The sequence below is a fragment of the Cervus canadensis genome, chromosome 15, assembly GCF_019320065.1.
Source record: "Cervus canadensis isolate Bull #8, Minnesota chromosome 15, ASM1932006v1, whole genome shotgun sequence".
Classification (NCBI taxonomy): domain Eukaryota; kingdom Metazoa; phylum Chordata; class Mammalia; order Artiodactyla; family Cervidae; genus Cervus; species Cervus canadensis.
In genome coordinates, this window is record NC_057400.1 from 68,539,560 (window position 1) to 68,683,738 (window position 144,179).

The following is a 144,179-nucleotide window of genomic DNA, read 5'->3' on the forward strand; positions in this document are numbered from 1 at the left end:
GGACTTGCTTTAAATGGCCTTTTCATATCTCTGCAGATTGACATTACCCAGGATGAAAGGAGTGGGGGAAATTACAGTGCTGGGAAAAGTCTCGAGAAGGGTCTCAGTCTCACTCTGACTCCTCAGGATTGAGAAGGTCAAAAGATGGAAGCTTCAGTCCAAAGGAAAGACATTTGAGCACATGAACTAGCAAAGGTTGTTAACCATCTTCTGAATGGTGACTGATTTATTTTGCATCAATGAATCAGAACTAATTAGATTCCACCCTGTTTCTCACCTCAGAATAGACAGTAACTAATGTTGTACCATATATTTTTAACTATATTATAAATGTAGGAATTCTTTGCTTCAGCCATCCACAACTTAGCTCCCCAGCAGTACTGTCCATCTGGAACACAACTATAAACCAAAAATTATGCAAAAAGTTCCTCGAGTAGGCAAACAAATGTCATTAAATTCATATGGAAGCTCATAAGACCTAAAGCTCTTAGAATTTACATAATCGACATCTCCGCCCGCATGACAGTAATTCATTATTGACAATCAGCTATTGTACATGAAACAAACTGACTGGACTCCTGTTTCCCATTATTTCAAGTGGGAAAAATTATAATGTGTCACACATCAGCCCTGAACCACCAACAAATTTCTAAAAACATGATGAAACCATAGTAAGATGTGTCTATGTAAGTAACAAATGACATATGATGTAAAATGACTAAGCAAGCTTATTGATTATAAAAGAATGGACACAGAAGCTACTAGCTGCTCTTAATTTCACATCTCAGTACCAGTGACATAGAAACTCATCTCTATTGATGCACTGTTAAAAGTCTGTGCACATGATTCTGACTATCAGTTATTTTCCCTTCATATTTGCTTTTTAAGAATGTTCTACTGAGGTTTGAGTATGTAAACATATATTTTCCCCATAAAAATATCAGCCCCAAAATGATACACTGAGAGTGATATATGTTCTGTGAGGTTGGGTGTTAAAAACTAAGAGATAGTCTATGAGAAGATATAAATGGGGAGGTTTGTAGCATATGTCTGGTGGCATGCTGGAGTCCACTTATATTGGTTCACAGGATTCAATTATTAAATTTGCTGGCATTTATAAAGCTGGTTGATGTCACATTGATAACTCAAAATTGGACATGATGGAGTACTTACACCACACCACAAAAACAGACGGATACTAGACGTCAAGAACTCCTCTCACCCCCGTGAGTGCTGGCTGTTGAGCACTTGCACACGGAGTATGCCTGGACTGCATCTCACCAAGTGTGAGCTACCACTGGTTATTATAGGTTATATTACAGTAAGGATATGCTAGACTCAGGGTGCAGTGAAAGCAAACCCCACACATCAGGGGCTCACGCAACAAAGGTTTGTTTCATGCTACAAGGAGGGTCCCTCGAGGCTTCTGTTCGACTTGGTCACTCAGGAACCATGAGTGATAAAGGCGCCATCATCTCTATAAGAGGTTCAGGGTTGACTAGGTGAGAGAAAAGTGACCAGCAATCAAGGCCTAGTTTTCCTATGCTTGAATTGCAAAGGAATGCAAGTCATTTTCCAACCACACCCTCTGGCCAGAACTAGTACGATGCACAGTCTCCTTAAAAAGAGCACGAAGACTGGGAGACAGACAGGCACATGAACCATTCGTTTACGTGTCTCCAAGCGGGGAACACTGTCAAACCATGACTTCAGGCTTTCGTATAAAACAGAATGAGTTACTTGAGACCACAGATTTTAAAAAATCTTTTGTCACTTTTTTGCATGCTGAAGAGGGTAAATTAATCAAAATAAATCAGGTAAAGTATTTCATAGGGCTTCCCTGGTGGCTCAGAGGTAAGAATCTGCCTGCCAGTGGAGAAGATGCAGGTCTGATCCCTGGGTTGGGAAGATCCCTTGGAGTAGGAAATAGCAAGCCACTCCAGTATTCTTGCCTGGAAAATTCCATGGACAGAGGAGCCTGGCAGGCTACAGTCCATGGGGTTGCAAAGAGTCAGACACAACTAAGCAACTCAGGGTGCACACAAAGTATTCCATTAAAAAAAGGAAAATCAAAACTACAATGAGGTACCGCCTCACACCAGTCAGAAAGGTCCTCATTAAAATGTCTACAAATAACAAATGCTAGAGAGGGCATGGAGAAAAGGGAACTCTTTCACAATATTGGTGGGAATGTAAGTTCATACAGCCCCTATGGAAAACAGTACGGAGGTTCCTCAGAAAACTAAAAATAGAGTTGCCATATGATCCAGCAATCCCACTCCTGGGCGTGTATGTGGACAAAACTATAATTCGAAAAGATTCATGCACTCCTATGCTCATGGCTGCACCATTCACAAGAGCCAAGACATGGAGACAACCTAAATCTCCATCAACAGAATGAATAAAGATGATGAGGTCCATACACACAATGGAACACTTCTCAGCCATTAAAAATGAAATAGTGCCATTTGCAGTAACATGAATGGACCTAAAGATTATTATGCTAAATGAAGTAAGTCAGAAAGAGAAAGACAAATATCATCTGATATCACTTACATGTGGAATCTAAAATATGACACAAATGAATACATCTATGACACAGAAACAGACTCACAGACGTAGACACCAGACCTGTGGTCATCAAGGTGGCGGGGGATGGAGTAGGGGGTTGAGATTAGCAGATGCAGACTATTACATACAAAATGGATAAGCAAGGAGGTCCTATCATATAGAACAAGGAACTATATTCAATATCCTATGATAAGCCACAACGGAAATGAATGTGAAAAAAATGTATACATATGCACAAATGAACCACTTTGTTATTCAGCACAAATTAAAACAACATTGCAAATAAACTATATTTCAGTAAAAAAGTATTCTCTGAAACATGTGCAGAAGGCTTATTGTTCTGAATCACTTTTGAAATAGTAACTGGTATCTGTGATTTTCTACAGACACCGAGCCACCAAGAGCATGGGTGAGGCAGCATTTCTTAAAAGTGTTCCATTTTTAGCTCAACAACTTTTCCCAAACCAGTAACACCCATTATGCATGTTTTAAATGTGGAGCTTTATGAATCCTCCTGGGAGTTGCTGGAAGGTTTTCAGACAACAGGTCTGTACTGTCTCAGATAGCCTCAAACAATTTGCTGTCTGAAGCTCTGCAGTTGTCCAATCAGGCCTGATGGGAACAGCCAAGCCAAGATATTTTCAGTAGGCTCATTTTTTAATGGACTAATTTCTCATGGATGTAGGCAACTATGTCATGACTGCTTTTGCCACTGTTTGGCAAAGTGTGGTTGTTAAAGTGTGACTGTCATAGATTGCATCCTGATTTCAGAGATATTGAAATGTAAAAATTAAAATGAATAAGATAAAATAACTGTGTTTTAGAATCTATTAAAAGACACTTACCTAAGGGGGAGATTGCGCTAAAACTTAACCTTAAAGATCGTTGAAAACTTGATGGACAGAGGATGGAGAAAAGGGATTTAAAAGCTATAGTCAGTTTTTTCCTCCCTAGAGACGACAGCTAGAATTCACCTTCAGGGTAGACTGTTCTCTTATTTTGGGAAAATCAACAGAATGAGTCATTTAGGTGTCAAATCTAAGCAAAGGCCTTATTCTGAGCTGGTGATTTTCAATCAGGGTGACTCTGAGTTGCTAAACATCTTTGTTTTACAACTCAACAGCAAATGTCTGTTTTGTAATCTGAAGAATTACATGTCTGCACATTGTATTTCCCTTGATAAATGTTTATTATCATCAAAGAGTGAATTTTGGCTTTATTGTGCCTATAAAGTATCACTAAATCATTTGGAGATCTGTGTACACCCTTGTTCAGAAGCAAAATCTGGAGACTGTGTGGAGGAGGAGTAGGCAAGTTTGCATGTCACTAGTGGACAGTCCTGCAAAGGACAGAAATGCCTTTGGTAGGACTCAACCGGGCCCAGACTGTTTATGTCTGTGGACTGTGTGTGTGCTAAACTGGCTTCAGTCGTGTCCCACTCTTTGCAACCCCATGGACTATAGCCCACCAGCTCCCCAGGGTCCATGGGATTCTCCAGGCAAGAATACTGCAGTGGGTTGCCATGCCCTGCTCCAGGGGATCTTCCCTACCCATGGACCGAACCTGAGTCTCTTACACCCTGCACTGGCAGGCAGGTTCTTTACCACTAGCGCCACCTGGGAAGCCCTGTCTGAGGGCTACATAAGGTCAAATAACCTAGAATGTATTGATATTGTACTGGTGTGTTTTGATGCATTATCCTACAGGGAACCATGAGACAAGTTCATGATTCTGTTGGTCTGTCATCTTAGGAAAAGTAATTGGTCACTGGACCAATGATAACTGGAGAAGTGGGCTCCAAACTGGGGGAAGGAAACACCTCCTTCCCATGTCTGGAGCTTGGCAGCGGGCTTGTGCTTGGAGTTGTGGATACCTTTAACCCGCCTCTGGGGTTGGCCTGAGCAGGACAGGGATGGGAGCTACACAGGCATATCTTTGTGGAGGACTCAGAATGGCTCTGAGCCTTGCTGGGTTTGGGGTAAGCTCATCTGGTAGCTCAGGGGTCCCCAACTTTCTTGGCACCAGGGATTGATTTCGTGGAAGGCCATTTTGCCACGGACCAGGAGGCAGAGAGGGTGGTTTCAGGACGATTCAAATGCATTACATTTATCGTGCAGTTTATTTCTATTATAATTATATCAGCTTCCACCTCAGATCATCAGGCATTAGATCCCGGAGGCTGAGGACCGGGGAGCCAAATCCAGCAGCGGTGCTACGACGTCCTTCTCTTCAGTCACTCCCCACGCTTCAGTTAAGCTTGTTAAAGGTGCAGCCTGGTCTCTGAGTGCAGTGAGTTAAGGGGAGGTCTGTTGCACAGCCGAGATGACAGGATACAGAAGGGGGTAGGGTGCTTTGCTCTGAAGTCAAGGAGGTGGGAGCTGCATATTATGAGTGAAAGGGTTTTCCCTGCAAGCCCACTCACAAGGCTGAAAAGAGAAGCCTGAAGAACAGAAGATTAAATCTTACATAAAGTAAGCACAAATACTGAAAGAAATGAAAAAAACAACCACAATAAGTCTGTGGGTCTAGGTGAGAGTCAAATAGTGCCACACATCTGAGTTGGGTCCTAACATAGCACTCTTTTACAGCCCAGTACAAAATGCACATTTGTCACGACAATTCCAAGTTAGCAAGGAAAGGTTTAAGATCACACGAAACTTCACACCCACCATTGAGAAAAATGTTTATGTAATTTGTTAACGTAAAGAAAATCCTTATGATACAGAAGCTTAGCCCTCAGTTACTTAAAATCTAACCTGAGTACTGTGGGTGCTAAGAAACTTGGGGAGTCAGAGAGCTGCCTGTTCAATTCATGGCACTGGTACTCCAGGACATTTCGAAGACAAACACGGTGATTTCCCTGAAAGCATTTGGAGATGTTCCCTGTGTGTTTCTAACAATGCTCTAGCAGCTCATATGAATCTAACAAGCATGAATTTATCTAAATCTTTCTTTATCCTATTTATATTTGTGGACTACGCAACATCTTGAGGATAATGAGTTCCATATGTTTACTACCCACTGTATAAAGTAATGCCATCTTTTATTTGTCTTTAAACTACTTTCATAGAATTTCAATGGATGCCCTGAAACATTCCAGGCTTTGAGATGCTCTCCCTGGAGAGCCACAACTAGCACAGCCAGGACTTTGAGCAGGTAAAGAAAGCCATGCCCTCTGGGCACTCCGGGGGAGGAAGGGGCTCTCCCTTTTTGGAGAGGTGCAAAGCACAGTGAACAGGGTTTCTGTCCCAGCTGGGTCTCTTCCCGGCTCCCTCCCCCTCACCACGCCCTCACCTGGTGCCCTGCTGGGTGCAACTGGTACAGAGCGATACAGCGCTCCTGGGCTTCGTCAAGATTGTACACATTTTGATAAAATCCTTTCTCAGTGATCATCTTTCTAAGGGATCTTAGTCTTTCCATTAATTCTTAATTTAGAGCCTATTGACCCTTCTCTGTCTTTATCCTGGGATATGGTGTTGTGGCAGCCATAAAACAGGGGTCAGAGGAACAGGGCAGTAACGATTCTATTTCCAGGATTTCTAATGATTTCAGTAATCTAGAGAGGCCCATTTTATAATCATAGGTTAGGTTAATTTTCTCAAGACTCACTTGCTGTCTGCTGATGGCCCATGCAGAGAGTTACTATCTACTTTTCTAAGCATTTCCCAAGCTTGATGAGGTATCATTTTGTTTCAGACCTGTATCACCTGTACATGTCCCCTTTCAGATTTCATTCTCTACTTCCTTTCTGTAAATATGTTTAAATCCTAATCAAGAACTATCACAATATAAGGATAATATAATTTTAAGAAAAATACTGAAGATGATGAGTTCACTCCCCTTCTCTTAAAAAGTAATCTTTAAACCTGTTCTCTTTTTTCAGATAAACTCACCAAGCCCAGTGATGGTACTCGGTTGATACTCAGTGAAAGAACGAATGACTAGACTCCCCCCACAGTCAGTCTGGTTTTGCTCCGTTTGTTATATGGAAGCAACCTCTGCTGCAAGCATTTGCAAGTTCCTTCTTCTCCTTGTTCTCAGTGAACACCGAAATCTTGGTGATGTTTGGTTTAGATGCCAGATCACTTCAGCAGTTAAGTCTAATAATAAAATTCAATTCTTCAATTTTCTTTCATCCCAGATCTTTGTCCCCATGTTTAAAATACTTCAAGCATTTCTAAAACTAAAATTTCAATACTATCTATAGATAAAATACATACTTTTCTTCTTCCTACCACAGTAGATATTTTCTGGTGGAGAAATATTCTATACCAACTTCAACTATTAAGAGGTTTTTATCTTGAGCATTTTCTCTTCAATGGAGAATTCTGTTATTTTCACATTGTTTAAAGAAATTCTTAATTAGTACAAAAAACTTTAAAGCACATAAAGTGACCAGTAAAAAGCATCCCCAGATACCTATCATACTGCTTCAGCAATTTTCAATAGCTCTTGAGTTTAATCTAGTATAAAAAAACCACCTTGACTTCTGATGTCACTGCGATGTCTGAAATTCTCAGATTCTTCCTCTTCTTGTGAGGATTTTTATTTTATTCCACAACCTCTTGTGGAAGGTTGAAAATTTATCTGTGTGATCATAAGCTCCCAATACCTCCAGGTATATAATCCACAGAATGACCTGAGCTGTGGACCTAATTCCTAGTCACCAGGTGTTTTGAGTGCCACTCCCCTATTGTTGTTGCCGGCTATTTCTTTTTGCTAATGGAGACAGTTCTCTGAGGGTTTCTCATATTTCTGCCCACCTGTGAGCAAAGCACTGAGGTACCCTTTGTTCCTTTAAAAGGATTTTGTACAGCAAGCAGCCTTGGAAGTGAAGGTAGTTTCTCTCTCTGGAGCAAAGGGCAGGCATACTTCTTGGCATTATAAAAATATCCTGGTTCCCTGAGCTTGGAGTCCTTCTGTAACATGACCTACTGCATGGGCACATGTCACCTGATCCTATTCTCATCCCCCCATGGGAAGTGGGAACTGATATAAAAATGCTGATGCTCAGGTTGTTGCTAGTGCTGTAATAAACCTCATCTTTGACCTAGGAATCTCAAATCTCAGGCTTTCATCATGACGCTATGACAGGCTAACTTTTTGGTTTACAAGGAAGCCAAATGTCAGACCCTTTAGGGTTCTTGAGAGTTTTGGCAATGATGGTGGGATAATGACAAAGACGTGGCTTTCTGAAACAGAAAGCATGAGGGCCTCCCAGGCCAATTAACGGGATGTGAGGAAAGTCCAAGGGAATCAGTATTGAACTGCAAATAGTATGGCCAACTGGGAAATAAATTTTTTTGCTTGTCTTTTTTTTCTTTCTTTCTTTCTTTTTTACTTTATTGCCTACTAAATTGAAGGAATTTGGTAGGTACTTGCAGGCTGAATAATCAGGAAGGAGTTTCAGAGACAGTTCCTGACCAGTGAGTACCCTGCTTGTTGCTAACTCTTCTCTGGGTGAAGGAACTTCCTCACCAACCCAGGGGTCAAACTCTAATCTACCCCATTGTAATAGCCAATAGATGGGAATACAAGACCACCTTGTCTGCCTCCTGAGAAATCTGTATGCAGGACAAGAAGCAACAGTTAGAACTGGACATGGAACAATGGACTGGTTCAAAATTGGGAAAAGAGTACTCAGGGTTGTATATTATTACCCTACTTATTTAACTTATATGCAGAGTACATCATGAGAAATGCTAGGCTGGATGAAACAGGAATCAAGATTGCTGGGAGAAATATCAACAACCTCAGATATGCAGATGATACCACTCTAAGGGCAGAAAGTGAAGAAGAACTAAAGAGCCTCTTGATGAGAGTGAAAAAGGAGAGTGAAAAAGCTGACTTAAAACTCAGTATTCAAAACACTAAGATCATGGCATCTGGTCCCATCACTTCATGACAGAGATGGGGAAAAGGTAGAAACAGAGGCAGATTTTATTTTCTTGGGCTCCAAAATCACTGTGGATGGTGACTATAGCTATGAAATTAAAATATGCTTGCTCCTTGAAAGAAAAGCTATGACAAACCTAGACAACATATTCAAAGCAGAGACATTACTTTGCAGACAAAGGTATGAATAGTCAAAGCTATGGTTTTTCCAGTAGTAAAAATGTAAAGATGTGAGAGTTGGACCATAAAGAAGGCTGAGCACTGAAGAATTGTTGTTTTTGAATTATGGTGCTGGAGAAGACTCTTGAGAGTCCCTTCCTCAGCAAGGAGATCAAACCAGTCAATCCTAAAGGAAATCAACCCTGAATATTCATTGGAAGGACTGATGCTGATGCTGAAGCTCCAACACTTTGGCCACCTGATGTGAAGAGCCAACTCAATGGAAAAGACTCTGATGCTGGGAAAGATTGAGGGCAAGAGGAGAAGGGGGCGGAAGAGGTTGAGATGTTTAGATAGCATCACCGATACAATGGACATGAATTTGAGCAAACTGGGAGATAGTAAAAGGACAGGGAAGCCTGGCGTGCTGCAATTCATAGGGTCACACAGTTGGACATGACTTAGTGAACTGAATAACAACAACACTAAGATTCATCTCGGTTGGCAGAATGTTCCACTTGCATTCAGACAAGTTACAGGGACCCATATCCATACTGAGCATGAAAGGAAGAAAAACTGCTATCATTATGGGCAAAAACCAGACAGTTATAGAGCTTTGGCTGATTTGCTTAGGAGTTGAGGACGTGGAGTGTGTAATGCTTATTAAGGAAGAATGACAACTAGGCTTTCTCACAACTCAAATCCTCCTGCAACCTCTAATGCTAACTTTCGATCCATTTGGAGATGACAGTAAAAGTCTCAAACTTTTTCTGCAATGGTTTCTGGCTTCTATAAGAGAGCACTGGCCTTCATGGGGACATTTTTTTTCTGACACAAACAAACTCCATGGGAAACCATAGATGTGGCATTGACAACGAACCAGTACTCTGGAGTGGGTATCTAATGTTGATGAATGAGGAAATGATGTCCTCCTACCTCTTCAGACCTCAGCCACACTGGGGAGAAACAGTTAGAGATGGGGGTCAATATTTCCCTATCCCTAAGGAGGGTTGAAGGCCATACACATCTATCTCAGTAAGCTGGGAATCTCGGAGTGAATCAAACTTTACGGCTCTGTTAAACACAGGAGTCTGAGACACTGTTCTACCTGGACATGTGGGAGGAAAATGCACACAGATTCAGCCAATGGGGTTTGGGCAGCGTTCACAGAGGGGAAGGAGAAGCTAGTCTGACTTTGTGGGTGGGGCACTTTGAGTCGATTCAATGTATAGATGTTGCTGCTTTTACATCTTTATGTCAATAAGAATTGATGCTTTTACTTCCCTCTCTCATAAGTGCCAGAGAGGAGTCTCCACAATTGAGAAGAGCTGCCTGTAGAGAATGCTAATAAGACGTGAGCAGTTTTAGTGGTGCTGAGGGGACTCTGGTATCACTGGAGAAGCACTTAACACATATGGAGCCCTTGCCACACAGATGAGACTGATGCTGATCTTCAAGTGCCAGTGGTGTGGGCGCCTTAGTCTGTAATGTGCCACCAACCTGTAAAATGGATTCGGGTGCAGTCACAGCGTCTAGCAAAGTTGATGCTGTGGGGCAACACTGCTTTCAGTTGCCAGGACATTTTTCAGCATTTAGTGAGTGCCTCTACCCTCTGATGTCCAAAGGTTTCAATACATAAGTCAGTAGTCCCCAACCTTTTTGGCACCAGGGATAAGTTTCACTGAAGACAATTTTTCCACGGACAGGGGCGGGGCTGGGGGGGAGAGGGCTGGGGGGGCAGGCCAGGGGGATGGTTTCAGGATGATTCAAGTGCATCACATTTATTGTGCAATTTATTTCTATTCTTATCACATCAGCTCCACCTCAGATCATCAGGCATTAGATCTTGGAGGGTGGGGACCCCTGTTATACATGATGCCTTGTCAATGGGCAAGTCAGAAGCCTCAGGTCAACTACTCTTATTGCAGTATATCATATCCCTATTGACAGAAGTGGCAATTTTATTGATAAAGTGGCAATTTATTGATAAATCCGGACAAAAATTTAGGAGTCTGATGACCAATTAAAGTTTCTTGAAACAATGAGGGTAGATTAACAATACTCAGTATCTCCGGCAGAATAAAACAAAAGAAAAGAAAAAACCTGCTGTCTCTTTGCCCTTCTATCACCAAAAAGGTGGCCCATATGGGACAGTTTGAGTATTGGAGATACTATCTGCCTCACCTGGGGATTCTATCTGGTTCTTTACATGAGCTAACTTGCAAATTGGCATCCTTTGGATGAGGCCCAAACCAAGAGACTGCATTGGAAGCTGTATGGAAAGTCATTGAAATAACACACTCTCTAATCTGGAGGCCCAAATCTCTAATGACCCCTCTGAGTTACAAAATTCTGTGACTAATGGTTTTGTTGACTGCAGCCTCTAGCAAAAGGAGGCTGTCTCCACCCAGGGATGCTCCAGTGGGGTTTTAGATTCATTATGTGCCTGATGCAACTACCAAAGATCTTCTTTTTAAAAAGTAGCTATTAGCTTGCTACTGTGCTCTTATCAAAACTGAATGCCTGACCCATGGAAACCTTGTGACTCTCTGATGGGATAGTCCTATTTTGGGTGAGTCAACTCAGATTCAATGACTAACAGAGGGGGATAGTCCCAATAAGTTTCACTTGTCAAATGAAAACAGCACCTTCAAGAACACAACCAGCTTGGCCTCCACAGCACCTAGATTTTACATATAGAAGTGGTACCTTCTATAAAAAAAAGACGCTATTTTTAAAGGAAACTTCATATATATATTTTATAATTTTTGTGACTTTGTTTTTTGTTGTTGTTGTTTGTTTTGGTTTTTTTGTTGTTGTTTTTAATATTGTAGTTTTGAGAATCTAACCTCTACTCTAGATTTTTAATCTTTCCTTTTTGGTATTTGTTATCAACTTTGTACCTTTAAGAACCCAATCTCAGTACCCATTTTTACTTGGGAGCGAGATCACTGGCCTGATTGCTCTCTCCCCCTTTTGACTCTCCTTTTTCTCCACCAGGTTGCCTCTATCTCCCCCCACCCCCTTTTCTTCTCTACCCAACTTGGTGAATCGCTTTGTGTGTTCCAGGCTGTGGAGAACACTTAGGGAACTGATTACTGGCTGGATCTGTCTCTCTCCTTTTGATTCCCCCTTTTATCCTCCTGGCCACCTCTGTCTCCTTCCTCCCTCTTCTCCTCTCCGTGTAACTCTGTGAACATCTCTGAGGGGTACAGACTGTGGAGAGCATATAGGGAAGTCATTACTGGCTAGCTTGTTCTCTCCCCTTTTGATTTCCCCTCGTCTCCTAGTCACCTCTATCTCCCTCGCCCTCTTCTCTTCTCCATGTAACTCTGTGTACCTCTCCAGGTGTCCCTCACTGTGGAGAAACTTCATCATTAACCTAGATGTTTTATCATCGGTGCTATATAGATGAAGAAGGCTTGAGGCTACTGTAAGAATGAGACTGAAAACCAGAGGCAGGAGGCTTAAGTCCAAATCCTGAGAACACCAGGGAACTCCTGACTCCAGGGAACATTAATCGATAGGAGCTCATCAAACGCCTCCATACCGACACTGAAACCAAGCACCACCCAAGGGCCAACAAGAGCCAGAGCAAGACATACCAGGCTAATTCTCCAGCAACACAGGAACATAGCCCTGAGCCTCAATATACAGGCTGCCCAAAGTCACACCAAACCCACTGACATCTCAAAACTCACAACTGGACACTCCATTGCACTCCAGAGAGAAGAAATCCAGCTCCATCCACCAAAACACAGACACAAGCTTCCCTAACCAGAAAACGTTGACAAGCCACCTGTCCAACCCAACCCACAGTGAGGAACCTCCACAATAAAGAGGAACCACCAGACTGAACTGCCAGAATACAGAAAGGCCACCCAAACACAGCAATGTAAACAAGATGAAAAGGAAGAGAAATACCAAGCAGGTAAAGGAACATGATAAATGCCCACCAAACCAAACAAAAGAGGAAGAGATAGGGAATCTACCTGATAAAGAATTCTGAATAATGACAGGGAAAATGATCCAAAATCTTGAAAACAAATTGGAGTTACAGATAAATAGCCTGGAGAAAAGGATCGAGAAGATGCAAGAAAGGTTTAACAAGGACCTAGAAGAAATAAAAAAGAATCAATATATAATGAATAATGCAATAAATGAGATCAAAAACACTATGGAGGGAACCAACAGTAGAATAACGGAGGCAGAAGATAGGATAAGTGAGGTTGAAGATAGAATGGTAGAAATAAATGAAACAGAGAGGAAAAAGAAAAAAGAAGGAAAAGAAATGAGGACAACCTTAGAGACCTCTGGGACAATGTTAAACACCCCAACATTCGAATCATAGGAGTCCCAGAAGAAGAAGACAAAAAGAAAGGCCATGAGAAAATACTTGAGGAGATAATAGTTGAAAACTTCCCTAAAATGGAGAAGGAAATAATCACTCAAGTCCAAGAAACCCAGAGAGTCCCAAACAGGATAAATCCAAGGCGAAACACCCCAAGACACATACTAATCAAATTAACAAAGATCAAACACAAAGAACAAATATTAAAAGCAGCAAGGAAAAAACAACAAATAACACAGAAGGGGATTCCCATAAGGATAACAGCTGATCTTTCAATAGAAACTCTTCAGGCCAGAAGGGAATGGCAGGGCATACTTAAAGTGATGAAAGAAAATAACCTACAGCCCAGATTACTGTACCCAGCAAGGATCTCATTCAAATATGAAGGAGAAATCAAAAGCTTTACAGACAAGCAAAAGCTGAGAGAATTCAGCACCACCAAACTACCTCTCCAAAAAATGCTAAAGGATCTTCTCTAGACAGGAAACACAGAAAGGGTGTATAAACGTGAATGCAAAACAATAAAGTAAATGGCAACGGGATAATACTTATCAATAATTAGCTTAAATGTAAATGGGCTGAATACCCCAACCAAAAGACAAAGACTGGCTGAACGGATACAAAAACAAGACCCCTATGTATGTTGTCTACAAGAGACCCACCTCGAAACAAGGGACACATACAGACTGAAAGTGAAGGGCTGGAAAAAGATATTCCATGCAAATAGAAGCCAAAAGAAAGCAGGAGTAGCAATACTCATATCAGATAAAATAGACTTTAAAACAAAGGCTGTGAAAAGAGACAAAGATGGACACTACATAATGATCAAAGGATCAATCCAAGAAGAAAATATAACAATCATAAATATATATGCACCCAACATAGGAGCACCACAATATGTAAGACAAATGCTAACAAGTATGAAAGGGGAAATTAACAATAACACAATAATAGTAGGAGACTTTAATACCCACTCACACCTATGGATAGATCAGAAAATTAACAAGGAAACACAAACTTCAAATGATACAATAGACCAGTTAGACCTAATTGATATCTATAGGACATTTCACCCCAAAACAATGAATTTCACCTTTTTCTCAAGCACACACGGGACCTTCTCCAGGATAGATCACATCCTGGGCCATAAATCTAGCCTTGGTAAATTCAAAAAAATTGAGATCATTCCAAGCATCTTTTCTGACCACAATGCAGTAAGATTACATGTCAATTACAGGAGAAAAACTATTAAAAATTCCAACATGTGGAGGCTGAACAACATGCTACTGAATAACTAACAAATCACAATATCAAAATATGCATAGAAATGAATGAAAATGAAAACACAACAACATAAAACCTGTACTGCACTGTAAAAGCAGTGCTAAAGGGAAGGTTCATAGCAATACAGGCTTACCTCAAGAAACAAGAAAAAAGTCAAATAAATAACCTAACTCTACACCTAATGCAACTTGAAAAGGAAGAAATTATGAACCCCAGGGTTAGTAGAAGGAAAGAAATCTTAAAAATTAGGGCAGAAATAAATGCAAAAGAAACTAAAGAGACCACAGCAAAAATCAACAAAACCAAAAGCTGGTTCTTTGAGAAGATAAATAAAATTGACAAACCTTTAGCCAGACTTGTCAAGAAACAAAGCGAGAAAATTCAAATCAACAAAATTAGAAATGAAAATGGAGAGATCACAACAGACAACACTGAAATACAAAGGATCATAAGAGACTATTATTAGCAACTATATGCAAATAAAATGGACAACTTGGAAGAAATGGACAGATTCTTAGAAAAGTACAACTTTCCAAAATTGAACCAGGAAGAAATAGAAAATCTTAACAGACCCATCACAAGCACAGAAATTGAAACTGTAATCAGAAATCTTCCAACAAACAAAAGCCCAGGACCAGACGGCTTCACAGCTGAATTCTACCAAAAATTTAGAGAAGACCTAACACCTATCCTACTCAAACTCTTCCAGAAAATTGCAGAAGAAGGCAAACTTCCAAACTCATTCTGTGAGGCCACCATGACCCCAATACCAAAACCTGACAAAGATGCCACAAAAAAAGAAAACTACAGGCCAATATCACTGATGAACACAGATGCAAAACTCCCTAACATAATTCTAGCAAACAGAATCCAACAACATATTAAAAAGATCATACATCATGACCAAGTGGGCTTTATCCCAGGGATGCAAGGATTCTTCAATATCCGCAAATCAATCAATGTAATACACCACATTAACAAATTGAAAAATAAAAACCATATGATTATCTCAATAGATGCAGAGAAAGCCTTTGACAAAATTCAACATCCATTTATGATAAAAACCCTCCAGAAAGCAGGAATAGAAGGAACATACCTCAACATAATAAAAGCCATATATGACAAACCCTCAGCAAACATTATCCTCAATGGTGAAAAATTGAAAGCATTTCCCTTAAAGTCAGGAACAAGACAAGAGTGCCCACTCTCACCACTACTATTCAACATAGTTTTGGAAGTTTTGGCCACAGCAATCAGAACAGAAAAAGAAGTAAAAGGAATCCAGATAGTAAAAGAAGAAGTGAAACTCTCACTGTTTGCAGATGACATGATCCTCTACATAGAAAATCCTAAAGACTCTACCAGAAAATTACTAGAGCTAATCAATGAAAATAGTAAAGTTGCAGGATAAAATTAACACACAGAAATCCCTTGCATTCCTATACACTAACAAAGAGAAAACAGAAAGAGAAATTAAGGAAACTATTCCATTCACCATTGCAATGAAAAAAATAAAATACTTAGGAATATATCTACCTAAAGAAACAAAAGACCTGTACATAGAAAACTATAAAACACTGATGAAATAAATCAAAGAGGACACAAATAGATGGAGAAATATAACATGTTCATGGATTGGAAGAATCAATATAGTGAAAATGAGTATAGGACCCAAAGCAATCTATAGATTCAATGCAATCCCCATCAAGCTACAAATGGTATTTTTCAGAACTAGAACAAATAATTTCACAATTTGTATGGAAATACAAAAAACCTTGAATAGCCAAAGCAATCCTGAGAAAGAAGAATGGGACTGGAGGAAACAACCTGCCTGACTTCAGACTCTACTACAAAGCCACAGTCATCAAGACAGTACAGTACTGGCACGAAGACAGAAATACAGATCAATGGAACAAAACAGAAAGCCCAGAGATAAATCCACGCACCTATGGACACCTTATCTTTGACAAAGGAGGCAAGAATATACAATGGAGAAAAGACAATCTCTTTAACAAGTGGTGCTGGGAAAACTGGTCAGGCACTTGTAAAAGAATGAAACTAGAACACTTTATAACACCATACACAAAAACAAACTCAAAATGGATTAAAGATCTAAACGTAAGACCAGAAACTATTAAACTAGAGGAACTCAAAGGCAAAACACTCTCCGACATAAACCACAGCAGGATCCTCTATGACCTACCTCCCAGAATATTGGAAATAAAAGCAAAAATAAACAAATGGGACCTAATTAAAATTAAAAGTTTCTGCACAACAAAGGAAACTATAAGCAAGGTGAAAAGACAGCCTTCAGAATGGGAGAGAACAATAGCAAATGAAACACCGGACAAAGAATTAATCTCAAAAATATACAAGCAACTCCTGCAGCTCAATTCCAGAAAAATAAAAGACCCAATCAAAAAATGGGCCAAAGAACTAAATAGACATTTCTCCAAAGAAGACATACAAATGGCTGACAAACACATGAAAAGATGCTCAACATCACTCATTATCAGAGAAATGTAAATCAAAACCACAATGAGGTACCATTACATGCCAGTCAGAATGGCTGCTATCCAAAAGTCTACAAGCAATAAATGCTGGAGAGGGTGTGGAGAAAAGGGAACCCTCTTAACACTGTCGGTGGGAATGCAAACCAGTACAGCCGCTATGGAGGACAGTGTGGAGATTCCCTAAAAAACTGGAAATAGAACTGCCCTGTGACCCAGCAATCCCACTCCTGGGCATACACATTGAGGAAACCAGATCTGAAAGAGACATGAGTACCCCCAGTGTTCATCACAGCACTGTTTATAATAGCCAGGACATGTAAGCAACCTAGATGCCCATCAGCAGACAAATGGATAAGAAAGCTGTGGTACATATACACAATGGAATATTACTCAGCCATTAAAAAGAATACATTTGAATCAGTTCTAATGAGGTGGATGAAACTGGAGCCTATTATACAGAGTGAAGTAAGCCAGAAAAAAAAAAAAATCAATACAGTATACTAACGCATATATATGGAATTTAGAAAGATGGTAACGATAACCCTGTATGTGAGACAGCAAGAGAGACACAGATGTATTGAACAGTTTTTTGGACTCTGTGGGAGAGGGCGAGGGTGGGATGATATGGGAGAATGGCATTGAAACATGTAAATTATCATATGTGAAACAAATCGCCAGTCCAGGTTTGATGCATGATACAGGATGCTCGGGGCTGGTGCACTGGGATGACCCAGAGGGATGGGATGGGGAGGGAGGTGTGAGGGGGGTTCAGGATGGGGAACACATGTACACCCATGGCTGATTCAAGTCAATGTATGGCAAAACCAATACAATGTTGTAAAGTAAAATAAATTAATTAATTAATTAAAAAAATAAACAGCACCCTCTGCCCGCAGCACTAAAAAGAAAGAAAGAAAGAAAGCTGTGGTACGTATAGACAATGTAATATTTAGTCAGTCAGTCAGTTCAGTCGCTCAGTCGTGTCCGACTCTTTGCGACCCCATGAATCACAGCACGCCAGGCCTCCCTGTCCATCACCAACTCCCGGAGTTTACTCAAACTCATGCCCATTGAGTCGGTGATGCCATCCAGCCATCTTATCCTCTGTCGTCCCCTTCTCCTCCTGCCCCCAATCCCTCCCAGCATCAGGGTCTTTTCCAATGAGTCAACTCTTCGCATGAGGTGGCCAAAGTATTGGAGTTTCAGCTTCAGCATCAGTCCTTCCAATGAACACCCAGGGCTGATCTCCTTTAGGAGGGACTGACTAGTTGGATCTCCTTGCAGTCCAAGGGACTCTCAAGAGTCTTCTCCAACACCATAGTTCAAAAGCATCAATTTTTTGGCACTCAGCTTTCCTCACAGTCCAACTCTCACATCCATACATGACCATTGGAAAAACCATGGCCTTGACCAGATGGACCTTTGTTGGCAAAGTAATGTCTCTGCTTTTTAATATGCTATCTAGGTTGGTCATAACTTTCCTTCCAAGGAGTAAGCGTCTTTTATTTTCATGGCTGCAATCACCATCTGCAGTGATTTTGGAATCCCCAAAAATAAAGTCTGACACTGTTTCCACTGTCTCCCCATCTATTTCCCATGAAGTGATGGGACCAGATGCCATGATCTTAGTTTTCTGAAAGTTCAGCTTTAAGCCAACTTGTTCACTCTCCTTTCACTTTCATCAAGAGACTCTTTAGTTCTTCTTCACTTTCTGCCATAAGGGTGGTGTCATCTGCATATCTGAGGTTATTGATATTTCTTCTGGCAATCTTGATTCCAGCTTGTGCTTCTTCCAGCCCAGCGTTTCTCATGATGTACTCTGCATATAAGTACTCAGCCATTAAAAAATACATTTGAATCAGTTCTAATGAGGTGGATGAAACTGGAGCCTATTATACACAGTGAAGTAAGCCAGAAAGAAAAACACCAATACAGTATACTAACGCATATATATGGAATTTAGAAAGATGGTAACGATAACCCTGTATGAGAGACAGCAAGAGAGACACAGATGTATTGAACAGTCTTTTGGACTCATTGGGAGAGGGCGAGGGTGGGATGATATGGGAGAATGGCACTGAAACAATGTAAATTATCATATGTGAAACGAATCCCCAGTCCAGGTTTGATGCATGAGATAAGGTGCTCAGGGCTGATGCACTGGGGTGACCCAGAGGGATGGAATGGGGAGGGAGGTGTGAAGGGGGTTCAGGATGGGGAACACATGTACACCCATGGAGGATTCAAGTCAATGTATGGCAAAACCAATACAATATTGTAAAGTAAAATAAATAAATTAATTAATTAAAATAAAATTTTTAAAAATGTCGTTTTGAAGTGTTGTCTTCTCTTATTCTATGCAACATCAAGAAAACATTTCTCCACTGGATTGTGATATGTGACAAAAAGTGGATTTTATATGACAACTGGCAACGACCAGCTCAGTGGCTGAACCAAGAAGAAGCTCCAAAGCACTTCCCAAAGCCAAACTTGCACCAAAAAAAGGTCATAGTTGCTGTTTAGTGGTCTGCTGCTGGTCTGATCCACTACAGCTTTCTGAATCCTGATGAAACCATTACATCTGAGAAGTATGTTCAGCAAACTGATAACTGCAATGCCTATAGCCAGCATTGATCAACAGAAAGGGTCCAATTCTTCTCCATGACAGTGCCAATTGCATATTGCAAAACCAACATGTCAAAAGTTGAATAAATCAGGCTATGAAGTTTTGCCTCATCCGCCATATTTGCCTGATGCTAACCAACTACTTCTTCAAATATCTTGACAACTTTTTGCAGGGAAAAGCCTTCCACAACCAGCAGAATACAGAAAATGCTTTCCAAGAGTTCATCGACTCCTGAAGCGCAGATTTTTATGTTACAAGAATAAGCAAACTTATTTCTTGGTGGCAAAAATGTTTTGATTGTAATGGTTCCAATTTTGATTAATAAAGATGTGTTTGAGACTACTGTGGCCCTTGAAACTAATCCAGGTGAAGTTTTTGACTCTCTGGACCATCTACAGTCTGACAACAGTGTGCTTTTTACCACAAGCCACTCAACAATGGGCCGACAGTCAAGGTATCTGACGGACCTTCCATGCTTCCTGCCACCCACAGGCATCTGGTATTGTTAAACTCTGAAATGGGCTCCTAGATAATTGACTCAACAATATTTCCTACTCTACTTCCCTCACCTCCTCCTGGTCCACACATTTCAGGAAGATAATTAGATCACTAAATGCAACTCTCCCCAGAAAGGGATTACTTTCTCTCAGTTTCCTTCCAGGATAATGATTAGGATGAAAGGGGTAGGAAGTTATTAGGACTTTTGGGCTTCCCATGTGGTGCAGTGGTAAAGAATTCACCTGCCAATGCAGGAAATGCAAAAGAATGGTTCGATCCCTGGGTCAGGAAGATCCCTTGGAGTTGGGCATGGCAACCCCCTCCAGTATTCCTGCCTGGAAAATCACGGACAGAGGAGCGTGGAGGGCTACAGTCCATAGGATCACAAAGAGTTGGATACAACTGAGCATGTGCACACACACACAGGGTCCTAATTAAAAATTTTAGGACTCTTCCCTGACCATTCCCAGGTAAGATGCTTTTACTTTTCTCCTAATGGCAACCCCAGGCCAAAACAGTTGGTTCGCCCACTACTGCTATGAATAATAAACTGTCCTTTGTCTCTGGTTTCTTCTTTTCTTATTTCTTCTACCAGAACACCTGAAACTATGGCAGGCTAACTTGTCAGCTCGCAGAGCACAGTATCAGACTCTTCAGACTTCTTGACACCACGCCAGCACTGAACAGCAATCACAGCGCAGAGCTCTACAGAAATGAGGCCGACTTTCTAACTTACTTCCTCGTGTTGTCAAACTGAGAGTGACAACTCTGTTACATGCTCTTGTGGACTCAGCAAGATTGTACAAAGGACATTTTGACAAAAAAATGAAAATGAGTAGGATCCAGGCACTACTTGTTCCTTTTGCATTACCATGCAGGGGAAGAAACCGTGTATTTTCTTTGCCAGTTGCCGTCACGTATATTGGGCCCAGGGTGTGATTACCCATGGGAGAGTGTGCCTCTTAAGGACCTTTCCTCAGTGGCCACACAATGTGTACAACAAAGAACCTAATTACAGTGAAGATTGTATGCAGCACAACTCAGGGTGGCCTAATTAAATCTCGTATCATGGCTGACAGCTGTGAATTTGTTTAAAGAATTTGTTGTGAAAGCTCCTCTGATGTTTACTATTGTTGTTCAGACTTCATGCAGTGAGATACTGATACTGGAGGGTTAATGCTAGCTCTCACTGTGTGTATGGATGTGTGTGTGTGCACATGGACTGCCTTTCAGAACCTTTTAATACATTAAATCAAGGCAGAGGGAGAGAGCTCTTTTCTCATTTACTGAGAAAGGTTTCTGCAGTTACCATAAAACACAACTTCAAGAGGCCTTTGTTTATACTACCTGACGTGTAACAATTCTGACACGCAGTGCTTCGCGTGTTTTCACACATGTGTGACAGCTGCTAACTCATGGAAACCTTGAGGCTTTCCTCAAGGCTTAGGGGCCTGGGTTGAAGATAACTCAAAGACAGACCTGAGAATGGTCATGGACAACTGGATGATGATACATCATTGCTGCTGGGGAATCTGTTGATGCTTCAGTAAACATTCATTAGGTACCTGCTATCTGCAGGTATTGAATGAGACACGAAGAATACACAGATGTCAAAATGTTTGCCTAAATGTTTGGTGTAAAGCTGTCAGTCTATGGGAGGCAACCATGAATAGGTCTGTAAACCAATAATTACTCTACGTATAAGATATATAAGATGTTAAATGGGGGCTTCCCTGGTGGCTCAGCAGTAAAGAATCCACCTGCCAAAGCAGGAGACACAGGTTCAGTCCCTGATCCGGGAAGTTCTCACATGCCAAGGAGCAACGAAGCCCCTTCGCCACTGCATTGAGACTGTGCTCTAGAGCCTGGGAGCTGGAACTGCTGAAGCACGCGTGCCCTAGAGCTTGTGCTACACAGCAAGAAAAGCCATGCAACAAGAAGCCCATGCACTGCAACTATACAGTGGCTCCCACTTGCCACAACCAGAGAAAAGCCTGTGCAGCAACGAAGGCCCAGAACAGCCAAAAATAAATAAATATAAACAAAATTAAAAAAAATTTTTTTAAGATGTTACATGGGAATACAGAGGAGAAAATGATTAATTGCGCCTGGGATTAAAAAAGAAAATTGAGAGTAGAAAGTGGTTTTGGGGTCTACTACTACATTTGGGACTGGTGCATACAACCCTGCATTCTCTGCTCTGTGAGGCTCAGACACTACAGAGGTGCAGACAGAAAGGCAAGCTTTGGAGCCACATAGCTCTGGGTTTGAATTTTAGCTCAATGATTAACAACCAGTTATCAGTTATATGATTGAGTAAGGAATTTATTAACCTCTGTCAAACCAGGTTTCTTTATTGTTAAAATAGGAATGGTGCTTAACACTCTGACATAAATTGTAGCAATATTTTCTTTGAGCAGTCTCCCAAGGCAAAACAAATAAAAGCAAAAATAAGCACGTGGGACCTAATCAAATTTAAAAGCTTTTGCACAGCAAAGGAAATTCATTTAAAAAAAAATGAAAAAACCTGGGGGATGGGAGAAAAATATTTGCAAATGATGCTACCAACAAGAACTTAATATTCCAAATATACAGACAGTGCATACAGTACAATATTGAAAATACAAACAACCCTATTAAAAAATGGGCAGAAGACCTAAACAGACATTTTTCCAAAGAAGACATACAGATGCCCAACACACACATGAAGAGAAGCTTGACATCACAAATTATTACAGAAATGCAAATCAAAGCTACATTGAGATAGCTCCTCACACTGGTCAGAACGGCCATCATTGAAGAGCCTACAAATAATAACTGCTGGAGAGGGTGTGAAGAAAAGAGAGTCCTCCTACACTGTTGGAGGGAATGTAAACTGGTGCAGCCACTATGGAGAACAGTATAGAGATTCCTTAAAATCCTAAAAACAGAGCTATAATACAATCCAGCAATCCTAGTCCCGGGTATATATCTGGAAAAAACAAAAACTGTAATTAAAAAAGATAAATGCACACCAGGTGTTATAGTGGCACCATTGACAATAGACAAGACACACAAACAATCCAAGTGCCCATCAAGAGATCACTGGATTAAGAAGATGTAGCATATATATATTAATATATATAAAATATATACACACACCATGGAATATTACTCAGCCATAAAAAAGAATGAAATACTGCCATCTGCAGCAACATGGATGAACAGAGAGAATATTATGCTTAGTGAAGCAACTCAGAGAAAGATAAATAAGATATCACTTATATTTTGAATCTAAAAAATAATACAAATAAATGTATATACAAAACAGAAACAGACTCAGAGACATAGAAAAAAAGAGGAAAGAAAAAGAAAAGGAAAGAGAGGGAGGAGAAGGAAGGGAGGGACAAATTAAAGAGTATGGGATATGATATTGTTTATATGTGGAATCTAAAAAAAAGTACAAATGAATTTATTTACAAAATAGAAACCGTTACATACATCACAAACTTACGGTCATCAGTGGGTAAGCAGGGGGTAAACCAGGAGAGTGAAATTGCCACATACACACCGTGCCGGGCTGCACTTAGTCGCTCGTTGTGCCCGACTCTTGGCGACCCCCGGGAGTGTAGCCCGCCAGGCCTCTCTGTCCATGGGGATTCTCCAGGCAGGAATACTGAAGTGGATTGCCACGCCCTCCTCGCCATATACACACTACTATATATAAAATAGATAACCAATAAGGACCTATTATATAGCATAGGAAACTCTACTCAATACTCTGTAATGATCTATATGGGAAAAGAATCTGAAAAAGAGTGGATATGTGTGTGTGTGTGTGTGTGTGTGTGTGTGTGTGTGTGTACATAAATCACACATATATATTACATATATATATTCACTTCACTGTATATCTGAAACTAACATAATATTGTAAATCAACTATATTCCAATAAAAATTAAAAAGCACTTTTAAAAATATGAGATTAACAGATACAAACTACTACACATAAAATAAAATAAATGAGCAACAAAGACTTACTGAAGAGCACTGGGAACTACAATCATTATCTTGCAATAACTTTTAATGGAATATAAGGTGAAGAATGTAACTGAATCACTTTGCTGTGTACCTGAAACTATACGTATTGTAAATTAACTACACTTCAATAATCTACAAAAAAAATGATGGTATCACCACACTGAATTATGAGAAGCAGAGGGAATAACCAACCTAAAGTGTCCACATGGCAGATGCTCCATAGATGTTACTGTCCCTACCCTCTCACCTTTCACTCCAATCCTATACTGAGAAATGCAGAAAAGCCAAATTACCAGCTTACTGGGAATGATCATTCTTTCAGGGATTCATGGCAGATTTCAGAGTATGTTGGAATTTGAAAGCCAAATAATTTAGTACGTATAGGAAAGGGAGAAACTAACAACATTTTTTGCTGGTTGCTTAACATATACTCTCTTTTTTAATTCTCAAAAAAACCCTCTAAGGGAGCTTGTGTTTCTTCCATGTTGAAGAGTATTTCCTTACCTAATGTAATATCAGTATTACTTAATTCACTTCGTGTGCGTGTAAAGCTTCATAATCTTGATATAGGCTTTAAAAAAAAAAAAAAAACTAGTAAGGTTCCAAATTAAGGTACCCTACACTGGGAAGACCCAGAGGAATCGGGTGGAGAGGGAGGTGGGAGGGGGGATCGGGATGGGGAATAAGTGTAAATCTATGGCTGATTCATATCAATGTATGACAAAACCCACTGAAATGTTGTGAAGTAATTAGCCTCCAACTAATAAAAAAATTGAAAAAAAAAAAAAATTAAGGTACCCTGTAACCAGATGACAACAGTTGGCTGCAGCCACCCGGTCCAGACGCAGGAATAAGGGCTCATGTGGAAACATGCTCCATTGAGATAGAACTTGGTGTATTTTCCATTTATGTGTCATCTATACATACTTCTTCACTTGGAATCATTAATTCAAAATGTAAAGTTTCTTTAAAATAACTGGTAAAGAAAACAAGCCTATTTTATTTTTCAGATTCTTTTTTTTTTAATCAGTTTATCATAATTTTATACAGAGTTCATGACTGGAATGTTCCATTATTACTCACCCTAAATCTTAGCTGGGAGTCAGAACTCTCCCAAGGCTTGGGTATAGCCCTAGGGCTTTGGAGTAGATGGAGTAGACTAGTATCTAAATATAGTTTTCCTCATTTGGTTATGCTTTCTTCCTATTCCAGACAAGAGGGCACTGATCAGCCTAAAGACATATGCTTTCTCTGATTTCCCTGATTTCTCTGCTGTAAATACTTCTTTTGGCTTCCCCAAAGCTCCCCATTTACTGAAGGTACGGGATATAAACCTTTCTAGCCAAAACACCCTAGAATACAGAAGAGCTCTAAGAAGAAAAAAGTGTCTTTCGCTCATGTGATGCAGATTGAAGGCGAGCGCTGAGGCCAGGCAGAGGGCCTTCCCATGAGGTCACTCAGGGAAGTCTGTCCTTGCAGCTGGTGCTGTGCCCCGCACCAGGGTGACATTCTCACACTCTGGGGTCACGCCTGCTGAGTCACGTCTGAGTTGCAGCCCACGGGAAGAGCGAGGAGTTTACCAAGGGGCTGTGTCCTTGAGATAAGCTAGGCTGAGCACACATTACTTCATTTCCCAATGGTCTAAATGGTCAAGGTCCCTCCCAGTAACAAGGAAAACTGGGATTTGTAGTTGACAACCCAACAGACATGTGTCTACCTGGAACTCAGGGCGTTCATAACAAAGTAGAAGAGAAAGGATACCGCGAGACGACAGCAATCTCAGCCACATGCTGACGGAAGTCCAAACAGAAGAGTAGCTATACAGTGGTAGAGCACTTTTTTTGTTGTTGTTGTTCCAACCAGGAGGTTGCTGTTGTTCAGTTGTTAAACCATGTCTGACTCTTTGTGACCCCCATGGACTGCAGCACACCAGGATTCCTTGTCCTTCACCATCTCCCAGAGTTTGCTTAAACTCATGTCCATTGAGCTGTGATGCCATCGAACCATCTCATCCTCTGTCAGCCCCTTCTCCTCCTGTTTTCAATCTTTCCTAGCATCAGGATCTTTTCCAATGAGTTGGCTCTTTGCATCAGGTGACCAAAATATTGGCACTTCACTTTCAGCATGAGACCTTCCAATGAATATTCAGGGCTGATTTCCTTTAGGATGGACTGGTTTGACTTCCTTGCTGTCCAAGGGACTCTCAAGAGTCTTCTCCAGCACCACAGTTTGAAAGCATCAATTCTTTGGTGCTCAGCCTTCTTTATGGTCCAACTCTCACATTTGCATATGGCTACTGGAAAAACCATAGCTTTGACTACACATACCTTTGTTGGCAAAGTGATGTCTCTGCTTTTGAATATGCTGTCTACATTTGCCATTGCTTTTCTTTCAAGAAGCAAGTCTTTTAATTTCATGGTCATTGTCCGCAGTGATTTTGGAACCCAGGAATATCTGTCTGTCATTCTCCCATTTGAAGTTTTTAGTATCTCTCCTCCACTATTATCCTTAGGCAGCAACTTCTAGCTGCATCCTCAACAGCACCTGGCCACCACTTCTGCCTCCCCCAAATTAACTGTTAACCCAGAAGCCAGCAGGGTCTTTCTCAAATGTAAATGAGGCAACATCACTTCTCTAGTTAGAACTTACCATAAACCTCTCGATGCAACAGAGAATAACATCTAAATGCTGTACTGTGGCCTGGAAGGCTGCCCTATTGGCTTCAGCTTACATCTCTTCCTTCTCGGTACTCCGCCAACTTTTGTTGTTTTCCCCGAACAAACCAAGCTTGCTCTCATCTTGGGTCTTTCCCTTCCACTGTTCCTTCTGCTCAAGGTCATATCTTCACAAAGCCTCTCCTTCTAATATTTAGCTTCAACACAAACATGACCTTTTCAGTCACATTTGGGCTGAAGGCCATCAGTTGAGGCCTTCCACAAACCCTCAGCTAAAGCAGCCCCACCCTCCTAGTCACTATCTGTGATATTACCCCCAAATGTTCTTCATAACATATGTCTTGGACACTATGATTTATTATCTGTTTACATGGTTATAGCATATAAGCTCCTGGAGACAGAATACTGTCTTGTTCACCACTGGATCCAGAGCTCCTACTGGGCAGCTATGAACACATCGCAGGTACTCTGAATATTTGTGAGCTGATGGGCTTGGGTTTTGTAAAACAGCAAAAGTATCTAACAGCCATTAGCACACGACCTTGAACATGACAGGTATTCATTACTTACTGAATGAATAGGTACAAACTCCAGTGAATCAGAGACAAGGAAGGCCATTTGAAAAGGCTTTACATAAACATTTTGTGTTTAATTAGCAATTTTCTGAATATTAAAGAAATCAATAATCCTTGTAAAAAATACAGAAGAGTATAAAGAGAACTCATACATACTATTGAAAGAAAACCATCATCAACATCTTGGTAAACACACATATAGACTTTTTTCCCCTATGTATGTGCACACACACACACTATTTTAAAATTGGTATCATACATAACATGCAATTTAAATAGAAAACTTCTTAAGTATACTCTCCAAGAAATCATGCTTATTTTAAAGCATGAAGATGAATATTAGGATACATTAGACTGTGGTGTACTTACTGATTTCAGATGGTGATTATAGAAAATAGAGAATAAGATTTGCATGGGCACATTTTTCACTAGTCTAACTCATGTCCCATGTTAGGGGTTCTCTGCAGAGAAGGGAAAAAAGAATTCTTAGAAAATCTTGTCAAGCCTGAGATGCTGCTTATTCTTATGTAGGTCTAACTTTCCTTCCTTTCTACAGAAAAGCATTGATTGCTTGTCTTTGAAGGTTCCTCTGTCCATGGGATTCTCCAGGCAAGAATAATGGAGTGGGTTGCCAGTTCGTTCTCCGGGGGATCTTCCCAACACAGGGATCAACCTGGGTCTCCCACATTGCAGGCAGATTCTTTACTGTCTGAGTCACCAGGGAAGCCCTTCCTAGCAAATGATGATGACAGTGGGAATTCCTGGCAGTGAGGGCTCAGTGCTTCCACTGCCAGGGGCCCAGGTTCAATCCCTGGTTGGGGATCTCAGATCTGGCAAGCCTTGGCACAGCCACAAACAAAACAGTAAGTTTTTTTTTTTTTTTTAAAGATGATTTGTATCACTGGAAGAAAACTATCAAGACCTAATATTTTTATCTTTATCATCGACTTATATATAATACAAACTCCCATGGTGGAACTACTATCAAAATATCAGGACTGGTGTCTTCCCTGGAGGTGAGAGAAAGCAACTAGATTTGGAAGTCTGGTGTACAAATGTATATGAATATACAAATGACATATATAATCCATATCCACCCATCCTCCCATGAACATATGTAGTTGGCATAGATTGGAGCAGCCCTCATTTTCAACAAAAGAATCTGAAATGAAGTATTTGGGTGCAGTCTAAAAAATGACAGAATGATCTCTGTTTGTTTCCAAGGCAAACCATTCAACATCACAATAATCCAAGTATATGCCCCAACCACTAATGCCAAAGAAGCTGAAGTTGAATGGTTCCATGAAGACCTACAAGATCTCCTAGAACTAACACCAAAAAAAAAAACAAGAAAAAACAAAAAAGATGTCCTATTCATCATAGAGAACTGGAATGCAAAAGCAGGAAGTCAAGAGATACCTGGCAAGTTGGGCCTTGGCATACAAAATGAAGCAGGGTAAAGGCTAACAAAGTTTAGCCACAGGAACACACTGGTCATAGCAAACACCCTCTTCCAACAACACAAGAGACAACTTTACACATGGACATCACCAGATGGTCAAAACACTGAAACCAGATTGATTACATTCTTTGCAGCTGAAGATGAAGAAGCTCTATACATTGAGCAAAAACAAGACCTGGAGCTGACTGTGGCTCAGATCATTAGCTCATTGTTGCAAAATTCAGGCTCAAACTGAAGAAAGTGGGGAAAACCACTAGACCAATGACCTAAATCAAATCCCTTATGATTATATAGTGGAGATGACAAATAGGTTCAAGGGACTAGATCTGGTAGACAGAGTGACTGAAGAACTATGGACAGAGGTTCCTACCATTGTACAGGAGGTGGTGAACAAAACCATCCCCAAGAAAAAGAAATGCAGGAAGGCAAAGTGGTTGTCTGAGGAGGCCTTACAAATAGCTGAGAAAAGAAGAGAAGCAAAAGGCAAAGAAGAAAGGGAAAGATATACCTAGCTGAATGGAGAGTTCCAGAGGATAGCAAGGGCACATAAGAAAGCCATCTTAAGTGAACAGTGCAAAGAAGTGAAAGAAAACAGTAGAATGGGAAAGACTAAAGATCCCTTTAAGAAAACTGGAAATACCAAAGAACATTTCATGCAAAGATGGGCACAATAAAGAACAAAAATGGCAAGGACCTAACAGAAGCAGAAGAGATTAAGAAGAGGTGGCAAGAATATACAGAAGAAATGTACAAAAAAGCTCTTTTAATGACCCAGATAACCATGATGGTGTGGTCACTCATCAAGAGCAAGACATCCTGCAGTATGAAGTCAAGTGGGCCTTAGGAAGCATTGCTACAAACAAAGTTAGCAGAGGTGATGGAATTCCGGCTGAGCTATTTCAAATCCTAAAAGATGATGCTGTGAAAGTGCTGCAAATTTGGAATACTCAGCAGTGGCCACAGGACTGGAAAGGGTCAGTTTTCATTCCAATCCCAAAGAAAGGCAATGCCAAAGAATGGTCAAATTACTGTCAATTGCTCATTTCACATGCTAGCTCAAGATTATGCGCAAAATCCCTCAAGCCAGGCTTCAAGAGTACGTAAACGGAGAACTTCCAGATGTACTAGCTGGATTTAAGGCAGAGAAACCAGAGATCAAATTGCCAACATAACATACAGTGAATCATAGAAAAAGAAAGGAAATTCCAAAAAAAAAAAGAAATCTACTTCTGCTTCACTGACTAAAGCCTTAGATTGTGTGGATCACAACAAACTGTGGAATATTCTTGAAGAGATGGTAATACCAGGCCACCTTACCTGCCTCCTGAGAAACCTGTAAATAAAACAAAAAGCAACAGTTAGAACTGGGCATGGAACAACAGACTGGTTCAAAATTGGGAAAGGAGTACGTCAAGGCTATACACTGTCACCCTGCTTATTTGACTTATATGCTGAGTACATCATACAAAATGTTTGGCTGGATGACTCACAAGCTGGAATCAAGATTGCCAGGAGAAATATCAACAACCTCAGATATGCAGATGATACCCCCTAATGGCAGAAAGTGAAGAACTAAAGAGCTCCTTGATAAAGGTGAATGAGGAGAGTGAAAAATCTGGTTTAAAACTCAACATTCAAAAAATGAAGATCATGGCATCTGGTCCCATCACTTCACAGCAAATAGATGGGGAAAAAGTGGAAACTGTCAGATTTCATTTTCTTAGGCTTCAAAATCACTGTGGACAGTGACTGCAGCTGTGAAATTAAAAGATGCTTACTCCTTGGAAGAAAAGCTATGACAAACCTAGATGCCATATTCAAAAGCAAAGACATCAATCGACTGACAAAGGTCTGTCTAGTCAAAGCTATGGTTTTTCCAGTAGTCATGTGTGAGCTGGACCATAAAGAAGGCTGATTGCTGAAGAATTAATGCTTTTTAAGTGTGGTGTTGGAGAAGACTCTTGAGAGTCCCTTGGACAGCAAGAAGATCAAACCAGTCCATCCTAAAGGAAACCAACCCTGAATATTCACTGGAAGGTCTCATGCTGAAAGTGAAGCTCCAATACTTTGGTCACCTCATGCAAAGAGCTGACTCATTGGAAAAGACCCTAATGTTAAGAAAGATTGAAAGCAGGAGGAGAAGGGGCCGACAGAGGATGAGATGGTTGGATGGCATCGCTAACTCAATGGACATGAGTTTGAACAAACTAAGGGAGATGATGAAGGACAGGGAAGCCTGGCATGTTGCAGTTCATGGGGTCCCAAGAGTCGGACACAACTTAGCGACTCAACAACAACAATCAAGTCACAAAACATAAAAATGTTGTGGGTGTTTACAGCTTCTTTTAAAAAGGCATTATTTGCATTAAAAGTATGTCTTCTAATTTCCAAAATATGGAAAATTTGGGTTAAAAGATAATGGGGGAAACAGGAAAGCACTGGAAGCAACTGGAAAAGTATGTATATACATACCACAGTCTTTTTTGTTTTCAGACTTTTAAATATGTGGAAGAACACGCACATTGTGTTTCCAGTTCTGACTTTGCCCAGATGCCTATGTGACTTTCACAAGTCAGTTTCCCTCCCTGGGTCTTCAAGTTGTCATCACCAAAATAAAACAAGAGAGTAAAAAAAAAAGCCAGCACTTGTTACACCAGGGAGCCTACCTAAGCAGCAAAGAATGTCCCTTCCAGCTCTAACATTCTATGATTATTACTGTTAAAAAATACATTGACTGTGTTATTTTGTACAGATTAATTACATAGGGTGTTGCTTTTTTTCCCCTCTTGCATTTTTGTTTGTTTGTTAAAAGGATGTTGGTAGGTAGTTTTGCTAAATGGTGCTTTATCTGCTTAAAATTTCTGGTGTGAAGTGACTGACATTTCTAGTGTCTACCAGTTAAATTTTGAAAGGCTCTGATGCTGGTTGACGTTTTAGTTGAGTCAAAACCCTCCTCAGGTGGGTTTACCATGGGTGGTCATTGTTCCTAAAAGGAAGTTATGACTTGGCTCAGCAAGCCCGTAGTAGAGAACACAGTCATTTCAGAGCTGCGGCCAGTGAGACAGGGGACTGGATGGGGAAACAGAAGTGTGCTATATGGTTTTCAAGAGAGAAAAGGAACTTGCCGTAAGGGATTGTTGGTATGTGAAGATAAAATTATGCTGAAGCCCTCCAAATCCTGTGAATGCTAAAGACCCCATTGCTATTCGAAACAACTCTCTGGAAAGGAAACGTGACTTGAACTCTCCTGCTGTCTTGGACAAGGGCCCAGAGGGTGAGAAGGAAAAACCAACAACTGAGTAAAAGGGATGAGAGAGAATGCCCCCATGGACGCCACTGTAAAATCCTCGGTTAATACTTCCAGGACAGAAGCAGCAAACTCATGAAGGTGACCCATGTAGAAGTAGAGAGTTCCAGCCTAAAAGGTCAGCCACCATGCTAAAACCTTACAATAAAGTCAACAGGTTTATCATGGGTTGAACCTTAGAATAAAGGAGTTCCTTGGCTTGTTTACCACAACACTTCTTTCAGAGCTTCTACTTGAGGAATTGGGGTGGAGCAAAGAATAAAAAATATCCTTTCTGAGCTTGCCTCACATCTAGCTTGAAAGTAGAATGTATTTATTGGAACTGCTGACTGGTAAGGCCACCAGTTTACGCGGTTTTCGGCGAGCTTTCCGAGTCCAAGCAGTCCAAGCAGGGGTATGGTCTACTTGTCTGTGTGACAATCCTGCACAGACATTCACACACACACATGAACACACACACACCTGCCTCATTCATCCCTCTCGGTTAGTGTTTCTCAGTCTCCGAACTCTCGATATTTTGGTCTAGATAATTCTTTGCTATGGGCCTGTCCTGTGACTTGTAGGATGGTTGGCAGCAGCCCTGTACCCCTTCCTCCCCTCCTTGCCTCCTCCCTTCCCCCACCAGATATATTAATAAGAACCAACAATGTCTCCAAACAGTGCCAAGAGTCTCCTGGGGAACAAAATTTACCTTGGTGAGAATCACTGCTTGAGGCTGAGATGAGGACATTTAGCGAAGGGGAAGAGAAGATTGCGACTTTCCCGTGGAAGAGAGAGTGAGCAAAGATGCAGATACTTCTTCTTTAAGCCATTCTGTTTATGGATGTTATTCACAGATGCCTACAAGTGTTTTCAGGAAACCAGTCTTATTCTAAGCAAGCCAGTGTTACAAATACCATTTTAAACTGTAACTTAGAACTGCTTTTCCAGAGAATGTCTTATTGGATTCAAATATCTGTCTTGAAGAATGCTACTGATTCAGTCATCGTTTTTATCACTTGTGGTACTTCCCCGTGGAGAGCATCAAGTGATGTTTTGCTTTTGTCCCCAAAACTTTGCAAATTACTCTGAAACACTGTTGAAAACACATTTTAGCAGAATGACTTTTTTTTTTTTTAACTGTGATCCTCAAAGAATCCACCTTGTCTATTAGCTAGGAGAGCAATTCTCTTTATTCTGAATGTAACTGAGATAGAGTTATCTAGATCCATTTTACTATGTGGCTATGTAGACGTAAACTATTTTGCCACCAGCACAACTGTAACTTGCAGGCAACAATGACCTTGCTGAATAAACTTATGACCAAAGCTCATAACTTCAGAGTGACTAAGAAGTAATGTATCTTAACCTGAAGCTTAAGGATACACCCTTACTTAGGGTTTACTTGTATTTTGCTCCTAAAGAATAGGAAACCACCATAAATGGTGAGGTTGTGTGTGTGTGTGTTGGTAGCAGCACTCCAAGCCCCCTCCTTCTACAATTTATTTAAACCATCATTTACTGAACACTGATTAGGGTCCAGGATTTGTGCCAATTTTAAGCAGATTTGTATTTTGAAAAAAAAATCAGCTGTATATCTTTTAAAATTGTGTTGTAATGAATACTTTCTCCATTATTTTGATATTAGTGAAGATTACCACAAAATTACTGTTTTTTTCCAGCTATAAATTTTAGGACAGAAATCAAGAAATAGGAGAGGGACTCTATAAAAGGAAGGCTGGGTTTTTATAAAGCCAAACATCCAGCTTTATCAGATTACAGTATGTGGGGAGAATTCTGTTCCCTATTGTTTCACTATTTGTAGACAAGTAGGCAAAAAAAAAAAAATGCTCTTGAGCTAAATTTTTATTTTCAGCTGGATGGATGGCAGGCCCAAGAACATTGCAGGTAAAATTCTCAAAACGTGTAATTTCAGAGAGTTTCTGGGAAAAAATATATACTTTCTGGCCTATAAGTGAGTCATCATCGTTTTCTGAATTTGCTACTGATTTACAAGAAATATGTTAAATATAAGTAAATAGGGATAACATGAATATTGCTAGTGCATTTAAGCGTCTTAACTTTAATTCTTACTCGCTTTTAGATTCTATCTTCTGTGTTAGGTGCTGGGCCTCTAATCTGGTGTCAATTTACTTGGCTGCATAGGAGTTATGTAAAATCATCCAAGTGATATAGGCCAGGTGTTCACAACTGTATGCATCAGGGATTACACTGAAAGCTTTCCAAGAGTAGGTGGCTCTGACCTATAGCAGGCGGGACAAAGATAGTGCGGGGGCCTACTCTCAGTGTCCCTTAGGCGAGTTTTCTCCACAGACTCATCAACCTCCTCGAGGCTCCCTGCACCCCCGGGGCCCAGTCACGTCCCCTCTCCCCAGCCATCTGAAAGAACTGTCCCTGGCCCCCAACGCACTGAAATGCAGGGTTTGAGGCCACACAACGGCCTTCACGCTCTTCCACTGCCGAGCGCCCTCCTAGGGGCTGCTCCGTGGGCCCCTTCCTCCACCGCCAGCTCGTCTGAGCAGTACAAAGCCCCTGGAAGCTCAGAACATGACTTCTTGAAGCTTTCCAACCTCAGCTCTACGTGTCACAGAAAATAGTACCTTTGCCCCCTTTACCAGTGTTATTTTTAAAACCTCCCTTGCTCTTCCTCTCATTCTTTTCATGCTGTTTCAATTCTCATTTCTTGGTTATTGTTTTCTAAGGAGGGAGAAGAAACAGATTGAAAACCAATTAGAGGATATTAGAGAAGCAAAGACGATCCATTAGAGGCGAGTACAAGAGGAGGATGATCAGTATTAGTTCTGGAACAAAGCTGCTGCTGCCAGACAGAAATCATTGTTTGGGGTGGGAATGCATGGCTGCAATCAGAGCCACGGAGGGGCCCGAGTCTCAGCAACGTGTTCCCAGCACTGGCGCCAGCATCCCCGTTCTCCTGTCACTCATGGCTCTCGTGCCTTCATACAAAGGCTGCTCAGACATTAGTTGAGGAAGCACAGACAATTGTTATGGGTTGAAACATGCTGAACTCCTAACCGCTAATATCTCAGAATATGACCTTATTTTTCTATTAATAAGTGCAGATGTAATTAGTTAAGATGAGCTCACCCCGGAGTAGGGTGGGCCTGTGATCCAAAATGACCTGTGTTCTTACAAAAGGGGAAATTTAGATATGGACATTCATAGACAAGAAGAATACCACTAGAAGGTTGGAGTCACGCTTTCATAAGCCAAGGAACTATCAGAAACTAGAAGAGAGGGTTGGAAAAATCCTTCCCATTGCCTTCAGAGGAATTAAGGCCCTGCTGACACCTTGATTTCAGACTTCCAGTTTTCAGAACCACGAGAGAGTACATATTTGTTTAAACCACCTAGTCTGTGGTAACTGGTTAAAAGACAGGCCAAGACAACTAATACTACAACGTAGCAATGATGGAGCTGTCTTGCTTTTGACTAGGGATCTCCCTGCATGGGTACTGACTTTGATGCAGCTAAGAAATGTCCACCATTCAATCCAAACACCTAGAATGAAACCCATGTGTGTTGATAACAGACATACACATGAAGGGACATAAATAAAAACACACTGCAACAATTTCTAGGAAACTCCATAAAAATAATAATTGCTGAAGCTACCTGTTCCGGCTCTCATGTGCACGTGCACTCAGTCATACCCGACTCTTTGTGATCCCATGGACTGTGGCCAACCCGGTTCCTCTGTCCATGGGATTCTCCAGGCAAGAGTACTGGAGAGGGTTGCCATTCCCTGCTGCAGGGGATCTTCCCAACCCAGGGATCAAACCCGTGCCTGCTGCATTGCAGCAGGTGGATTCTTTACTGCCGAGCCACCAGGGAAGCCTCTATGGCTATCATAACCAAATGATAAAAATCTGTGGTTTTCCTGGTCTTTTTAAATGTCAGAGGAGCTATATTCCCACGTACCTGGACAATTTCATGAGCTGAACACTCCAGGTCACCTCCTTCTATAACTCAGCACTGCAGGCAGTTTCTTTACAGTCTGAACCACCAGGAAAGCCCATAAGTCAATTCAACCAACATTTATTAACATGACGATGTATCAAGAATTCTTAGCAAGGGCAGTAGAATAAAGCATCAGACACAATCTCAGTCCTTAAGTAGCTTACTGTATAGTAACTAATAAGGCAGAATTCTAGAAGAATCTTTCATCTATCAACCTAAGACACTCTGTCCAATCATAGCCAAGAATGTTCAAGATTCTTAGTTATAGGCGATAGAAACACAACTCAAGTTGGCTTAAACAAACAAAACCCTGTGTTTTTGGAGGGTGAAAATATGACTTGGTGTAATAGTCAGGATTCTTCAGAGAAAGAGAATCAACAGGAGAGAGAGAAACAGAAAGAGAAAAGGCAGGGGAAGAGTGGAGGAAAGGAAGGCGAGAGAGACAGACAGAAGAGATTTCTTTAAGGATTTTGCTCATGTGATTGTGGGGTAATTTGTAGGGCAGGCTGGCAGGCTGGAAAATGAGGTAAGAGTCTTGAATCCAAATTCTGCAGGGCAGTAGTCTGAAAACTCAAGCGAAGTCTCTGTGTTGTAGTCTTGAGAAGAATTCCTTCTTGGGAAACCTATTTTTGTTCTTAAGGCTTTCAACTGATTGGATGAGGCCCACTCATATTATGGAAGGTAATCTGATTTAACCAAAGTCTGTTAATTTAAATGTTTTGTGGTTGTTGTTCAGTTGCTAAGTCTTGTGCAACTCTTTGAGGCCCCATGGACTGCAGCACGCCAGGCTCCTCTGTCCTTCACTATCTCCTGGAGTTTGCTCAGATTCATGTCCACTGAGTCAGTGATGCCATCCAACCATCTCATCCTCTGCCGCCTCTTCTCCTGATGTCTGTCAATCTTTCCCAGCATCAGGGTCTTAGCCAACAAGTTGGCTTGTTGCATCAAGTGGCCAAAGTGCTAGAGTTTCAGCTTCTGAATCAATCCTTGCAATGAATATTCAGGGTTGACTTCCTTTAGGACTGACTGGGTTGATCACATTTTAAAGATACCTTCACATAGACATCTAGACTGGTGTTTGACTAAACAACCGGGCAAAGCCTAAAGAAGCTGACAGAAAGTTAAGCACCACAAATGGAGTGCAATCCAGGGAGTGTCCCAAAGTTATCAGGAAAATCCACCCCTCCCATCTTCCTTGGTGAAGACTTTGACTGGCTTATCTTCCAGTTCACTGGGGAACCAATCACTGTGACTGTGGGGAACGGGGAGTCAGGCTGCTGTGTTTAAGAAGGGATGTTGAGCAGGTATCAGGAGCTGTTCAACTAGAAGTACCTCACCCATCAAGGGCATGGGAGTGTGGTTTTGAAGCAAAAGAAAACATTTTGTGCAAATCCAGTCCTTGGGTACTTAAAGGTATGAAGGAGAAGGGAGAAAGAAGAGACCCTTTGGGAAAAATGAGTGGTTCTTGCAGGATTGTCCTATATGCTCCTGCCACTGGAGATGGGTAGTTATATCAGTGCTCTCACCAGAGACCATATGCAATTAACAGACTTATATTACATTAGCTAGATCTACACAACCTTTGAATCTCATAAAATTTTCCTTTGAGGAAAAATTTAATTTTTCTCATTGATTTGAAGTCAGTAATTTCTGTTCCTCTGAGCACAGAATTGCTTTTAATTATAAATGCATGACATTTAAAATTATTTAAATACAAATATTTTTACACCAAGGGGTGTGGAATGCAGGGTGTGGGATGTGGGGATGGAAGCAATGAATTTTTTCCTGTGCAGAAACTCTGCTGGAAAAATATTTTCCCTTAGTCATCGTTCCGAAAAATTATTCCTCTCAGGGATGCTTGTTATTTAAAATTAAATGGAATTGGCATTTAGAGATTCTTTGAATAATTTAGCTGGACTTGTTTCAGTGATTACATAATGGTTGCAAATGGGTCAAGGTCCCAGTTACATTGGGGAATTAATAAATGTTATCTGTTTATGTGGTCATTATTCACCTGCCTCCCCTCACCCTCATCTGCTTTCACCATCACGGCTGTTACTCGACTCCTCTCCACACTGGAAGCTCCTTGAGGACAAAAACTCTCACTCCCAGGGTGGTCTCTGAAGAGTGTACTGCCTAGGTGCATGGTGAGCTTCACTCAACATTGATATCTGGGCAGCCTGGGCTGTTAGGAAGTCAGAGTTCTGTGAATCCTCAGGGAACAAAGCTCCTGTTTTTTTAAGAACAAACGTCAACAACACTGTAACAACAGCTTTACAAATTTCTTGATGTACAACCGCCACTGTTAGCAGCCATGGACAAGTCTTACATGCAGCTAATGTCTGCCTTCCCTTGTAGCTCAGTCGGTAAAGAATCCGCCTGCAGTGCAGGAGACCCGGGTTTAATCCCCTGGGTTGGGAAGATCCCCTAGAGAAGGGAATGGCTACCCACTCCAGTATTCTTGGGCTTCCCTCATGGCTCAGCTGGTAAAGAATCCGCCTGCAATGCAGGAGACCTGGGTTCAATTCCTGAGTTGGGAAGATCCCCTAGAGAAGGCAAAGGCTACCCACTCCAGTATTCTGGCCTAGAGAATTCTATGGACTGTATAGTCCATGGGGTCACAAAGAGTCAAGACATGACTGAGCGCCTCTCACTTCACTTCACTTCACTTCACCATGTGCCAACCCAGAATAGCATTGTTAGGAGTTCGCAAATGTCATTGCTAATCTGAATACAATGCTGCAAAATGGGTTAATATTGTTTCCATTTTACATGTGAGATTTCCAGGGGCAAGGTAACATCCCAAGGTCACAGCACTAAGAGACCAATCTGGAAGCCTGAGTCGTTCAGCTCCAAAGCCCATACTGAGTCCCAGATGTGTTCCAATGTCATCCAGCAGTTTGGCATTCATTTCTCAAAAACTGACAATATTTCAATTCTGCCTCCCTAACCTGACAACTTGGATCACAACCCCGTGCTTCCTATACTATTTCTGCCCTCACTTCAGTATCTCTGGGGTACCTCACATTCCACCTGAGCAAAACTGAATTAGACACGGCTCCTGAGGTTCCAGTCTTCAACTCAATCAAGTTAGTTGCCTAGAGACGTAGGATCCTCGATTTTTCCCTTTATCTCTCTTTTCCAAAAATTGGTTACCAAGTCCTACAGATCCTTTCTGTCACATGCACACACACACATACAGTGCAGATCTACTCCAGGATTTTCATTTTGTCAGAGTTCTAAGTGTTCTCTCCTTCACAGCTCCAGCAAAGTACGTTTTTTCTAAAATGCATTTTTAATCCCATCACTCTTGCTTTTAAATTCACAGGATAAGGTCAGATCCCTTAGCCAGGCATAGGCGACCCTGTGCTCCTCCCACCCCACTAGTCCCTACCATAACCTTGACTCCTTAACCCATTCCCCCCTACTATGTGTTTGGAATTCTTGCTTTCACATCTGCTGAACTTTCATGCTCTTTTTCCACGTGGTCTTTTCCATTCACACAGCGAATCCAAGTTCAAATGTCAGTCGGGCTGTAAAACCTGCCCTGACTTCTCTGGAAACCTTGGTTGCGTGCACTTCTACGGCTGCAGACACACACCTTGGAAATAAAAACACACACCTCTGCACTTGGAGTGACTAACAGTGCACCTCTTTGCCCTACCAGAGCGAGAACCCTATATGAGCAAAGATCCAGCATCATCTGTGCTCGGAACGCAGACCTCGCGCACCGTTTGTCTCTGGTGTGAGACAGATCCTCAGTGAACACTGCTGGGCTGAGCTTAACTGAAGTGCATCTGAGGAATGAGGGGCCCACCTTCCAGCCGTGTGCTTGTCATTTAAAAATCTCCTCGCAGTTAAGCTGAGGCCTGAGCAAAAGAGGTAAGATTTCAACATTCGTCATTTCTGTCTGTGACCTCAATTTTTTTTAGTTCCCTTTTCCTACCAGTAACTGTCTCTCTTCTTGTTTTAGATTCCCAGTGACCACCTACATTTCTGTTCTGATTTCACCAAATCAGGAAAGACCTAGAACCATCACTTGTGTTCTAGCTGAAACCCCCAGTTCTGCGGTACACTCACTGGGATCCTGGGCAAATTCTTTCTTTTTTCTTTTCTTTTGTGAGCTCACATTCTTCGGAAATGTTCTTCCTAAGCATGAGGCTTAGGTTTTAAGAGACATTCTTTCAGAGAAGATTTGCATTTCTCCTATTGAGGACCTGGGAGACTATGAACTTGCTGCCACTTTTAAACTCAAAATTTGCCCTTTTTTTGATGGCTACAATGGGTTACCTGGTAGGATTGAGCTTAGGCATTTTTCAAAAAATAATTTATTTTGGGTGCGCTGGGTCTTGGTAGTTTCTAAAAGGCTGCACAGGTTTTTCTCTAGTTGCAAGGATCAGGGGTACTGTAGTCTCGGTGCACGGGTTGGGTTCTCATTTCAGGGGCTTCTCTCGTTGCAAAGCACAGGCTCCAGGGCACGTGTGCTTCAGGAGCCGCAGCGTGTGGCCTCAGGAGTTTGGCGCCCGGACTCTAGAGCAAGGCTCAACTGTCAACACTCAGGCTCATGGGCCCAATTGCTCTGGGGCACGTGGGATCTTCCCGGACCAAGGATCGAACCCGTGTTCCCTGGACTGGCAGGCAGATTCTTAACCACTAGACCACCAGGGAAGCCCCTGGGCAAATTCTTGACCTGTCTGAAATGGGTTTCTCATTTATAACATGGAGAGGATAGTACCTGCCTCCTAGGGTTGTCACAGAGATGCAGTAAGAAATTCTAAGTAAAGCTTTAGCACAACCCCAGAAACATAGTAATGGCTCAATTAATGTTAAAAGAAAACTGCCTTATTTACACTGGTAGTTCTTCCCAAAGCATTTACTTCAGAGGTTCAAAAGCGAGGGGGATATATGTATGTTGAGGTTTGACAGAAAACAACAAAATTCTGTAAAACAATGATCCTTCAATTAAAAAATAAATTAATTAAAAAAATAATGAAGATCAGATTCTTCAAAAGGAGGAAGGTTCCTATTTCAAAAAGTAATAAAGTAGCCCAAATGGGTATCAAAGTTATCATTAAAATGTTTTGTAGTGGCAACGAAAAAAAAAATGCTGTTCGACTATGGGATGAATTACCTATTAAAGAAATCTATTTGTTCAGCTGATGTGTACTGTTAACTTCCTTGGTGTCTTGCTTCACACGTGGGAACAGAGAGGAAAGACTGGCTCCCGGACCGGGGTGGGGTGGGGTCTCCCGCCTCTGTGGTCGGGGCAGCGGTAAGGGGGTCTGCACAGGGTTTAGAGGAGGGCAGCTGGTACGGCCTCAGGAGGGTGCTGAGGGCAGGTTTCTCAAAGAAGGGGCCCGCGGGGGCTGACAGCAGTCAGATGAGGGCAGGCTTGCCAAGGAAACTGGAGCAAAGGGATGGCAGTCAGACAGGCTCTGATGGAAGAGGACAAATGACCAGTTGTTGGGCTCAGCTGTACCCCAGCCACGTGCAAGAGCAGGTGAGTTGGAAAGATAGTCTAGAAAGATATGCAAGTGGCCAAATCCTCAGGAGCAAGTGGGTGGGGAAGGTGTGGGCTGCAGTTCTTCTCGCTCAGTAAATCTCAACTGAGTTTTGCATATTGGAACCACCAGAAGCTTTTAAAAATACCCAAACCTAGGTCCCTAGACAATTACACATAAATCAGTATGGAGGTACTGAAGCATCGTTTTTTTAAAGCTTCCAAACTGATTTTCGTTTGCAGTCAAAATTGAGAACTACTCTATAATCTAGCCCCTGAAACCACACCAACCCAAACTGGGCTGGAAACGTAACTTAAGAGAACTGGAGTGAAACTGAAACCATATCTGATCCTACCCCTCCCTGTATTTTCTCAATTAACTTAATGATTGACTTCTTATTGTGGTAAAATGCATGTATCATAAAATTAATCATTCTTACCATTTTCAAGTGTACAGTTCAGTGGCATTAGGTACACTCCCATTATTGTGCAATCATCTTCATCACCATCCATCTCCAGAAATTTTCATTATCTCCAAATGAAACTCTACTTCCATTAAACACCAATTCCTTGCCACAGTGAAGCCGAGCTAGACCTTCAGAGAGGTTCATTGTTTGTTAGGGGTGAAGGAGTGGCCTTTGATTCTGATCAGTCACTGGATACAAGGAGCTACAGGAAGGGGCTATGACTGAGGGCGGAGACAGCTCCCTTCAGCTCAGGCAATTCTAAACAAGGCAGACAGTGGAAGGCTGCTGGCTACCAGCACTTCTGGCATTTGGAGAAATAAGGCCTTTACTCCTACAAGGAGATGTGGGTGACATGTTGCACCAGTCACCACATCCCAAAGAGGTCTCCTCCTGCTTGCTTTGGCCTCCTGGTGCTGGGGTGCCATGGGCACTTTACTATAATTAAGAAAGGAAGCAACCTACACTTTCTAGGCCCACCCCATCCCTTCCCTTCTTCACCTTCCACTTTGCCATCCCTGGTCCTTCTTTTCCTCACTCACAACCTAGTAACAATCCTGTTGCCCTTCTGTTGAAGACGGCAGTTTAAGTCTTAGATCAGAGTTCCTGCCACTTCAAGCCTCTTGCTGCCCAAGACACAATGAGCAGGAATGGAAGTAGAAAGCGGTTGCCCAAATCCTGGGGACTGGGTGGATGGGGTGAAGGTATAGCAGAGGGATGCTGGGATAAAATACTTAAGCACAGAGAACCCCAGGCCAGGAGCGTGGATTCAGATACCGAGGGGCAGATAACAAACCAAATAAGCAGGTACATGATGAGAAAGTTAGGACCAAGAAGGATGATAGTTAAATTATACTTGGCATTAGGGACATAAGCATTGACCTTAGTTTTCGCATGTTGAAGAAACGGCAAAATGAGAAGACAAAAATACAAAGTTAGTATTTATGTCAGTGGCTCAGAGGGTAAAGCCTCTGCCTGTGATGTGGGAGACCCAGGTTCAATCCCTGGGTTGGGAAGATCCCCTGGAGAAGGAAATGGCCTGTATTCTGGCCTGGAGAATCCCATGGACAGAGGAGCCTGGTGGGCTACAGTCCACAGGGTCGCCAAGAGTTGGACACGACTGAGTGACTACACACTACACTATTACGATGCGCAATAGTTCAGTATGTAATAAAATGTGTTAAATATGTTAAATATTTAAAAATATGTTAAAATTAAATCCTATCTCAAGCTTCATTTGATTAGAACAGCAAGTGCTTATATACAAATGAAGGGCTTCATAAACTGTAAGATAACATGAAGACACCTATAACTTGGAGATCTGCTCACATCCTCAAAACATCAGAGGGTATGTCTTGCCGTGCGTCCTCTTTTGGGCTGAAGGACACTGCACCTTTGGGTCCTTCCTGTGGCCCCCTTGGCTCTCACAGATGCACAACCCATGTATTGAGTCCCTAACTCTAAACTCCGGGACTTCTTTCTCATAAAAACTTTTTCTTAATAACCTAACCTGTGCATCGTAACTATATTCTGTGACTTTTCTCCTACAAATAGTTTTTAGACAATTTGAATAATTGGATTTATGAACATTTCTATTCTGAATCCTTAGGTAATCCACTCCACTTCAGCTTTAACTGAAGTCCACTACCTTAGGGTCTTCCCAAGGTCTTTACGTCATCTGAAGTTAGACTCCATCTGGAAAGCTCAGTAGTTCTTCTTTGGTTTTTTTTTTGCTGAGAAGGCATGATTTATTTGAAAATTGTTTAATATAATCCAAATGGAGGAACAAAAGGTATTCTTCCTTTCCCTTTCGGGTCCTGTGGTTCTAAAACACAATTTCTCCCCAGCCCCACCCCACCCATCGCATCCCCACTCTCACCTAAAACTAAATTACCCCTATCAGAGAGATTAGGAAAATATACTAGTGATTGAAAAATATTTCACCTGCACAGTATTTCCATTTGGGCCCTATTTCATTTCTGAGTGTCATTTCCATTTCTGGTTCTGACACTGTCTGTACTCTCTATATCCTCAGAGTAAGGGAGCATAACACTTCTCTGGGGAAACTCACTCAAAATAAACCTCCAAATGCAAATTCTCTGAAAAAATAACAGGATTATGCACTCAAAAAAAAAATAAAGTTTTGATATTTCCTCTAGGCTAGAGTCTCTTTTCTCTTAGGACAATCATATGGGAATTGAATGACTTCTTTGGTTGGATTACAGTCTTTATCCTCATCACCATGATTATCGCTATTAAGTTTTTAGTGTACATTTTTGTGATTCAATCTTGGAAATGGTTCTTAGAGTTTTCATGATCATTTCCTTAATTATTTCCTTTTTTTCGGGCTTTTATGAGGACATTAGCTTTGTCCTTTCTTTTAACTGCCTGCAAATCAGGACTTAAATTTTATCATCAAGTAGCTGAGTGGAAAATCCCTCTCCCGGACTCTTGGTGAGGCCACATAAGAAGCCTCTGAGGATGCGCTATGTCATCGCAGAGCTAAGTCGGAGCCCGGGATCTGAGCCGGTTCTCCTCTTTGTGCACACATTAGTATAACAGCTCATAAAGACTTTAGCAAACATCACCCTGCCTTTCCACTGTTTTGCCTCACTGTTTCCGTAGTGTGGCCCAAACTACAAATCGAATCTCATCTCCTCTTGTCTATCAGTTCTTCACCCTTGGCCAGCTGTTCTGGGTGGTTCCTTAGTTCTTACCGTCAATCTCTAGCAGTTCTTGGGATGCTCTGAGCTAGCATGGACCACTATAAACACATTTCTCATAGGGATCAATGGCATTTCCCAAGAAACATGAAACTCCTCCATGGAGAACCGAAAAGGTAAAACACTGTTGTGAGTTTTCATGTATCCCAATCCATTTTTCCTCCATCATTCCTTCTTCCTTTCCTTCCATCAAGGAGAAGTTATTACATAGAGATAAATGATGTCATCCTCAGAAGAAACAATTCCCAATTACCTAACTTCTCACTTACTCTGTGACTGGGTTACAGTTTCATCTGAAAGCAAAGGAAGACTCTTTGTTCTTTTAAAGTTCGTTTTATCCAGACAATTCTTGCCTAAAACGATGGGAGTTGGCAGAATGGAAATAAGCATAACACAACATTGCAAATCGACTACAATCCAACATGATAAAAATAAATACATGAGAATGCTTTAAAAAAGAATGAAAATAAGCAAGAAATAATCTCTCTTCTATCAGAGGCAGCAAAGCTGGCTCCCAATTCAAAGAGCAGAACTGGTCTTGCTGTTAAGATTTAAAGAGTGCAACACTTTGTTACTTGGCTCTGAAAGCACATGAAGTGGACCGTAAAAACTTTTTTCGATGTTATGGCTTGCTTTTCAGATTGTAACTGTGATACAGAAATCATGCAAGGTTAAGCAAAGTCAAACCTAGGGTGCTGCAGGGCCAGTTCCACCCAGCTGTTCTGGGTGGTTCCTTAGTTCTCACCGTCAATCTTTTTTAGCACAGGGCTAAAAGTTGACAGTGAGAGATTAACACTGATAACTAGGGAAAACGGCCATCTAATAGTCAACAGGAAGTTAGAAAATAGAGGATAGAACCAGAGCCATTCAATTAATTCTGCCATACGGGTCTTCCCTGGCTGTGATTGCTTTCATCTGGGTGGCCAGTGCCGCATTGGTTCTCTGGCTTCAGCTTCTTAAAGGTACCACTTAGCACCTGGCAGTTCTTATACAGTAAATTGGTGCTTCTGCATCATCATCACCTTTATCACTGTCAAAATCATCATCAAATCAGCAATTCTTTTTCCAGGATGCAAAGCAAATCCTAATTTGCCAGATCCCATGAGACCTAAACTTTCAGTTGGATTTGATATCTTGTTTCCTTAGAAGTTTGTTGAGACAGTTTTCTGGAGTTGATACTTTACTGACTTTTCTGTAGTTTATTTCATATACCATCCACAGACTGTCTGCTATTGAAATCTGGGTACAAATACACTGTCCTACAAGCAGAAGGAGAGTATGGAGAGAAGCTAGGATATTTACTTGCCACAATCAGTGTTTTGCTCTCATGCAGTGGGAGGTAAGGAAGATGCTTAGGGCAGCGATCCCCAACCTTTTTGGTACAAAGGACCGATTTTGTGGAAGACAATTTTCCACAGACTGCAGGGTGGGTGTTAGACAGGGGAAACGGTTTCAGTTTTGCTCACCACTCAACTCCTGCTGTGTGGCCCAGTTCCTAACAGACAATGAACCGGCACCAGTTACATGGCTCGGGGGTTGGGGACCCCTGGGTTAGGGGATAGGAAAACTGAAATATAGAAACCGCAACAGGCAGCCTTTTCCGGGGGCGGGGGGTGCGGGGAATAGATAACTTGGCTCCAGTGGGCACTGTTTCCATATCTTATTACACCATTTAAAAGGACGTAGAGTCCCAAAGAACTTTCAGATCTCATTAGTTTTAATTATTCAGTCCTGCCCATCAATGGCATTAAAAGAGAGCTACACAGGGAACTTCGTGAACCTGACAAGGGTCACCTACAAAAAATCCACAACTAATACCATATATGATGGTGAAAGGCCGTATGCGTTCACCCTAAGATTAGGAAATAGACAAGGCTATCCATTCTTACCACTTCTGCTCAATACTGTACGGGAGACAGGAAAATTAGGCAAGAGAAAGAAACAGAGGCATCTAAGTTGAAAAGATAAAAGACATGCTCTTGTATATAGAAAATCCTAAGGAAGTTACTAAAAAAAAATACTAGAACTAACAAACAATATTAAGGTTATGGGATACAAGATCAATATACAAATGTCAATATATTTCTATACACTGGCAATGAACAATGTGAAACTAAGAAAATTTCATTTACAGTAACAGAAAAGAATAAAGTAGGAATAAATTTAACAAAATAAGTAAAAGATTTGTCCACTGAAAACTTTTAAAACATCACTGGACGAAATTAAAGAAGATCTAAATAAATGGAATTGACACCCTAGGTTCAAGGATTCCAAGACTTTATATTGTTAAAGTGGTGGTACTCCTTAAATTGATCTACAGATTTGATATAACACATATCAAAATTTTAGCTGGACTTTTTGCAGACATTTTCTCACACTCCTCCCATTTCAAAACTTATCACAAAGTTATAGCAATTAAGACAGTGTGATAGTGGCATAAGGACTGACATTTAGATCAACACAACAAAACTGAGAATCCAAAAACAAACCCTCATGTGTATGGCCAACTGATTTTCTACAAAGGAGCTAACCAAGACAATTCAAAGGAACAACTAGATATCTACATACAAAAGAATGAAGTTGGATTCTGACCTTGCATTATATAGAATCATTACCTCAAAATGAATCAAAGACCTAAATATAAAAGTTAAAATTACAAAATTCTTAGAAGAAAATATAGGAATAAATCTTTGTGACCATAGATTGGGCAATAGTTTCTTAAATATGACACCCCAAAGCACAAACAACAACAAAAGAAGATAAATTGGACATCATCAAAATTAAAAATTTTGTGCTTCACTTCAACAAAGTAAAAAGACAACACATAGAATGGAACAAAATATTTGTAAATCACTTATCTGTTAAGGGACTTATACCAGAATACATAGAGAATTCTTAAAATTTAACAATAAAAATAAATCACCCAATTAAAAATAGGCAAAGGACTTTCTTCAGAGAAGATCTACAAGTGACCAGCAAACGCATGAAAAGATGGTCAACAACATTTGTCATTAAGGAAATGAAAATCGAAATCCTTTCATTCTGGAATCACTTCAGACTCACTAAGTCTATAATCAAAAATTTGGACAATCACAAGTGTCAGCAAGGATGTGGAAAAATTAGAGCCCTTATTCTCTGTGAGTGGAAATGTAAAATGATGCAGTCTTGTGAAAGACAGTCTCAGTTCCTCAAAAAATTAAACATAAGACTTACTATATAATCTGGCAATTCTAGTTGAAAATACACGTTCACACAAAAACCTGTACACTAATATTCATAATAGCTAAAAAGTGGAAATAACCTAAATGTCCTGATGAATGGATAAGCAAAATGTAGCATATCCATAAATGGAATATTATTTGGCTGTAAAAAGAATTAATATGAATGAAACTTAAAGCATTATTCTGAGTGAAAGAATCCAGACACTGAAGGTCACTTCTTGTATGATTCCATTTATATAAGACATCCAGAGTAGGCAAATCCACAGGGATAGGAATTTGCTTAGTAGTTATTTGGAGAAGGGACACTGGGAAGTAACTATTATTGGGTATGGGATCTCTTTGGGCTGATAAAAATGTTCTGGAATTTTGGCTGACAATTGTACAACTTTGTGAATATACTAAAAACATTGAATTGTATGCTCTGAAAGGGTAAATTTTTTGTTATGTGAATTACATCTCAATAAACCTATTATAAAAAAGAAAGAAAGAAAGAGAGAGAGAAAGGATGAGAGGAGGTAAGGAAGGGAGGGAAGAAGGGAAGAAGAAAAATAAAGAGAGCTACATAGATACTAATCTGTGATGGTTAGGTCACCATCATCCTTGACAGCTTCAATATTGTCAGGTATTTAGATTTATTAGGTTGTATTTAGTTGTGCTTTTTCTTTCTTTCATTCTTTTTTTTTTTTAATATTGAGGTTTCAGTCCAAGTCATCCAGCCAAATAGATTCTCAAACATGTGTTTCCAACATATCAGAGTCCCTGGCCAAATGATCCGGATTCAGCTAGGAAATCGTAACCCAATTCATTTTAGCTACAGATTAACAAGCACACGAGCCTGGAGAGAATAGGTTCCCTTTAGTGCCAGGTTAATTGTAATGGTGACTGCAGCCATAAAATTAAAAGATGTTTGCTCCTTGGAAGAAAAGTTATGACCAACCTAGACAGCATATTAAAAAGCAGAGACATTACTTTGCCAAAAAAGTTCCATCTAGTCAAAGCTGTGGTTTTTCGTATGGATGTGAGAGTTGGACCATAAAGAAAGCTGAGCACCGAAGAATTGATCCTTTTGAACTGTGGTGTTGAAGAAGACTCTTGAGAGTCCTTTGGACTGCAAGGAGATCCAACCAATCCATCCTAAAAGGCAATCAGTCCTGAATATTCCTTGGAAGGACTGATGTTGAAGCTGAAACTCCAATACTTTGGCCACCTGATGTGAAGAATTGACTCATCTGAAAAGACCCTGATGCTGGGAAAGATTGAGGGAGGGAGGAGATGGGGATGACAGAGGATGAGATGGTTGGATGGCATCACCAACTCAATGGACATGAGTTTGAGTAAACTCTGGGAGTTGGTGATGGACAGGGAAGCCGGGCGTGCTGCAATTCATGGGGTCGCAAAAAGTCAGACACGACTGAGTGACTGAACTGAACTGAATAATAATAATCAGTGTAAAAGTTAGAATGAATAACAAATGGAATGAAACACACAGACATTCAAACATATCTTGAGGAATATCCCTTTATATCACCATATTAAGAGTTCAGTTCAGTTCAGTCGCTCAGTCGTGTCCGATTCTTTGTGACCCCATGGACCGCAGCATGCCAGGCCTCCCTGTCCATCACCAACTCCTGGAGTCCACCCAAACTCATGACCATTGAGTCGGTGATGCCATCCAACCATCTCATCCTCTGTCATTCCCTTCTCCTGCTCTCAATCTTTCCCAGCATCAGGGTCTTTTCAAACGAGTCAGCTCTTCGCATCAGGTGGCCATAGTATTGGAGTTTCAGCTTCAACATCAGTCCATCCAATGAACACTCAGGACTGATCTCCTTTAGGATGGACTGGTTGGATCTCCTTGCAGTCCAAGGGGCTCTCAAGAGTCTTAGGAATATAAAAAAGGAAGTGTAGCTGTATGGTGATTTTGGGTGGTTATGCAGCACCTTTCTTTTGAATTGCTCAGACTGCTTAATAGCATTGACTTTAGCAGTTGTCACAGCATCCTTTTGGGTGGCAAGCATTGTGCTAATAGCACTGTTCAACTGCAGGTCAGACAACCAAGGGACACAGGTTATCACAAGTCTAGAGGACAGGTATGCACGAAGTTCAGATGGCCCATCTAAAAACACTTTACCCACACCTGACCCAAGTGGCATCTTCTCGGACTGATCATCTCTCAAACCAACGGCAGTTCTGAGTTCCTGTTACTCTGGATTTTCCGAGTGTATCTGCCATTTCCTAAACAGATGGTCAGTATCACACTGTATCACTGTTTTTGATGGTAATAGAAATCACATAGCTAACACTTCCTGAAGAAACTGGATTAGATATTGAAAATTGGACCCTGGGCTTTTTTAAAATTTGATTTCCTGTTTCATTTCCAGAAAGTCACAGGAATATTGAAAGTCTATCAAGCATATTTTGAAATAGATTAATAGCTACATTTGTTACCTGACATGTACTCTGAACATTTTAGAAGTACCTATGGTACAAGACATGCTTCTTTTTGATAGCAAAAATAGAGAGGCCAAGAGTATAGTATGGCTTATACATTTTGGGGCTCAGTTCCCTGTGTAAAATAAAAGTTAGGACGAACTCACCTCTTAAGTCCCATGCAGCTATTTGATTTGGTGACTGTGATGGCGATTTTCTCTGGTCAGCTCAAAACTTAGGCAGCAATACCTGTGTAGGGATAGCATTCAGGTTATTTACCAGTATATTCCCCATGCTTAACACAGTGCCTGGCACATAGCACATGCTTAAAAATATCCTTTGAGTAAACACACATCTACAGTATTTTGTTTTATAAAATTTTCTCTGACTGCAAAGCACTACAGTTGAAGTTGAATTTATCATAACAACCTCTCCCAGGAATATATCTGTTGTATTGCTAATGTATTTTTTTCCCCCAGATTTCTTTCATTCCTAATTACTCTGACTGACCATTCACAAAAGGGTATTAAGCTTTGAAGATTTCCAAACCCCTCTGGTGAGGGAATGTCTATAAGTGTTCATACGTTTCTCACTAAATTTTAAAAGGTTATTCATATCTGCAGTACTTTTTGGCATTTTAACGAATAATAACATATTCATATTACATCAACACTTACTTCATTGTTTTTCCTTTAAAAATTCTTTTTAAAAAATGTCAACATCTTCCCTGGCTTTATTTCGTTCATCTCCATTAGTTACCAGTGCTGACTCTTTTTTATGGCCAGTCTTTCTCCAGGAAACTTAGAGGAAGGAGATGACCTATTTGTCTTTGATTTTTGCTTCTAAAGATGCTCCACCAAAGAACAGAAACTCCTTATAGAATGCATACGCTTCAGGGGCATCTGGCTCTGCCTTTAACTTGACAAAAATAAAATAATAAAGTTACGTTTTTCCTTCACACATTTAAAAGCCAGAAATAGATTCAGACGTACATTTTTCAATCCATGTGCCAACCTAACAAGCCGAATGAAACAGACTGCAGCGAGCAGGGCCACCTCCAACCACCCTCGCCTACGCTCTGCCTCCCTCCCGGGGCCCAGCCTCCCGCAGCCCAGCCCCGAGCCCGCCAGCTGCTCCCGCGGCAGACGCACACCCGCCTCTGGGGCTGCTCCTGGGAATCATTGAAACCAGAGCATCACGGCATGACTGTAGACCAGCTCCTTTGACACCACGGCATTTCTGAAGATTATTTACTCTTCAGGCTCTTCACACTTGTCAAGAATGGATTGGGGGATGCCCCGGGACAGCTGTGATGGGCTCAGTCAGTCTCCTCTGAGAACAGAAGTCAAGCACGTGTTCTAGGTTCCCAGAGAGACGGCCCAATGTGTGCCCGGGGACATCTACTACTGTTTTTTCACCCTTCCAAGATGTTTTTCTCCCAGGCTTCTGAGAATTTAAAGCCCAGCAGGGTAACATGGTTTTAACTAGCAACATATATGATTCACATTTTTTCCTTCGAAAATATAAAATCAGTTCTATTAAGTTTGTGATCACACGAGTTATTGAGTGATAACTCTGGCCCGAGCTGGGCAGATCAGTCTTCCTCACTTGAGTTTGAAATCAAGACAAAAATGTTCATCTCAGTCTGTCCTGGTTTCTCCAACAGAAAAGATGCACCAAGGAACTGTGAATCAACTGTGCTTGGGGCTGTGCACCCTGAGTCAGTAAAAATACCTGCAAAAAAAGAGGAAAGAGACATCTACAGAGAGAGAAAAGCAGAGAGGAGAAAGGCAGCATGCTCCCCAGCTTCCTACCGGCTCCCCGGTTCTTGATTCTAGTCCCTCAGGAGACAGGGCTGCCTCCACCCTTGGCACACTTCTCTTAAATGCAATGTTAAATCTGTGATTGTTGTGTAGTCACCAAGTCATGTCTGACTCTTGGTGACCCCATGGTCTGGAGACTGCGAGGCTCCACAGTGTTAATAGTCATTCTTAAAATATTGACTGCACAAGTTTTCTGACAACAGAGCACAATTATAGTCCTTTTTATCAAATTCAGTTATTCAAACTCTCCACAATTTTACAATACAGACATAATCCTACAATATATCTAAATAGAAAAAGGTATGTTTTTGGTTAAGAATGATGCCGAGCATCACTTGCAGCCGTGCTAACCTACCAAATCTCACCTCCTCAGAAAAAAACCACTTAATTCACCAAGTATTTACTGGGCAGCTGCTATCCACTCTATACCAGGTCAAAGGTTGGAGGCTTGAAAACCATTCAGACACAGAGCTCTGGGTCTAGGGTAAATTAAATAAGGGAAGTGTACCGCATTGCCCCGAGGCACACTGGAGAAAGGATTCATTCTCTTTTAACTTTGTTTTCAGTGAACGTCTCAGTGTTAAGAAATGATAATCCTAGTTTGCAGATTTTATTTGATTCCTATTTCAAGAAGCCAAGCATGAGCATCAGCTATAAAAATCTCAAGAATGTTTAGGGTTTGACCAAAATTCCTTCAAAGATGTTGGATGAGTGTTGTAGAGTTCTGGATGAGGAATAAACAGCATCTTCCAAGATGTTTAATACCCAACCAGATGAAATAGATTACACACAATTTAATTTCCTTCCTCTGACTGTATAGAATCAGCAACTTTGATATGAAGTTGAACTTTTTAACCAGGCTATGTTGACAGTAAAGCAAAGTCCTATTTGTCAAAATTCATTTAGACACTGTCAAAGTCCAGTTATAATATGTTATGTTCAAAGATTAAAGTATAGAAATCTTTATATTAATATTTTTACCACTTTTATGTACTTTTATATTGATTATGCATTGAGGATTGTATGTTACACTCAAGTTAATTTGGTGTTTGGAATAGAACTCATAAAAGTAACGTCTAACTATAAATTAACACATACTTAATACATAACATTTGCATAATACAGATGAAAATTTTCTGACCTAACCCACAAAGCCATTTTATTGCTAGAATCATATCTTTATTTTTATAATAATTTTTTTAGACCTTTACTTCCTCTCTTAGCAGAAGGTTTAACATAGGCTCTCCTCAAATTATCTGAGACCTCAGGACTTAGTCCAAAGGAAGACAAGGGTGAATTGTGTTTCCAATGCTAGGCCTAGAGGGAAAACTCTAGATTTTTTCACTCGTACATAGTCCATTCTGCAATAATGCCTTTGCTGGTTTTGGCCCCTGCCCAGCCACAGTGAGGCCTTGACCTAGGGATCTGTAGTTACAGTTCTGTTCAAGTCCTTCACACACTCCCCAAAAGGTAACCATCTTCCCCTAAAGGACAGAATTGGGCCAGGGTGGCTGGGACCCAAGGACTATACATCAAATTAAAAGTCTTTGGCACAGTGAAGGAAACCACCACAAAACAAAAAAAGCCTGCTGAATGAGACAAGATAATTACAAACACTACGTCCAGTAAGGTGTTAGCATCTTAAATAACTCATATAACTCAACATTAACAACAAGCACCAGGCTGGGCAAAGGATCTGAGTTGATATTTTTCCAAAGAACACATACAGATGGCCAACAGTCACCTGAAAAGACGCTCAGTATCACTAATGACCAGGGAAACGCAAATCAAAACCACAGTGAGATACCACCTCACACCTGTCAGAGTGGGTATCGTTAAAAAGACCACAAATAACAAATGCTGATGAGGATGTGGAGAAAAGGGAAACCCTGTGTGCTGTTGGTGGGCTTGTAACTCGGTGCAGCCACTATGGAACCCAGTAAGGAGGTTCCTCAAAAAAAAAAAAAAAAAAAAACTACCATACAATCCAGCAACTCCAATCCTGGGTATTTACCCAAAGAAAACAAAAATACGAATTCTATAGGAAATACACACACTAATGTTCATAGCAGCATTATTTAAAACAGTCAAGATATGAAAGCAACCTAAGTATCCATTGACAACCGAATGGATAAAGATGTGGTATGTATACAATGGAATACTACTTAGCCATTAAAAATGAAATCATCTGTGACAACATGGATGAATCTAGACGGTACCAGGCTATGTGACATTAAGTCAGACAGAGAAAAGCAAATACTGTATGATCTCATTTTTATGTGTAATCTAAAAAACAAAACAAACAAATGGAAAACAGACTCATAGATACAGAGAACAAACTAGGTGGTTGCCAGAAGGGAGGGGAGGTGGGCAACATAGTGAAGGGGATCAAGCAGTAAAAGCCTCTAGCTATAAAACAAGTAGGTCGCAGAGATGTCATATACAGCATAAGGAAGACGGTCAGTAATGCTGCAATAACTTCATATGGAAACAGATGGTCACTAGACTTAACAAGGGGATCATTTCTGTAATGTATGCAAATGTCAAATCACTATGGAGTATGCCTGTTACAGTACACTATGTAATATTATATGTTGATTGTATCTCAATTAACAAAGAATACTCAATTCTGCTTTAGAAAATAAGAGAAATGAATCCACAGGGAGAAAAGTAAAATGAAGAATTAAGGCAAATAGCTTATGAGACAGGCAAATTTTATAAAATATGTAAGATAAGTCAGGAACTTGAGATGTTAGATATACATAAAGTAAGTAGAGTGCTTAAATAATGAACTAAAATGAACATACCTGGAAACGGATGGAAAGAGCAAGAAATACTTAATAGTCACAATACGCTAAATACGTATGAGGCTGTGAATCATCAAATACCCACGACATACTTAAGATACAGGGGGCAATCAGCAGACGAATAGATAAGGAAGCTGTGGTACATATACACCATGGAATATTACTCAGCCATTAAAAAGAATTCATCTGAATCAGTTCTAATGAGATGGATGAAACTGGAGCCCATTATACAGAGTGAAGTAAGCCAGAAAGATAAGGATAAAGTATACTATAAAGTATACTAACGCATATTTATGGAATTTAAAAAGATGGTAACGATAACCCTATGTGCAAAACAGACAAAGAGACACAGATGTACAGAACAGACTTTTAGACTCTGTGGGAGAAGGCGAGGGTGGGATGTTCAGAGAGAACAGCATTGAAACAAGTATACTATCAAGGGTGAAACAGACCACCAGCCCAGGCTGGATGCATGAGACGAGTGCTCAGGGCTGGTGCACTGGGAAGACCCAGAGGGATGGGATGGGGAGGGAGGTGAGAGGGGGGATCGGGATGGGGAACACATGTAAATCCATGGCTGATTCATGTCAATGTACGGCAAAAACCACTACAATATTGTAAAGTAATTAGCCTCCAACGAATAAAAATAAATGGAAAAAAAAAAAGATACGGGGGCACATGAAGCGTTCACTATTTACGAGGTTTTAATTCAGCCGACCACTGGCTCCTCACATCCTCTGCACAATGGATGCAAGATTAAATCCATAACTGCTCATCAAGCTAATTACAGTGCAGCTGTCAGCCAGAAGCACTTGCTCCCAAACCTGTAGAGCAAGTGTGTGTTTTGACTCCAGGCACCTTCTATGAATTGGGTCACTTTGTTCAAATCTCAATTCTGGTCCATACCCTTATCAAGGAAGATATGGACAGGACTGAGTATTCAGGTAGTGTCATCTTAGTAGACTCCTACACTAGACTCTAAAATGTACTAACCTACCCCATCTCTTTCACCTTGCTTCTTGCTGTGTGTTTTCAATTGATTTAATAAGCCATGGGATTCAAGCATCTCGTTTTGGTCTGTAAGCCCTTCTGATTTGTGAGCTCCTGGACAGCTTGCCTGCTGTTATACTTACAGGCCTCCGTTGTAGCAAGGTAATGTCCCAAACAACAATAATATTTACAAGTTTTTAGCCTGGATAATAAATGGCATCATCTTGTACACATTTATCTGCCACTTGCTCTTTTATCCAACATCATATTTGTGACATTTTCCCATGGAAGAGTTGTAGATCTATTTATTTTCACAGCTGTATCCACTGTATGAATATATCATAACATGCTCATAAATTCTCTTATTGATATAATGTATGTTGTTTCCAGTTTTTAAGTACAGCAACCAGTGATGCTATGATCATTCCTGGGCACATGTAAGAGAGCCACTCTCAGAATACACCTGGGAGTGCAAATTCTGGGTCAAAGAATTTGCACACCTTTAACTTGATTAAATGTTGCCAAACTTCTCCAAGATGACTGTATCAATTTACACCCTTACAAAAAGAATATGAGTCCCTACGCTCTTAATTCTAGCCAACACTTGGTGTTGTCAGACTTATACACTTTGCTGATCTAATGAATCAACAAACAAACTCTGGTTACAAGTAATAATTCTGGCAATTTAAAAGCCTTGTGGCATTTCCTCATGAGAAAAAAATCTGGACACATTTTGTGTCATATCTTTGGACTTTCCTATCCTTTGTTTAAGGCCAAGTAAAGTTTCCTCTTTATTTTTCCAACTCTGTGAATACCAAAGGAAAAACAACTCTGCAACAGAATTTGTTTTTTTTTTCCCCATAGGGATTAGGGTTTGGAAGAATACCATGTTGGCTGTTTTATATCACAAAAATAACCCTCTGATTATAAAGGGGCACAAGAGAAAGAATTTAGCAGCACCCATGCAAATCAGTCATTGCTAAGTACATGACATAATGATGGTGGGTCAGTAGCTGGACAACTATTACTCATAGGCTGAGAATGCACTCATTTAAAAAATTCTAGAAAGTTGCTCCTTGCCTCAGAACAAGGGGCTTGTTCCATACGTTAAATTTACTATTTGAAATTAATTGTACTGGGGTCGAATTTTTTTCATATTTAAGGAACGCCCCCCAAAAAATCTCCAAAAATACAGTTAGTACTTATATATTAGCATCACCTTATTTGTCACATTTTTTTTCAAAACCACAAAGGGAATGGGATATAGGACCTGCAAGTACTATTGGGTACAAGATGGAAGCCATCCTCAACGTACTCCTCTCCCTAATCCAGACATTCGGACAGGCGAGTCTGTGTTCTTCATTTCTCGCTTAAACCTCTTGGATGACTTCACAAGAGCCCCAGCAGTGTTCTCAAAGTGTGGTCGCAGGGTCCCTTTTGGCTTCAGATGCTCTAAACTGTTTAAAAACAGATCCCTTACACTCAAGAGTGTGAAGCCCTAGAATCTGTGTTTTCAACAAATTACCCAGTTTGATTAAAAAGAAAACTCTTTTACAATTGAGATGGATAGCTCACATTAAGTACTGAAATCATAGACATTTAATGATTTAATAAATAATTACAAAGTGAACAGCCATATAACCACAGCCTAGAACAAGACAGCCAGCCTCGCCAGAACTTCACAAGTACAAGGCTCCTTTCCAGTCACCTCCCTCTTCCCTAACTGGAGCTACTCTTCCAAAGGTGAGCACCACTGGCTTGATTCTTGCACCCAGTGAAGATGAGGACTGCGGCAACAAGATGAAGCGCACGTTGCTTAGAGGATCGTGTGCAGATGCTGCATAATTTGTTCTCTGCAACCTCATCTTCTGCCTCTGCCCTCTTCGCATTTCAATCGGAAGCCATTTGGAATCAGTTAGGTTTCATTGTACAATTACTGCCCTAATTCACTGCTCTTGTTTCCTGCTGTTTCTCTGTCTCAGTACTTGCTGGGGAGTGCCTGTACTTCCCGAGTCTTTCTATTAAATTCATCCTTCAAGACCTGCTCACCTGTCACTTCTGTGTAAGCCTCTCCTGACTTTCACCCCTGCGCCTCATCCAAGGCAGAGAACCTCACTCCTTCCACTGTGTGACGGAGAACACCTTACAATGTGGAATGACTATTCTTTTACATGTCTATTCCCCTTCTTAGACCAGGAATTAGGGCAGAGGTTTATTTACATATTTTTAAAATTCTCTTTGGTACATAATACAAGCTTCAGTAGGTGATCAATTGTTGCTCAAACAATCTCCAGGTATGCACATCTTTGGAAAAGTAGCACACTGCACAATTAATGTCTCCAGGTATACCTGGATTAGATTATATTCTTCCTTTGCTATTCTTGTTGTTCAGTTGCTCAGTTGTGTCTGACTCTTTGCAACCCCAAGAACTGCAGCATGCCAGGCTTCCCTGTCTTTCACTATCTCCTGGAGTTTGCTCAAACTCATGTTCATTGAGTCGATGATGCCATCCAAATATCTCATCCTCTGTCACCCCCTTCTCCTCCTGCCCTCAGTCTTGCCAAGAATCAGGGTCTTTTTCAATGAGCTGGCTCTTCACGTCAGGTGGCCAAAGTATTGGAGCTTCAGCTTCAGCATCAGTCCTTCCAATGATTATTTAGGGTTGATTTCCTTTAGGACTGATTGGTTTGATCTCCTTGTGTCCAACGGCGCTCAAACCCGCATCTTCTGCATCTCCTGCATTGCGGGCGGATTCTATATCCACTGAGCCATCCACTTGTGAGGAAACAAACCAAGCTCAGACCTCAGGAGAACCCTGGGAGCCTGAGATGGGGGTGGGGGGTGGTGATGGTGAAAGCAAGCAAAGGAAGTGGAATGAAATGCAAGGTGGGGCAAGCGGGGGAGCCAGAATGATGTCTAGACCTCAGGGTGGGGTGGGTCATGCAGAGAAAGGAGTGGTCATGCTGCTCCAGCCGGCAGCGGGGAACCTGTCTCACCAGAGTCCTCCTTTCTTCCTCGGACAAGACACCTAGCTGTCAGACTGCCCCGCTGCATGGAAAGCCCAGACTATTCTGACTTCTTTACAACATCTTGTCATGCCTCCAATAGCCCTCCCACCGTCCATCTGCTTCTGCGTGTCCATTCTTGTGTGCAAAATGCCCCTTATAAGTAACCTGCCTATTTCTTGACCTTAGCATACAGGGAAGGTGGAGCATTCAGTTCTTCAAAACTCCTACCCATCCACAGTATGTGTGAGGAGGAGTGGAGGGCGACCAGGAGGGACACAGAGGGGCCTTGCGCAGCGGCCCTGGCACAGAGGATCTGGATCAGAAGCATCTGGGCAGCCTGCCACGGTAACCTTCTCAGCAATGTAAATAGTCCTCACGCAGATGAACCTCGGCTGTTAGGCAATCTGAGAGGCTGGGAGGACAGGCGTGAGAAGAATGACTCAAAACGCATATAATCCAGAAAAGATACTGTAAGACAAAATTCAGACCTGTTGTATCAGAAAGTAGTCTGAAAGGGAGCCAACACTGCCAGTGTGATCCCTGGGATGGGGGCAGGACTGGCTTTGAGCATGGAGAAGGTCAAGGTCAGTGTGGAGGCAGCACTCTCGGGAGGTTTGCTTGTGAAATGAAGGAAGAGGGGAGTCCTGCGAATGGCAGACTTAGGGAGACTGGGCTCCTCTTTCCTCCCCTAAAGGACCACACAGTCTGCAGAAAGGTCTCAGCAGTCCTGCACCAGTAATGTGGCTGGAGGGCCCAGTTCACTGCAACGAAACAGGTGCAGTGAGACACGGGGACACCAGAGGCTGCCCAGAAGCCAATTCTGTCCGTTTGGCTGTGGAAGCCCAGTGGAAGAACTACAAAAGTCCCGGAACTGCATCCGTTTCTGGAGGAGGGGCACCTTCAAGAAGATACAAGTTTATACCTGCCTTAATGATTAATCAGAAAAAGAAAAGAGGTATGACTGTAACATCAGATTAAAGCTGCTCCTAATGTGTTGGGAAGATCTCCTGGAGAAGGAAATGGCAACCCACTCCAGTATTCTTGCCTGGAGAATCCAACAGACAGAGGAGCCTGGCAGGCTACAGTCCACGGGGTCATTGGGCACGACTTAGCGACTAAACCACCACACACACACACACACACACACCCCACCCCCCCACCCCCCACCCCCCAGTCTGGGCTTCCCCAGTGGCTCAGAATATATATCATACATTCCCATCTCACACATGGTAGGCTCTCAATATACAGTTCAGTATAGATAACTAACATACGAAGTACTCCATACATATATATTCACTGAATAAGTTCCTGATTTTTGTTGCTCTTTTCAAATAGATAAACATAGAATTTTGTTTTCATTTTTATTTCATTGTAAACTGCTTTTGAAGCAAGATCTTTTTTAAACAAATAACAGTGCAATGTTCCCTCTGATTCTTAAAGTTAATGCATGTTTATTGTTGAAAGTTCTGATTAATAGAAGGATAAAAAATGATCTATAATACCGTCATCTAGAGATAACTGCTGCTAAGATTTGGTAAATTTCCTTTCATATTTAGCTAGAGTGATTATAGTTTGTTCAGTTTTGTCCTATTTTGACTACTACTATTGTATCATGATCATTTCCCAAGGTTATTAAATATTAATTAAATGTATTCCATCACATCGATGTACTATAATTTAATCAATTCATCATCTCAAGTGTCTTGGTTTTTCAATTTTGTAAATAAAGTTGTGATAAATATCTTCTTCTTAAATGTTTATAAACTTGGATAATACCCTAGAAATGAATCTGCTGGATCTACTTGTATGATTACTTTGAAACTCTTGGCTCAATTTGCTGAGTTACTCTTCTAATGCTTGTTTACCTTTTGACCAGCAATTTACATAAGAACTCCTAAACTTACCAATACCAGAAGTATTTGGAAAATTTTATTTAAGAAATACATTTATGGTCGGAAAAAACTCACACTCTGTCACTATTAGAGAGTGTTGTTACAGTACAAGATGAAAAGAAAAGGCAGCACTAGTTTCTATTATTCAGAAGTCAAGGTCTTTAACATTCTTGACTCCCATATACTATTGCCAATCCTGGGCAGGCTGATGAGTCATGATGTATAAATCCCAGTAAGATAACAATAAATCCAAACTGTAACTTGGCAATTGTATGTGAACATGATTTACTTTTATGTCAATAGCTCTAAGTCTCTTATTGTACAATACATGCATTGTCCTTTCCAAGCATCTGCTCCTAGAAGGCAGTGTTGAGTAATTTGTTGTGACAATTAGCCCAACTCATTAATATTAACACATTCGCTTTCCTCATATCTGAACCACGGTGTAGTGAAAGCACTTGGCACAGAGGGTGTTTTTTGAACCCATTCTGCTTTTCTTTCCTTTTCCTGATATGCACTTCTACCTGATACGCACTTGTGTCTGATACATTCACCACCTCTTCTAATCCAACTTAAAGGGAACGAACGTACAGGCTCTCTGCAAGTCAGGAGAGCAGGACACCAGCTCTTTCTCTACCCCTTCTTCCTGCAGATCTATCCCCAATACTCCATCCATCACTGCCATCCATCCCAGGTCAAGAGCACAGCTTTGTGGTGAGCTTAGAGGAATTTATGTTGGGGTGATCACTTTTCTGTCCCTTCTTTTTTTCTCCTTTAGGAGAGCTATGGATTTGGGTACTTCTTCCTTGGTTTTTCACTTCTTCCAAGAGTTATGCCCCCTTTAGTTAACTTCTCACAAGTGCACTTAGCTTCTTTTTGTCTCATCTCCTCCCACTTTCTTTCAACGCTTGCCCATTTACTTCAAGAAAGTTCTCTTTCTTACATGCTCTTTTCCTATTGCTTTACTCCACGTCTTGGTTAACTAGTCATACACCTTTGTTAAGGGAACAAACAAAGTCTTCCATCCACTCTCACGGCGAATGCTTTAAAAGGGGGACTTGAACTGGTGGGTCGTTTACCTGCACAGTGTAGACCTGAAGAGGCAAGGTGGGAGAGTGAGCACCGACTTGCTGTCAATCTCAGCAAACCGGGGGGAGAAGAGTAGAAGCCAAACATGGGACTGTGAGCAACAAGAACAAGAATGGAGTGTGCGAATGGAAGATGGTTGGATTAATTTCAGAGGCTGAGCAGAGTATTTTTTTGACCTACTCTCCACTTGGCCTTGTGTAGTTAGCTGAGAGCTATTAATGGCCAGAGCCTTAGTCCATTAGGCTGCCACGACAAAAAGTACCATGACGGCTTAACAAACATTTATTTCTCACAGTCTGGAATCTGGGAAATACAGGATCCAGACACTGGCAGATGATTCTGTGTCTGCTGATGGGCCACTTCCTGCTTCCTATATGGTTGTCTTCTCACGATGCCCTCACATAATGGAAGGGTCAAGAGAGCACCCAGCAGTCTTGTTTATAAGAACACTAATCCCATTCATGAGGGCCTCACCCTCATGACCTAATCATCTCCCCGTGGCTCACCTTCTAACAGCATCACACTAGAGGATGGCATTTCAATACATGAATATGGTAAGGAAACAAGCATTCAGTCTGTAACAGCCAGGAATGAGTGGACAGTAGGTAGTGTGATGAGGCCTGAAACAGTGTCATGGAACAGTTAACTATACAGGGCGGACACAATGGAGGCCAGAGAAGGGGAAAGACGTGTTAGTCACTCAGCTGTGTCCGTCTCTTTGTGACCCCATGGACTGTAGCCCACCAAGCTCCTCTGTCCGTGGAAGGGTAGCCAGTCCCTTCTCCAGGGGATCTTCCCAACCCAGGGATTGAACCCAGGTCTCCCACATTGCAGCCTGAGAGGACCGAGGAGGAAGACAAACAGGGCACTAATCCCTATAAAATGCCCATAAATTCTCTGTAGCTGTCTTTTCAATAGTTTCCATTTACATTATCTTCTGTCTTAAAGACAAACTTTTAGCTTTTATTTTTTAACATTTAATGCTTTTTTCCTCTCATATTCCAAAATTCTTTATTTGTAAAATGTGAGGACTATTGTCCCTGAATGCAAGTTATTTTTTAATTTTTATATTAGAGCATAGTTAATAAAACCAGAATTACTCAATTAAATGTTTGGTTGTATCTACTGCCTAATATTATATTAGTATTTTTCTGCTCTTATATCAGCAATGTATAGCATAAATGTCCTTATCTGTAGAAGTCAATTGAATTAGATGACTTCTAAGATCCTACTTGGCTCCCCACTAAGACTGTAATTGGATGTTTTCATTTGCATTCTATAAGGACTTATAGCCCATCCTGGGAATCTAACAATTTTCTTTTCTTTTCCAACAAGAATTGCAACATGAGTTCAAAATAACCAACTTATTAGAAACTAAACTAGTTGTATGTTGAATTTCTGAAAATCATTTGAAAATATTTTGAATGTATAAAGGCGGTTGAACTAGGTGAACTTCATAGTCCTTTACATCTTAAAATTCTATATTAGCCTGTGGTGAAGATTTGTTTATTTTTAAGAAGAGCAAGTGTCTTTAAAGTCATGACTCTTGAAATAATCAGCTATATATTAGCATACCTTTAAAAACTTGTTTATAATCTTCATATATTTTAAAATATTCAAATCTCTACACACTAAAAACACCAATTTAATCAATGTACACATCCAAAAGTTTAAATTTCACATTGCAAAATAAGGGAAATTTAAATTATATTTCTTATAATATAAATATAACACACGACTCAGTTAACTGTAGGGCCACCACCACATAGAGTAGAAAATTAGGTATGGAATGGAATGGTTCTGGGCTTCCCTGGGGGCTGAGAGGTAAAGAATCTGCCTGCAGTGCAGGAGTTGAGGGTTTGACCCCTGGGTCAGTAAGATCCCCTGGAGAAGGAAATGGCAACCCACTCCCGTATTCCTGCCTGGGAAATCCCAAGGACAGAGGAGCCTGGCGGGCTACAGTAAATGTGGTTGCAAAAGAGGCAGACATGACTGAGCAACTAAACAACAATGGAATTGTTCTAAGCAACCACAGAAGAAAAAGAGGACAAAATTATACAATATTTCAGATCTTATTGGTCAGAAGCCATGTTATTCCTTCTCTCCTCTAAGAACATGTAAAATCATTTGTTCTTTTGTTTTGAATCCCTGAAGCATTTTAAAGGAATCTTTCTAAAAGTAATAGAGTAATGCTCTTCCAGGGAAATTTTCATTCTAAATGTCAGAACCACTATCAACTTTCTACATCATTTTTTACTCAAACCTTTTAGTTTCACAATGCAGAAATATTTTTTTGTCCAAAAATTCATTATTTTTGCAAATGCACTAATCATTCTAAAAATCATTTTTTAAGATCCTATTAAACATACATTTACTGAATTCAATGGATGTGTAAAACACACAGAATAGAATGGAATATAGGATAATACGAAACCAGAATACAATGGAATATAGAATAATCCAAAACCAGAATTGTTACCTTAGGGGATGGAATGCTTTTCCTTAATAAACTACCAGGACTGGGGCATGGCAGAAGACCATGCTTTGTGAGGGAGATGTCAAGAATGGCACTAGCAATGAAAATGGTAAGGAGATGAATTTATTTAGAATCGATGCTTCTTTATCTGAGTTGTCTCAGGTACAGGTGAATGTCTCAACTCTTTTTTTGAGCAGCCATATTAACTACAGTGTTGTCATACAGATATACAGAATTGGAAGCTAAAAGCTTAAAATATTTTCTTTTCTTCATTTTCCTTCCTCCCACCATTTCCCTCAGCATCATGGGTGTTTAAAGCAATGCAAAGTGGGCCAAAAATGCCATTCTTAATGTGGGAAGAACATACTATCTAAATGTGCTCAGAAAACAAACAAGGAGAGACTTCCATGTTTAACTGTAGAAATAACCAGTTACAAGTCAGAAGAAAAAGTATCTGCCCTGACACATTTCCTTTTCAGCATTGTGTTCTATGCTGGCCAGAGATTCAAGTTTGGGAAGAGGATTTCATGTCATTTCTTCCAACTCTGGAAACAATTCTACTGGGAGGCTCAACAGTTCAGGTAAGACTACTCATTTCATGACTGATGAATCACTGATTATACACCTTTAGGGAAGTAAATCATTTTTCTCTAGCTGTTCAGAACCAGTAATGTGTGTAAAACATCAAGATTCTAGAGAGGAACTGGAAGAAAATAATCATGCAGATTTCATTTGAAAACTGAACAAATTTAACCTATATCTTTACCTGTATCTTTCCATGAAGTTGTTTTTATTACAACCCAAGTTAACTTTCTCTTTGGAACAGGGTCCAAAACTGCAAATCTGAGACAATGAGGCTAAGACACACTTCCCGTAGTGATTGATTCTTCAGTTGAAGAAAAATTTAAGGAAGCATGCTTATTCCTATGATACACTAACACAACTATTCCAGACAAAACCTTCCACTAATAAAGGAGATTTAATTATATATATTCCATTGTATCATTACTCATTCCTATAACATGCTTTTGCAAAAAGAAAAAGGTTCAGTACTTTAATAAGGTCTTTCTCTTTCAATGTTATCAGCCAATCCATTGCTGCAACATAAAGATGTGGTATGAAGAATTTCCCATCTCAAAGAATGCCTTGTATAGCCATCAGCAAAGTAGGCACACTCTGGGAGGCCAGCCAGGATGTGGGAATGGCCTCCTATAAAACCGAGTTTGTATATGAACATTAACACGGAATTTTACCTGTATTTGCAGTCGTTCTATATTTACTAAACGCTCTCCAGCCTTCAAGAACACAATCCTAAAATTCGAGGAATTCTTCCCTTGTCCCATTTCTGCAAAGAAAGGAAAAATAGATTCTAAAACAAATTTCCGAATTTTTTGGCAATAGTTTAAGTACATTTTTGGAGGTGTTTTAATACCTTCCTTTGGTTAGAAAAAGTTCACGCAAACCAAATTCAAAAATCCTACAGCGTGACCTGGGAGCTCAATTTTAAGACATCCCAGGGCTGTTCTAGCGCCGTCGGATTTTTACAACATGGAAATAGAAAATATTAACCAGTAAAATAATAGGCAGGTTTTCAGGAGAGTTGACAAGGTTGGACTGAAGCTACCCAGCAAGCCTTGTCAAAGTCGCACTTCGGATTCGTGGGTTCCCATTCCTTCCCACCTTCCTATGCCAGGGCGGTGGTGGGGAGGGGGCAAGATGGGCGAAGCAGAGATTCACAACAACTGCCAGTTTCTCTTCCAGGCCCGCGCACCTGCCAGCCCTCCCCCCTCGCCCCCGGCTTCGCGGCCGCGGCCAACTTCCCGCAGGACCCGGGGGCCGGCCGACCGGGGGCGGGGGCTGCGGGCGGCACCTGGCCCCCGCCTCGGGCCGGCGGGGGCGGGGCGAGCCAGGCGCCCAGATTAGTGGGCCGAGCGTGCTATTTCTTTCAACGTCAGCCTCCCGGGGGATGCTGGATTTGGCGGGGCGTGCTCTTTGAAATACTATATTGGGAACCTCACACATTAAACCTTTTTTTTTTTTTTAATTGCAAACCTTCCCAGTTCACTCGGCAGCTGGCAAGCAGGCCCGAGGCGGCCTCCCTTCTCTCCTGCCCGCCACCCCCGTTTTCTCCCTTCCCGCCCCTCGCCCCGCGCTGGGCTCGCGGGAGCCGCCCCCTCCCAGGCGCCCGTTTGGTTCCTCCCAGCTGCCGCGTGAATGGGCCGCCCTCCGGGTTCCGCGGGGCGGGGGCGGCGGGAAGAGGCCGAGCCCGGGCCCCGGCGGCCGCCGCCCCCGCCCCCGCCCCGCGGCGGCCCACGCCGGGATCTGCGTCACTCGGCCGCGCGTGGGCGGGAGCCGGAGCGGCGCATGTAGCAAGAGCGGAATCTCCCCGTGTGACAGCGCGCGGGGGGCGGAGGCGGCGGAGGCGGGCGGGGGAGGGGGAGCGCGCGAGGGGCGGGGCGGGGAGTGGGGGGAGGGCGCGGCGGGGGAGGCGCCGCCGCCCCAGCCGCCCGCGCGCCCGAGTCGGGAGGAGCCGCCACCGCCGCCGCCGCCGCCGCGGCCGAGCGAGTGCCGTCGGGGCTCGCGGGCGGGAAGGAGCCGCGGGCCCGAGCTGGAGGGGGGAGTAGGGAGAACGCGCCCACCACCTTCCCTTCCCCCCCTCGATGGGAGCGGGGGCGTCCCGGCCGCCGCAGCCGACTGAGGAGACCGAGCCCGGGGCCGTCACTTCGGAGTTGGGGCTGAGGCGTCCTCTGGGGAGAGCGCGCCAAGACCGCTGCAGCAGCTGGCCGCGTACGTACCGACTAGCTGTCCGCCAAGTGCCAGACGCCTCGGTGCTCGGGCGAACTTGGGGCGGCGGAGTCTCCGGGCTGCGCCGGCACTTGGGGGGCGGGCGTCCAGGGCAGCGGGCCCCGCGCGGCCGCCTCCGGAAGGAGAGGGCGGCCTCGGGCTCTCGTGGACGATTCCCGGAGAGAATCGGTGCACAGGGGCAGCGAGCAGAGGGCGAGCCGGGCCGCGGGGCCGACCTGTGCTTTCCGCTCCCAGAAAGCCGGAGGTGCGGCGTCCACTCTTCCCACCCGGCTTTGGCCGTCGCGCGCGGCGCGGAGCGCTTGTGGGTTGTGCGCGGTGGGAGCGCGCGCCGGCCCCGGAGTTTTGCAGCGTCTTTCCGCAGAGGCAGAGTCTTTTTGTTGGTTTGTTTACTTTAGAGTCTTAATTTTCGTCCTGAGTGTCCTCTCCTACGGAATGTAGTCGTTTTCTTTTTAAAGGCGGAAGGAGAGTTTTGCTTGAAAGTGGCTTACAGAAACTTGGCACCGAGGTGAGCTGGAAGCGAGAGACTCATTTGTGCTCGCTAAGGCCGAGTGTGGAATTTGCCAACACATGTGGGACATACAAGCCTTGGATGCAGAAGTCTGTGACCTTATTTATGGAGAAACGGTGCGAGTGCAGTCAAATGCTTTGGGACTGCAACTTCGCGGTTCACAAGGCTCAAGATGTGAAAGGACACTTCGAGTGAGCCTAAATTTTGTAAGATCTTGGGCGAAAGGATAATTGAATTGAAATATGCATTTATAGGTTCTGCAGACCAAGTTTTGCAGCAGGTGATCAGGAGGAATCCTTGACTTGCATATACTTAATTCTTCAGAGAGATTCGGGAGGCAGGGAAGATTTGGGGGTAGCTGTCAATTTAAAATTTCCTTCAGAGTTGATTTGGAGTAACCTGTCACTACCAGTTGGTTTGCCAGTGACATGTCTGCAAACTTAAGGAGTGCAAAGATCAGAGCTGAGAGGGAGATACTCAGATCTTGTTTTAAAATATTTTGGCAGTTTTAATAGATAATATTAGATAGCATAGGAACAGTGAAACAGAATTTTAAAAAGATTAGTCACGTAGGAAATGCTAGGCTGTTTTGTTAGAGAAGTGTGCACACAATGAAATACTTTCTTAGATTTTCACTTTTTTTGAAAAATTTCCCTGTAAACCATACCAGATTATGACATGTCGGAATTTATGTGTGGGTTTTAAGAAGGAATAGTGGGAGAAAAGATGCATAGGATTTACTTTCTCTATTTTGGATGGGAGCTGATGTTTTCCAGAAGACCTTAAAAAGCTGCTTCTAGTCTAGCCTAAGAGCCAGTAAAAGTGTCTCTTAGATTCAGGGGTAGCCTTTTTCCTCCACTTTCCAGTACTTGAAACATTAAATACTGTCTTTTCGTTAAGTTTTAAAAATTATATTCTCCTTGTAGGTATTATTGTGCATGTTAGGATTCTTTTTGGAGAAGGAAATGGCAACCCACTCCAGTATTCTTGCCTCGATAATCCCACGGACGGAGGAGCCTGGTGGCTGCAGTCCATGGGGTCAGAAAGAGTTGGACATGACTGAGTGAGCAGCAGGATTCTCTTGAGAGTTTATATATATCTGCAAGGTCAACCTACTTTATTTCTGTTTGGGTATTAGTTATTGGGAAATCAGGTCATGAAAGAAAATACCAAAGAACCATTGGAAGGTTTCTCCTTTTAATTTTATTATTTTTAGCAGCTTGCATAAAAGTTAATATGCCAGCCTGGTATTAGGAAAATTTTGTTTTCCTTGGCTCTGGTGATTTCCTATTATGTGTGAGTAAATCAGTGATAATAATAATAAAAACATTGAGGCATTGTAGATTTTTATTTCACTCTTCCTGCTAATTATGGATGTAGCAAACATGACAGAAATCCTTAGGAATACTGTAGCTGATACAAGGAAATTTAGTGAGCTTATATAGCTAATAAGTAATTTGCTGTATTCAGTGAATATATCTTGCCTTGTTTGAGAATTAACAAAATTGAATAATCTCGGTTAATGAAAAATTTTCCTTTTTTGTTGACTAGTAACATCCATTGCCCTGTAGAAAGTTAATATGTTTCCATTCTCCTTGTTATTTGGAGAATCAGTTAAAGCTTTAGGTATTTTCTTTTGATCACATTTTAAGAGCATATTGGCTTATTATTAAAGATTTTGGGGATTTGTACCATGACTGTTTTGAAAGAAAAAATTATAATGTATGACAAAGTGGTGGAGATCTTTGAAGAATTTATTGCAGGAACTTTAAATATTTAAAGTAAAGAATGGTTGCATGGAAACAGAAGTATGTCAGGTTTTTGTATCCTAGACTCTGTCCTAATACTTGGGCTTCATCTGGTCCATTATAAGTCTAACTGTTTTTGTTGATGCTATGCATGTACGTTATTGGGAATAAAAGCTTTGTAAAATTTACCCTTAAATGTGAAGCCGAATTCTGGATACCACAGAAGTATGATACATTTTATGTTACTTCCACAGAAATGACCATTTTATAATACTTTTTAAGCAGGTTAAGATCTTCCTTAGCATAATCGTCTATGTATGCATATTTCATAAAGTTTATTAAAAACAATGAGGAATACATAATGCCCACTTAAGGATAATATAAGGTTCCTAGCCCCTTTGCTTTGGATTTAGTTTTAACTGTTTCGTTCATTCCTTTTAGTAGAATGAAGAATCGTACAGTTATTATATTAAGGGCAAATTTACTTTTTGATCTGACATTTTCAATAACTAGTACAATAGTAGAATATACTCTCTTAAACTTAACAATGAAACAAGTGGGAAGTTGATGTTGGGGAAAAAATAGTAATCCTTGTCAGAATTCTCACAGCTAAAATATACCATTAAGCTTTCAAATAGTTTGTCATTTATCAATACATTGTGTTTAAAGAGTTGCATCTTAATTTATACAGTATGTTAATAATTTTTAAAGAGGAATTTCTGAAATAAAATTTTATATGTACTGTGTGCACACCACATGCTCAAATGGCACTTAATTTTGCGGACTAACTTGACTGTTAGTTGATTGAAGAATTTCCAGTCATATTATATGAAATACTAGTGTTTACCTGTTGTTATCACAGTTAATGCATACTTATTGTTTAATTGCAAAAAATAAATCTGATTTTCCTAATACTGATAAATACAAGCTTACACCTTGAATAATTAAAATTTTAAGAGGTTTATAAGAAATTTTTTCCAGCTTCATTCAGAATTCAGAAAAAAATCAGGCGAGAACATTTTAAGTTTGCTAAATTATTGTTAATGTGTTAGAAGATATATGTTTACTTCATAGATATTACAGTAATAAGATCCAAAAATATCTTTTTTTGTTTCGGCTTTTTAAAAAAATATTTATTTTTAACTGGAGGATAATTGCTTTACAGTATTATGTTGGTGTCTCAAAAATATCTTGCCTTAAGATACATTCCTGAATGCTTAATAATAAATATGCCTGGTTAAATCATTTGATACTTGAAACACATACATAGGAGTTAGTTCCTGGACCACCTTGCAATCTTAAATAACCCATGATGTAACTAAGCCACACTTGGTTATTTTAGGTTGAGCTCTGGGACTAGGAAAAAAAAAATGAGAATAATTCACTCCTAGGCTTAAGGGTCATGCAGATTCTGGCTTGCCATCAGCCTTTTCAGTCTCAGCCTGTGAAGTACCCGTTGCACCCTCTCCCAGGCTCCCATACCTCAGGCTGTGTGTGCCTAGTCACTCAGTCACGTCCGACCCTGCGACCCTGCCGACTGTAGCTCTCCGGGTTCCTCTGTCCATGGAATTCTTCAGGCAAGAATACTGGAGTGGGTAGCCATGCGCTTCTGCAGGGGATCATCCAGAAATCAAACCTGCGTCTCCTGCATCACAGGCAGATTCTTTACCATCTGAGCAACCAGAGAAACCCATACCTTCAGGCTACATTCTCCCAAACCTGGCCATACCTCAGAGGTTTTAAATGTAGCCACCCGCTTCAGATTTCCTGTTTCCTTTCTTGCCATTTCCTGTCTCTACCTTTCTTTCCCTTGGTGTGTACCTGATCTCATCTAGGTGTTAGAGGAAAACAATCCGGTGGAACTAATTCACCTTACTCTGTAAATGACTCATGAGCTAACTCTTCCCAAGTATTTTCACATTTTCTTTTTTAGAAGTCTGGAAGAGATTGGTGTTAACTTAGATAATTTCACAGTAAAACTTTCAGGCTGTGTTGGGAGGAATTGATAGTCCTCTCCGTATAAGTCAGATTTTACTAGATTTTTGTCCTTGGTTTCTACCCACTCCTGGAAGAGTCTCTTCTTTGGAATGCCATAGACTTGATAGAAGTGTGTGTATACATGTTTTTATTTCCTGCATCATGAAGAGGAGGATTCAAAAGTAGTGTTTGTGAATCCATTTGAATCTAATGATCATTAATAAGATTGATATTTGTTATCTGGAGATGACATTTTAATTCATAGAAATCAAGAGGGAAAAGACCTAGGATCTCTCATGGTTGAAATTGACTTCTTAAAATGCTGCTATTGGGGCTAGGCTGATAATGATATATTCTGGTAAAGGGAGCCCGTTCGGCCATCTTACAGAAATCCACCATATGATTAAAAGGGAAGTACTGAGGATGAGGGAATGAGAAAGGTGGGAGATAAAGTCGCAGGATGGGCTCTTGTTAGATTGGACAGCAGTCAACACAGAGGGGATCCCTTTTGGAATACAAAGTGAAAGTCCCTCAGTCGAGTTCGACTCTTTGTGACCCCATGGACTATACAGTCCAGAATACTGGAGTGGGTAGCCTTTCCCTTCTCCAGGGTATATTCCCACCCCAGGGTCGACCCCAGCTCTTCCACATTATAGGCGAATTCTTTACCAGCTGAGCCACACGGGAGGCCCAGGAATACTAGAGTGGGTAGCCTATCCCTTCTCCAGAGAATCTTCCAGACCCAGGAATCGAACCAGGGTCTCCTGCTTTGCAGGCAGATTCTTTACCAGATGAGCTACCAGGGAAGCCCTGATATATAAAAAAGGAGGCTGCTAATCAGATTCTGACTCAAATGTTGGGTTTCATTCAACAGAGGCTTTTAACAGAGATGTTATTCCTCTTTGAATACTTAGATTAGAGAGGGATATAAGCTGAATGCGACTCAAGTCCCTACATTTTGTATGCTAAGTTACTTCATTCGTGTCAGACTTTTGCAACCCTGTGGACTGTAGCCCTTCAGGGTCCTCTGTCCATGCGATTCTCCAGGCAAGAAGACTGGAGTGGGTTGTCATGCCCTCCTGCAGAGGATCTTCCTGACCCAAGGACCAACCCACCTCTCCTGCATTGATTGGCAGGCGGGTTCTTTACTGCTAAACCATGAGTTGATTCTGCCATCGGGGAGCTTAAAGCCTGCGGTAATCTGTCCCACAGAGCCGTGTAAGTTTGCTTCTCTGTTTCACGGCTCCTTATGTTTAATACTTAGCGTAGCATTTAGCATACTGTTTAAGTGTGTGCTTATTTCTCTGTCTCCTGGTTCTTAACTGTCTGTGAAGAACCACTGGAGCAAAGTCCAGTGTTTGGCACAAGCATCAGGGGAAGGTTAAGGGCTACAGAGGAAGATGGGTAGGTCTAGGATACCTGTATGAGTTGTTTGGATTTTTTCCTCCATCCAGTGGGGAAATTTGCATAAGTGAGTAAAGAGCCACATCTGTACTTTAGGATGATGAAGTCGACATTGCAGTATGGCGTATATTGAAGGTGAGGAGGCTGTTTTCAAAGTTGGGGCAAGAAGCAAGGGGAAAATTATGATTAGGTGCTTTTGAGGCAGAGAAAAAGGTTGGTGATGTGGCCTAAGGACATGTAGATTTGAGGAAGGAAGAGGAAAACAAAAGCATGAGTGGATAAAGAAGATATATATACATACACACACACACAATGGAATGTTATTCAGCCATAAAAAAGAAATTCTGCCATTTGCAACAACATGGATAGAATTGGATGTTATTCAGGCAGAGGATGACAAATACTATATAATATCACTCACATGTGGAATTTAAAAAATAAAACTAGTGAATATAACAAAAAAGAAATAGACTCACAAATATAGAACAGACTAGTGGTTACCACCTGGAAAAGGGAAAAACGGACCGGCAAGATAGGAGAAAGGGGTTAAGAGGTACAAACTGCTATGTATAAAACAAATAATCTACGAGGATATATTGTACAGCACAGGAAATAGAGCCAGTATTTTATAATGACTATAAAAGAAATGCTGTGCTGTGCTTAGTCGTGTCCGACTCTTTGCCACCCCGTGGACTGTAGCCAGCCATGCTCCTCTGTCCATGGGATTGTCCAGGCAAGAACACTGGAGTGGGTTGCCATGCCCTCCTCCAGAGATGTTCCCAGCTCTGGGATCAAACCCATGTCTCCCGCATTGCAGGAGGATTCTTTATTAGCTGAGCCACCAGAAGCCCAGAAAAGAAATACAACCTTTAAAAATTGTGAATCATTATAATGTACACATGAATCTTTTGTATAATATTGTACATTGACTGTATCACAATAAAGTTTAAAAAAAAACAAACCCCTACTTTTATTAATCCAGAAAACTGGAAGAGTAGTGGTGCAACTAAAAGCAATGAGAGTTGGGAAGAATAGATTTGGGAATCTGGAAGAAGGGAGGAAGATGATAGCACATACTTGCTTTTGGGCTTACCAAATTTGAGAAGTCTGACAGTCTCCATGTGAAATGCTGAATTATCAGAAAAACAATTTGGGTTCTCACATTTTTCAGGTTTGAAGATCACTTTCTAAATTAAAAAAAAAAATAGCAAGTACTCATTGATTTTGCTTTTAGTGTTTTATCAATAGAGAATACTTATAATGACAACTTGAATTTGATCACACTATTAAATGAGATTAAATCACAAAGTTTTTTTTTTTTTTTACTTTGCAAAGTAGATGTATATGTATGAGTCAGCACTTGGTGTGTGTTTGGGTTTGAGAGCACTTGGCAGTGACTCCATAAACCACTGGTCCAAGCTACAGATAGCGGTTTGGAGGTCAGCCTGCTATAGGGAATATTGAAGCCTAGGACATCATCAGGGGAGAATATGGAAAGATAGTAGAAATGGGATATAATATAAAAATTTGGAGAACTCCTGCAGTTAGAATAGAGTAAGGGAAGGCAGCATAACATAGTAAAAAGTCAGGTGAAGAGCATTTCAAGGAGTGATGTCAAACTGCAGAGAGGTTAAAGAGAAAAACTGATGATCACTCAGTATTTACTTGGGAGCTTTGGTGGAAGAGTTGGGACAGAAGGCAGGCTGAAGCTTCTTGGACTAGACTGAGGCAGGTTTGAAGGAATGGTTCTTCTTTTCCCTTGTGACCATTAAAGATCTCTGTCTTACCCTAAATCCCCACAACCCAGCTTGGAGAAAGAGAAATTTTGTTTCCCATATTTATACTAAGTTCTGTTTTGTGGTTCAAGGACAAAGCAGGAGTTGACCAGTAAAGCTTTTGGAGCCAAACCAACTCCTTACTTCACTTAGCATAGTTTAAATCTTGGCAGATGACTGATCCTACCCCAGAAGGAGCCAAAGTGAGTTTGTCTTTAAAAGATTCTGGAACAAATTATTACCATTTAAAATAGATCATTGAATTAGCAAACAACAACAAATGGCCTTAAATGAATCACTGTTTTATTCCTCTTCCTTTGGGACTAACTGGACTGAAGAACATCTAAGCTGGTGCAAGTGGAGGTTTGCTGTATATAGGCAGCAGGCCCTTGGTTTAGTTTTTGAATGCAGTAAAAATGGATAACTGATTTCTCTTAATTGTGGAATTCATAAAAAGGTCAGACTCAGCATGGTTGTTCCAGCATCTCTTGCACAGGCCAGGTAACTGGAGTTTTCAGCTGAGTAGACTGACTGTGCTGTTAGCTGCCTATGATATGTTGCATTGTATTAGAATCCTTTTGTGTTCACTTCCGATTAGAGAGATGCAGCTTTCTTTTGATTTATTTGACCTTCATGTTGAAGCGTGAATAGACAGAGTTTGTAAAAACAGAAAATCTTGTCTTATAAAAATTTTCTTTTAAATCAAATTAAGTTAATGTATGAAGTGGTGGGTGTTTAAATGATCGCAACGGGCTTTATGAGAAACTGAAACGTGCTCTTAAAGCAGAAAGCTTAGGAAGAAAAGTCCTTTCCCAGCAGTAAGTGTGGGCCTTTAGCAAGTCTCCTGGGACTCTAAATAGTTCACTTATTTATCTTTCATCTGGTATCTTGACTTCGGAAACACACACTTGGTCTACTGGTGGAGATGTTATAATGGTAACTACTTTCTTACTGGAACATAAGAGCTTTCTCTTAGGAAACTAGGGGGTGTCTTTTTTTTTCTGGGTAAAGATGAGAAAGGATAAAAATTGAAAATTAAGATTTTCTAAAACCATTGACTGTCTCAGGAGAATAAAACCTAAGTGTGAGTTTTGAATTCTCTTTTTCTTAAACTTCTCTTTTATATTTGTCCATGATATATTCTTTGTTATTGCTCATAAGAAGACTCAAGAACTCTGTTCTAGATTTTCTCAGGTAATTTTTAGCTTGCTCCATAATTGGGGGGAGTATAGATGGTGAGGTCATTGATGACGCCATGAATCTTGCAAGGTTACAGCCCTCTTATAAAAAAGCTTTCGCGTGTGTATGTGTATACATATATGTTTGTGTATGTGTATACATATATGTTTATGTATGTGTATACTCTGGAGTTGAAAGCCTGTGGAATTACTGCATTAAGTGTGTGAAGGGAAAATGGGTTTCCTTCCCGCTGTCTCATATGCTTTCTAGAAACCCTTCTATTTGGTATAGTGTTGTTCAGTATAGACTTGAACTTGCGTCTGTAACTCCCCGGAGCTTGTTTTTGTGGGTTAGTGTCCAGCTGGATGATCGATTCTCTCCCTCAGAGGTCTCCCTGTGAATGGGAGGATAGAACACATCCTCTTATGAGTGATTCAGAAGGTGCAGAAATGTTTCTATCCAGAGAACTAACATGACATGAACACAAAGGTGGTCTCAGAAGCTGTAAGAGTTTGTGGTGCCCAGAGGGTACACTAAATAGGGATCTTCCAGTGTAGTTTGCCAGTTTTGCCAAATCACAAGAGTCTTCTGAGATGCAACACTAGGAAATTATATTTTTCAAAGGCACCCCAAGTGGTTTCCTGGCTGTCAGCAGAAGTTTAATGGTCCCAAATTGAATTTTTTAAAAAATATATATCTTGGGAAGTCATCAGGTCATGACTTAAAAAGGGCCATAAAATTTGAGGAGGTCAGTAGTTGATGAGAGCAGATTGTGGATGACACAGGGGTTCCAGGAGCTGGGGTTTCCTGGGAGTCAGTCCTTAAGGTGGTAGGGAAATGCATTCTCCTTGGATGGGATGACTGAGACTAGAATTTGGTATAGCAGTCTGCCCAATGATGTAAAGCAGAAGTCCCAAATTTGTTGATCTGGCCTTCAGGGCTGTTCCCAATATTCCTTAGCTTGCCGAATCTCCCAGTTAACAATTGCTCCTGACTTTCTTGAGTTGAGAGTGTACTTGCATTTTCTTCCAATGTATGTATTCTTTTGGCTTTCTATAATTTTTGCTATAGAGGGCTGTAGGAGCCTTTTAATCCTAAAGGTGCATTGATTACAAGTTTGTTTCTCTTAACTGGAAGTACTTGGCCAGCTCCTCTATATATGTGGGAGGTCTCCAGGCAACTGTGAATGACTTTTAAATAAAACTGCGAAGAGGTCAAGAAGTGCTTTGCTGGTTCTTGTTCTGTCTCTTTAAAGGGAGACTTCTCTGCCTTCCTTGGGCTCTAGGAGTATAACTTCCTTGGCTCTGTCTTGGGCTCTTCCACACCCACTGGCTTCATCCTCTCTCTTGAACCCTGAGACAAACTGAGTTTCCATGCTGTTATTTTGCAAACAGGACAGCTCTGCTTCAGCATTATGTCTTGTGCTACATTCTTAAATGCCATGTGTTTGAAAGGGAATTCCAACATCCCTAATTTTCTGTATCCCTGATGCCTGTTGCAGTTCTAGACTCTCGCATAGGTAATCCCATAGTCACCTATTAGTCTGTTTCTGGAACCACAAAAAGTATTTCTAAAAAAATGGTAACTGTTTCCTCTCTCTTCATCGCTTACACCTAAGTGATCACCAAGTCTTGCCATTTATTTGTCTGAATTTTTCCTGCCTCTTTTTTCTCCATTCCTAAATATACCACCTTGTATCTTATCAATTCTAGTTCATACTGAAATCTCTCATCTTCTGCCTGCCAAGCTAATCTTGCTACTTTTTCTTTATAAAATAAGAACTAACTATACCCATCTCACAGGCTGTTGCGAGGATGAGATGTAACGTTAAGTGCCTGTTTATCACGTGGTCTGACACAAGTGTTCGGTGCATAGTAGCAGAGTACACTCTTACCTCCTTCAGAATTTTGTTATCCTTCACTTCACCTCTGTGTGTGCACCGTGGAAGCAGCAGATTGAATACTCAAAAATACAGGATACAGAGCCCTGTGGGCGTGTTTGGCTTAAGTCGCTAGACCTGTTTAGCTACCTGTGAGATCTCAGGCAAGTTGCTGATCTTTGAGCCTTCATGTTTTTTTCCTTTACAACGGAAACCATTACTGACTATTGATCATTATGATTGTTAGGAGAGTAAGATAACTTGCAGGTACAGAGAGGCTTCCCAGATGGCATCAGTGGTAAAGAATCCACCTGCTAATGCAGGAGACACAAGAGACTGAGGTTCGATCCCTGGGTCAGAAAGATCCCCTGGAGTAGGAAATGGCAAACCACTCCAGTATTCTTGCCTGGAAAATCCCATGGACAGAGGAGCCTGGCAGCTACAGTCCATGGGTCGCCAAGAGTCAGACACGACTGAGTGCACGCACACACACACACACACACACACACAGACACACATACACACACACACACAGCATAGAGAGAATGCTTCCTTAACAGTCAGTTGCTGTGCAAATGCTCCTTGTTTTTTATTCTTCCCATACTGCAATCTTAAACCCTGTAGTGTCCGACAGAGAGGCTTAAGAAGTTTTTTAGCAAGTGTGATGAGCATTTCCTCTCTCCTTTTTGCAGGTTAAGCCCATCCACAGTGATGGCCGCAGCCTTACCCAGGACCCTGGGGGAGTTGCAGCTGTATAGAATATTACAAAAAGCCAACCTGCTTTCTTATTTCGATGCCTTTATCCAACAAGGCGGTGATGATGTCCAGCAACTTTGTGAAGCTGGAGAAGAGGAGTTCTTGGAGATCATGGCACTCGTGGGCATGGCTAGCAAGCCCCTTCATGTTAGAAGGCTGCAGAAGGCTTTGAGAGACTGGGTTACAAACCCTGGCCTTTTCAATCAGCCACTGACGTCTCTGCCTGTCAGTAGCATACCCATCTATAAGTTACCAGAGGGCTCACCGACATGGCTGGGAATATCCTGCAGCAGTTATGAAAGGAACAGCAGTTCCCGAGAACCTCATTTAAAAATCCCCAAGTGTGCTGCCACCACGTGCGTGCAGAGCTTGGGACAGGGGAAGTCAGACGTGGTAGGCAGCCTAGCGCTGCAGAGTCTCAGTGACTCCCGACTCTGGCAGGGCCACCACGCCTCCGAGAGCGAGCACAGCCTCTCCCCAGCTGACCTTGGCTCCCCGGCGTCCCCAAAAGAAAGTAGCGAGGTGCTGGATGCTGCTGCCGCCCTCTCTGTAGCCGAGTGTGTGGAGCGGATGGCCCCCACGCTGCCAAAAAGTGACTTGAACGAAGTTAAAGAGCTGCTGAAAACCAACAAGAAGTTGGCCAAGATGATTGGTCACATCTTTGAGATGAGTGATGACGATCCACACAAAGAAGAGGAAATTCGAAAATACAGTGCAATATATGGCAGATTTGATTCGAAGAGGAAGGATGGGAAACACCTCACACTTCATGAGGTAAAAAAGCTCACATTTTTCTTTGTGTGTATGTGGTGTGCTGTCTCTTAAAGAGATTAACTTGATAATAGCTTACAGCAGAGATGATACACTCCCTGGCTTAAAGACATTTAGGTTCAGCAAAATGTAACTCTTTAGTGAAAATTGACTGTATTTATGGTGTTAAGGTATTTCTGTGTTGAATTCAAACATGTTTAACTTTAAAATTGTAGTGTAGAGTGACTCTTAGAATACTATCAGTTTAAGTAGTGAAAGCATAAAGTCTGCATTTACAAGGCAGTTTGTCTTTTAATTAAGAATTAAAATGAAATTTTAAATCTAACTTAAATATCATTTTTGTAGACTTTTTAGAAAAAAAAGTTGTAAAAAAAATAACCAGAACTTAAAGTGATTTTCACATAGCATAGAAAACAAAATTATATTAGATGAATGTTAGAAGAATTATTGTAGCTTTGAATATTGTTTTGTTGTGACATTTGACATTAAAAATCCTCATTTTATTTTTGTAGCAGTCTATCTAGAAATATTTTGCTTAAGTAGAAGAGTACATGTATGTATATTTCTTTCACATTGGCTCCCTTTTTCTTGTCTGTCTGGCCAATACATCATCTTTAAGACTCAAGCATGAGCTTAAGTCTTTTATAGTGTGTTTTCCCCTAAGTAGAATGACCTTTCCTTTCCATTTTTACCCCTATGCATACTTCTATCACAGTAACTTCAACACTTTATTGTACTTTTTAATATATTGGTCTGTCCCTCACAGTGTACGTTGGGATTCTTCAAGGTAGAAATTGTATCTCATTCATTTTTATATCCTCTGAATCTAATGTACTGAATAAATATTTGAAAAATAAGTGCATTTAAAAATTACCTTTTTTAAACAAAAGCTGTTTCATAGCTAAAATTTATAGCCATTTATCCATTAGAAGAAAGAGAGAAATTCTGCTTGAAAAAAATTTTCAGTTGAATGCAGTATTTCATTACTTACAAACATAAGATCATTCCCCACAGACTTGTACTTGAAGAAAAAAATAGTATATACTCATTGAAAAAGTACTCAGTACCTACAGAAGGATGTGAAGTAATTGAATCTGTAAACATCCAGCTACTTTCCTTTACATATACAAATGTGGGGTCATATTTTGCACACTCTTCTCCAAATTCTTTTTTTTTAAACTTAATAATATACTCAAAGTACAGTATACTATTATATTTTCAAACGGTTACATATAGAGCTACTGTATTCATTTATGGATTACATTATATTTCACAGTATGTATGTGCTGTTATCTGAGCCATTCACTTTTTGATGTCACTTAAGTTTTCATTTTTTAAAAATGTTATATATTTTAAATATATATATAGTATATATATAATTATATATATGTATGTAATTATAGAAAATATTTATATTTATATAAATATATGTTTATATATTTATATTTATATAAATATATATATCTAGTTTAAAATTTTATATATTAAAACACTATACACATATACCTTTACAGATTTGTACATCTTTTCCTATAGAATAGATTCCAACATGTAAAATTATGGGCCCAAAGAATATGTAGATTTAATATTATAGTAGATAGTGCTTAATTGCCATCTAAAAAAGCTGGAACAATTTATATTTTCTTTATCATTATTATATGCAAATGTCCATTTTCCCACACTCTTGCTAATACTGCATTTGTCATTTTTAATTTTCGTCAGTCTAAGAAAAATTTCCATTGCTCAAAGTAACTTTCATTATTGAGAAAGAGCATCTTTTCATATGGTTAATAAACATCCAATTTTATGTTCATATCCTTTGTTTTATTGTTGGAGTTGTCTTACCTTTAAAATATTGATAAAAACTTTTTATGTTGTAAGTATATTAACTTTTTTTCTTAGATTGTAAATATTTTTCCAAATGATCATATGTCCTTTGACCTTTTAGACTGGTTGCCATGTGGAAATTTAATTCTGTATAGTAATGGTCGTTGATCTTGTCCTGTGTCCTTTCATTCATCTGATTCTGTGTTCCTTCACCAGTGTAAAGTTACGACAGTTACTGTAGCAAAATACTATATTTTATATATGGAAAGGCAAGTGCCCCTTCAATAGTATTCTTGTGCAGCGTCTTTTTTTTTTAGGTAATCTTACACATTTCTCCTTCTCAAATGAAGTTTTTAGTGTATTTGTCAAATTTCCCCAAAATTTCTGCTGGTGTTTGATTAGAAATGCCCTAAAGGTATAGGTTAATTTGGGGGGAAAATGATATATTTACAATAATGAAAACTCCCATATAGTAACATAGTATGTGCATTTACTTAGCTCTTCTATATTCTTCTGTAATTTTTTAGTTCTTTATTCACAGTTTTGAACATTTCTTGTTAGGTCAAATACTGTGTATTATACATGTGTATATTAAATGTTTGTATTATAAACATTTACATTTATTTTGCTTTTATACATACATGAATAAGATATAAAGGGGATATAATTGTAAATGAAATTGTTTCCTTTTTAAATTACTATCACTGGCCGATTTTTATATATTAATCTTCTTTTCAGCAGTTTCACCATCTGATATTTTTAAATTATTATAGATATGAATGTCAACTGATGCTTAATATCAGAGAATTGGTTAGCAAAATTAGTCACAGGGATTCTATGATTTGATCTCCTTTGGGCATGTCCTTGTGTAATTGTTATGTATTGTTGCCATACAATAATAAATTCACAAGAACTTGTGAATAGATCTAGAAAATACAAGTAGCATTATAATTCAGCTGCACTTTGACACTTTCATTACCTGTGGCCCAGTGTAGAGGAATCTGCTAAAGGCTCTTATGATAGGAAACAGAGGGCGAAACGTGTTGGCAGTTTTAGGTTCATGCTTTAATCTAGCTTTCATATAGTTCTTAAAACATGGCAGATGAAACATAGTCAAGGACCTGTACTTTTATTAAAGCAAAAGTATGTTAAAGAGATGACTTCAATAAACCCTATCAATCTCACTTAAAAAATTTCTAACCTCCTTTTAAAAAATCCAAAATGAATTCTTTCACACTTGACTTTTCCTAAGGGGCTCTTTGCTTCTTTGAATAAATAGGCACAGGTGGTATTTAAGTAATGAGCCCATTGTGGGTTTCCCAAAAGAAGGAAACAATCAAAATGAATGCTAGTAGGCAGAGATGTGGGGGTGGAGCTTTGGAAAATGTGGCTTGTGTTTTTGAAACTTAACTTAGACCACTTATTATTTGTAAGTCAAGTGTGTGAATCTGGTCCAATAATATATTTTAGGATAGAAGTTTATGCATCAGAGCACTTTCTTCAAACTAGTAACCATCCAAGAATTTGGTAGAAATTATGAAATCCTGAGGGAATTAAAGAAGCTACTATCAAATGTACTGTTTAGGTATTGTGATAATTTTACATTTTTTAATTTGACTGTTTCAAATGAGGGAAAGACTTGAGTTTTTCTAAATTCCTAAGACTAAAGAAGGTTACTAGTTTGTCCTCAAGTTCTAAATAAGGAAAGATATGACTTATTCTTAATCCACTTTTAGTGGTATTTCTGACCCTGTGTATAGTATTACAAAGTCTGTGGACACTATTCTTTTCATCTTTCAAGACATATAGGTAGGTCACAAGTAGATGAACATCAGGAAGTTATCTGTACCTGAAAAATAATTTTCAACTCACGAGTACATAAAATTCTCATTTTTATATGCACTTTATATTTGTTTCCCAGTATACATTGTAAAATTTATAATCATTCCATTTTATTGTAAAGAATTGTAGAATGAATCATTGTTACAGACACTTTCTTTAAAGCTAGAGAATCAGTGATGGTCTTAGGACATGGCTAGGTATGGCCTGGTCATAGGGGTCAGACCGTGAGCATAATAATGTAAGAGGCTGAGGCCTAGAACCACACTCGTTAACTGGTGTGGGGCAGGTGCTAACGACAAACCCAGGAGCAGGATTACAAAGAGATCCAGGCAGGCAGAGTTCCATCTGTCCAGATGTGTTGGTAGAGTACGTGGTAAACTAGGTAAGCAGAGTGCATCAAACCTTAAAGCAGTAAGTGGATAAAGAGAGACACTGAAAGTTGGGAAGAGCAAGGCCGTGGAGAATGTAGGGGCTTGTAATATGGAGAGAGAGAAGCACAGACAAGTCGGCATTATAGAGAATGTTTGTCAGCAGATAGCAGCTTCCAGCCAAAGAGCTCTGGGACTCAAAGACAGGAAGGACAAAAAGAGGAGAAAGTAGAGTTAGTGGGTAAGTTGTAGATGTAATGGAAATGCTATAGAAGGTGGAGTGCCAAGAAGATTGCGAAAACAAGGACCTAGGCCCATGGGATACATGGTGGTGTCAGGTTTAGGTCAGCTACCACTATAACGTTAAGAAGGCAAGGCTGAGGGTGTCAGAGAAGCCCAACGGTTTTAGTTTTGAGAGACAGGGATTGTCAGATCAGGGAAGCTGGTAGACCTGAACATACTATTACTAGGTACAATGCTTTATTCTGAACTCTGAGCTTGAGTGGAACAATTTCACCATCTCATACTTGAAAGAAATGCTGGACATTTCCTTTCGATCATTTTAAAAAGTAGATTAGACTTTGCTAAGTTTGGGGTTTAATGAAATCTGAAGAAATAATGGAAATATATTTCTTTCAGTTCATTAATGTTTAAATACTATCTCATGTATAATTAAAATGATGTTGGTTAATGAAAAAAAAAAGTAGATTATAGGGCTATCAGGTTAGTGTCCCTTCTTGAGTCACTTTTGATAATTCACAATTTTTCTGAGAATCTGTCCATTTCATCTAAGTGTTCAAACTTATTGGGATAGTTTATAGTTTTTAAGACCTAATATTGTTTGTACCTTTGTCTCTTTTCCCCTGATCAGCCTTGCCAGAGATTTGTCAGTTAGATTAATCTTTTCAGGGATCTGCAGACCGAAGCCTGTGGGCAAAATTTTGCCCACTTCCTGATTTTGCAGATAAACTTTCTTTGGAATACAGACATGCCTTTCTGTTTATGCATTATCTGTGGCTGCTTTTGAGCTATGGTGTAGGGTTGGGTTTTTGTTAACACAGACTGGCCTGTAAAGCCTAAAATATTACTAGCTGACCTTTTACAGAAAAGCTTTCCAACTTCTTTATTGGGAAGCACTTTTGGCTTAATTGAACTTTGTAGTTATGTTGTGTTCGTTTACATCTGCTTTCGTATAGTTTATTGTTCTAACTTACATTTTATCCTGAGTTCATTAATGTTCAGTTGTTCTTTTCTAATGTAAGCAATTAAGGCCATGAATTCTCACTATGTATTGAATTAGCATTATTCCCAAAGGTTTTAATTCTGATTATTTCTCTCTTTTATTTATACTTTCTGTTCACAAACTATTAAGAAGTTTTTTGTTTTTTTTTTTCATTTCCTAATGTGAGAGGTTTTTCCTTAGTTCTTTTTCCTAATTATTTCTAACTGAGTTACATTGTGATCAGAGAACATGGTTTGCCTGTTGCCAGCCCTGTAAAATATGTTGAGATGTTGTTATGGCCCAGTATGTGGTCAGTGTTTTAAATGTGCTTCTGCAGTTGTTGTTAGAGTATTCTCTATGTGTTTGTTTTAACAAGCTTATTAGGTCTGTTATTCAAACCTTCTGTAGACTGAATTTTTTATTATTTTGTCTGCTTGCTCTATCAGTAACTGAGTCGTGTGTTGAAATCACCTACTTTGATTGTTGAGTTGTCCCTTTCTCTTTGAATTCTGTAGTGGCCTTATTGATTTTTAATAATGCATTTTGCTTTTTAAAACTTTTTTGTGTTGATATTAATACATGTGCTTTCTTTTTGTTAGTAATTGCTTGTTACTTCTTTTTTCCATCCTTTTACTTTTGGTTTTTCTGAATCTATATTTTCGATATACCTCTTGTAAATATGATAGTTGGGTATTTAAAAAATTCTGTCTTACATTCTTTGTCTTTTAACGGAAACATTTGGTCCATTTAAATTTATTACAGTGACTGATGCTTTGAATTTATTTCCTTTATTTGTATTTCTTCCCTTCCTGTTTTTTATATCTCACATTTACCATCTGGAACTAGTGTCCTTTGGCCTGAAGTGCATTATCTAGAATTTTCTTAATGAAGGCCTGCTGTAGGCAAACTCTCTCCTTCCCCACCCTATTGGAGAATATCTTCATTCCGCCCTCGTTTTCGTTGTTATTGTTGTTCAGTAGCTAAGTTGTGTTCAACTCTTTGCACCCCTCTGCACTGCAACATGTGAGGCTACCCTGTCTGTTACTGTCTCCTGGAAGTCACTCAAACTCATGTCCATTGAGTCACTGATTCCCTCCAACCACTTCATCCCCTGTTGCCCACTTCTCCTCCTGCCTTCATTCTTTCCCAGCATCAGAATCTTTTCCAGTGAGTCAGCTCTTTGCCTCAGGTACCCAGAGTACTGGAGCTTCAGCTTTAGCATTAGTCCTTCCAATGAATATTCAGGGTTGATTTCTGTTAGGATTGACTGGTTTGATCTCCTTGCTGTCCAGGGGACTCTCAAGAGTCTTTTCCAGCACCACAATTTGAACATATCAGTTGTTTGGTGCTCAGTCTTCTTTACCATCCAGCTCTCACATCTGTACATAACTACTGGAAAAACTATAGCTTTGACTACACGGACCTTTGTTGGCAAAGTGATGTCTTTGCTTTTTAATGTGCTGTCTAGGTTTGTCCTAGCTTTCCTTCCAAGGAGCAAGTTTGTTTGTTTGTTTGTTTAATAGTAAAGCAATTTGTTTTCTTGGGTTGACAACAGATAAATCTCACTTGAAATGTGGCAGTAAGTTTGGGTAGAAGAGGAGGATATTGGTTGCATTAGTACTGAGATATTGATGGATATACATCTGAGGCAGCATATTTTCAAGAGTATTTCCTTATTACAAATCATCTGCCCCATTTCCAGACTGTGCATCTTGATTTTTTTAATATATATATATTTTTATTAAAGTATAGTTGACTTATAATGATTCAGGTACGGCGCAAGGTGATTTGGTTATACAAATACAGATATATTCTTTTTGAAATTTTTTCCATTATAAGTTATTACAAGTTATTGACTATAGTTCCCTATGCTATACAGTAAACGTTTGTTGCATATCTATTTTTTAATTAGAAATCTAGCATTCTATTCATACTGAGTCAAACAAATGGAATCAAAATGTAATTTTTTAGTTAGGCAAAAGAGTGTAAGTTTTCTAAAATATATTTGTTGTACATATTTATATATATGTATACAAAAGCTTTTCTCAGTTCATTTCAGTCACTCCAACTCTATGTGACCTCATGGATTGCAGCACGCCAGGCTTCACTGTTTATTACCAACTTCTGGAGCTTACTCAAACTCATGTCCGTAGAGTCAGTGATGCCATCCAACCATCTCATCCTCTGTCGTCCCTTTCTGCTCCTGCCTTCAGTCTTTCCCAGCACCAAGGTCTTTTCCAATGAGTCAGTTCTTCACAGCAGGTAGCCAAAATATTGGGAGTTTCAGCTAAAGCATCAGTCCTTCCAATGAATATTCAGGACTGATTTCCTTTGGGATGGACTGGTTGGATATCCTTGCAGTCTGAGGGACTCTGAAGAGTCTTCTCCAACAACACGGTTCAAAAGCATCAATTCCTCGGCGCTGAGCTTTCTTTCTCATATAGTACAACTCTCACATGCATGCATGACTACTGGAAAAACCATAGCTTTGACTAAACGGACCTTTGTTGGCAAAGTAATATCTCTGCTTTTTAATATGCTGTCTAGGATGGTCATAGCTTTCCTTCCAAGAAGGGAGTGTCTTTTAATTTCATTGCTGGAGTCACTGTCTGCAGTAATTTTGGAGCCCAAGACAATAAAGTCTCTCACTGTTTCCATTGTTTCCCCATCTATTTGCCATGAAGTGATGGGCCAGATGCCATGATCTTAGTTTTCTGAATATTGAGTTTTAAGCCAACTTTTCACTCTCCTCTTTCACTTTCATCAAGAAGCTCTTTAGTTCTTCACTTTTTGCCATAAGGGTGGTGTCATCTGCATATCTGAGGTTATTGATATTTCTCCTGGCAATCTTGATTCCAGCTTGTGCTTCATCCAGCCCAGCGTTTCTCATGATGTACTCTGCATATAAGTTAAATAAGCAGGGTGACAATATACAGCCTTGACCTACTCCTTTACCAATTTTGAACCAGTCTGTTGTTCCATGTCCAGTTATAACTGTTGCTTCTTGACCTGCATACAGATTTCTCAGAAAACAGATTAAGTGGTCTGGTATTCTCATCTCTTTAAGAATTTTCCAGTTTGTTGTGATCCACACAGTCAAAGGCTTTAAGCATAGTCAGTGAAGCAGAAGATGTTTTTCTGTAATTCCCTTGCTTTTTTCTATGATCCCGCAGATGCTGCCAATTTGATCTGTGGTTCCGCTGCCTTTTCTAAATCTGGCTTGTACATCTGGAAGTTTTTGGTTCACGTACTGCTAAAGCCTGGCTTGAAGGATTTTTAGCATTACCTTACTAGCACGTGAAATGAGCACAGTTGTACAGTAGTTTGAGCATTCTTTGGCATTGCCTTTCTTTGGGATTGGAATGAAAACTAACCAGCCACTGCTGAGTTTCCCAAATTAGCTGTCATATTGAATGCAGCACTTTAACAGCATCATCTTTTAGGATTTGAAATAGCTCATTTGCAGTTGCATCACCTCCACCACTAGCTTTGTCTTCATTCTTAATTGCTACTTATTTTGGGTATCAAATTCTATATTGTCATTTACTTTCTGTTCGTAATCAAAGGTATCATTTCCTTGGCCTTTGGCTTTCATTGTGTTTAGAAGCCAGCGGTTATGTGACTACTGTCTGCTTTAGAAGTCTTTTTTTCCTATACCCCAATTCTTATTCCTCCTTAATTCTTCTCTCCTTCTGACTTCTCAATTTTTCTTGGTCATTTTTACTCTATTACTCTTTTAGTCATATTTTCAACTCCTTTTATCTCTTTAAATGAAGTCCTTGAGGGACTGTTTCTGCTGGTTTTTACTTTTGATTCCTTCTTTCTTTGACTCTTTAATGATTTCTATGTATGAACTCATATTTCTTGAAACTGTGGGAATGTTTTGAGAGCTAGGAAGAAAATGGACTCTCCTAGAGGTTTTTTGTTTTTGCTTCTACCAGGCACCTGTGCTCCACACAGTACAACTGTGGAGCCTCATGAAAGTAAATTCTCAGGCTGTTAATGTGAATTAGGGCTAAAAACCCATGTGAAGAGCTGATTTGGGTTTATGAAATTCTCTCCCAGTTAGTAATAAGGTTCAAGACTGGTAATTCTCCTTGCGTTTCCCTGGAGGTGAGGGGGGACCGTGTACAGGTATGTTTCTGATTCTGTCTTACATTTGGCTGTAGTACTTTCGTATTATTTTTCACCTTTATGGAGGAAAGGTCTTTGACTCTTCAGCCTCTCCTTTGATGGATTCTGGGGTTTTTCTGTTACTCTCTCCGCATACTCACCAGCCTAACAAGGCTGTGAAGATTGAAACTCTAAAAGTTCATCTGGTTTAGCATCTGTCCTCAACTTAGTCTTTGAGATACTGTCTTCATTCATTTTTGCCTCAGTAGTTCTTACTGTCTTGCTGGCTTATTAATGTAAAGATATTTTTTCTTCCTATTTTAGCCGCCATTTTTCCTGTGAGAAATGTGAGAGGGCCAGGCATAGTACATAGCCCTCCCTCTGCTGGAAATGGAAGTCTTGATTGCCCTCTGAGCCTCCCTGTTACATAGCCTTCATGTTGTAGTGTTATGCTAACACTTACGTGAAGCTTAATTGAAAGTCACAATCGTTTGATTGTTAAAAAGATTATCATTTTAAATACTGCCAGCAAAGACAGTTTTAAAATATAGTTATAAATAATAGAAGGCTAACTTTAAGAAATCTTTTCACAAAGATATGAATGGAATTTTGGTATTTTTAGCTATGAAAGGAGGAAGTGGAGGAAGTAAGTAAACCAATGAGGGAGACTATCTTATTTTATACTTTTAACAAAGTTAGAAACTTAGAACTTTTAAAAAGCTAGCTTGGTACTGCAGTGACTAACTGCTGGTTTTGGATAATTTTTCTTTTTAAAATACATCATGATTGTTACTGATTTAATTATTAGCAACTAGGATTATGAAATCTAGAAGATACTTACAGAAAATAATTTTTGAGGGGAAAGCTTGATGAATTGGCTTCATATTACAACTTGGAGTGAGCTACCATTATTTCTCTAGCCTCAGTTTTTTTGCCAGAAGGCTCTTTGAGGACCTGGGGAGTTCAGTATAGTTTTTGGTCTGTTAGAGCCTGAATTCAGTTACAGAGATTGTGTTCTGTTTGTTTTTCTTGGTTTCTGGTAGGATGATGAAAGGAATACTAGAACACTGTTTTTAATTTATGTTGAAAAGTTATTATTATCTATGGCTGTGCATGAGCTGGTACGTCTGAAATATTGTCAGTTAAAATATCTTACAACCAGAATTTCTCCATACTTACTTAGGTTTATGAGCACAAAAAAGAACTAGCTACATAACAGGCAACTCAAAAAGGATAATTAAAGGTCACTGTAGCTACCACTAAGCTGCAGTTGAAGCTAATTTATTTAGGAAATTATTCTTTGCAGTATGTTTTACTTTCTGCTCCTGTAACATTGTGCTTATCAAAAGCACTTAGGGAAGAAATTGATCTACTGATGATTCTTTAGGAGGGGAGGGAGAAGGCTGAAAATAATTTCTTCCTATTATGCTTTCATGTTCAGCCATGGGTTTAAAATAAGAAACCTGGCCTTAATTGCCAGTAGCCACATTACAAGCATTTAGTTCAGTTCAGTCGCTCAGTTGTGTCCAGCTCTTTGCGACCCCATGGATTTCAGCACACCAGGCCTCCCTGTCCATCACCAACTCCTGGAGCTTACTCAAACTCATGTCCATCGAGTTGGTAATACCATCCAACCATCTCATCCTCTGTCGTCCCCTTCTCCTCCTGCCTTCAGTCTTTCCCAGCATCAGGGTCTTTTCCAGTGAGTCAGTGCTTCGCATCAGGTGGCCAAAGTATTGGAATTTCAGCTTCAGCATCAGTCCTTCCAATGAATATTCCGGGCTGATTTCCTTTAGGATGGACTGGTTGGACCTCCTTGCAGTCCAAGGGACTCTCAAGAGTCTTCTCCAACACCACAGTTCAAAAGCATCAATTCCTCGGTGCTCAACTTTCTTTATGGCCCAACTCTCATATCCATACATGACTACTGGAAAAACCATAGCTTTGACTAGACAGACCTTTGTTGGCAAAGTAATATCTCTGCTTTTTAATAGGCTGTATATGTTGGTTATAACTTTCCTTCCAAGGAGTAAGCATCTTTTAATTTCATGGCTGCAGTCACCATCTGCAGTGATTTGTGTGTCTAGTTAGTAAAAATTACAATGTAAAGAATACTTATATACATTCGTTAGTCAGTCAATATTCATTAAGCTCAGAACCCATGCCAGAGACTGACAAGTCAGGTCTCTGGCTTAACATGAGAAAGTGAAAATGCAGCATACGTCAAGTGAAGGAGAGGAGGTTACACACCTGTGCTCACATGGATGTACACAAAGGAATATTTGAATAATATGCATAAAAATATTAATAGTCATTCTGGATGGAATGCATGTTGCATTTGTTTTCTTTTGCTTCCCTGTGTTTTAAAAACTTGTTAAAAAAAGTTATTGTGAGTCAAGTGGAATGTCAGGGTAGGGAGGAAGAGTAAATGCCTGATTGCTTATCAAAGGAAAATGAGAATTGATACTAAAACAACTTTGTGGCAAGTGTGTCTTCTCACTTCCTGTTAGAGTCCTTGGAGGTAGTGATATTATCCAGTTTTGCCGCAGAGAAAACTGAGGCTCTGAGACGTTTTTACATGTCCAAAGTTACACAGCTGGTAAGTGATGGAGCAGACTCCTACGCCTCTCTGCCTTCAGGTCCTGTCAATTTGCCGTCAATCATGCCTGGAATGGGTTTCTTGCTTTTTAAAAAAGTCTGATATACCCCTTGGCAGTTTCTTACATCTATTTAAATTGACAACATTATATAAAAAACATGCTCTAGTCTATTAAGCAAATTATAGTGTTGGACTTTAGGATAACAATTGATACTTAGATTTTTAGAACTGGTGTTGCGTCAATGAGCAACTCTATACTGGCAATATTTAACACTTAGATGAAAGAATAGAATAACATGAAATTAAAACACATTTGCTCCTTGGAAGAAAAGCTATGACAAACCTAGACAGCGTATTAAAAAAGAGACATCACTTTGCCAACAAAGGTCTGTATAGTTAAAGCTATGGTTTTTCCAGTAGTCATGTATGGATGTGGCCATACATGCTTTGGACCATAAAGAAGATTTGATGCTTTCGAACTGTGGTGCTAGAGAAGACTCTTCAGAGTCCCTTAGACAGCAAGGAGATCAAACCAGTCAATCCTAAAGGAAATCAACCCTTAATATTCACTGGAAGGACTGATGCTGAAGCTCTAACACTTTGGCCACCTGATGCAAAGAGTCGACTCATTGGAAAAGACCCAGATACTGGGAAAGATTGAGGGCAAGCGGGGAAGGGGGTGACAGAGGATGAGATGGTTGGATGGCATCACTGACTCAGTGGACATGAGTTTGAACAAACTCGAGGAGATAGTGAAGGACAAGGAAGCATGGTGTGCTGCAGTTCATGGGGTCGCAGAGAGTCAGACACAGCTTAGTAACTGAACAACGTGAATCTTAGAGATTTGGTAACTCTAAGACCTTGTTTTTCCTTTTTAGCCCTCATGTGTGATAATACTTTTTTATTACCTTTTACTAAGTGATTTTATAAATATTTAATGAATATAATTTAATTTTTATTCCTAAGAATTTGCATGTCACTTCACATTATCAAACCATGTATATTCAGTTTTGTAAATTAATTTATTTATTGTAATTGGAGGCTAATTACTTTACAATATTGTGGAGGTTTTTGCCATCATTGACATGAATCAGCCACAGGTGTACATGTGTCCCACCGTCCCAAACCCCCCTCCCTCTCCCTCCCCATCCCATCCCTCTGGGTTGTCCCAGTGCACCGGCTTTGAGTGCCCTGTTTCATGCATCGAACTTGGACTGGTCATCTGTTTCACATATGTTAATATACATGTTTCAATGCTGTTCTCTCAAATCGTCCCACCCTTGCCTTCTCCCACAGAGTCCAAGAGTCTATTCTTTACATTTGTGTCTCTTTTGCTGTCTCGCATATAGGGTCATCGTTCCCGTCTTTCTAAATTCCATATATATATGTTAATATACTGTATTGGTGTTTTTCTTTCTAACTTACTTCACTCTGTAGTAAGTTTCATCCACCTCAGCTGACTAAAATGTGTTCTTTTTAATGGCTGAGTGATATTCCATTGTATATATGTACCACTGCTTTCTTATCTGTTCGTCTGCTGATGGGCATCTAGGTTGCTTCCATGTCCTGGCTATTATAAACAGTGCTGTGATGAGCATTGGGGTGCACGTGTCTCTTTCAGATCTGGTTTCCTCGGTGTGTATGCCCAGAAGTGGGATTGCTGGGTCGTATGGCAGATCTATTTCCAGTTTTTTAAGGAATCTCCACACTGTTCTCCATAGTGGCTGTACTAGTTTGCATTCCCACCAACAGTGTAAGAGGGTTCCCTTTTCTCCACACCCTCTCCAGCATTTATTGCTTGTAGACTTTTGGATAGCAGCCATTCTGACTGGCGTGTAATGGTACCTCATTGTGGTTTTGGTTTGCATTTCTCTGATAATGAGTGATGTTGAGCATCTTTTCATGTGTTTGTTTGCCATCTGTATATCTTCTTTGGAGAAATGTCTGTTTAGTTCTTTGGCCCATTTTTTCATTGGGTTGTTTATTTTTCTGATGTTCAGCTGCATGAATTGCTTGTATATTTTTGTGATATATTCAGTTTCAGTTAAGGAAATATTATCACCATATCATATAATCAGATCCCTTGGTTTCTCATAAGCAAAAAAATATGCAGAACATTTTTAAACTTTTTATTTTGCTTATTTTCCATAAATTCTTCTACTTAAAAATAAATAAAGTGTGTAAATAAAACCAAGATGACCGTTTTGATTAGTTTGAGTTCTGAGAGGTGTAGGTGACTTGATTTTCTTCTGTAATTAGGCAGTAGGACTAATTAGGAGTAAAGGCTATCCTGATTTTCATAAATTATGATTTAACTACATAATGATGTGACATTTTTATGTTCTCAAGTGAAACATTTTCTACATTGATGAAATAAAAATGCTTATAACTTTGGAAACTTTATTCTGAAATACAGCTCACCGTTAATGAAGCGGCTGCTCAGCTCTGTGTAAAGGATAATGCCCTGCTGACAAGAAGAGATGAACTTTTTGCCCTGGCCAGGCAGATTTCTCGAGAAGTCACCTATAAATATACTTACAGAACCACCAAGTAAGTGTGTAACTGACAGTGCTTTTGCAGTTTGATAAAGTAGAGCTTGAAACACAGTCCACTGGTAGAGTATATTTGAGAAAAGTAGAAGTGTGGTTATAATTCTATCAACAGCGAAATGAATTTTCAAAACATTGTTGCTGAAGTTTGTTACTTTGTCTCATCCTCTTTTATTATCTTTTGAAAGATAGTTCCCTAGCTCTGTAGTGTTGGTCTGGTAGTGGTTCTCAGCATTCTTCTCTCACATAGATGCTTTGGTTTTGAGTGTGATGAAAGGATTTAGTTAAGCAGCATTTATAGACTTATTTGTATACTATACAAACTACATGAACTCTCTCTGAAAGGAGTGTGTTTTCTTTTGCAAAGTGTTTGCCAATCTGAGGGGCTTCCCTGGTGGTTCAGACTGTGGAGAGTCTGCCTGTGGTGCGGGGGACCTGGGTTGGATCCCTAAGTTGGGACGATCCCCTGCAGAAGGAAGTGGCCAGCCCACTCCAGTATTCTTGCCTGGAAAATCCCATGGACAGAGGAGCATGGCAGGCTACAGTTCCATATGGTCTCAAAGAGCTAGACACAATTGAGCAATTTCACTTTGCCATCTGATGAGATTAGCTAAAGAGATAAAGACTTCATTACCCAGTATGCAAAGGCAAATTGGAAAATACTAGGTTACTAGTGAGTGAAGTATGGAATATATGTTTGAAATAAAAAACCTCATGTTGAAAAGCAGCGGTGATTTTAAAATTTACTGTAAACATACACATAATATATTCTTCATCTTACCCTCACTTAAACCCTAAGCATTGTCTGTAGATAGAGGAACATTTTGATCTTGTTCACTTGGCTTCGTATGGACCCTGATTTCCAGTGCGTGCTCAGCTGTGCTTGCCACTGCTTCTGTGAGGAGATGAATTAGCGTGACTGAGTGTATATTGAAAAAACCATATCTTGAGTGCCCTTCCCAGCTCTAATAAATCACATCCTCTGAGGATGGAACCTCAGAGTCCAAACTTTCACAAGCAGCTGCTATGATTCTTGTGCGTGTTCAAACTTGAAAACCACCTAGACAGGCACTTGCTTTCATTACCGTTATTTTCCCTAACTCCTAGTGGCTTTTTCGTCTGTTCCGTCAAGAGCCCACGTACTTAGAAATCAGCAACAAGTAAAATTATACAAAATAAATGATCAGGGTAAGAATATAAAGCAATGTTAGAGGATTACTCACAAGATTTTTTTTTTTGGTTGAATGTTCAAGAGCTGATTTTTGTGACGTTTTCTTCACTGTGTCATACAAAGTTTTCTGACATTTACATAAATAAATTTCTTTAATCAAAGTAGTACATGTATATGGTATATGACGTCTTATTACACAAGTCTCAAGTATACAAGGCTTGTTACAAAGCAGTTACCCTGCTTCCCCTTCTTTCTGAATACTAAGACCCAGAAACCACTGCCTTCCACAATTTTTATTTTTTATAGTATTTATTTACATTTGTATATTTTAAGTTAAATCATTTTGCAATACATAAGACTTTCACATTATAAGTTGAAACTAAGTAAAAAGCTGATGCCAGAGGTTGCACTCTCGTTTCTGTCTTCTTTACTCTCTTCCTCTTCTCATTGTTGGTAGTTGTTATTAGTTTCTTTTTCATCCTTCTAGTGTCTGTCTATGTGCATGTATTTCTCACTTATACCTTTTTTTTGGAAAAAAAAGAAGTAGCATGTGTCTGCATTATGTTGTATTTCATTCTTAGTTTAACGTGTCTTAGAGATCTTGCTGTATTAGCACAGATGCATCTTCGTCACTCTCTTTTTAGCAGCTGCAGGAAACTGCGTTATGTGGATCCACCATGATTCATTTAACCAGTCCCTTGGTGGACACATGGCTTGTCTCTAGTCTTTTGTCATTATAAGTAATACCACATTAACCTCATACATACTTTGTTGATTCTGAGATGTGTTTTTCCACATTTTAACATCTTTTGTGTTGAGGTATAACTTAAAAATTTATGAGTTGCCATAGTTGAATTGGCAGTTATATTTGATGTTTGTGTATGTGCTTCTGTGGGATAGATTCCCAGAAGAGGGATACCTAAAGATCAAGGGAAGATGCATGTATAGTTCTGATAGATAGACAAAATGTACTTTAATCTCATGTAGCCTTAAGCATTCATCTTAAATGGTTATTATTGTCATTTTATTCTAAATTGTACTGATCCATGAAGGATCACATAGAATACAGTCCTCGATTTTTTCCCTTTTTCATTTTGTGGTACTCATTAATACTGAGTATTTTCTGTTTTAGGCATTCTTAGGTAGTGGCCTTTTAAAATGTATAATGTAGTTGTGTTTGTCTGTTTCCCCATTGTTAACTTAGAAATTATGAAAAGTCTCTTTTTCATTATTTAATGTTCATTATGAATGTCTTATTTCTGGTGGCAGGGTTCCAGAGTTGTTTGTTTTGGTGGAAGTTTATAGATTTAGATGCCTTTAGAAAAAATTTGTTACCTTCTCAAATTTTTCTCTCTCCCTCATTCCCCTCAGGTCAAAATGTGGAGAGAGAGATGAATTATCCCCGAAGAGAATTAAAGTAGAGGTATGATTATGTGTTATCTTTTCTTATGCTAATAGTATTTGCTTACTAGTTCAACTGAGAAAGAAGGAATGGTCCCATCAGCTAGTGAGAAAATGTGAATTGTGGAATCTGAAAAATGATACAGAATGTGGTCACTTTGAAGTATCTGTAGTAATTTGAACTAGGATACTCAGAAAACTCCTGGAAGGAAACAGCAGTGATGAGCTTGGGGCCCAGTCAGTTTGTCAAAGGTTGATTTGTAAACAGTTGTTTCTTACAGATTTAAAACTCCTTACTGGTTAAACTGTCCCTTTTATAATTTTATTTACATCATTAGTCATCTTATCAAGTAGACTCAAAGCAGCTAAAGTTTAATTTCTTTATATTAAATATCTGAGAGAAGTGACACTTCAGTAGCTGTAAGTTATGAAAACTTTACTGTAATTAAAAGCCTCTTTTAGACTCAAAGCAGCTAAAGTTTAATTTCTTTATATTAAATATCTGAGAGAAGTGACACTTCAGTAGCTGTAAGTTATGAAAACTTTACTGTAATTAAAAGCCTCTTTTAGGGTATAACTGCTGAGTCTCTCTTTCTGATTTTAGACCTGTGAGTGGTAAGGTGAGTTGAGCAAGAACAATATGCTTTTCTTAGGGCTCTCAGAACCAGTTTCAGAATGAAACTCTTTAATTTGGATTGATACTTTTCTAAAGGCCAGTCTGAAGCAGAGCGGGCAGCTCCTTTTTTTCTTGGACAGGGGAGAGAGGTCACTGCTCTTGGTCATTCATTCTTTAATTTCTTGTTAAGGAAAACAAGCTGTGTTTAACTACCCTAAATTTCCATAATCAGGTTATTCTTGCTAAGCATCTGATTGCCTGCAATAATCTTTCATTTATACCAAAGCCAGAGTTAATCTTTTAAAAACATACATCCCTTTTCTTGCTTAAATCTTTCTAGTGGCTGTCTACTCTGCCTAGAATAAAAGCTACACTTTTTCCTGAGGCTCCGAAGACCCTGCCTGAGCTGACTCTGACCCGACTCTCTAACCTCATCTGCTTCCACACTTCCCCATTCTTACTGTGTCCCAGCTCCACTGACCGCCTTTCAGTTCCTGGAACACATCAGACTCAGGTGTGCCTCAGCGCTGGCTGGCTGTTGCCCTCCCTGGATCTCTCTCTGGGTCTTCACACGGCTTCAGCTTGTAGCCGTTTCCTCGGAGCTCCCTGCTTCCCTCCTAAAGAGGCACTGTCACCCCCCATCGCATCTAGGCTCTCTGTCCTGGCGGGGCGTCTTTGTTTTCATAGCGCTTACCCGTGTCTGAAACTCTTATGGATGTGTTTTTAATTTGTTACTGGTCTGCCCCATTAGGTGAAAGTAGAGCTCTTATCTGTCTGTCCACTACTTTTACTTAGTTTATAATAGTGCCTTGTGTAGGCCTTAAAATCTATTAGATGAAATCATGAATGGCCATGAGTAAATACCTTTATGTTCTAAAAGCTTTAGCCATACACAGTGGTTCTCACAGAAGAAAAGTGTCCAAAATGAGCGCCTTTTTAAAAAGTGTGTTTATGTTTGTAATCTACTTCAGTGTTAACTCAGGAGTAATGTTTAAGATGGGTTAACCTCACATACAGTACTCAAAAAACTTACTGAAATGACTTAAGGCCATTGAAAGAGCTAGCTAGTGCAATATTTTCTGCTGTTGCCTCTCAAAATAATGAGTAAGAGAGGATCTCTGTGGATTTATCTGTTAGTGACTCTGCCTCTAGAAGGGAAACTGGATAAACAAAGAAACTACTAAAGGGTATGTGGAGGATTTAGAGGCAGGAAGGTACAAAACCTACCCTGTGGCCAGGAAAGGTAACCAGCCAGCTACTGGCTTATTAGAGAGTATGTCTGCCTCTCTCTCACCGTTGACCCTCCACGCCACTGTGGCTCAGGCTGTTCTCACATGTCCAAGCCGTGGTTTCCTTTTGTCTAGCTGCTGCGGCCACTGGGGGACACTGAAGTCTGAGGTCATGGATCTCATGGACTGTTGGAGCTATAGTGTTTCCTTGTTACGCTGTATTGATAAGTCTTTCTGACCCTCTCAGTAGCCCTGATCTGAAATGTAAGCTGATTATTTCTGTATCCAGTTACAGTGTTTTGGATTTCTTCTTAGGAGCTCACAGTGTCGGGTTGAAGTTAGATGTGACCCTTCCAGCCCTTTATATTCACTAGAGATATTTGACTTATGCATGCGTTTTAAGTTGCTTCGGTTGTGTCTGACTCTGCAACCCTGTGGACTGTAGCCCGCCAGGCTCCTCTGTCTGTGGGTTCTCCAGGCAGAAATACTGGAATGGGCTGCCGTGCCCTCCTCCCGGGGATCTTCCCGACCCAGGGGTTGAACACGCATCGTTTAGGTCTCCTGCGTTGTCAGGCAGGTCCTTTACCACAGCGCCATCTGGGAAGCCCCAATTGAATTATAGTTCTATGTGATTAGTTTATTACTTTACTAGACTTCCCAAAGCCATTTGCACAGTTGTGGATTTAGAATTAAGATAATCATTGTTTCCTTTTTCTGTGAATAACAGTTCTAACCCTTCCTAAACAGACAAGTGACTAATAAACCCCAAGTGTTCTTATAGACACTAAACTCTTGATTTTAAAAATGAATAGGGACTTTGGCTTTGAATTTAGGACAGATGTTTACTTTTGTTGGTTTATTTTTTTGTCTTGTTTTTGCTTAGTGGTTTTTTAAAAACTTGTGTATTGCAGAGCATTGATTTGTGCAAAATGTGTGTTATGCCTGTGTGTACACCTACACGTGTATATAGTGTAATGTGTAATGCTTTGTGAGATATACAGTACTGACATAAATGGTGTTCTATGCCTGTCCCGGCTAGGCATTTGAAATTCTCTTGTGTATAAATTCTCTTGTGTACTCTAAGTCAGATTTGAGATCCTGGAGCTGTTCATTTGGTTTCGGAAGCTGACACTGAGGTAGGTAGTATTAGCAGTATAGGGTTACACTCCCCTAAGAAGACCACCAAGCATTAGTGCTTTATTTATGTCTAGCTTCTCTGTGGCTGCTGGGGTGGGGGGAGAATTTCTGGCATGAGAAGATTAGGGGAGGCTTAATGAGGAGATACCATCTGAGCTGGATTTTAAAAGAAGGGTAGGATTTCAGAAGGTAGGGATGTGGGGTGGAAGGTGGAGGGGCATTGCAAAGAAAGACTAGCATGGGCAAAGACACAGAAGTAAGAAAATACTCTGTGTGTTTAGAGAACAGTAAGACCAGTTTTTCCAGAATATATGGCTGACACAAAGGATGTCATAAGTAAATGAGAAAGATTTTAGAATTCTTTGAGTATACTGTTTGTCTTATTTCCTTTGAGTATTGTTTTGTGATTCTTAGCTCATTAATTCTCTATTAAGAAAACGTTATATAAAAATAAGCTTAGCTTATTGTAGTGTAAGATTCCTAATTACTAGACTCAAATTAATGAGTCCTTTTTTTCTCTTCATTTTTCCAAAATTTTTGTCAGCAACCAGTGAGCATACTTGCCAAGTTGCTGAGTTTTTCCAATCTTAAAAAGATCGTTTTTAAAAAAAAAAAAAAAAAAGATCGTTTTTAAGATCTGTAACATCGGAGAACAAAAAGAAATGTAGTGTCTGATAGATGAAATGGAATTAACTCAGAGTAGACATGGAAAGGAAAGAGAAACATTTTCTTTTGCGCCATTTTCAATGCATGAGAATACACTAAAAAACTAGTGCTTTATTCACGCTCAGTAGTTGCCATATTTTCCTGATCTGTTGGTGAGAGGTGGAGTGGAACAAAATGTTAAAATCCTTGTCTGATTTTTCTCTTATTAGATAGAGAATATTATCCATCCATACATAGATATCTATATATATGGTTGTTCCCCCTAAGAAATAATTAACTATTTATTTGATTTGTCAGTGTTGAGTGTCAGTATACATGTTGTGAAGTACTCAGGATAATCTCTTATTCTTGAATAGTGTTCCTTCCTGTAGGGATATAAGACATTAAGAAACGTAGAAGTTTGGAACTTTATAATTCCTGGAATATATGAGATAGTCACGGAGAAAAAAGGCTGCTGACTTCCGGAGGCCTTGTTAGGGTAGCCTGTCACTTATTATACAGCCTCTGGGGAAAGCCTCTTTGGCCCTATATGTTAGTTAGTGAGGTTTGGTAATATTTCTGCTGTTGAGGCTAGATCACCGTCCTCTGTGAATCCACTTTCAGCTAAAATGCTAATGGATTACATTTATTCTTTTTCATTAGAGACCTCAAAGCTAGCTCTGGGTCATTTGTGGAAATAACTGGTTTTATTGAATCTGTTATGTGCCTGTCCCTGCTAGGCATTTAAAATTCATTATCACAAACCTTGTCTACTCTGTATGAAGGCTTTATGAGTTCCACTTACAGCCAAGGAGAAACCCAGAAAGGCTCAGAAACTTACCTGCCTTTTAACATTGCTATCTAGTAGCCAGAGCCTGCCCTTCAAATCTGGGTCTGACTTGTAAACCTCAAAGCAGCACCACTCTCCTGGGTGCTGATGATCACTCACGAAGCACCTAAGGTGTGAAAAATGCTTTCCTCCTGCTAGAATGGTAAGAGTGGCAAAGTGTGCACAAGACTGGGAGTCTGAGCAGAGGGAAAGAATGGCAGTTATTATCTAATTCAAGGAAGTTATGCATCTTGAGTAGAAAATCTAACAATGTAAGTTACAAAATGTAATAACACCATTTGACATACTCATTTTTTAGAATGAAGAAGAAACAGTGCATTGGGAAGATTAGCAGAATAAATCAAGAAAAATTAGTTACAGTTTTTTATACTCTGTGACACATGTATTTAAGAGGGCTTGATTGCAAGTTAAAGGAGATGAAAAATGAAGAGCCAAAGTCGCTGACCCTCTTGCCTTCCTCTCAGTTATAACATTAGTTATGAGTGGATTCAATTGATATCTCTTCTTTTTTATCAAGAGCGTATCCTGTAAACAAACCCTGTCCTTTCCTCCAGTGTAATAAGCATTATGGTAGGAGAGAGGGAGGATGAGTGAAACAAGCAGTCTTAGCCCTGGTGACGGCAGCTGACTGAATGGACTGTTACTGTTTAGTCCCATCTCTCAGCTTTCTTCGCTCCCTGAAATCGCCGGAGACCAGGCGAAGGGATGAGAGGTGACAGCATTCTTGGTCCTACGTGGGCTGGGAGTGCACAGCAGTCAGGGATAACTGGAGGAGAGAAATGAAGTTTGTTAACAGAGACCAGAAAGTCAGAGGATTGGGGCTTGAAAAAGGACTTAGAGGAAGCATCTGCTAGCAGTCCCCACGGGGTGGGGGTGGGAGAGTGAGGAAGGAGGGGGAGGAGGGTCAGAATATCCACCTACGCTGTTACCAAGCTTGCTGAAAGGAAAGCTGGTCTAATTTAATGTAGACTCTTCCCCTCTGGATCAGAAAAACAGAAGCATTACAATCTGCTATTCATACAGAAAGTGTGAGTAGAAAAAGGGAAAATGCACGTGTGAGACTAAGAACATCTGTTGGAACAAGTCTTTTTAAAGATAGCTAAGCAGTGGTTTTAAAGCGAGCTGCTAGTATTTGGTGGAAAAGGATGAGGAGGGATGGGGGTGGAGACCAATGAGATGAGAGTAATTAGATCAGGAGCAGCATCCCACCCTGTATATTTTATTTTCTCAGGGCTCAGACTCAGACTCTCTCCAGTAAGGGAGGGAACACAGTGATTAATGACAGCAGCCAAAAATGGCAGGAAGACACATTGCTCATAGCATGGTACAGCTGGTTCCTGGGGAAGGAGCTTCAGAAACATGCTAAGAAGAGTCCTGTACCAAAATGATTTGGAAAGAGACCATTTTCTTGGGAAGGTTCTCAGTTTTATTTCTAAATTGTATGTTTTGGGGTACCTTAAACTTACTTTCTATGTCATGAAGTGAAAACTACTTAGTCCAGTAGTTTTCTCATCCATGATGAACTGTCAAAAGACTGGGACAAAATTGGAATGAGTAATGAACCCAGCTGAGAGAGACCACTGACCTGTGTTATTTACTGCTTATTGCATGCTTTTCTTTCTCTTTATTAATGATGGAGCAGTGTCCATTTTGTAAAAACTTTGCCCGTGTCGAGTTTGAGATTCTCCCAGCTTTTCAAAATCCTCAGGGCTAATAATCCTGACAGTGGTGCAGCCATATATTTCTATAGCAATGTGGATTTTCCAAATCTTTACCATTTGCATTATTTTATTTAATCCCCACAAATTTCCATTGTCATTTAATCCCCACAAATTTCCATTGAGCAGTTAAGCTATGTTTCAGTCTCCATTTAAAAACTGGGAAAACTGGAAGCAGTGAGGTTAACTTTCCATTCATCTGTTGATGGACATTTAGGTTGCTTCTTGTGTTTTGGCAGTTGTAAATAATGTTGCTGTGAACATTGGGATGCATGTATCTTTTCAAATTAGTGTTGTTTCTTTTGGATATATGCGCAGGAATGGAGTTGCTGGGTCACGTGGTAGTTCTGTACTACAGAGCTACAGTAATCAAAACAGCATGGTGTTAGCACACAAAACAGACGGATCGATTAGTAGGTCAGTGGGATAGGACAGGGAGCCCAGAAATAAACCCACACACCCGTGGCCAGTCCTGCAGGAAGGAGGCAAGACTATACAGTGGAGAAAAGACAGTCTTTCTAATAAGTCATGCTGGGAAAACTGGACACCTACATGTAAAAGAATGAAATTAGGATATTCTCTAACATTATATACAACAGTAAGCTCGAAATGGATTAAAGACCTCAATGTAAGACCAGATGCTATAAAACTCCAAGAGGGAAACATAGGACATTCTTTGACATAAATCATAGTAATTTATAAATATATTTTGTATCTGTCTTCTAAAATAAAGGAAATAAAAGAAATGACTCTAGTAACTGTTGTTAGTTTCACAAAGGTGGCGACTCAAGGATTTTATGGTTCTGACATAGGCTTTGAAGCCAATGTCTGTAGCTATAAAATGAGGGAACTCTAGGGTTGTTTGTGGGATTAAATGAGACAGTACAAGTAAAATACAGAACATAGGTAGGAAACTGGTTGATTGCAGGCACGGGAAAAATGAAAGCTGCTCTCACTGGTGTTATTTTCTCCTGGCTTACCTCATTGAACTTTCAAACTTAAAGGAGGATTTGTTAAAGATAAAGCTGGGTTTTAGGTCTAAATAAATTCTTAGGTGAAAAGTGGAATGACTAAGAAAAGTGTACTTTTCGTTTAAATTATATACACTTCTATAAAATTCATTCTAGTTCAGTTAATGATTGTATTCTATGCATTCCTTTGAGCCCAGGGTCCTTGGTCTTGTACAGGCCTAGAAAGGTGGCTATTCTTAATTTAGAAAGGCTGATTTGTATATCAACCCACCATGGAGCTACATAAGACTATTTCAAGATGTTAAATTTACTTTCTTTTGACTCTAAATTACTTTATTTCATGTCTCTGAATTTTTTAAAAATGGACAGTTATTAATAATTACTAGGAAATGAATTTGAGTAGATGCAATATTTGAAAACATGAGATTTGCAGTGGAGAAACAATTTTTTGCAAAGACCCTGATGGGGAAAATCTGAATCAGTATTTCATACTTGAAATAGTATAAATAATTTGTTATTATTACATCTTTTTCTGCTCTGTTATGATATAACAACTTTAGTTTTTCATTATTTACCCTTTGCTACAAACATAAAGCTTTATCAAACAAGGAGAAAAATGTTTTGGAAGTTAATGACAGTATCTTGAGGATCTCTTGAGTAATTTTTAGTAGAGTTAGTAAAACCATGTTATCATGATGTTTGTAGTTATAAATTTTATATGGAGCACTAAACAGGCAAAGAAATTTGATATAATTAGTAAATAGATTTGCATATATATAATATGTATATATGTATGATATAAAATGGAAATAAGTTGAAGTGTTATCCAAGAGGAGAGTGCCCCAAGTACACTCTACTTAATATAAGAATAGATATAAATAAGTGTACATAAGAATACCAACTGATATATTTATTCAGTAGTTATTGTATGCTAAAGGCAGCATCTCATTTGCTTTATCTCACAACAGCCCTGATAGATAGGATAGGTTATCCTGATTCTCCATGTGAAGAAACTAAAGTTTAGAAGGGTTAAGTTACTCATCCAGTGTCATGTAACTAGTAAGTGGTGGTGGAATCAGAACACAGGTATAGGTCTTTCTGATTCCTCACCTCATTGTCTGTCATGTGAAATGGTAAAGGAGAAATGTCAAGTCAGCTTGGAAGAATTCTGCGGAAATCCGGGTTGGAAGTTTACTTTGGATCTTTACCACATTACGTATAACAAAATAAGTTCCAGATAGGTTAGAGAGTTAACATTTTAAAAATGAAACAATAGAATAAAACTTTAGAAAACTGGGGAGTGGATTTGAATACCTCTCAAATCTCCAAAAGAGAATGTCTTTTGAATTGTATAGTAATAGAAGAAATCACAAAGTAAATAAGTGTATATTCAGTATAGCTACAATATGTAAAGTTAAATTTTTTTGACTATCAAAAATATAAATTGGCAAAAATTAAGAAAACAGCACCCATTGCTGGCAAGGAAGACTGTCTTACTTTGCTTAGGGTACAGTAGAGCAGTAAAGGCCCTTGAGGAACGTATGTGATGGACATAGAAGGGTTCATCCTTCCGTACCAGTTCTACTTCTGGTAATCTGTTGTATTTTAAACTGTAGAAAGTGCTATTTCCATGAAAAGTGTTTTTGCAGTATTTTTCATAAAACCAAAAAATAAGGCAAATAATCTAAATGTCCAATATGAAGATGGTGATTAAACAGTCAAACCACCAGATGAAATGTTATATAATCATTATTATCAGTGATCATAAAATCTGTGTTTCAGTGTAAAACGCTGTGAATGCATAAACTTTTTCATCTTTTTCTCCTGTGTTTTTATTGAGGTTGCAACTGTGGAAATAAGGTAATTAATTCTACCATGAAAGACTGAAATGAAGTATTGTATGTTAAAATCTTAATCTTGATTTTTCAGGTATCAGAATTAAGGTGGATTTCTTTGCTTCATCTTCTGAGTTTTTGATAATATGGTTATTTTAAAGTAAAAAGTAATATTCTTTGACCCACAGGATGGGTTTCCAGATTTCCAGGACTCTGTGCAGACACTCTTCCAGCAGGCTAAAGCTAAGAGTGAGGAGCTCACTGCTCTTAGCTCACAGGTAACATCAGCCATTAGTTAACACTTCATAACAGCTTCGATGGGTGAAAAACTCAATGGCCCCTTCAGCTAGCTTCAGTTTTAAATTCAGTTTCATCCAAAGACTAAATTTATTCCTGGTTGTTTTTACAATGTCATCTGATCCACAGCTGTGTCAACAAGATAGCAGTATCAGCTAGGTTTGGTCTGCTTTGTGAGCAGAACCCAGGATCTGCTACTTCTTTATTCTTTGAGGTTTTGTAGGAAGTAAGACAGATTCTCTACTTAAGAAAACTCAGAAGCAGCAACTTGATATCAGGAAAACAGCCATGTTGAGTCTGCGTGTATTATAGCTGTGAGATAAAGCAATTCTAGTTCTCAGTAAAATAGTAATAGTCAGCATTATAGCTAGTCTTGAATCATTTCAGTTCATGTGTGATGAAAAGCTAATATATACTTTCAGGTGCTTTCGCCACTAAGTAATTTTATTGTATACACAGAAATTAACTTTTTTAAAAGTCATTTTTGCCTTTTAGTAGGTACTGTAAGTTTTATTCTGATTGATCTTCTCACTTCTAATGACCAATTTGCTTTTGGTCAGATTTAGTGGTGCCAAGTTTTGTGTTTTCATGTGAAGAGGATGAAAAATAAATTTTCTTCCTCCAGAAATCTTATTGAAATTTTATCAGTTAGTAATAAATGAATTGGAAGTTATGATTCCTTTTAATCTGGTTTACTTGGTTCAGAAAAATAGTCTAAGCTTTTATTCTATTTTATGAGTAATTTTATGTGTTAGCATATTTCACCTATTGATTTTTACTATTGTGAATCAGGATTATTGTAGCTAATTTTATATAGCATATTCCTTGTATGAGTCTCCTGTGTATGAATCCTCTATGTAGCATAGCAGCGATTCATATCTGTGCCTTTGGGCTATTACCTCCTTGGCAAAATACCACAGATACAGTGCTCTGAATAGCACACACAGGTAATTTAGAACAGTGCATAGAGAAGGGACTTAGAAAACACACGTAGAGATAAATTTATATGTCAGCCAACTAATTGTGTATTTTAAAACATGTCATTTGATGAGTGGTTGGAAAATACTGCAGTTTCATCCCATGATGAAGGTGAAGGTCCTCGCTGGCACTGAGGTTTTTCTGCATGATTTGCGTTGTTTAATTTTGGTGGGAGGGGTGTCTGTCCGGTTCCTCTAGACAGCCGTTTCGCACCTTTTCTCCCCAAACACACTGTCATCATATCGGGGTTTGTGCAGTGCCAAATCCTAAAATAAAAACGCCAAGATTTCACCCTGTGTCAGAAGCAGTTTATAGCAGATGGTGCTGTTGCTCTGAGGTTCTTTTTTAAAAAAAAAATCTTTAAAAGGACTTGGTACCTTGGAAAACAAAGCTAAGGTTATTCTGCTTTTGAGCTAGAATGGAATTCTCTTTATAGGACTGAGCAGAAAGCTTTTTTTCCTTTTGTACAAAATCCAGCATTCTGTGTTTTACCATGATGATATAGACATCGGTGCATATTTATGGAACGTGTATACCACATGAAGTGTGAACTAATTTTAATGAATACTAAATATATTTGCTGGAGTCTGAAATTGGCATCTTTAAACCATTAAAAAATCTAGGATGTTTTAGTTATTTTATTTTCGCTTTACTTACTAGCAGCCTGAAAAGGTGATGGCAAAGCAGATGGAGTTCCTTTGCACCCAAGCTGGCTATGACAGGCTGCAGCATGCTGAAAGAAGACTGTCTGCAGGACTGTACCGGCAGAGCTCAGACGAGCAGAGCCCTAACGGTCTGACTTCAGACAATGCCGAGGGACAAGGTACGTCCTGAGAGCGACCCGTGCCTTTAGTGCCAGCTGCTCTGTGCACTCTAAGGAGAAACAAGCAAAAGTGCGCTTATAGTTCTCTATCAGAACTTTTAAATTGCCCCTTTTTCTAAAGAGAAGAGAATTCTTCCTGCAAATTTAATTTGTAGTTTTTTTTTTTAACCTTGTTGTTTAGTTGCTAAGTTGTGTCTGACTCTTTGAGACCCACATGGACTGCAGCATGCCAGGCTTCCCTGTCCTTCACTGTCTCCCAGAGTTTGCTCAAATTCATGTCCAATGAGTTGGTGATGCCATCCAACCATCTCATCCTTTGTCACCCCCTTCTCCTCCTGCCCTCAGTCTTTCCCAGCATCAGGGCCTTTTCCAATGAATCAGCTCTTTGCATCAGGTGGCCAAAGTATTGGAGCTTCAGCTTCAGCATTCGATTCATCCTTCCAGTGAATCTTCAGGGTTCATTTCCTTTAGGATTGACTGTTTTGATCTGCTTGCAGTCCAAAGGACTGTGAAGAGTCTTCCCTAGCACCACAACCCTAAACAAGAGCTGGCCCATGTAACTGACATGTATTTTGTAGAGGGTGGATGGGAGATGTAAACAGTATAGATCATTTTTCCTCAAGAAATGAATTCCATGGGAGATGTTAATCATTTTTTAAAAGACTAAAACTGTATTTTTTTTTAAGACTACATAAGCAGATTTGTCTGAAATTTATAACATTTGGTTCCTAACAGAATGTGGTAACTGTGTCTAAAATACTATGACAAAATAAGAGATTTGAAGAGAGTATAAGAAGGGAGAGACTTGTAGAAATGTCATCTTCTTTCAGGCTTCACGTTGTTCTGTAGACTCTGAAGATATTTTGTGTGGCATATACTTCGGAAATTGTTCTCTTAAACTCTTTAGATGTAAAAGGCTTTGCTTCTTGAGTATTTTAACCATTTTTTAAATTACTTCATTTGTATCTACACATGAAGAAAATTCCAAGTGACTGTCATGCACCCATTCAGCAAATATTTTTTTGTATCTCCTGTGTGCCACAGTTCTAGATACTGAAAATGTAGCCGTAAGTCAGATAGACCCTGCTCCCTTGGGGCTTATGCTCCAGTGGAGAAAAATGGATAGCATCGAAGTATCAGAGTAGATCCTCTAGTTTCAAATAGTGATAGTGTTTGAAGAAAAGCAACTTTGTAGGACCTTTTTTGTGTATTACTGTTATACCTTTTTAGAGAGTGGTTACTATAGTCAAAAAAATAAGATTTCTAAATAGGAATACCGTCCTAACCAGCCTTCTTCAACTATAGAGTAAAACATTACACGTTAGCAGATCAGAGTAGTGGTGAAGAACATTCTTCCTTTAAAATATTACAGAAACTTTAGTGGAGGTCTTGTTTAACTTCTCCAGTCATCCTTGACAGTTAAGATTAGAGTTAAGAAATGTTAGTCACTCAGTTGTGTCCAATTCTTTGCAATCCACGGACTGTACTCCACCTGGCTCCTCTGTCCATAGAATTCTCCAGGCAAGAATACTGGAGTGAGTAGCCATTCCCTTGAGGGATCTTCTGATACAAGGATCGAGCCCAGGTCTTCTGCCCTGCGGGCTGATTCTTTACCATCTGAGCCACCAGGGAAGCCCGAGAATTAAGAATCAAAGACATTAATGAAAGGTTTGATTACTCTCATTTGTGACACCAGGATACTCCAGTGCAGGGCAGCAGCTTGCTAAGTGTGATGGATTTAGGTTTATGATAGGGAATATGATTTGGTGTATGAGACATTTTTTACCATATCTGTGCTAATTACATCTTTTCCTGGCTTTGCCACAGGTTTTGCTGTTGTTCTAGTAATTGGCAGTTGGCTTGAAGTCATCTCTGTGTCTGTGTGTGAAAGTGTTAGTCGCTAAGTCGTGTCCAGCTCTTTGCGATCCCATGGACTGTGGCCCACCAGGCTCCTCTGTCCATGGGATTTTCCAGGCAAGGATACTGGAGTGGGTTGCCATTCCCTTCTCCAGGGGATCTTCCCGACCCAGAGATTGAACCCAGGTCTCCTACATTGAAGGCAGATTCTTTACCATCTGAGCCACAGAAGAGATTTCTGTGTCTATAGTATTTGTTATTATGTGGTTAATGACCTACCTTGGTAAAATGGCTACACTGATAAGAAAATGCCTAGAAATCTCAGTCTTTTGTTTCATTTGTGATTAGCTTGTCAAAATGTCCTGACAGAACAATAAATTGTGAGACTAGCTTGAATTGCCATTTCCCTCCTCAATTATTATCTTAAATATTTCTCCAGCTAGCATTTAAATTCTTCAGTGCCTGTTGACTTTCCTTACTTATTTCTTAAGGAGTGTTCAGGCAATTCATGGAAACTTATTTTTAAGAAAGCCGTGATGCATTTTTAATTATTCATATTCCTTTTTTTCTTTTCATTAGGAGAAAGACCTTTGAATCTCCGAATGCCTAATTTACAGAACAGACAACCCCATCATTTTGTGGTGGATGGGGAGCTGAGTAGACATTACTCCAGTGAGGCAAAGTCCCACTCATCAGGTAAAAATGTAGGATGTGATTAGAGGGAGTAATACTTGAATAAAACATATTTTGATTCTAATCTCCTAACTTCTATTTGTCCCTCCTTAAAAAGGGGTCATTGCTAATACTGTTACTAGTCAGTTTTCTCGCCTTGGAAATAATAGATTGCCATATTAACAGCCGGTTTTGCTTTGTTTTGTTCTTTTGAAAACATGATATTCCAAAGAATAGACAGGGAAAAGCTCTTGAAGGTTGAGATTATTTTGATTACCTATTACATGAGTGGTGGCTTTATGCAAGATTGTAAATCAGGTAATAAATGACTGACTTCAGATATTATATTCCCTTTTCCAGCCTTTCATAATATGAAATTGATTATATGTTTGCTGTCTTGCTAAGAGAACCACTTGTGTTTTTCTAAAATCTAAACTTCTCATGCAACTGCATTTGGGGGGTGATATTTGTATTTCAGAAGTAAACTGAACTCCATAAAAGGGCAAGCCATTCCTCATATAGTTGATGTTTTCATGTTTTTATGCAAGTAAAGTGAGTTAGAGTTAAAGGTATTAGAGACCAACACCATTTGAAAGAATCCAGTATTGTTCAGTCTTTGAGTTAAAGTAACTTTAAGAGTCACTTGAAGTCAGTTGTCTTATCTGTAAAACATAATTTCTGCCTCATTGAATAGTTAGGAGGATTAAACAGGATAACCTATATGAATTGCCTGGCTGATAGGAATTCAGTAAATGGTAGCTACTATTGCTCTTTGTATGCTGAATTTCTGTACAGAGAGGGACATTCGTAAAGTCAACTTCCTAATGTCAGATAAGCTATTAATGTTGGTTACTTTTCTAGAATCCTTTTTACAGTGTATGTGTGTATCCCCCAGTATTAATACTTCACATAAATAAATACTACATTTTATTGTCATTCTGTAGCGTGTGTTTGAGGTTCAAATAATTATTCATGTAAGGAATGAGTCCTTATGAAAAATAGAATCTTCATTGTTTTATCCCTGTTTCTCCCACATTAAGGTTTTGTGACTAGAGAAACTTAAAAGTAGTCCCATGTTTAAACATGGAAAATGTTTTTCTGCCTCATGTCTTCATTGGTAGTAAATATTTTGGCCAGTAACTTTGTTGTTTGTGAGTGACCAGTTTTATTTTAGATATTTTATTTATCACTTTGGACCAAGCATTAAATAAAGATCAGTAAGTTCTATGTGCTGTGTGCTTTCCATGAGTTTTGTAATTTAGATCTCATACTACCATGTAGAGATCCTATCCACACTTTATAGATGAAGACACTAAGGCTTAGAGAGATGTGTAACTTGCCTAAAGATGTACACAGCTAGTAATTGGTAGAAATGGAGTATAAATCCAGAATCCAAAATCTTAGCCACAGTTTTATAAACATAAAAATTTTATACGGAATTGCAGTTAGGAATAGTTGATACTGCTTGCTTTGGGGGTTGAGTTTGGGGGTTTCTTTCTGGTTTTTTTTGTGACCTTTGATTTAAAGTATTAATATATTTTGTGTTTCCATTTTTATAGAGAGCCTTGGGATTTTAAAAGACTACCCTCACTCAGCTTTTACTTTGGAAAAGAAAGTCATCAAAACAGAGCCTGAAGATTCAAGATAGCTGTGATTCTTCACTGTTCTCTGGAAACGGCATCAGAGCTAAGGATAATGCTCCATCATAGAAATAAGCCTTAATAACCAATGTTGCCTCATTCAGCACAAACAGATTTCATAGCCAAAGCATAAGGACTGATACAGTAGTCTGTGGAAACCAGGAAGACAAAACTACAGCCACAAAGGAGTAAATTGAGAGAATGTTGCAATCTGTAACAGAAGTACTGATCCACATTCCTGTGTAAGTCATTTTATGTGGAAAGGCTTACAAATTAATACTGTAAGCATTCACTATTTAAGAATGTACAATGTATTTGTGTAATTTATAGAAGTAAAACCTAGATGTTGAGACCTGTTTGGACCAATAGATGTGGATAAAGTTTATTTTACTTGAAATTTCATTGTCTGCTTTAAGTGTTTTACGTAAATATTATTGTATGTCAGAGTTTAGAATCTTTGCAGTCATAAAAAAGAAAGTTTAAGTGATGTAGTTGTTGGCAAGGTTGTAATGACTTTGGAAAAAGGGAAAGCAGATACTCAATTTAAGCCAAGGAAAATATTGTAGTTTTAATATCTGATAAAACTGATTTTGTTTAAATAGGAAATGTCTCATTTCTTAGCAGTCAGATGTCATTTTTACTGGCTTAATTAGGCAGTAGTTAATAAATACTGGAGTAAAGTTAAAAAGATGAGCAATAGAGTAGAAAAATCTCTCCTACCTGGTTGATCCAGGTTGCGTTCTGTGATAGCTACTTAAAGGGTAACGAAAATACGAAGCTGCTCCTTGGACAGAGAACCTGAAGTAGATGGACCGATGCACAAAAGCCTTGACTTAAACACTGTTATTTCAGAACGTGTTATAGATTGAGACATAGTAAGTTAATCCTAAATGTGATAAGAATGATGGCTGTTAACAAAGGCTATATATATAGTAGAGTAAGCACTGTTTTGTATCCAGAAATTCCTGTACGTAGAAAATCCTTTTCTACATACCAGAGTCAGAGAAGCTAGATGGTTCTCCCTGGGGAACGTCTTCCCATCCAAACTGTTCACAGTTGTGGACGACCGGTGCATCCACATTTGCAGGCATATTTCTATGGAGGTTTAGTTGACACCTATATTCATTATTTATTTTACAATTTCATTTTTGTATACTTTTTGGATTTATGAATGCAGTTTTTTCTTAAAACTCATTTAAAAAAAAAAAAAAAAAACTCATTTTAACTTGAAAATCAGTTTTAATTCTCCCTGTTTAGTTAGTGGGCTGTATACATATATATGAGTGTGCTTAAATGTTAATAACATACTTGCATACTTCTCAGAATTTCCCATTGGAATCCATAGTGAAAAACAAATACTACTTCTACCAATGTATATTTTTTCTGTTGGTTTAAGAGGAGAAGATGTTTGACAGCTTTACCTCCTTCCTCCAGATTTAAACCCAGATATTGCCCAGGAGAGTGTATTGACTTGGAATATGTGTTTTTTGTTTTCAGTTCTGCTCTAGGTCATAACTGAATAAAGAATATTAAGTTGTAGTCTGTTATATTAAAATTCGTCAGCCAGATGTCAGATGAAATGTCTGCGTTGTAGTCCCTGATCACTGTCACAGATGTAATTCCTTTTTCGTGTGGATTTGTAGAATAGCTTTACAGTAGAGACACCAGTAAACAACTTTTATACTGTTAAAAGGCTTTTTTCCCCTTCTTAAATGTTTTAATTGTACCATAGTGTTTTGCCCACTGAAGAAGCTTTTTATGGACCTTGCAACTTTGTTGCTAGCTTGAGGTTGATAATTGTGGTTGTTCACTGTATGTAGAAATAGTATGAATATGATTTACATAGATTGTTCAGTTTTTAATATTAGCCATAGAACTGGTTAGTATCTCAGTAGTTTCATGAAACGTTTCCTGTATTCTAATCTATTTTGAGAAATTTTGTGGGTTTTTTTTTAATTGTGTCTTATAGTTCAAGTTTGTAGATTTTAATAAGCAACAGTTTTTAAAGATGTGATAATCTTCCAACTAATATTTATCTGTCTTTCATGACCACACAAACTGCACCTTTTAAATCCGTGAATAAGTTTCCTTAAGTATCATACTTCTCTGGTCTTCCTGTGCTGGGTGATAGGGGGAAGCACAAGAAAAATTTCAGTAGAATCCAGTTTTTATTTTGTAAACACTAATGTATTAAACTTGCTATACATTGAAGCAAATAATATATATTTTTATTTGAATTGTATATATGAATTGGATGTTATAACTAGTCGATTTTTTTCATTGTGTTAGAGGTATTTTCACTGAACAAGGTCAATTGGTTACCTCAGTATTACAGCCAATATAGTCCAAGGGACCATCTCTCTCAAGTCTCGTGTTGTACTTTATCATGTGAAGCCCTCGTTTCTGTGACTCAAAGCTGTTGGTGAGGTGGGAGGAGTGTGCTTGCTTCCTGTGGCAATAAAGACTTCGTGTGCCTCCCACGTCTACGTTTATAGAGCTCTCTGCATAGCATTCCTCACAGCAGTACTGGCCTACCTGTCTCCCCTCGCCTTTGCTCTGGGCATGAGTGTTAGGGCCAGGGGCTTCTGTCTTAAGGCTTCTTGTCGGCTGCCTTCATTTCTGTAGGGTTATCTGGCAGGCAGGTGCTCAGTTTACTCTGGCTGTCAGAGAATTTGGTTTATATTGTTCTCACTTATAAGAAGGTTACAAAGACATTTTGAAAACTACCCACCGTATCTAACCAACTAAATAAATAAAAGGGGGAACATTAGGATTTAACACTTTGCAAACATACTAATATTTGCAAAGTGTTAATGTGACTTGGCCTCAGTATTAAGGGCTATATATGAAATTGAACTAACCTGTGGTAGAGAATTAGCAAAAGCCTTGCTGTAAAATTGTAATGGGTGAGTTTGGTAGATTAATAGCTTCAACGCAGAGCCAGTGGCTCGGGTGAGGGTGGAGGCCACAGAAAAACTATAAGACGTGATCTTTGCCCTTTGGGAACCCAACACCTAGTTGAGTGGGAATTATTGTCACTCAGATAAAATCCAGATTCCAGTGTGTTACAGAGGGATAAATAAGGAACTGACATTTAAGTGAGTTCTGTGTTCAGTAGGCGTTATGGGAGTAAAAGCTTTACAGGTGAAAGAAAGCACATTTAGTGAGTGAGACTGGTGATGAGCCAGGACTGGAAAGATGTGGGGTGTGCCTATAAAGCTGCAGTGGGCATGCATTTCACTTGGAGGTCACTTTTGTAAAAGTTACAAAGCTGAATGCTTCAAAATAATGCTTGCCATGGATAATCATTCTTTTGACAGTCCCAATGAGCTTGTGAAAAAGCAGGGGCTTAACGTGTGAAGACTGAGTAGTATTGTCAGCGGCCTTCATTTCTGTGAAGTTACTCGGCAGGGAGGTGCTCAGCTGGCTCTTCTGTCAGAAAGAGAATTTGGTTTATATTGTCCTCACTTAATGAGAAGGTTACAAAGATATTTGAAAACTACCCACCGTATCTAACCAACTAAATAAGTAAAAAGGGGGAACATCATTATTTAAGACGTTGCAAACTTACTAATATTTGCAAAGTGTTAATGTAACTAGGTCTCGGTATTAAGGCTTATGCTTTTTCCTGTCCTTAATTAGTAAAACCGCCTAGGGAAAAGCTCTAGGATTTGGTGATGATGAGCACCCAGTGAACCTTTACAGTGTAAGAGCTGAAGCCTAAATAAGCATGTAAGGAGTTTCCTAACATGGTCTACTCACTTGGCTACTCAAATGTTTAAGTATTACTGACACAGTACCCATTGTGCTTGTGACTTCACTTAATACTGCACTGACTCTTCAAAAGAAAATCAACCGAGGTATTAACCTAGTGAAACTAGGAGGTCTATCTCTTATAGGAAGTGAATTCATCAGTAAATAGCTGAAGTTAGAGTTGAGCAAACATGTTTGTGTTTGTAACAGCTTGAAGCATAAGACCAAATATGGTAGCTGCTATTTAACTAAAAACCACCTTATGGTCCAGCTGTGTGCATGGGTGGTGTTTCAGGGAATCCAGACTTATTTATTTGTTATTATCTGTGGGTGTTCTCATAAATGAGATTCTTAAGTGGGCCTCCAAACTTAATAAAAGAATGATCCAATGTCAAGAAATTTGTTTTTTATTGTAAATATGCTTAATTTCAGAAAACCTTACTGTTGATTATTTTCTTAGTGGCTCTATAAGATGATTCTTATTTTACACTGAAGCGATCAAAAGCTAAATGTAATGTTTTTCTTTGAGTATGCAGCAGTTACAGCTTTAAAATCTCTTCTCTGGCCTCTGTTTCTACTGACCTACGAAAATTTTTTTAAAAAGAAAAAACCACCTCTATGGTGTTTGAAATTTTTTGTGCAGAGAAAACTAATCAGAAATTTATTTTGTTAATTCACTATCAACTTATTAAAGTTAGAATCCAAAAACTTATGGTGTTTTAAGTTTTTAAGTTTATCTTATACGTTTTTTTTCTGTCTATAAGCTTAGCAATTTTTAGGGAACTATGAATAATCGGTTGGTTCCACTTACAAAATTGGTTTAAAAATCCCTTATATTTTTATCCTTTCATACTCTTCCTGTCTTCTAAGGGCCACAATTTTGAATTATTAAAGCAATATCCTATTGAATTCTAGGTCTCCTGGTTGTGTCTGTTTGATCACAGCTTCCAAGGTTATTTTTCTGACAGCTAAATAATCTACTTCCAAGTATTGCGCCCAATGAAGTTAAAGGTCTAGTTTTTACCAATTCATCTTAATTAGTGGAAATTTTTATGACATTTTTGTAGCAACTGCATAAAACTCTCATCACAAATGAATTACAAAAAATACTGATCTTAGTTTTATCGCAACATTCAGATCAAATATTTAGTTATGATCCTTTTTCTGTTTTATTCTTACTGCCTGATTCCAGACACTTAAGTGAGAAGTTAACCTCGAATTTTTTTAGTCTACTATATATTTGCTGTCTATTTAAGTTTTCCAGTGTAGCTTCTCAAAAGAGTTGATTTCTTCACAATATCAGAAATAGAGTTAGTTGAATGCTGCCATCAAACATAATATTGCAAAATGCAGATTAAGTACATGTAACACTGGTTTAAGATGATACCACCACACCAGTGTTAACAATCAACCCAAGAATTTTTCTCTTCAGCCTATTAAGAGTGACAGATTTTTGTCAATTTCCTGGTAGTCCAAACAATTTGGTACTCTACCAAGGCTAGTTTTGCTGTGGGTGAGCACCAGTGACGGTAGAAGTTAAGATTGTGCTTCATATTTACACATTCTGAAACTTTATGAGTCATCTTTGCATTAAAAGTTTGCACCTCATAAATTTATGCTTAAAAGTGCCATGTTCAACACCCACACACAGTCCTAAGCAAGTAAGGCCATTCTCTTGTAACTGTCACAGACACCCTCTGCTGACAGGTCATTTAGGCTCAAGTATGTAGGAAGATATTTAAGTAGTGCACACGTAGGTGGAATCTTACTGGTAACTGGCTCGGCTGAGGATTTTATAGTTTTCTGAGACTCCATACCGTCCTCAACTGTGAACTCTTAAACCAAACATCTGTGGTCTAGCCCCATACCCTGTTATTTAGTAGCCTTCCCAGAAGACAAAGTGATATTTTTTTGGGTGACATGTTCTTGTACTGTAAGCCCTCCAGAGTCCCATCATTTTAGTTACAATTCTAAAGAAGAGGTACAACACGCTTTCTACCCTTAAGTCTCTGACAACATAATGTGAGCATGTTTTCCATCAGCAGTTAAAATGGACGAGGTCATCTTTTTCCTTTCTGAATTCAGCCAGTTATTCTATCAGAATATGCTCGTACATTGATTGATGGAACTTCTGCATGCATCAGCTAATTCTCAAGATGGAGCACATCCTTCTGATTGTTATCAGTGAGAAGACAGCTTGACTGATGAGATAGACCTATCACAGATATAACCAGATTCTTAATTCCAATTCTTAGAGTTTTAAAAAACCATTCACTTGTAAATATATATATATATTATATATATAATATATATATATATATATAAAATTGTGAAATCTAGTTTATTCTCCTTTGCTGAACTGAGTGGAAAAATTCTGGAAGTAGCACCTTTATTGAAAGCTTGCAGGCTATCTTTATCATTACAGTTGTGACCTAATTAATCCCTTTCCACAAACCAGCAAATTTGGCACTGATTTCCTCTTTTTATGAAAGAAAAACTACATTGAGAGGTTTGGAAGCTCATTGATAGCTTGAGAAGGAATTAATTTGCAGGTGACAATTGTTTCTGCTTTGGTTTCTGTCCTTAAAGAAAGAAAACCTCTGTGCATTTTAAGCCCCAAAATTGCCTCCAGCTCCTTTATGTGGACCAATGTGAGGGCTCCAGTGAGACAATTAAAGAAGGTTGAGGAAAGAAACAGCATAGGACTGACAGCCTCAAGTATAAAGATTGTTACTTTGTTTCTTTAATGGACAGTCTTCAGAGAAATCATGTGTCCCAGCCTCAAATATAAAGATTGTTACTTTGTTTCTTTAATGGACAGTCTTCAGAGAAATCATGTGTCATTTTGTTAAGTATTTTCTTAAAACTCCAGGGTTTTCTAAAGACGGCAAAAATTACCATGAACATTTTTTAGTCATGCGTCTGAGAACAAGGTGACTATCAGAACAAATTAAGGTATGGCTCCTGAACTTGAAACGTATAATACTAAACAGATGACATTATTCAGGACAAATTCAACGAATAAGAGAATTACAAACAGCTCACATCCAGAGCCTTCACTGCAGGGCACGTGTACCAGGCATGGGTATCGTTGCCAGCTGTCTTGGAGGCTGCTTGCGGGGCCGGGGGTGGGGAGGCGGACCCGTGAGCTCTGCCGGACACTGCGTTTGACAGGCCCTCAGTTTGTCTTAGTGGAGCTGGGGATCAGGAAAGTCTGGAGCTCGGATCAAGACAGGGTTCATGGATTTGGGCGCTAAACTGTCTCATGAATGGTGGGTGGAGTGATCAGAGGGAGAGAGCACGGGAACAGGAGAAAGAGTGCTGGGAAATACTAACACGGAGCGGGCGGGGTGAGAAGAGCTGCCAGACACGCAAGAAAGGGCAGTTAGAAGAGCGGAGAGAGGATTAACACCCAGGGCTACAGAGGAGGTCGTCAGTCATGTCAGTGTAGGTGAGAGCGAGTAGGGTGAGAGCAGGCTGTTGGGCCCGATTGTTAAATAGGTCTTTGTTAACCTTTTAAGAGAGTGCTACCAAACAGGGTAATGGGGGGGAAAGAACTGATGCAACTCTTCAGTGCGATTTACCAAAGTAAACAACATACTGATAAAAGTGAGTATGAAAATTAGTAGTGACTTTGATTGATGGCCTCTTTCATCCAGACATAAGGTTTGAATAGACACCACGTTCCTGTCTCATCACAGACTAGACAGCTTTACTTGGGGCTGTTTGAAATCCCAGCTCACTATGCAAGCCAGAAATCAGTGTACCTAGATCACTTAAGCTTAGCCCAACCCCTGTCACAGCCTGCACGTCAAAAGGTTGAAATGGAGGGACTTCCCCGGTGGTTCAGTGATAAGGATCTGCCGTGCACTTCGGGGGGCGTGGATCTGCTCTCTGGTCTGGGAACTGTGATACCACGTTCCGTGGAGCAGCTGCGCTCTGCACCTCAGCTGGAGAGAGGCCCTGCACCACAGTGAGGATGCAGCGAAGATCCCGCACGCCACACCTGAGACCTGATGCAGCCAAATGCTTTTTTTTTTTTTTTTAATTAAAAAAGGTTGAGGTAGAATCCCACAACACCCGATTGGGAACACCAAACTTCACAGCAGAAGAGTTTGGTGTAGAAGAAGACATTTAGGTTTTTTGTCTGTTTTTCTATGCATCTCAGTAAAGCAAGCTTTTAACTGTAAACTACTAATGACTGGACCCGTGATGAAAAAGGGTAGAAAGTTAAGATCACCTACTCTATTCCCCAAATGAACCTGGGCTCAGCAGTTGGTGACTTGGCTGTGAGCCGACAAGTGGCAGAGCCCCCTAACCTGGCAAGCCCCGGGGCCCCTGTTTCCCTAGTCCGGTGCTCTCCTATACCACCCTTCCTGTCCACTAGGTGAGATTTTCAGTACTTCCCCAAGCAAAACGGAGAACTCTGCTGTTAGTGGCCAGAGAAAATTCAGGAAACATGAATTTGAGTTCTGACTCATCTACCATTTATTTGCCACCAAGTCACTCATATCTCTACATCTATAGCTGCATTTCCATCATCCAGAGAAGTACAATTTGGTACTTCAAAGCTCAGTGCTACAGATGGAAGGACTGGGGGTCAGAGAGTCTCTGTTCTAGAAATGGTTTTATCTTCAGGCAACAAAGCATTCAAGTCATTAAAGCTTTTTGACCTTTAGTTTCTCACTTGTAAGAAGTGGATCATGAGATGCTCTCCAGACCCCAGGGCTGCGGTGGAATTATTGAATATAGAAGACATAGAAGAGCTGTAAAATAGTCACAGACTTTTATAAAGTACAGACATTGCCTTATGTGATTCCGTGAGTATCCTCAAGAATCCAGGAGGCTATCCTGGTAATGTTTAAGTTATGGCTAATATTTACTGGGGAAAAATTTTAATTAGAGTCTGCAAACTCTCTTTCCATTAAAGAACATACTTCTTTGCTTATTTGTTGCAAGCCGACTAAAAAGGCTTTTATTTGAACTCCTGGGAGGGTCTGTCACGACACATGGGAATGGTGAGTAAGGTTAGGGATGCTGGACTTCAGTCCTGGACTCTGCTAGTGTCTTTCTGTGTGACTTGTCAGATCACTCCTTTGCTGTACCCTGATTTCCTCTTCTGTGAAAAGAAAGTTGGGCTTTCATGGGTTGTTAATTCTTTGTGCCACATATCCTTCTGATAATCTGATTTAAGTGTATTGATTCTCTTCTCATAACGCACCCAGGCCTTCACTTTAGCATAAATTTCAGTGGACTCAAAGCCTAGACAGACAGCATATTAAAAAGCAGAGATGTTACTTTGCCAACAAAGATCTGTCTAGTCAAAGCTATGGTTTTTCCAGTAGTCATGTATGGATGTGAGAGTTGGACCATGAAGAGGCTGATCGAGGAAGAATTGATGCTTTCGAACTATGGTGCTAGAGAAGACTCTTGAGTGTCCCTTTGACATCAAGGAGATCAAACCAGTCAATCCTAAAGGAAATCAACCCTGAATATTCATTGGAAGCACTGGTGCTGAAGCTGAAGCTCCAATACTTTGCCCACCTGATGCGAAGAGCTGACTCATTTGAAAAGACTCTGATGCTGGGAAAGATTGAGGGCAGGAGGAGAAGGGGGCAACAAAGGAAGAGATGGTTGGATGGCATCACCAACTTGATGGACATGAGTTTGAGCAAGCTCTGGGAGTTGGTGATAGACAGGGAGGCCTGGCGTGCTGCAGTCCATGGGGTTGCAAAGAGTCGGACACGATTGAGTGGATGAACAACACAGTCTAACCTAATACAAAACAGACTCCAGGTTAAGAATCCCTAACCTCATTGGTCTCTTCTAGATTTAATTATCCAGGAAAGCTCTGACCAAGATGTCTATGTCTATTTAGGGCACAGATAGCATTCCATTTTCAGTTAGCTTTTTTATTCATTAGAGTTCAACCTGGATCCTACAGATGGGAGGAGATTTCTGGCACAACGCCACTCCATAAGTAGTTGAAATTTATGAAGAAAAGGATCTGAAGTCCTCAGTATTATTTAAAATGGGAACTCCTGAATCTGTCATCCCATATCTTAAGCATAGATAATTTTTGGCTCACACATCTAGGCCAGCAACTAAAATACAATGGCACTTTATATAACAAGTTCTTAAATCTGTTCATATTAAAAAGAAATTGAAGAAATTGAAGACCTCCTCTTTGCTTGAAAAGATACATGCAAAGGCAATAAATAAACTTGGATTATGTTCTTTTTTATATATTACCTGTTCTGAGAATCAGGTGAATGGGTGACAGACCACCTACTCTATCCATTATATAATGACAGCCCATTCAAATCAGTTTAAGCACATAGAGAAGTTTTTTTTGAAGAATACAAGTATATCTCAAGGAATCCTGGACAGGATATCTGTGTGGGCTAAGGAAGAACCAGTGCCCAGGAAGCTGGGGGTTCAGAAGTGAATTTATTTGTTTCCAGCCTCTCAGAGAAGCTAAATGTTTCCTGATTTCCCCTTCCCTCTGCACATCTGCTTTATCTGTGCCACCAGCAGTGTCTGCTTCAGAATACTCATGGCCAGCTAACTGCAGCAATGACTTTCCACTCAGACCCCAGTCAAGACTGATGGAGTCTTGAATGTTCAAATTCCCTCCAGGGAGATTTGATTGCTCCAGCTTAAGGGAGGAGAGTCATGAAAGCAAAATTTCCCTTAAGCTTCCCTAAAAAGAAGGTGTTAAGAAGAGTGAAAATGATAGGTAAAGGAATTGACTTTTATACGTAGCATATTTGTTGTTCCTGTTGTTGAGTTGCTAAGTTGTGTCCAACTCTTTCGAAACCCCATGGGTTATAGCCCACCAGGTTCCTCTGTCTGTGGAGTTTCCCAGACAAGAATACTGGAGCGGGTTGCCACTTCCTCCTCCAGGGGATCTTCCTGACCCAGGAATTGAACCCGTCTCCTGCACTGCAGGCCGTTCTTTACCGCTGAGCCATCAGGGAAGCCTCCCTAGTGTATGGCAGACCTCAAATCAAGGCGAAGGAATCAACAACATCAGGAGCATTTGATAGTAACTGAGGATGGATCACTGTCACTTGCTCCCAAGCTCCAGTCTCTTCCTGTTACTCCTCATGCTCAGAGGGAGCCTTTATCTGGAGAAGACATCCATAGCCCACAGCTACCAGTTAGCATCGGGGAGCTAGTCTGGTACGTCTGTATCTCTTTCCAGATGGATACCAACACTTGAGATTTTATGTTACAACTACATTCTGAAATCTTCATCAAGAAAATGTTAACCACAGAGTTGCAGAAATAATACAGACTTTCCTAACAAAATTGTAGGACCATTTAACTACCTATTAATGTTTAAAAAATTTTTTAAGACAGAAAAATGTAGATTAACTTTGAAACTATAAAACTGTATTTGTTATCACTCTTCTGGTTGCTCAATATGTAAGCTCATTTGAGCTAGCTTAAGGAAAATTAGAAATTTATTTTAGAAATACAGTGATGTTTAAAAAATGAGGGTGAAAGGGTAGCTCTGACTGGGCAGGAACTAGGAAACCGAGGAGTATCAGGTGCCCACATAGTTCTCTCCTCAGCTGTCCTCTCTGCTTCTCTTTGTAAGTACACTTTCTTACCATCCCTGCCAACTGGCTTTTGCCTGTAACCTCGTTCACAAAGTGAAATATTACCTCCAAGAATAGTGAGTTTACATGCTACGGAGGTGATTGAAATATGAAGTTGTGTTTCTGTTTTGTACTTCTGCTCCTCCAGAGCCATCCACACTGCCTCCAAGAGAATTAAGAAAGTTCCAGACAGTATGCAAAGACAGTCAATGCTTGCTTTTTTTTTTTCCCCTCACAAAATAAGTTTTTTTTTTTTTTGTCGGAAATAGTAGCTCTGGAAGCTGAAACTCTTTTGGGTAAGACTTCACATTTTAGAGTAGTTTAAGATTCATAGGAAAATGGAGAGGGCGATACAGAAGTTTCCTGTATATTCTGTCTTTCTGCCCCTTTCCCCAAGGAGCTTTTATTCGGGCAGGTTTGGGTGGGGAGGCTTTGCAACTAAATGAGGGTGTTGACAGACAAGAGAACAGACCTGTGTTTGCCAAGGGGGAGGGGGGAATATGAGGAAGATGGATTGGGAGTTTGGTATTAGCAAGCTATTATATATAGAATAGTGGAGAGGGAAATGGCAACCCACTCTGGTATGCTTGCCTGGAGAATCCCATGGACAGAGGAGCCTGGTGGGTTATAGTCCACAGGATCGCAGAGAGTCAACACAACTGAGCAACTAATACATATATAGAATGGATAAACAACAAGGTCCTACTATATAGGGAATTCAATATCCTGTGTTCAATATACTGTAATAATGGAAAAGAAGATAAGTAAGAGTGTATTGAGCCTCTTGATGGTGAAGCATGTTTCCTTCTGGTGACGCAGGAGCCTATAGGGCAGTGGGAACTTGGCCTTGGAGTCATGGAACCGTTTGACCACTGCTGGGCAGCATAGAGGTCTGGATCGAGTGGGCCTGGCACGGTAGCACTGGGTGAGGGCATCCGTGGTGGTCAGGCCCCCAGACTCCCAGTGTGGTGGTGGGGGCCACCGTAGGAGTCAGCACAGCCAGGCGCCAAAGTCCCTCACCTGCAGGGCTAATTTCTCAAATACCTGCCCACAACAGACAATTGCCCTTGAGTATTTCACAGAAGTCTTGCAAAGAAGCCAAAGTCTTCGTGAAGACATGCATAGAAGCCAAAGTTAATTTGAATGAGGTAGGTTTTGTTGAAAGAAAGAGGGATTGTGAGAAATGAGAGAAAAGACCTTGAATGAAGCAGGGCATAGAGTTTATATCCTAAAAATAATACAGTGGAAAGAAGCTGGAATAAGACCCTGAGTGTAACTGTCCCTTACCCCAAGAAGAAGGGAGGCAGGTCAGTGAAGCCTGGGTTGAGGGACCAGGACCTTCCAGGATCCACATAGATGAAGGCAGAGTTGGCCTAGAGAAGCTATGAGTACCTTAGTCAGCAGGGCTGGGAGCCACGTGGGCGATCCCAGCCAGGCCCGCAGATGGTGGGTAAGCACTGGAGTGAGCCCACACTTGTCCTTGTTTCAGGGAGCCACAAAGAGCTGGGCTTTGTTGCTTTGCTGCCTGTAGAGGTCCTTCTGCTGACAGCAGCTAGTATATCACATCCCCTTGGCGCAGAAGGGGGCCTCCTGGATTCAAGAATTTAAGGGTATCCATCTGATCTGCCCATGTGGGCCAGCCATTTCAGTGGAGCAGGACATGTCTAAGTCTTTCCCCATGGAGGGTGGGCCCTGACCCCAGAGGTGGGGAGCAGCAGAAGGAGAAATGGCCACTGTCCCTGTATTTGGACAGTACTGGCCGTGGAGAGCGTGACCTCTGCATAGACTCACACAGACTGCTGCTTTCCATCACCAGGTTCAGTTCCAGGTTCCCAGGGAAGGAGTTCTGACTGGCATAGCCTGGGTCAGTTGTCCACTCCAGCCCAACTCACTGTGGAAAGGAGGGTAGAGATTCATCCACTTTAGGTGGGTGGGTGGGGGGGGGTGTGCATATTTTAGGGGGATGTCATAAACCAGGCAAATACTCCAAAGTGTTTTCATATGAAACTCTCTACACAGTTATAACTCATGGTATCAGATCATTAGACAACATGTCAGCATTCAGACTTATAAAATATAATCTTTTATGAGCTATTATGTAAGCTTGGACACAATATCTCTTTTTCCCCTCCCAATTTTTTCACATAAACTCTAAAGATAAGTGTGTGTGTGTGTGTGTGTGTGTGTGTGTGTGCGCGCACGCGCTCAGTCACTCAGTCATGTCCAACTCTTTGGGACCCCTTGGACTGTAAACTCGACAGACTCCCCTGAACTTGGAATTTTCCAGGCAAGAATACCAGAGTAAGTTGCCATTTCCTACTCCAGGGTATCCTCCTGACCCAGGGATCAAACCCTAGTCTCCTGTGTCTCCTGCATTGCTGGCAGATTCTTTACCACTGTGCCACCTGGGAAGCCCATAAGTGTGTGTGTTTTTGTATGTATGGATGGTATTGATTATTTTAGCACAGAACTTGATTTTCAGTTTTAGTTCTCTGAATGATTGGCCTGTCTACCGACATTTACAAGTGTGTTAAGATAAAGAGAATCATGGAATATTAAATAATGAGTTTTAAGAAACCTTACAGACATGAACATTAACACATCTGTAAATGTTGGTAGACAGGTGATCGGAGAACTGGGACTGAAAAATCAACATCTGTGCTAAAATAATCAATACTGTCCACACATACAGGCACACCGCACACCTTCTCCTCGCCCACACAGCAATGCACCACCCACCCACCCACCCACACTGCCCACCCTCGCCCCCCACATACATTCATGTGCCGGAGGTTGCTTGCTTGCTTTCCTCAGAGTCCCTGCCCTGAAACTGAGAGGACTCTTTGTAGGACTGATGGGCTGAGGCGGAGCGGGAGGAGGCTGCAGAGGGCAGAATAAAGTCTCTCCTGCATCCCTTGGACGGTTTCGGGTCCTCTGTGTGGTGAGGGGCTGGAGGCTAGAAGCTCTGAGGCTTCGGGTACAGGCCAGCTGCTTCAGGAGCCCAGATGGCCGCAGTGGTGGGGGCATGGCTGCGGCGGCCCAAGGCCAGGCAGCTGTGGGAGCAGGGCCTGCACCCTGTGCACGGACTTGGGGGTTCTGGGCTGGCGGCCACAGGAAGAGTTCTCTCAGAAGCCTTGTGAGGAGATGATGTGACGAAACTAGAGCTGAAGTAAAAGAAGTAGAAGAAAGCAAGCCCGGGACCCACGTCAGGTGGTACATGTGATCTGGGGACACGTTTGGGACTCACTTTGCCTGAGAGCCAGTGTCTACACGGACTCAATCAGGGGCTAAAGGTCTTTAAGATCCATAAAACCTTGTCTCTAGAAGTTATGAATTGTGCTTCCCTACACATATCACATGTTGAAGTTGTAACCACTCCCCCAACCCTGGTACCTCAGAGTGTAACCCTATTTGGAGATAGGGTCTTGAAAGTGTGAAAGTGTTAGTCCCTCAGTCGTGTCCAACTCTGCGACCCCATGGACTGTAACCCACCAAGTCTCCTCTGTCCATGGAATTCTCCAGGCTAGAATACTGGAGTGGGTTGCCATTTCCTTCTCCAGGGATCTTCCCGACCTAGGAATCGAACCCAGGTCGCCTGCACTGCAGGCAGATTCTTTACCGTCTGAGCCACTAGGGAAGCAGGGTCTTGAAAGAGGTAATGAAATTTACGTGAGGTCTTATAGGTGGGCCTTCATATGACTGCTGTCCTTCTAAGAAAAGGAAGTTCAGACACAGACACAGTGCACAGAGCAAACTGTGAAGATGCAGGGAGCGGATGCCCACCTACAGGGCAAGGAGAGAGGCCTGGACCAGGTCCCTCCCTCACAAGCCTCAGAAGAAACCAACGCTGCTGGTACTCTCATGGTGGACGAATAGCCTCTAGAACTGTGAGTAAGTACATTTCTGTTTTAAGTCACTGAGTCTGCGGTACTTTGTTACCAGAAACCTAACATACCGGAACGTTGGTTTCCAAAGGAAATTTCTTAGTCTCTGAATTCTATGGATTTTCTAATATCACAGATGGAAAGACTCATTGAATTATAACTCTGGCTTTTTAGAGATGGGGAGACAACATTAGTATTATCTATGTAAAGCTAAGCACTTTGCTATAGAATAGAAAGCAAGCTACAGCTTCAGCCCAGCTAGTGACCGATGGCAAAATGGCCACATTTTTAAGTGATTTTTTAACAGAGTTCTCTGAAACAAACCAGTTGACTGTTTAATGATTGACTCCTACGTAATTTCCCACAAGAGAAACTATTTGAAACTCAGAGCTGGTCTAAAAGGTAACTAGCTTGTTGACTCTCTTGGGACTCCAGTCAATAGGGATTCACATGGACACACTGGAACTAATTGGGAGTATCCTGGTGGTTAATTAAGTAGCTCCTTGAAGAGTAGGTTAAATATAACTTGTCTTGCTCCTTTGGTGTTCTTGGGTAGAAATACCAAACAGCAATCTCTGGTGAGAATCTTGCAACACATAAATGCATGTTGCACCATGCAATTATAAGTTGGATATCAAACATGAGATCAGCTGACAATCTCCTGAAGACTCAGCTAAAACTGACACCTTACACTGCAGGGCACGGTGCTGTTACTGGGAACAAGTGGTTTGCGTTATTGTCTAAATGTTGAAACCTTCATAGGACTCCCAAGAAATGGGCTATTTCAAAATACTGCAGAAGAAAACTGAAGGGAGAGGGACCCAAAACAAACAAACAGCTACAGAAGTGTGGAATATTTTGGCCAAATCGTTTCAGTCTTGATTTTTGGCTACAGGAGTAAATCCCTAAATGAATGTTTCTTTCTCTTTTTTATGTAAACATTTTTTTGTGCAGAATACATTTCATTTTCTGAGTATGATGTGGAAAAATCAAATAAAACAGTGTTGGATGTCTTCTGTGTCAGATAATGACTCTGAAGATTCTATAACTGAAAGCTGATTGAAACTAGAACACTGTGCTTTTCTAAATAAATCAAATTCCAATGGGTTCAGCAAAATAAAATTTGAATGATGTTACTTGGCAGGAATGATTTTAAAACTATAAAATGTGAAAATGTTGTTATGTTCAGGTCATGTAATCAATTCTTTTTAACGTAAAAAAACACAGCTTTTGTTAATAAAAAATAGTTTATTCCCATTCTTACTAAACACTTTTAGAACAATATTTAAAGAATGTTAGCTTGAGTTTATGATATCTTCAGAGAAGGCAATGGTAACCCACTCCGGTACTCTTGCCTGGAAAATCCCATGGACGGAGGAGCCTGGTGGGCTGCAGTCCATGGGGTCGCACAGAGTCGGACACGACTGGAGCGACTTAGCAGCAGCAGCATGATATCTTCGCTGGACTCTGCTTATATTACCTTCCTATCTAGCTGGAAGAATTTTGTAATCCGGAAAGAGTTTCATTCTTTCTCTTTCTTTGCTCAAATTACCTGATACAATTATTTTTAGCTTGTCGGCTTCCCTGAAATGAGTTATTTCCACCAAAATATGCTCAGGGAGAACTTGAAGGGGAGACAATGAAAAGGCTAAGTATTCTTATTCCTGATTGGTGCCAACACTTTCATCTTCACTTAGATTCAAAACTTGTCATCGCTGAAACATACCTTTCTCTGTTCTTCATATTTGGCCAAATACCAAGTCCTGTTGATTTTTCATTTGTATCTTCTCACACATACATTCATTTCTTTCTAGTCTTATTCTCATCCTATAGTTTAGTCCCTTATCATTTCATGCAATTTCAACCTCGACTTCTTTTCTGTCCTCCATCTCATTCTGTATTGTTTCCAGAATAATTCCCCTCAACAGTACTTTCTTCATTCATTGCCCTTCTAAAGAAAAGCAAAACACAGCACTACAAACAATTGCCATTATTTTCTATTGCTAATAGCGTAAAATACAAATCCCTAGGCAAGCATTTGCAGGGTGGAGGGGCCAGTGAGTGCTGTTAGGAGTTTCCTCCCCATCCAGATAGCAGTGCCCCTGGTCACTAGAAGAAAGCAAAGTATGTTCTCTGGCTCAGAGGACCTCCTACCTGGCTCTTCAGACCTGTCCTGTGTCCCATCACCAGATCTCTCATAGCCCTGCTCTATCCAATTGATAGTGAATTTGGACACCTGCTTGGCTTTGGATTGAACTTTTTCCCAAAGGTGCCTCTCATATCTAGATCCATACGGTGCGGCTGATGAATTCCTCTGACAAATCCAACTCAGCTGGATAGGAAAACCCTGGCATTCACCAGCTGGGAAAGGGAGGTCAGATAGCCTTTAATGCTTTCTTCAGGATGGCCTCCACATAGATTTTTTTGCCTTCTGTCTCTGTGCAAATGATTTATTTCAGCAAAGAGTTCACCAAGAGTTCCCTAAATCTCCACTCATCCATTCTAAGCCCCAAACTATGAGAAACTTTTCCTTATCAGAATCCCTATTACTCATCACCTGTTGGTTTTTAGGATGCCCTTAAACTCCAATACTTTGGCCACCTGATGTGAAGAACCAACTCATTGGAAAGACCCTGATGCCAAGAAAGATTGAAGGCAAGAGGAGAAGGAGACGACAGAGGATGAGATGGTTGGATGGCATCACCGACTCAATGGACATGAGTTTGAGTAAACTCCAGGAGTTGGTGATGGACAGGGAGGCCTAGCATGCTGCAGTCCATGGGGTCACAATGAGTCAGACACAACTGAGCAACTGAACTGAACTGAACTGCTGATATATCAATACAATCACCTAGAAGTCCAGTGTGACCATCTCTATGTCTCATGATCTCGGGTTTCTGGAGACAGTGGGTCTCCTTATCACTGCCACTATTCAGGTATGACCACTCTCAGTAATCCAGCTGGGGTCAAAATTCCTTCCAGCTCTGTCTTTGCCTGACCCATTGGCCTCCCTGATCAAACAAATAGAGCCTCAATCCAAGTGTGTGAAGTGTGTGGTGGTTGTTTTCCATGGATGTGTCAGATCTCAGGGTGGTGGGGCAGTGTGAAAGAAGCATCGATTGTGGCTGAATCCAAGGCATTCCTTTGTCCTATCCAAGCAAAGACTGTCTCCCACTCCAGTATTCTTGCCTGGAGAATCCCATGGACGGAAGAGCCTGGTGGGCTACAGTCCGTGGGGTCGCAAAGAGTCGGACACGACTGAGCGATTTCACTTCACTTCACTTCTGTCATGATACATAACATGAAATAACTGCTTTGACAGGCTGGAGGGGTGTTGATTTTAACTGAGGAGGGTTGATTTTGATCAGAAAAAGTTTTTTGAGAGTGGTGTTATTTAATATCCTTCAATGTGAAGCAGGGTTTTGACAGGTGGACAAGGCAGTAGAGTCAGAGGAAAATTACATAAGCAAGGCCTAAAATATTAGTGAATATGGCATTGCTGGGGCAACAAACGGGTAAAGAAGCCAGCTAGGGATTCTAACTTTATTCTATAAGCAACAAAAATGCACTTCCAGTTTTTGAGGAGATGAATATTCTCATTCAACTTTTGGTTGAGAAATATAACTCTGTGTCAGCAAGAAAGCTGGGTTGGAAAGATATATATCAAATACTTGATAGGGAGGGCCAGCTTTGCTTAGACATATCATGTTTCCTTAAGGTCATCTGCAGTCAGAGGAAATTCATTTCTACCATTTCTTATGCCTTAGCAGGTCTTGTCTGTTGCTTGAAGCCTGTGTCTCCTGTCAGCGCTTTTAATCAGTCTTGGTTACTAGTAATCCATAGAGTGAGTCAAAGCTCTTCCTTGTGTTGTGTTACATGAGAAATACCCTTGGAAGTACATACATAGTAGAAACATAGGCAACTTGTTTGTAGATTAAAAAAAGAAAATCCATTAAAGCAAATGTATAATGTGTTAATGCCACTTTAATATATAACTGTATTATTCATAATGGTTATTATGTATGTTTGAAGATCCATAAAATTGACTTTCTACCCACTGGGGAATAAATGGGCTATTTAAAACCATAGGCCACAAACAAATCTCCTGAGGTGCATGAGAGCACATTCCCTACTGAAAATTGCCCATAATTAGAGCAGATTCTTTCAGATACATAAATTAAAGCAATAAAATGAGTTCCCTATAAATAGCACCACTTGTTCACACTGAAGGAATTGAGCTGTAAACTACAAATCCTTGCTCAAAATAACTCTGTTCTGTAGTTGCAAGCACTGATAAGAATAGGTTATGGAATCACCAGATGGGAAGAAATCCTAGTCTAATGCAAACCTTTTCTTCTAAACTAGATTATATCAAACCTCCCAGAGGTATAAGAATCTGTCTTGCTCTGCTCATCCATATCAGGGAGTATCCACAGAATAGACTGAAAAAGAGTTGAGGAGGCTTTTGTGTGTTCCTCACTTACTGTTGTTCAGTCGCTAAGTTGTGTCTGACTCTTTGTGACCTCATCAACTGCAGCACTCCAGGCTTCCCTGTCCTTCACCATCTCCTGGAGTTTGCTCAAACTCACGTCCACTGAGTCGGTGATGCCATCCAACCATCTCATCCTCTGTTGTCCTCTTCTCTCCCCCTGCTCTCAATTTTTCCCAGCATCAGGGTCTTTTTCAACGAGTTGACTCTTTGCATCAGGTGGCCAAAGTATTGGAGCTTCAGCATTAGTTCTTCCAATGAATATTCAGGGTGATTTCTTTCAGGGTTGACTGGTTTGATATCCTTGCTGTCCAAGGGACTATCAAGAGCCTTACTTATTGATCACCCCTAAACAGCATCCATCCCATAGGAGGTAAGAACTGGACAAAACCTGGCAGATCTCACATGCTGTGGCAGATCATGCTCAGGGGCAGAGCATCTCTTCTTATCTGTGGTCAGGATGATTGAGACCAGCTGGTGGTACCTGGGAACTCTGTCCTGAAAAGGCTTCTGACATGCTAAATCCAAAATTGGCATACCAGTCTCGGGGCCTGAAGGGAAGCTAGAATGAAGGCATGAAACAAAAATAGGACAAAGAGTCAAAAATAGGAATTCTGAAGGGCTTCAGTGAATGGGCTGGGCTGTTTTAAAAGATTGGAATGAGGTGGACAGACAATACTTCCATTCATGGATATTAAGTACAGATACTTCTTCCTCAGAGCAAGTTTTGTTTAACTCTAATTGCTTAAGAGACAATTGACTGATTAGGGAACATGTTTTGTGTAACACAGATTTCCTTTGATTATAACAATTGCAATCAAGAACTGGCACCAAAATAAGAAAAATGAAAATTCTGTGGCTCACACAGGCTAGGAATACATGCCTGCTTCGTGCAGCTGGCTGCTCATTTAACTACTTTCTTTTGTTAATCTCTTACACCAATTTTGTCTTCTTCATAATAACAATGAAAGTGATAAGAATTTTACATAAGACTCTCTAGATCCTAACCCCATCTCACATGGAAATTAAGTTTATAACAACAATTTTGATAGCACAAACTTTCCATAGGAATATAATTTTTGCACTATGGCAGAATAGACATTTTCGTGTACAATTCTTTGCTTTAAATTTAATATTACTCCTTTCAAATACAGAAAATGACAAGAAGTATATGTAGGAAAACACATCCCCAAGGACTTATAATCCAGTTTAGATGAGACCCGCCCATTTCTCCAGCTACCCAATCAACCACACTTTCCTCAAGAAGTCTTAGCCACCCAAAACATCTTCTGGCTTCAACTGTCCTCCCAGGTACCTTTAGAATAATAATAACAACCCAAGAGAAACCAATGTATGAAATATAGTAAATCATGAGTAAAGGGAATGCTGGGCCACTGAGAGCTTGGGCAGGAACTGCCAATGTGGGGTAAGAATCGGGCAAGGAGATTCTCCAGGGCATTTCAGAGGTGGAGTCAGAATGGGGATGAGCTTCCTTGCTTGCTTCATCCAGTGCTATAGAGAAGCCACTCTTTACTACACTAAAGATTTAATCATACTAGAGTTACGATTCCTAGAAAAAATGTGTTCACCAACTTCATGCGTAAATGCCATTTCCTTCAATGATGTGTTTTTTGCAACCTAAATTTTGTATATTCCTTTGGGACATGTGTCAGTATAGTTCTGATGACTTAAAAATATGATGAGGAAATACAGCAGACAAGCATAATACATGCTAAAAGGATTTTTCATGACCCAGAGGGATGGGGTGGGGAGGGAGTTGGGAGGGCATTTCAGGATGGGGGAACACATATGAACCCATGGCTGATTCATGTAGATGTATGGCAAAACCCACTGCAATATTATAAAGTAATTAGCCTCCAATTAAAATAAATTAATTTTGTTAAAAGGATTTTTCATCAGTGAACTGAACAGTGCTAGAAAATTGGAAGAAATTTAGATTTTGATCTCAGAATCTCAACTGTAATGAATTATATTCAGGCATGTTTTTATATGAGACTGTTAGTGCTTTTAAATATATAATTTTTCCACTGTGCAACAGTTTTGCAAGATAAAGATTATTTTAGCCATGAAGACATAGAAGTCCAGAGTAGGTATAACCTTCCTGTGGTGAAATATAGCAGATATTGGCCAAGCAAAGATTTAAACCAGATCAGAGCTAATGTAAAGTCAAGAAAAAAATTGTGAGAGAAACAGTTATTTCTTCAGCTTTCATACTCATGTTATTTAAAAAGAAAATCTTTTTATTTACTTATTTGTTAGGGAGGCCTGGCGTGCTGCAGTCCATGGGGTCACAAAGGGTCAGACATGACTGAGTGACTGAACTGAACTGAATCTCATCATGGATTCCCCACCCTCATGGCCTCATCTAAACCTAATTACCTCTCAAAGACCCCATTTCTAAATTCCATTGCTTGGATGTTAGGGGTTCAACATATGAATTTGGTGGGGGACAAAAACATTCAGTCAAAAACAACAGGCAAACCATAGTTTAACACAGAGCAAAACCCCGCTATTATGCTATAAGCAAAATTAAAAACCTTTAATCAAGGAATATGAGGATCAGTGTCATTGCAAAGTTAGTGAATGACCTGGGTGGTGGGAGACAATCACTGGTTGCATCACATCTAAACCTGAGTTGTCACGAGACATGTTATGTCTCTGTTTTGAGAGCACCCTTAGAGAGAAGGTATAAAAATAAAGAGGCTCTGAACTTTAAGGATGATGGCCTTCATCTTCCCTCACTGAATATTATTAGAGCCATTTTCACTGTGAGTTTAAGGCTGGTCAGCTTTGTTTTCAATGGCAGTTCCAATTGTTTAGTAGTGGCTAATTGCATTGAATGTATGGATGTGAGCGTTGGACTACAAAGAAAGCTGAGTGCTGAAGAATTGATGCTTTTGAACTCCGGTGTTGGAGAAGACTCTTGAGAGTCCCTTGGACTGCAAGGAGATCAAACCAGTCCATCATAAAGGAAATCAGTCCTGAATTCCTGAATTGGAAGGACTGATGCTGAAGCTGAAGCTCCAATACTTTGGACACCTGATGCAAAGAGCTGACTCATTTGAAAAAACCCTGATGCTGGGAAAGATTGAGGGCAGGAGGAGAAGGGGATGACAGAGGATGAGATGGTTGGATGGCATCACCGACTCAATGGACATGGGTTTGGGTAAACTCCAGGAGTTGGTGATGGACAGGGAGGCCTGGCGTGCTGTGGCTCATGGGGTCGCAAAGAGTCGGACATGAATGAGCGACTGAACTGAATGAACTGAACCGCATTGAGTGGTGCTTCAATGAGGGGAATGTCAAAGCCAGTGCTTGGGGAAATCCATCACCTGATTAATTAGCTCTGTCTAGAATAATTGTGGAAAGGAAACCTGGAGGTGTGAATAGTGCCAACTGGCCTTTTCTGGGCTTGAGGCACATTAGTTTATTACTAATGAGGACACTGAGAGAGACTCTTCCAGAGAAGCAGAGACAGTGGGGGAAAGTTGCCTGAAAGGATCACCAGAGAGAGTCTAAGAGAGTAAACAAAGCTGGTGGCCTAGGTCAGGAAGAACTTGATTATTCCATGGACTCAGAGTAAACCAATCACAAATGCCCTAAAAATTAATGGAGAACAAGGATCTCTCTCCAACTGGAAAACAGTGGGCAGTTCAAGAGGGGGCTGAAACAGAAAATGCCTGATATCCACTGTAGTGATTTATAAGAACAGATAAGCTTGTGGAATAAATAACTGTCATCATGCAACACAGTTGTGGGCAGGACGAGTCTAAGAAGTTGAACTTCTCCAAAGCACTATTTCTCTACACTGGGTGCATCTTAGAGTCACCTGGGGAGCTTTATACAACCCCATCTCTGCCTGGGGATAGAGGCAAATTAAATCAGTATACACTGGGAGTGAGCCCAGGTATTTTAGTTTGAAATCTTCCCAGGAGATTGTGGGCCACTGGCCTAAAGGAAGAAGAACCAGGGCTTTAGAATCAGGTGCACTGGGTCTCAGTTCTGGATCTACCACTAGTAGCTGTGTGAGCTTGAAAAATGTACTTAAACTCTGAATTACTATTTCCTCACCAATAAAATATAAGTAACAATGTAAAGTTTTGAGGCTCATATGAGATCATATATATACATAAAGGCCCTAATACAATATCTAGAATGTTCATGGAAAGGTTTCCTGTTGCTCCAGAATTAACAACTGGAATCCAAAACTGAGAGCAAAGTATCAAGGACCAAAAAATAAATAATAAATGACTAGGGATCAGACATCCTTCTCAGGGCTTATCAAGAAGCGGTTGAGCTTACTTTGCTTTTCCTGAAGACTGCCACCTGCTTCCAGTGCAGTAAGCAGACAGGAATGGGGGAGAGACTTCTGGGAGGACGTCTGCATCCTTGTGGAGGGTGGGGGGAGGGGGGTGGTGCGGGAGGCTGGCTGCATTGGGATGGGACGCTTTTCCTGCTCCCTGCTCATTCACCAATTGGCTGTCTGCTTATACCACACATGGGCTGATTTACCTCTGCCCAGTTTAGTAAGTGGAATAGAGAACTGGAAGGAGAACGTGGAGCAGCAAGAAGGGGTAAAGTGTAGTAGCTTCCATGCCCAGCACTTAGCATTTGGTGACAAATGTGGGATTTTGTTGTGGACTGAAGGGATGCTGTGGAAGGCAGCCCAGTTTGAGGCTGTCTCACCAGTATACCACCAAAGAGCACTGGTTGCCAGGAAAGTGGACCCAGTAACAAGAAACAGTGGGGTGAATCAGCAAGGGCAGGAGCAGATGGTGAAGATGGTGAAGTGGGAGGCCTTCTGTGAGGCCTCTGGAAAATTCATGTAAGCAGCAACAAGGGAGTCAGATCTGGATGTCTGCCACAGAGAGAGAGGGCAGCCAGCAGCACTGCCGAAGAGGACTCCAGCGCCCCAGGCAGGTAAGAAACACTTGTCTCTGCTGTCCCTCTTCGGTGTCTCCTTACAGAGAGGAGGAGGGTCCAGGAGCTGGTAAACACCTCTGTGTGCTAAGTCTGTCTGGCGGGGGTACTGTCTGGGGCTGGGAAAAAGGATACGGTCATTGTACTGAAGCAAGATTGAAGTTTTAAATCCTATTAGACTGGATTGGGCTTTTTACTTCTGAAAGCGATGGGAACCCTAAGATCTGCCTGAGTTGCTCTCGGGGGATGGGATTGGGGAGTGGGGATGGCACAGTAAGGAGTCTATAAGCATTGCAGAGCTGAAGGCAGTGGCTGCAGACCCATAAAATCATTTCACATTTGACTCCCCTGTGAACGAGGATTGCCTGATACACCAGATGCAGCAGCTACCATTTCCATTACCGACACAGTGGCAACAGGCAAGACTGAATGGTACAGCTTTGGGGAAATGCACTGGTGATGAATCACCGTGTGATTAGGCGGGTGGGGTTTCCCCCGAAGGGACTGCAACTGCTCACAGCCAGCTGTCCTCAGAAGAGGTCAGCAGTGGGGCAGGAAGTTAGAACTCTGGCATCTGGAGTCAGCCTGAGTAGAGCTCCCAGGAAGGGCACCTCATGAGGCCCTGAGGTGCTCCCTGGAGCACGTGGGCCACCAGGAGTGACACGCTTCCTCCTGGGGGTGATTAAGCCTATGCTCCAGAATCAGCTCTGTGTTCCCCATTTCCATTCATTGTCCCTGGACTTCCTGAGATTTCATAAGCATCTCATTTATTTTGACGTCTGATGTCCTGGGAAGAATTATGGAGAAAAGTCTGCAACCATACATGGAGCAAAGTTGTACAAAGGAGGGGGAGACTCCTGTTCTGAGGCTGTGGCCCCAGTGGCCAGCCTTGGGCTCCAGCTAAGGACTTTACCCAGGAAAGATCATCTCACTATAGCAGGTTATATCAGAGGTAGTGGCCAGGATGGGAGCACTAAAGGGACTGTTTGCGGAAACACATAACAGGGGAGACCCTCAGAGAGTCTCAAAATTCTTAGGCATAGCAGGGGACCGTAGAGGGGAGGGGCTAATTTATGTCAATAAAACTAGTGTGAGTCAAGCCATATAGTTTGAGTTACACTATAATTAGAGTTACCCAGCAATGGAACAAGCTCCTTGTCACTGTAATGTCCTTTGTCTAAAGGATAGATGTTTTCCTTTTAGGGAGTCTTCTAAGGGTGTTCCTGTGATGTTTATTCATTCAACGTGTATTTATTTCCCATTACTTATACAAGCATTGTGCTAAATGCTTTACATACAATCTCCATTGTGCTCACTCAGTCATGTCCAACTCTTTGTGGCCCCATGGACTGCAACACACCAGGCCCCTCTGCCCATGGAATCTCCCAGGCGGAAATACTAGAGTGGGGTGCCATTTTCTACTCCAGGGGATCTTCCCAACCCAGGGATCAAACCCACATCCCTCGTGTCTCTTGCATTGGCAGGTGGGTTCTTTACCACCAGCGCCACCTGGGAAGCCCACAGTCCCATTAGTGGGCTTATTATTTTATCAGTGGGGAAACTTCAGTTTAGAAATTGCTTAAGATATTAACAGCTAATAAGCAGTGGAGATAGTGTGTGACATTATGTTGTCTGACTCTAACCACTGCCTTGTACTCACCCCCAAAATTGAGTATGCTTGTCTAGTGGGGGATGTGGAAACAAACAGTTCCAGACTGATTCATTGATGCGGATGTGCACAAATTGTTACGGCGCACATGACTCAGTGTCATGGAAGAAGACTGGAATGGAAGGGACTGTCGGAAGAGGCTTCTTACAGGATGTGCCTCCAAGACTGTTTCTTATGTGATGTGTAAGAATTACAGAGAAGAAGTACCATGTGGGAGAGGAGGCTGACATTCTAGACAGAGGGGTCAATAATGCGATTCTCACAGATAGGTAGTTCAACAAATACCCATTGAGTAGCTGAATGACCACATGAGCAAGTCACTTAGTCAAGACACAACATTGCTTTGGGAGGACAGAAAGGTGGGGATAGCATATCAGCATGGAATGCAAAGAGCAAGGCAGAGAGTGCTAGTAAGGTAGCAGATAACATAGAAGTCCATGAGCCAAATGGTAACACACACACACACACACACACACACACACACACACAAAGAAAAAGCAGCTGTGGGCCAGTGGAAATGTTTGAAGGTTGTTTTGGGGGAGATTTCGACTCTATTTCTGAGCTGCAGCACCTCCAGGTGATGAGACAATGCTTAAGGTCACCCTGATTACATTGGCTGAAATGAACAGGTGGTGCAAGTCATTAGGGTTTGAGGAACACTCCAACATGCTTAAGCTAAAGAGATTCCTTACAACTCTAAGAATAGATCATTTATTAAGTACCAAACTTTTCTTGAAATGAATGAATTTGTAAAATGCTTTAGTGTTGTTATACAAAAACTGGTTGCCTGGTTATAAGTTGCTATTCTACTCAACTTTCACAAATACACTGCCAGAGTGTTACGATCAAAGCCTGTGATTTTTATAATCGTGCTCAATTAACCGTTTCAGTTTTGTGATGCATGGACAGAATGTTTATTTTGACTCTAATGCCCCCAAACCTGGTGCAATGAAAACATACAGGTCCACTTCATTGGTTTGCAGGTCACTGATCAAGCTGGTATACATGTATCACCTTAAGAAACAAATGGTCTACCTAGCTTTGAGGATACAGGCAAGCAGGTTAGCCAGAGGTTCTTAAAGCCTCACCAGCTGCTAAAGGCATATTTGGTATAGAAATCATGAGAGGCTTCCTCAAATCCCACCCATCCCCTCCTTAGACACCTTCCTGCTTTGTGAGGCATAGGAGACAGCTCTCAGTATGAAAAGACACAGCTGAACCTGGTTACATAGAGCACATTTGAGTGCTTTCCTCCGTGCTTTTATGTTTGAACTGACCCTACGGTCATGTGATCAGCTATTGCACCTTGCTATTCTTTTGTTCAAAAAAGCAACAAAGATTTCAACAATGTCTAAGAAACTCAGTTAACTTGCCAAATGTAATCAATATAGCTTGAGTTTTTGCTTCTCCTCAGTAAGAAGATAGCACAGAAATACAAATAGATCATTTGAGTCAAACTGAGAAAGCTAATTTTGATCATCAGCAAAGGCAGTGTGACAGAAATTGGAGATTGTCCTTCACAACTAAATCAGAGACTGTCTTTGTCAACACAGCTCCAGAGCTTCTGGGGAAAAGATTGTTCTGGAACCTACAGAATCCCCATCATTTTCTCTATCTGTTGGGTGAGACTCAAAAAGATGATTCCTGTAGGACACAATTCATACTCAAGTTCAGTCTTGGAGAAAGAGCTCTTTATTATGCTGTTCATCTCCCATCTTCTTCCCCGGAGCTCACTGGGAAATGTCAGAGCCATCTCCACTCTATCATTTGAGAAAAAAACATTTCCAGCCTAAAAAGAAAGTTCTCAAGTTCCAGCATGCAGTGAATTTTTATGGTTGACTTACAAATGTCTAAAGACTGAGGGGAACACAAGAGGTTTATAATGGAAATGCTGACTGTGTTCTGATTTATTGATGCTGACAAGCATCTACTCCACTTAAATCTCACAGATTCAAACACAGATCATACACTTCTGGGTTTCTTGTGGGGTTATGAGGAAGACAGCAGACATGCTGACTTCACTGGAAATTCCCTGGTAAAAAGACCCTTACCAACATTTTGAAAATTAGATCTCCAGGCTCTGATACCAGCCACTGACTACCCAAGCAATGTATTCCCCACCAATGTAACCTGTGAGAACAGAAAGAAATGAATCTTCTCCCTTAACCATATGACCACTTGGGAGGAAGAAGACCCTGCCTTGAGAAGGTGCTTCTCAACTGTTTGCCCAGGGTTTAAGAGGAAGGGTCCACTCCCGACCAGGACACAGGTAAGGCCTCTCTACACGTGGCCTGGTGTTCCCAAGTCTCTTCTGCTTTTAGACAACATTTCTTGGAAACTTGGAATGAAATGCTTCCATTATTTTCTCTTTCAGGAAATGATTCATGGTCTTTCCAAAATGAACAGGATCTCTCTCATATAGCAGAATATTTGAATTCCCAAAGCAGGAATTGCTCTTTGCAGACCTCTCCAACCTCTTTGTTCATTAAGTTTATGTCTGTTAGTTTCTCATTTGCTAGTAATTCTGGCAATTTGGGTCCAAATAAAACAAAGTAGAATTTGTAATGTTAATTTTTTAAAAGAAAATAATTTCCCTGTTTCTTTAAAAGCACATCCAGTACCCTGGTTCTGTCTTCTAGGACGGAGATCTGATGTGTGGGGCAGTGGAAAGAATGCTGGAGATCAGATTCATCAGATCTCAGACCCGCATCTGTTGCATACTGGTGGTGGAATGGTGGGCTCATCCCACAACCCCTAAGTCTGAAGTTCCTCAGTCTTAAGAACTGTAACACGGCCTGCTGAAGTTCACAGAGGATCAGAAGGCCTAATATCTGTAAAAGAGACGTGAAACAAGACGTCAAGGAAAATGATGTCTGATTATCATTGTGAGCATAATTACTTGGAAATTGGGTTTTCTTTCTCATTTAAAGGATAGAATGCCTCCTCTGTCTGCCCGTGCATAGGCTCCTTTGTCCTGGGTAAAGCATCCCAATGTAGAATTCCTCTAAGGGGCTGATGTTGGGAATGGGGGTGGTGGTGATAGGATTTAGGCATACGCTAGTGCCCGATGGGTAAACCTGCTGTTCTGAGGGCCCTCAGGTGCCAAGATGCTTTAGAAACCTTTTGTCCTACACACCCTTGTAGCTTGTCTTATATATCTATACACCATTATCTTGCTTGGATTTAGACCCCTGGAACTCAAATTTCTGCTTTAGAATTCTGACATCTTCAAAGTGATGGGTCTTATTAGCAAAAAACGAATGGTCCCAGCAACAGCACTCGGTTCATTGTGGCCTCTGAGGTGGATGCTGGGGTGTGCTGCCCATGGGACAGAACACTCCCTGGTCCAGCTTTCTGGAGGACTGCCTACAGAGGGCTTGATTGTTTTCCTTCTTCCCCCCTCCTTTTGTCCCTCCCTTCCTTCATTTCTTCCCTAAGGAATTCCTTCTCTCAGCTGAAGGCAGCTCCCAATGGTCAATGTTGGGGTAGGAAAGTCTGGCCCCGTGGGCTTGATTTCAGACAGATTTGAACGGCCATCCAGCTTCAGAGCTTTCTGTGGGATTGATTGAGGCCTTTCATGCAACTGCTTCATGGTTTACATTTTCTCTCTTCCCAGCTCTGCTTCCCTTTCTTCTGCATAGCTGATGTTCTCCCTCTGCAGGAAAGAGCTGGCACAGTGGTCTGAGGGGCTGTCCTCCAAACACCAGTTTGGAAGTATGGCCCTTGCCTGGTATCCGGGAACTTGGGTTTATTCCATTCCCAGAACTGACAGGAGCAGCTCATAGTGCCCAAACTGGTTGTGGAAGCAATGTGGTCTATGCTAGACACCTGTTTTCCTGCGGAGAGTCCGGAATTCTGGTGTGTGCTAAGTCAAGATTACCTACATGACCAGCCTCCAATAAAACCCTAGGCACTCAGTCTCTGCTGAGGTTCCTGGTAGGCACATTGCATATGGGTTGCCTCACAAGTCCTGTGTGACTCCGCTGGAAGAAGGTTCTTGGGAGCTTGTGCCCGATTTCCTCCTGGCTTTGTCCCAGGTACCTTTTGCCTTTTGCTAATTTTTCTTTATATCCTGTGATTAATTATATCTGTGAGTGCAACCATATACCAACCCCTGTTATTCCTCCTAGCAAATTATCAAACTCCCCCAAATTCCTGCATACAAATTTCCATCATCTTAGTAAACCTGACCGAAGTCACCCTCCCCTTACTGTTAACCCAAGACCTACTCTTCCTTGAAGCTCGATTTCAGGCAATGGTACCACCATGCTTCCAGTTCCCTAATCTGATCATTTTAGAATCAAAACACTCCCATCCAGCTGGCTGATGGTCCTTCCAAATGTATCTCTATAGTGTCTCCTGGATGTGTGCTCTGCATTCTCACCAACACCATATTTGTAATTTAGGCCACCATGCTCTCCTCTTGACAATTGTCTCTCTAATTGTTCTTTCCCCAGTCACACTGATACCCAGTGCTGCCAAGTTCATCTTCCTAATGTAAACTGTGGAATAAATGAGTGTCTAGGTTTAAAATCAAGACAACTTCAGTTTTTTTTTTTTCTCAATGATTTCAGAATAATATTAAATTGCTTAGCAAGGCATTCAAGGCCTCCATGAACTGGCCTCAGCCATCAGTCTGATTCTTACTTTTTCTACTGTACTTTTAGCCACATAGAACCTCACACTGCTTTCTAAAGAAGCCTGATATTTTTGCCTTCTTTTTCCTTTGTCTATGCTGTCAGTTCCCTCTCAGAAGGTCCTTACCCACCTTTTCTTGTCGAGATTCTATTACCATTTTTTAAGCCAAACTTCTTTTGAGATCCGTTTTCATAAACCCTTCCCAATCTGTCTCAAGGCAGAATTGACATTATGTCCTCTGTGTGTCTACAGCAAAAATAGATTACTGCATCTTCCACCTCCCTTGATGTGTGTCTCTAAAAATAATAAGTCTTCCTCTCCTTTTCCTTTGACCTTAATATTTGACTAAGCAAGAGCAAATTGTTAAACAAGAATTTTTGTTTTTTATGAGACAGAAAACCATCCATCGTTTATAAGCTGTATACATGTATATAACATTTGAACCAGTGGTCACCAAATGTTCTGAATTGTGTACCCCAAAATAAACTTGAACATATATTTTCGACACTATGTGTACAAATGTACCTGTCACACACACGCACACTGTTGTTTAGTCACTAAGTCATGTCCAACGCTCCTGCCGCCCTGTGGACCATAGCCCACCAGGCTTTTCTGTCCATGGGATTTCCCAGGCAAGAATGCAGGAATGAGCTGCCATTTCCTTCTCCAGGGACATCTTCTCTACCCAGGGATCCAGCCCACGGCTCCTGCCTCTCCTACGCTGGCAGGCAGATTATTTACCAGAGACACTTGGGGAGCCCACATACATTACACTGACATTCTTTGTACATCACAGAACATACACGTAAAGTTTCAAAGGATGACGTAAAAGACAGATGTAGAGCACCCTAGTATTTTCATCCTCTGCCCTAGTGAGGCCCCTTGTTCTGAGCTGTGTGAGCACCTCTCTGGAGAACCCTGCTTCCTCTTCCCGGGACTATGTGCTTCGTTTCCCCTTTGTGACCTCCCTACCTTGAATCAAAAGGCTCTGTTTCAGTTGCACTAGGAAATACTAACTTCTTTGTGATCAGAATGCAAAGACATTATCTTTCTCAAGGGAAAGGTGAATTTCGTGAGCAGTGCAAAGCCCTGGTAGTTTAGCTGCCTCTTTTGCCAGACTCTCCAAAGAGAGTCAGTCTTATTTTTTATTAAGGAAGGCAGCATATTCACATAGACCCTCAGGACTTTTGTTATTATCTGATGGTAAACCGCATCTGAAGGCAAACCACACCTTCTGAGATCCTATATGATTAGAAAGACATTTCAGAGTTGGGCTGGGCTGCAGGCAGGTGGAAGTATGATATTTTTCCCCTAGTGATGACAGATACCATGTGATAATGCAGAGCCTTTGGTGGCAATGACCTTGAGTATGTGAAGTTCTCAGCTCACTTCTGCTGTCACAACAGACTCTTGAGCAATCCAAGCAGAAAAACAGAAGTACAAGAAATACATAAAGGAAGGTGGTGGGTGGTGGTATAAAAATAACTATAGGAAGATTTTCGGGAAATATGGTCAAATGCACATTAGCATCAAGCATAAGCTTAAGAATCTGATACAGAGTAAGTCTCAGAAAGAAAACAGATTGCAAAAGGACATTTATACAATTCTGGATTAAATAAGATCTTTGAACTTGAATTGTTAAAGAGACCCCAGGAAGACAGAGGTCTGCTATTATACAAGGAATCTTTGGGCTACTGT

The 144,179-nt window shown here is 40.5% G+C and overlaps 2 protein-coding genes and 1 long non-coding RNA gene across 5 annotated transcripts; 1 reads left to right on the forward strand and 2 right to left on the reverse strand.

Moving 5' to 3' along the window:
• Nucleotides 1-4,317: 4,317 nt before the first annotated feature.
• Nucleotides 4,318-52,201, reverse strand: LOC122453573. Its single transcript, XR_006273108.1, has 5 exons — nucleotides 51,407-52,201; nucleotides 50,931-51,171; nucleotides 50,421-50,502; nucleotides 29,948-29,963; nucleotides 4,318-5,011 (listed from the first exon to the last, which is right to left on the reverse strand). It is a non-coding gene; the product is annotated as an uncharacterized LOC122453573 (long non-coding RNA).
• Nucleotides 52,202-60,056: 7,855 nt separating this feature from the next.
• On the reverse strand, nucleotides 60,057-67,712 carry LOC122453680 (translation initiation factor IF-2-like). The gene is made up of 4 exons (XM_043487767.1): nucleotides 67,632-67,712; nucleotides 66,391-67,513; nucleotides 65,592-65,683; nucleotides 60,057-61,867 (listed from the first exon to the last, which is right to left on the reverse strand). The coding sequence occupies exons 1-4, from the start codon at nucleotides 67,710-67,712 to the stop codon at nucleotides 61,805-61,807; spliced, it is 1,359 nt and encodes a 452-aa protein (XP_043343702.1). The 3' UTR covers nucleotides 60,057-61,804.
• NAB1 (NGFI-A binding protein 1) lies at nucleotides 66,859-113,992 on the forward strand. 3 transcript variants are annotated; one of them, XM_043487573.1, is made up of 8 exons: nucleotides 66,859-67,125; nucleotides 78,306-79,143; nucleotides 93,528-93,661; nucleotides 96,203-96,254; nucleotides 105,422-105,511; nucleotides 107,169-107,331; nucleotides 109,768-109,884; nucleotides 111,420-113,992. In XM_043487573.1, exons 2-8 carry the CDS (start codon nucleotides 78,325-78,327, stop codon nucleotides 111,506-111,508), a joined length of 1,464 nt encoding a protein of 487 aa, XP_043343508.1. In that variant the 5' UTR covers nucleotides 66,859-67,125; nucleotides 78,306-78,324; the 3' UTR covers nucleotides 111,509-113,992. The 3 variants fall into 3 exon arrangements, with proteins under 3 accessions (XP_043343508.1, XP_043343507.1, XP_043343506.1); XM_043487572.1 differs by lacking the exon at nucleotides 66,859-67,125 and adding an exon at nucleotides 67,156-67,842 and having other exon boundaries at nucleotides 107,172-107,331; XM_043487571.1 differs by lacking the exon at nucleotides 66,859-67,125 and adding an exon at nucleotides 67,158-67,842.
• The last annotated feature ends 30,187 nt before the right edge of the window (nucleotides 113,993-144,179 follow it).

What these genes read in the sequence shown, in the direction of transcription:
- LOC122453680 (XM_043487767.1), bottom strand. Translation starts at nt 67,712, where the DNA reads ATGTGTTGGCAAATTCCACACTCGGCCTTAGCGAGCACAAATGAGTCT. An exon ending in CACCTCGGTGCCAAGTTTCT is followed by an intron (nt 67,514 to 67,631) that starts GTAAGCCACTTT and finishes ACCAACAAAAAG; the next exon opens with ACTCTGCCTCTGCGGAAAGA. An exon ending in TAGAACGACTGCAAATACAG is followed by an intron (nt 61,868 to 65,591) that starts GTAAAATTCCGT and finishes TTGCCTCTTCAG; the next exon opens with GTCTACACTGTGCAGGTAAA.
- NAB1 (XM_043487571.1), top strand. Translation starts at nt 67,733, where the DNA reads ATGCAGAAGTCTGTGACCTTATTTATGGAGAAACGGTGCGAGTGCAGT. An exon ending in AGACAATGCCGAGGGACAAG is followed by an intron (nt 107,332 to 109,767) that starts GTACGTCCTGAG and finishes TCTTTTCATTAG; the next exon opens with GAGAAAGACCTTTGAATCTC. An exon ending in GGCAAAGTCCCACTCATCAG is followed by an intron (nt 109,885 to 111,419) that starts GTAAAAATGTAG and finishes CCATTTTTATAG; the next exon opens with AGAGCCTTGGGATTTTAAAA.